Source organism: Leguminivora glycinivorella, chromosome 7 (assembly GCF_023078275.1).
Source record: "Leguminivora glycinivorella isolate SPB_JAAS2020 chromosome 7, LegGlyc_1.1, whole genome shotgun sequence".
NCBI classification, from domain to species: Eukaryota; Metazoa; Arthropoda; class Insecta; order Lepidoptera; family Tortricidae; genus Leguminivora; species Leguminivora glycinivorella.
The window spans coordinates 6,074,288-6,218,466 of NC_062977.1; the positions used below are offsets into that span (position 1 = coordinate 6,074,288).

Below are 144,179 nucleotides of genomic sequence, written 5' to 3' on the forward strand. Positions count from 1 at the left end.
ATAAATAACCAGATCACAAGGCAGAGTTATGATTACATAACAGAGGAACAAGGCAATCAATACATTATTACACCTATAACACAGCTGCAGACGACGCCATTTTGAAGTGCTTATTTCCATTATAACATTGTACTAACTACACTGAAATGTTCTACAAAAGTTCGCGTTTTGCTTCGCGAAGTCCACAACTTTCAACTCAACCGTACACACCAACTTGCCAATTGGCATTACGCGAAAACAACATTTATTACAAGCGGGTAGAGATTAAATTAACTCGCGGTGAAACACCGCTTCCAACTTTCCGCAAATAGACGGAGTTCAAGTTATCTGAAAAGTTATTTAACAAAGTTTCATAGGTTTCTGGGGCGATGGGTGAGATTGCGCTTTAAATAGATGGATTAGGGTTGATAATGGAGTGGGGAGGGGTCTGAGGATGGGATCTTTCGCGTTCGTGGCGCCGGCGTTATCCCATCGAGAGCCGTGACTGTAGAAAGATTTTCCTTCTACAATGGACTGAGTCTGGGACCGGTTACTGAAATGACTTTGTAATGGCGGGCCCAATAAAATGCTCCAATATTACCTTTTTGTTCCATTTAATGGTAAAGGGTATTGTCTCCATAAATTGAGTTATAAAACAAATTTACTACTTTTAGCGAGGAATATTAAGTTTTAGGCACATTTACAGTATTTCGCTGGTATAGGTTTATTTAGGTAGCTTAAAAGTAATTTGTGACTATTAATCTGGTACCCCACTGAAAATTATTATTATTGAACATGATAACTACCCTAAGACGTTGTTTTTATCAGAAAACAAGAGGCCTACTAAATGAGATAATAAAGTGATAAAATGGTATCGATCGCGTCGTCACCCCGGAGCAAGGTTACTTCGCGTAAGATTTAAAATTCCGTCTCTGAAAAGCTATAAGCTCACTTTGTTTATTCTTCTGAGAAAATTAATTCGCAGAGAATAATTTCCTGTTAAATGTGTTCCGCCCGGATCTTTCATTCGTGTTTTTGATTGGGAATTATTAATTTGCATATTGCTTTGTCTTCTAGCGGAATGTTAACAATTTTGAGTATGTTTTTGAACATAGCAGCCCTCTCTAAGGGCGTTTGAATTATTATTAATAATATGAAAATGCATACCTAATGATATCTCAATTATTTCTCATGAGTCTTCTCACTGCAGTCCGTTATCCAGGCAATTTCCAGACAGTTTGACTCGGAACGGAGGCACAACGCTCACTGATTGCACTTTTAATGTCACCACCAACTCGTAAACACTTTTGTCTCAAAACTTTTCACTATCACAACTTTCTATCCTTCAAAAAAACTATCAAAACAAAGTTTTTCAATGTCCACCTGTCATTAGCGAGGCGTCCGAAGCAACAGAGCTCCCTAAAAGTACCTTTAGCGTCTCCTCACAAGCAAGAAGTAAACACAAATTACAAGAGCATCATCCGGGAAACGTCAGTCTTGATAACACTTCAAAACAATATCACAAATCGGCACAAACACTCGCTGTCAAGCAGCTCTCGGTCCCCGGGGCCCTCGCACATCAGCTCCGAGTCAGCATAACGTCTTCCGTCCAACAGTATAACCTCAAAACATCTTACTGACACTCCGCGGCCCACAGGAATTAATAAAAAGTTTCTTTATAAAACAAGTGGGTTGTGAGCATGTTCCAAAATGGCGGAACTTTGCGTTAACTTCGGAACGTAGAACGACGTGAAGTTGTAGGGTGCGCGACTCGCGCGGCTCGCGGTGTAGTTGCGCAGCAACCCCCAACTTTTCTCATAACAACCCTCCGAAAAACTTATTTGTAACACTGCACATTTGACCAAAACTTTTTTACGACCAATAAAAAGTGATTTTGCTAAATTGTTCATGTATAAAAGTAGTTTTTCTTGGATTTTGAATGAGTTAGCAAGTGACGTCGCCGAGAAGAGCTCTCTAACCGGACGGCGAGCCGCGTAGTCGACAGGGGTTCGGTCGGGGAAAATCAATAACTTACGGCCGGCTCTCTCCGCCGCTCTCCGCGTTTAATCATACACTTTGTGAGCAAAACATTAAAACTTGTCCGTTTGTTTGTCGGAGGCGGATCGTTGTCGATCGGCGCGGGGTGGGGGCGGGGGCGGAGGGGCTCGCGGAGCGGCGAGCGAGGCGGGCAGCGGCGGGCCCGGCCGGCGGCGGACTTCGACGTTTCCGCGAGTTTACTTGGGACAAAGTTTTGCGAGGTGTTCTTACAAAGAAGTTCGGTTTTGTACTGCAACGTGCGGAAGATTGGCGGCGCCCCTCCCCGCGCTAACTGCCGTGCATAACTTTGCTGCATTGTTATCGGCTGGAACGAGTCGAATTAAGAGTACTTTAATAAGTTAGGGCGGGCGTGCGTTGCCCTAGTTTTAAATAAGTTTGGTGGGCACTCGCCGCGCCGCCGCGCGGGCCGTGTGCGGTTGCTGTTAATTTTTAAACTAGTTTACTGTACTAGTTGTAACTTCTACCTCTGGGCCGTCTCTGCAGTATTTGTGCAAATACAAAATATGGTGCTGCTGTCCTTATATATATCTATAAACAGTAATACATACCATCTGCACCATCTATACAAATAAATATTTAGGCAAATGTAGAAGCACATTTCTCACATGACATAATCCCACGCAGTAAGCGCTGCTTCGCAAAAAAATCATTTCAAATAACTTACATCATTATTCTTGTTTCATTAAATTGAACCTACTTAAGTAATTATATTGTATTTTGTCTTTATAACTCTGAAAAGTTAAGATCAATCATTATCAAGAAACCATATGCATAAGTCATTAACTCAATTACGCAGTACTCCAAACAACCCTTTATAACATACAAACACAAGTACACAGTTACACACCCATTCATAAGAAAACATCCCAAAATATAACACGCAAAGTCACCGGACCACTTACAAACAAACATCGACCGAAGTGATTTAATTCTGTAAGTAGTGTAAACAAGTTTTGTCCTTAGATGCTTCTCACTTCCCGTCCTACCGCCCCAACCCCCCATCAAATCGAGAAAATATCCACCTACACATCTACAAACCAATGTACCTTGAGACACCCCTCCCCTTTACGTACTTACATTAACAGACGATCACAACGGTCGAACGTAAAATGTCCGGATCTGCGTTGTGTGGACGCAACAATCGGGCAACAGATCGGGCGACGAGTCCAGCCTCTCTGGGATTCAGGGAAGCCAGACTTCATCCGAGTCCCGAGGGCCGAGTATTAACAAGTATTTCGAGATAAATAAAGTTAGCTGAAACTGTACGCGTTTGCTTAATTTTGATAAGCAATTTGATTTCGAGAATATTATTTGTACTACAGGAAATTTTAGTAAGTATTTAACGAAAACTCTTCAATTGGATATCCTTCATTTGCATATAGGAACTTTACTTTTTAGTAAAAGAACAGATTTTTTAATAAATGCGGAACTGACATTTTAACTCATATCTATAAAGAGAACGGATATAATTTATATCCATACTAGTACATACTATCCATAATTCCATACTAATATTATAAATGTGTGTTTGTTTGTTTGTCCGTCTTTCACGGCCAAACGGAGCGACGAATTGACGTGATTTTTTATGTGGAGGTAGTTGAAGGGATGAAAAGTGACAGCTACTTTTCGTCTCTTTCTAACGCGTGCGAAGCCGCGGGCAAAAGCTAGTTATATTATATTTCTGTACATTACAACGCATACATTTTATATAAATAATATTAAACAGGAAAACTACTTGAACTCTAAATGGCAACAATTTATTTAAGAACTAGATCATGAGCATACTAAGATTAAATTTGTCTCGTTGTAAACATTTTTAATATTAAAATAAACTTGTGTACACTATGTCACACGTGTACGCCTACGAATTAGCTCGCCTAGCAACGAATATTAATAAAGGATCATTCAAGTACTTCACAAATGGATCGTAATTGTATCTAATAATAATAACATCAACCCCTCTCGCTCGCACCAAAAAGAGCTCGATTAAATGCGGAATATACTCGTAAGAAAATAAGATCCGATCCGGACAGCCTGATTCGATTCTTAATATACATATGAAATTAGCTCTAGATATGATGTTCATGGAATATAAAGTGGTTTTTATATCCTGTCCTTATTTATTTTGGTATCCTGATAATTTTGAATCGGGCCGTTACTCATTGAAAACCAGCGCTACGCTCCTACGAGTAGCTACGGCGTAGCAACGTCTACGGTTTTATATAAATACTGTTTATCAGAAATGAATGTATATTTTTGGAATCTACTTTGTAGGCATTATCAAAAAAGTTTTCCATGTTTCAACACTTCAAGTTCACTGCTCTAACACCTTTGTGTGTTGTTGCTAATAGAAGACGCTCTCACAAATAGACCATTCCAAGTCCATCTGGGCCAACAGTCGAGTAAAACAAGGATTCTCAATAACGGTTTGCCTCAAGGATCCGTGCTCGCTCCCCTGCTCTTTAACCTTTATATTCATGACTTACCTGCCACAACATCGCGAAAGTTTGGCTATGCTGACGACCTGGCACTAGTAACTCAGACCAAGCAACTAGAAACAGCCGAAGCCATCTTGGAACGAGACCTGGAGGTAATGGATGAATACTTCCGGCGTTGGCGTTTGTGTCCGAATGCCAGCAAGACAGAGGTCTGTTGCTTTCATTTATCCAACCGGGAAGCGAAAAAACAACTAGAGGTTAGGTTCCGAGGCACGGTCTTGCGTCATAACTTCTGCCCGAAATACCTCGGCGTAACCCTGGATAGGAGTCTAACATATAAGAATCACCTTGATAAGTTGTCTAGCAAGCTCAAAACTAGGAATAACATCATCCAAAAACTCACGGGGACGTCGTGGGGCGCCAGCGCTGCCTGTCTAAAGACCAGTGCCATGGCCCTCGTCTACTCTGCGGCAGAATACTGTGCACCAGTATGGATGAACAGCGCACACGTGGCCAGAGTTGACGTCGAGCTTAACCACACGATGAGGACTATTTCCGGCTGCATAATGCCAACGCCCACCTACTGGCTGCCAGTCCTAAGTAACATTGCACCACCTGGAATTCGAAGACAAAAATGCCTATCACGGGAGCTTACCAAAATGTCAGGAAACACATTGCTGCCCATCCATGAAGACCTGGACAACATCAGAAGTAACCGACTCAAGTCCCGGAACCCACCAGCTAAAACCTTTCATACACAGAACCCGATATGAATAGAGCGACAAGCGTGGGAAAGAGAATGGAATTCACAGCATCACAATGAAGATAACACCATCTTTGAGTTCACCACACAAGAGAGACCCAAGGGGTTTAACGAAAGCCGACAAGTATGGTGTGCTTTGAACCGCCTTAGAACCGGGGTTGGCAACTGTGCGTACCTCTGCTCTGGCACAAGTGGGGCTGGAGCGAGTCGCCGGCGTGCGAGTGTGGAGATCCAAAGCAGACCATTAATCACATGGTATTTGAGTGCCCTGTTACCAGATACAATGGACCAGCTGAGGATTTTAAAAACCTGACACAAACTGCGTGTTTGTACCTGCAGACTTCTAAATTTTAAGTTTAAATGTAAATAATTTAATATTATGTGTGTATTGTATCGCCATACGATAAATAAAAAATAAAACATCTTTGTGAAAAAATCAGTTCTATTAAAAAATCAAACAATTATTATATTAATTAGGGCCTGTTCCGCGTAAGAATCGCATAATTCCTAACCTAATATTGGTCACAAATTCAAGTTGGTACACAAATTCCTTGGTTACTAAAAATAATTAAATCTAAAACATTTTTAAATCAATGATGAACTAAGTTCATGTTGTAAGTTAACCCTTAAATGCATGAATCTTTCTTTTAACGAGATATTAATATATGTGATAGACAAATGGTTTTCTGACTCTGGGAAAAATAATAAAAAAAAATTTAAGGTCGATTTTTATACTAAATCATTGTTAGAAGTTAAATAGGCCAAATCTTATTTATATAAATATATCGAAATTGGTAAGATTTATTTAAAAAAAATTACTACTATTAAAAAGGTACACTATTTGTGAAACCTTTTTGATAAAATGTTTAAACATAAACTAATTACTAACTCCGAAAAAATCAGCCTAAATCACATACTAAAAATCGCCATCATCCTGTTTTTTCACACTTTTCCGCCATTTCATCTTAATCCTTAAATAATAAATAGTAAATCATTATATTATTTAATTTATTTCATTGTATATTAAAGAATAATAAATAATTAATAATAAGTAAGCAATAAATGTGATTTTGAATAGCTACATATCGAGCCACGGACCATCAAATATATGATGCATATATACATCACCATGCATTTAAGGGTTAATGCAAACAATATTTTCTCTGAACAGGTTTACTGAATCCAATCACAAATGACTTATATTTATCGAAAAGGATTTAAATCCGAATCTGAAGATTTACAAATATGACCTTTATCATTAGGAATGTAAGGTGTACTTTCGAGCTAAGTTATATTTAATTTAAACACATATAAAATACGCTTCTCAATAGAGTAGAGGAACATTCTACTGCACAAAGCATCGGAAATAGTGTTCCTGGAGAAATATTTATGAATTTACCTTTCCATTCCTGTAGTCTGAAGAATATATGAATGCATGTTAGTTTTACATGTATTAGCACTTTAAACTACAAACAAAAAACGCTTTCTTAAGTTATAGTATCGAGTGATGTTGTCATTTATTAACGGATTAATGGTAAATGGTTATTTTTAAGTATAAACGCAATTTAATTTAATGAATCATCATCCTCCTTGCGTTATCCCGGCATTTGCCACGGCTCATGGGAGCCTGGGGTCCGCTTTGACAACTAATCCCAAGATTTGGCGAAGGCACTAGTTTTTACGAAAGCGACTGCCATCTGACCTTCCAACCCGACGGGTAACTAGGCCTTATTGGAATTAGTCCGGTTTCCTCACGATGTTTTCCTTCACCGAAAAGAATTTAATGAATAACAATAAATAAACACTAAATTCATCAGCCATTTGCAAATGGTTTGTTTGTTTTCCTTCGTTAGGTTTTATAATTAATGTATTAATTATTACAGACCAATACGTCTGAAATAAATGATTTTAATTTCAATAAGATTTCAATTATATATTTCAATAAAATTTTGCGCACTGATTTATACAGAAACTACTAAAATAGCCCCTTCCTATGGCCTGGTAAAAAAACTATAAAATCACAATTAAATCAACTCAACCTATAAACTCGTCATATCGAATTGACTATATCGAAATTATTCCAGTTCCATCTCTTTCCCAAACTTAAATGGAATAGGTACCTTGTCGCTATAAGTTATTCGTACATTCGTTACAAATAAGTTAAAGCGTTACTGCGTCACATACATTCCGTTAAAACGACATAGTACCCTACTAAAGCACACACATGTTTTCTCTTAATATCGCGTATTAAAACTGAAAGAGCTCAAGTAGAAATATCATACATTTTAAACACGACATAGTGCGTTTGACATAAGAAACATACATTATAACATTCGTTCTGAATAAGAACTGGTAATTCAGAGAAAAATTGTCGGTTATTACCTTCTGGATTTTGGCTGTCAGAATAATTTTGTTAAAGAAAACCTGGCTTATTCGGAGACGCTTTTATTTGCGTCGTCGGCAATTTTCGTCAGTATTAAGAATGTGGAAGAGGAATGGACCATTGGAATCTGACGACACCGTTTTGTGACTAAGGACTATTTTTACGAGTAAATTGTACCTAATAGTTTTCGTAGACGGATTTCTACATATTATTAGTTGTTATTATTTTATCAACTGATAAGTAGACATGACATTATGTAGGTGTAAGGTTGATGTTCGTCACAATAACTCTAAAGGTGACTTATGCGTAAATGTTTGAAAAATAAGGCTGATATTTTCACGTTGAAATAAAATATTTAAAATTCAGTTTGAGTTTTGAAACATGTCATGCATCAAAATTAGCAAAATAACATTGTAAGGGTTATTGTTCCATAGGTTTAAAATTCAGAGTTTAGCTAAAAATAAACTAAAAGCTTAAAATGTAATATCTCGAGAATTTTTATGGAATCGTAGGTATCTCGATTTTTGAATCCTTACAGAAAACGCAAACATATTTTCGTATTTTGATTTTAATTCTTTTACTTCTACAAATGAAAATAATTTACCTTTCTGAAAAAAAAAAAAACAAAGAATAAAATTGAAAAACATGATACAGACTTAGTGCGAAAAGGATTTCCTTCGTATTTTTCCGGAAACGTTCGTATGTGTCATGCTAGTTCAGTTAATGTCAGTACATCTTGTACTGAGACTGACTGAAATAGCATGACACGTTCGTACGTTTCCGTAACAATACGAAGGCAATTCTTTTCGCACTACATCTGTAACAGCAATCCTGGACACGCGCAACCATCTCGCTCTCGCTTTCACTCCGTGAGAAAAACCTGAACGGAACCTAAATATGGAGTCCAGTCTGCGTAGCCGAAGCCGAATGCACAAACGCTCAAGTCATCTACTTTTTTCCCTTTCAAAAAACACGTGTATTTCGTCTGTCAATGAAAAGCATTTTATCCACTGTAGTAAAGTATTTGACCTTGAATAAAGTCATTAATCAAATGATTTTCCACCTGTGGAACTACTGGAAGCAGTGATAAACGCATTTTTTGCGTTGTAGTTTCCTCGCTATAGTGAGGGGAAAAGTTTTGTGTTACACTCGGGTGCAAATGTATTTTACTTCAAAAAACTAGTTCAGATTCTATTCTCGAAATCGCTTCGCTCGTGGTTCAACTATAAATCCTTTCACTTGCTCGTTTTTCATCATAATATAGTTTATTGCACCATGGTGAAAAGTTGTTACAAAACATGAAGAATCTCATGGACCCCAGTAGGATGTTGCAAATAATTTTCTAGACTTACGCTAAGTAGAATCTCTCTTTCGTAGCTATCTCTGTCGCTCTTGCGTATTCGCGCGACAGAGAGCCAGACTACCTTTCTGTGGCGTTTCGGTGGCATTTCGCGTCGCAGAAATGCCATTCGGCTACGGGGCTTGAGAGGAAGCAACGGAAATTTACTAGATGTTTACTTTACTGTTCCGCTTGTTCTGAATTATACCCGCATTTATCAGCCAGTTATAGTATATTTATGACTGTGATTTAAACTTCTGCATGGTGATAGATGATGAAGCTTATTTCGCAGGCTTTTACCTAGATATGAAGACAAGTTTAAAAAAAAATGCATTGCTATGTATCGTGCTTTTATACTTCCTTATTTTTTAAAACGTTATTTTTTTTAGTTTAGATGACTCACTTTATTTTTAGCTTGTAAGAGTGTCCTGTTATTTTTTTATTAAATAAATGCAGTGAATAAAACATGCATTATTTAATATTTAAATTTCGTTTCCGTTTGCCTAAAGACGGTCTTTATTGTGAACGGAATAATATTTTATGTAATTAAAGTAAATTTCTGTTGGATGATTGCAATACATAATTATATAAGAAATAACTATATTATAACTTCCTATGGATCAAACTCGATTAATAACTCCTGCTAAATATTTCCGATTTCATCATCATTCCCTTGCCTTGGGGTCGGCGCAGCAGATCATCTTCCTCCATTCCTCTCTATCAGCCGTCATTTCCATACTATTAACTTTCACTCAAATATCATTGTTCACACATTCCATTTTTTATTTATTTATTTTATTTATTTATTTCCCATATATTAGGTATGCAAGATACACTTATGTTCGTCAGTTTTTCCCTATAACTAAAACAACTGTTATTACTTACTAATAACTACTACACTTATTACTAGTACACTAATGCTTATACCTATTTATTCTAAAGTTACAATTTTGCAATTCACCCAAACAAGTTTATCCTTCAAATAATCTGACACATTATAGTAAGATCTTTCAGTTAATCGTGCTTTTACAACTGTTTTGAACGTATGGTCTGGTAAGTCTGTCATCTTTTCTTAGGCCTTCCACTACCACTGTATCCATCCACCTTCATATTTACCACTCGTTTTATAACATTGCTTTCATCCCTCCGCATTACATGCCCATACCATGCTAATCTGCTTCCTCTCAACTTCTCTGTCACTGGCGCTACTCTCAGGCTTCCTCTTATATACTCTTATTCCGAATCCTATCCAGTCTTGTCACACCACACATCCATCGCAACATTCTCATTTCATTCACATGCAGTCTTCTCTCATCATCCGATTTATGAACATTATAAGACACGACTTACCCAAACATGGACGTTAAACTTCGGGTCACATAGATTGAATTGAAAGTGACTCCTACGCATTAATTTATTCGATAATTTATTTAAACTTACACGCTTTCCCTCTTCCGTTCATTATTCCGTGACAAGTGACAATCTTTAACCCTTTCCCGGCCCGAATTATATTATTAACCCTTTAAATATATTCTTAAAAACCTTAATTAATTATGTATCGCCCCATGAGTTAGGGCGGCCTAAAATAAAATCGGCTCTGGTTTATTTTGAGAATAATAAAAAACGGCTTTATGGACTTTTGAAGCAGGAAAATGCTTTTAAGGTACCATTGATGAAGAAAATGGCTCTCTATACAATTTTCATCTAGCTCTATTTTTGGACAGATTACATTAACAGGATTTGTGCGAGGTGCTATGAAATAAAGCAACTAAAACGACGGTCGATATAATGTTTAAGATTATTACATAAATATTATATAAATTTAAGGATGGTTTACACACTGAGTACGTAAGGCTAGTACTCCTATATCCACTTGACAGTCCTACGATAGCATAGTATCCAAAAAAAAATTCTAGACAGTCCTACGATACCTTACTATCAAAATGAGACACAGTTGATTAAAGTGACATCTAGCGAAATATTGCGGCATTATTTACTTATTCTCTTGATACAATAACGTAGCCTAACTACATAGTTTGCTACAAAAAGTATAGATGGCAGTATACGCTCGTTACTTAGTGAATGAAAAAATAAATTCGGCAGTGCCTTGTCAAACTCCGCGTGTTTGTGATTTTGAATTTGTTTAATTTTTTTTGGATATCTTCATGAGAACTGTATGTGGTATCATTATAAAGGTAAAATAGTATATTTCTCTAATACGTAATAAAAAAAGGGGGTCATCGCTCAAAATTTTCTGTAATTTAAGTAATAGTCAAATAAAAAATTTCTTCATTTTTTTTTCGATTACATAAGTTTAACCTTGATTTATAGTATATGATCATACATATTTTACTATCACTATAATTTTATTTCAAGTACTGTACGTTCATTTATACCGAAGTATTTTTTTTTTGAACTATACCTTGTGTAGTTTAGAAGATACAGTTATACACTTGTAAAAAGTTGTGAATGCGCAGCGCGCCGCGCGCGTCGCTTAAAAACCCGGACGGTTGACCGGAATATGGTCGCGCGGGCTGGACTGTCAAGTGGATATGTATAGAATGTACTAATAATTAAAATAAATGAATGAAACCAAACTGAAAATGACTGATTTTGAATCATAGATATAGAATAAATTGATGGATTTCATTTATTTTGATGTTTTATAGTCAGTATTTTGTTCGTGTTGGTGTGATGAAAAATTTTGTGGATCACTGGGTGGCAAAGTTTGTTCAATCTTCGTGCCTTGAAACCCTCGCAACGCTCAAGATTCCACTTTTTGAACCACTCGCTACGCTCGCAGTTCAATATTGGAATCTTTCGCTTGCTCGGATATCAATATTGGCACATGCGGTTAAACCCCTTGTAAAACAAGTAACTATTAATTTTTCGGCCTCTATCATTCCAGGTCTTAAAATATTCAAACACGGTGCTCTCTGTTTGCCTCAACCGTCTTAAAAGTCAAAACGAAGCACCACAAAATGTCGCGAAACCACAGACATGCAAATATGACATGCCGGCAGTTTATTAAGATCTCTATTTATAGTTAGACGACAGAGAGCGGCCGTCGGAATCTATTAAGGGGATTATGGTGCAGCAAGACGAGGGTCGCACGTCTCATACGGGAGTTCATGTCACACCGAATAGAGCGGGATAGAATATACAAATGCCTGTTTTGTTTGCCATAATTGTGCTAATAATGTTTATGACACTTTCTTTTGTAAGTTGTATCAAATGCTGTGGCAAAAATGGAACACTTTGACAACATTGATTATTGTATTTGTGGCGAAGAGGAAGAGATATGTATGTCATGCCCTCGCCTGACAAAGACTGAAGGACTTTGGAGCAGGTTACCTGGAACCAAAGCACTTCAGAGAGCTACCCAGAAGTCTCATCATCAAACACATGGAGATGGTCGGATCTTAGGATCGTAGCGGGTTCTTGCACAATTAGCCATAGTAGCAGGTAATAGGTCATAGTAGTAGTCTCTGATGTCGAAAGCCAAGATCCTTGATGAACTGGATAACTACTTTGATGGCGGTATTAACGCTAATTACGACAGTAATGAATCTGCAGTTCTCGTTCGAATATCAATTTGTTAAGCATACTTAAAAATGCAAAATGTAGCCACTATTAAAGTCATGCATACTCGGATGCGACAACGACGGTGTAAATGATAACCCCCTAATCCTCTGTCGGCTAAATTATTTATGCATTTAGAGGGATTTACTCTTAATATGAGGTGTAGCCGCGCGGTCACGACTTCCCGCCTGAAAAGTTAATTAGCGGCCTATAGTTAATGTTGCATCCTACTCGAATCAAGCCGAGAATTTTAAAGTGGTAGGTAGTCAATTGAGGTATTTTTAGGGATATGACAATTTTTTTAATGATATAGAATACAAACGAGCAGTCAGGACACTTGATGATAAGTGATCAGCGCCGTCATGGACATTCGAAACACCAGAAAGGTTAAAAGTGCGTGGATGCCGGCCTTAATGATGGGTGTAGGACGTACAATACAATACAATACAATACAATACAATACTCTTTATTGCACACCTTGATAAAATACAACAATACAAAACAAAGAAGAAACACGAACAAAGGTAAACAACAGGCGGTCTTATCGCTAAAGAGCGATTTCTTCCAGACAACCTTAAGGTAGCGGAAATTGATAAATTTACATAATGTCAGTAGGTGTCAGCAAATTCGAAGAAATAAACTTATCGCACAATATAGGCAAAAAAAATTAACATACATAAAAATACATATATAAAGATAAATAACGTACGCACGTACGCACGTACGTAAAGATGTAGGTACGCTCTTTTCTTTAAAGTTTTAAGATCATGAGATCTTTCCAAGTCAAAAGTGACGTTTTTAATATGAAAAATATATGACACATTCCGAGACATTCGATAGGTTAGATTTATAAGGGCCACTTGCACCAACGAACGGGTTAACCCTTCATTTTATATGGAATTTGACAGCCCACTAACCCTGAGTTAAGTGGTTGGTGCAAGTGGGCCTTAGAGGGCAGAAGAGCCACGGGAAATGCAAAAAATGTGCAGTATCCGTAACAATTCAATCAATCAATTAAGTCATTTATTCTGATAAATAATTTATAATTAATTATCAACTGCTTCACATACGAGTATAATTGGAACCGCAGTTTACTAGTACTTATGTTCTGTACACTTAAATGTTCGAAAATTTACCTAATTACATTAAAAAAATATATTACATATATTATATTCTATCTATGCCGATGCACTTTAGTTGTGTTTGTCTACCATTTCCTATTTTCCTCTCTCAGTTATTCTAGGGTTAGCTGAAGAGATCCATTATAATTGTTCACTGTACTTGTAATTTGTTCTGTGCAATAAAGTGTTTACTACTACTATATTCCTTCTAAGATTCCACATTACGTAATTATTTGAACAACAACGTTCGCCAATAAAGTATTCGAGAAACCAAAACAATCATTCACAATTATCTACTCGAAATTGACAAAAGAGCCATTGAAAATTGAGTCGAGTCACGAGTTGTTGTATCGGGTTCGCAGACTCCGGAAATTGGTGTTGTGATTTCACTATTTTCTCGATGCTTCGACGAAAATTCGACATTTCGAATGTACGCTTTGACCAAAATTTTAGAGAATAATCAATAATTTTAATCACTCGCGCGTGTATTCAATTTGCATAGATATCATTATTTCTATAATGTAAGTTTGAATGGGCCTCTTTAAACAATGTGGAGGTAAGAAAGTAAGTAGATTCTTTTCTCTCATCATTATGATTGAGCTTCCTACTTTCATTGATTACCTAATTAAATATTAATTGTAAAGAAAAATCTTAAATTAAGATTGGTTCTCTATTATTACAGCCATTTATTATGACGGTCTGATAAGGGATTGATGAAGACACTGCCCGTCAAAAATATTCTTGTCTTTCTTGCATTGCGTCATTCTGACAATCTGCATGGGTATTTGTTGCCAACGCGAAATAGACAGAACGAATTGAATTCAAGGACTACGCATTTATAAATCATATAGAACATGTTAAGGACCAACTGGTGTGATGAGACTGATTAAATATTTTGTAAAAACTTGTGTCAAAAATAATTGGACTATCCGGATTCCGGATTCCTTTTACCATTTCAAAAACATTGGAACCGCTAAAACACAGCAAACGTTTATACAATAACTTACGATTTCAACCCTTCGTCTGCTCGTCTTCACATTGTGCGTGACTTGTGTTGTACATGTCGCCATTTTCTATCACCGTCACGTTACCTGGAAGCCAACACCAATTATAAACTTATACAATATAACATCCAAGAAGCATTAAGTGCCTAGGAAAATTAAACACTCGCTGCTAGCGAACGAGTCGTGTCTTCTCTGTCAAACCTTCCTACGGTGGGTTAGATGTAACAGAGAGCATAATAAGTAGTATTTGCGTGTACTGAGTACTTGGTTAAAGTATAATAAACGTGACTTACGCCCCTATTGATGAAGACGTTGTATGAATAGCGACACAAATTGCATTACGTCTCAGTGCTTTGATTGACATTTTGTAACAGGTGTAACAATGTGGGTTGTTATTGTTATTTTGGGAAGGTTTTTGGTATTGTGGAAGTGGTGGTGTGATAATAGAATTTTGTGTTCATTATTTTGCAGCCAAGCGTTATTAAGGTGTATGCGCGTCCTTTTAAATATGAGAATGTGAATATCGGGAGGTGCAACACTTTGTTGGTCGAGACATTATTATAATGTAGGTACTTGGAATAAACGATTTCAACTAAGTGGAATTTTAAAACATAAGACTTTGACGAGGCTGTGGACGTGACGTGGATTAAATATACCCACCTTCTATTTCAGATATGTATTAATACTCGTACCTACAAAATCTAAACTCCCAACAGTTTCATAAAAATATTAGATATTAAAAATAAAAATCATGTGTCCCGCCGAAGAGTCATAAAATTCTAAAATTGGTGTACATTCGTAACAAGAAAATCTTATCAAACAATAATCAAAGTACACGTTCCACAACTAAAATTCTCAGTTCTACAAAGACGTTTAAAACTTGACCACTGACCACAAACCGCCGTAAACAAACTGGATTCTTACCAAGCGTATTAGTGGATATTTTATCGTCAGACCCTTATTTTTGATGCCGGGCTCTGCGGGCGACTTAGCGAAGTTACGAAAGCCTCAAAGGTGGTTTTCTGTAACGAATAACTTAAAAGTTTTACCGGAGCTGACATTGAATGAACAAATCCAGCAGCACGGGAAGCATAGTCGCGCGATAGACGATAAAATATCAGGCCGTCCCTATCGCACTTACAAATAGTGCGATAGGGACGGCCTGCTATTTTATCGTCTATCGCGCGAGGCAGCCGGCGTATCATGCTGCCAATTTTATCACTTATCCACGTGGATAAGACATCTGTCACTCTCACACTGACATACTTGCTAAAGCGTGACGGATGCTTTATCCACGTGGATAAGTGATAAAATTGACAGCATGATACGCCGGCTGGTCATGGTCGCGTGATAAAGGCTATCACGTCAGGACGTCTTTTTCACACTATTTTTAAATGCGATAGGGACGCACCGACGCAATAAGGTTTATCACACTAGTGTGCTACGCCGGCTGATTGCTGAAGCGTGGGTTTGAACCCGCGAACACTGGATTGAAAGCCACACTACACTACACACTGTTATCACTACACACTGCCTTCGCGTAATTAAATAAAAAAAATACTAAAATCGATCCTTGTTTGAGCTTACTGTAGGTATGTTAACTATGGCATCCTAAGACCCCTCACGCCAAGGGGCTGCTTATACGTGGCCAGATTATAATGCCGAACAAAAATCCAACATAAAATAAAACAAGCTTCACGAATTACTTTTTGTAAGAATATATTTACAACGATTACTTTTATCTATCTCACTTAAATCTATGTACTTAGTGGTTTTAATCTTGGCATGTTATGTAAAATTATATATGTATGCCAGAATGTTGGCCTTATTAATTACCTACCATCTTAACTTCAGTAGCCACCAATTAAATAGTTGGGCGTTTTCCAAAATAAATCTCGAATATCGAATTTCACCAGATCTGGACGTGTTTGGGCTCATTCTTCTCAGAATCACGATCTGATTCGATCCCGACGATAAAAAATGTGTCCCAAATTTTCCATACAAAATTCGCGTTTCCAATACGTCACGCGCATAGTAAGTTCATACTAAAATCGTGACGTAATAGAAAAAAAAATTAAACACATTTTTTTATGATCAGGATCGAATCAGCTCGTGATTCTGAGAAGAATACCAGGTACAGGTATGGTACACGTCCAGATATGATGAAATTCGACATTCTAGATTTATTTTGGAAAACGCCCATTAATGTATTCTCTCTGTCATATTATGAGTATGTTTCTCAGCTCAAAGTTCTTTAGTCGAAAGAGGGTAGGTAGTAGGCATTTACGAGTTAGTAAATACTTTTAAACCTACATTGTGTTATGTAAGTACTTAGAATTTTCCCCTCAATTTCATCAGTCATCACTCATCAATAAGTGCTATAAACATTTGAACATGCGTCACATGAAGTAGATAGGCTACTTAAAAACCTTTGATATCTTTCACAGAAATACCTATTTTTCGTGATTGAACTAAATTAAAATTTTGCCAAAGGCGCAACCTTGTGCATCGTTACTTGATTTTATATTAAGTACTTGTAAACTGTGTGAGGATAAAGAGTATTGTATTGTATAATCGTTTCTGTACCCATAAATCCAACAAATAAGTAAACAATCTTTCCAAATAAATGCAAGGGCCAACCCCAGCATTTCCCAGCAGGGCCATTGTCTCTTCCGATACACCGATCATACTTGTAATTGGTACGGAGAGATTTATGCCCTGTCTCGGCAAGTTAGCTGAGACTATTTTATCTAATCTGCTGCCTCATTATTCCTTGATTTGTCCATGATCAGCGTCTGGGTGAATTAGTGTTGTTTCTAATGCTTTGTGGAGGATTTTAGTTCCAAGAGGTTTGGTCTGTGAATTTTCTTTTCTGTCTTGCGAAGACCGTATATTTTATGGTAAACATAAATTGTCTACTTAATCGTGATAAAACCAATGTTTGTCTTTTTCTGAGGCGAAATCTGAAAGTAGCGTACGTATTCTTAATCATTTGGAAATAACTATGCATAGGTAATTCGCTTGTTTGTTGCATATTACAAATATTGAGGCACATAAAGTTTCTTCCACTTCCATCTGCTCAAAAAAATTATCATTTTTTTTCCAAAAGCAATTGTTACAAATTATTAAAACTCACCTCGCCCCCGCCATGTTTACAAATTGAAGACTTATTTTGATTGTCTTTTCCGCGTCCTCTTGACTGCGGTTGTTTTTTATCCTCGAGAACGGCTAACAAGCCAAATAGTCCACCTTAATTAACAAGTGGTACGCGGAGGAACTGAGGCAAAAGAAAGGGCGAAAATAAGTACCTATTTTTCAGCTTCAAGTTTTCTATCAATTCTGCTTTGATATGGATTTCACCATATTATTAAAAAGTAAAAGATAAGTAACTAAGACTTTATATTAATTAAATTGTTACTCATTGTGACGTCATGGCATGCCGTCAGTTGTAGGTGTCTTATCAGTTATCAAGGTGTTGATTACTGTGACAGGTAACATGTCAGAATGCATTTTATTCATAAAATGTCAGTCTAGATAAACAAACAGGTGAGTTTATACTACAAAACAAGGTTCGAACTATTTTTTCTTAACAACCTAGGTAGGGTAACCATGTTGTGACTAAAATAACAGGATTTAAGAAACTAATGATTATGAACTAGTTTAACAACACGTGACCTAACTTAGTGTTTTAGCAATAGGAAGACGAGTTTGAAAAACATGTTTTGTATTACGTTCATTGAAACACCCTGTATTTTTATTTAATTAACTATGCATAGGTAATTATTAATATTTACATGTAAATATCCTTATATTATTGCGTGTCTACTTGCGCTTTATGATCCGTGAGTCTACGAGAGTCTAAGAACTAGGTACTATCAGCTGCAAAAGTGCAAGAAATTATGAATGAATTCATTGATCGATTCGCCATCCACTTTTGATAGTACATAACGGACTCGTGTTTCTACCTAGTTCAATAAAACAAAAGTCATTACCATACACATAATACTACGTCCACATAATAATGGAGCAAAACAAAGTTATCAAGAGGGAAATAAACGAAAGAAATCATAATAAATCCACCCCCGAATAAATGAACTAATCAGTGTGGAGCAGGGAAAAATCCTGTCCTATAAAAACAACACTTTTCCGTTCGTAAAAAATCTCATTTTCCTTTATTGCAGCGGCCCTAATTTGAATTGAGTGCTATGCAGTTATGAGTCAAGAAAGCGAATAATTTTAAGCACCTATTACTGCGGATATACTTGAGCCTTGAGCATTTTTTGGTATGGCTTCTAATGTGAACAATCATAACGCTGATATATGAGATAGTAGTACTCAAAATATTATTCTTTTTAATGTTAGGTACTATACTTTATTAAATGTTAATTGTACTGGTTGATGATATGCCTCGTTTTCAATGCTATTTGGAAATTTTAGTTTTCTGTATCATAACAATGAATACGTTTTGTTACAAGTTACGCAAAGGTGGTCTTCAGCCAGAGAAAACTTTTTTCACTAAATTAAGTTTAATTTAATTGACCGTAGCATAAATGTACATGTTTATGATCTGAAATGTAAAAAATAGCAATAGGAAATCAAACATTAACAATATCAACATCAGCTTAAGTACCTAACTGTACTGGTACTTTATTTCGCCAGCTAGAACTGCTAAACTTCATATTAAATAACGTTATATATATATTTTGAGAAATTTCAAGACCTAAAGTGGCAATAGACTACAAAGGAAGACAGATCTTTTGATCGTCGATTTCTCGCGTTGTACCATCGCGTTAGAATCGAAGTGAAACTTCGTTACGATCGAGTTAAAGGGAGGTAATTACTGGTATAAAGAATTTGGGGTACCTTAAGGCGACAGCTTCCATGCCCTCTAATTTATGCGAGAGTACTAAGATAAGCGTAATAAATAGGCAGCAGGAATAATGTTTTAAAATTACCACCCTTAAATTGCCGTTGCACGGGAACAGAGGTGGTATCGAGGCAGGTTGACGTAGTATTATTATTGATATCGTTTCCTTGAATTAATCATTTTGAATAAAAATAAAATATTTACTACAAGTCATCATCCTCCTTGCGTTATCCCGGCATTTGCCACGGCTCATGGGAGCCTGGGGTCCGCTTTGACAACTAATCCCAAGATTTGGCGTAGGCACTAGTTTTTACGAAAGCGACTGCCATCTGACCTTCCAACCCGAAGGGTAACTAGACCTTATTGGAATTAGTCCGGTTTCCTCACGATGTTTTTCTACAAGTATTATTATAATATTATGCATATTGGTATAGGAAGCTAACTACAGGCAAGAATAGGCTTTGGTCATTTGTCCCCTTAGGTATCATTAACACAATGATATTTTTAACTTATGATTAGCAGAAACGTCTGCAATCGATGCTACTAGGCAAATCACTAGGCCCTATGCATAAAAATTTTACAATGATATATTTTATTAGATATCCTAATGATATAAGAGTAAGTTAAAATTGGCCTGATAATGTATAGCTACTAGGTAGGTAATCTAGCCAACACATGTAACTCAAAGTAACATGTAACTTTAGGTACTTACAAATTTTCATTAGTCTGACCTCTCTATTGCCGTCTTGGTTTCTATCTCAATTTAAAGACAGAAGCTTTACCGAACGCCTGCGGCACCTGAATTACAGATGCTTGTTCTGAAAAATGCAAAACAGAATTGAAAATGTCCACAGTCGTAGTTGCAAAAGAAACATAAATATAAAAAAAACTGTTAACAACAGTTGATAATAATAATTACTTTTTGACCTTTTGTAGCTATACGAATACAAAAAATAAATGACATAATAATTACTAACTTGGAGTTAAAACAATTAATTTTAACAATATTTAATGTGTTGCGTTTTTTTTTAATTTCATGTAATTCTGCAAACGTTCCGTTATTCTTGGTTGTACGGTCGCAACAACTTCATAACCATGGTACTAAAACGTACTAGACCCAATTGTCGTTTCCGCTAGATAAAATACCAACAAGTCGTATGAAAAACAACTCTTTTTTTCAGAAGCGATCGTATACATGTACAAGAAACTGCTTTATCGGTCTTCAACTTAAAGTGTTCTACTTTTAAAAATAAAAATAAACTATTTAACTCTCGAAGTTTCTGCGTGAACTTTTCTCCTTACCGCACTTGAATGAAAATAGACGAAGGCGGAATATCCAAAATCTTCAAGTGGATATTTAATTAACATTCCAAACGCAGTCGCCAGTGGACACGGACTTATCTGATTCACAAAACTTTAATGACAATTCGCTACAAGAATACCAGTTTAGGTTCGACCTCGTGTTTAGTTGTAACAACTGCATATCATTGCATTCCAAATTCACAAACGCTTACGATATTTAATATCGTAATTGTAGACATCTCTATCGATCTTCCGTATTGGCGAGACAGAGCCAGACTACGTTTTGATCGGCGTCTAGTGTCAAAGATTGTCATTTCGGCTAGGCTTCGTCCGGTTTCATAATTTCTATAAGTTTGCTAATTATTTTAGGTAGGCCTACCTATTTCAAAAATGAATAGCCTACTGAAATTAGAGATTATGTTATAGGTCTTAATATTACACAGAGGTCATGATACACTAGAACACAAGCCCACTCAAGACAAAATGCCCTGTGAATTGACACTGGTCCCTAATTGCAGATGTCAGCTTCAGCCGGCGATGTTGGGACATTGAAGTTTTTCCGATGTCAAAATGTTTTTGCGGGGTCTCGGCTTGGCATACCGTTAACCGTTTTGGCACCCCATGGGTACGATTTAATTGATATTGTCTAGACTAGACCTTACTGTGCAGTTCGGTAGTATGATAGTGGTTTAATTCTATCGATAGATATTGTAAATTTGTAACATATTCAACGAGTATGTATCTGTATGTACACATACATATATCGATATCCTCCGTACCTACCAAGCTTTTAGAAACATCTATCTATCAATCTATTTTTCACCACACCAACTGTTAAAGGCTTATTTTGCTATTCGAAAAAAGATAGCAAAATTGCAATTATCCACAAGAGTGCAAAGTAATTTCATACAAATTTTAACTTGATGTCTTATGCTGGCTGGTAGAATTTACTTATAATTGATGATTTTGAATCATAAATATTGAATAAATTGATGGATTTGATTTAATTTGATGTTTTATAGTTAGTATTTTGTTCGTGTTGGTGTGGTGAAAATTTTTGTGTTTCACTCGGTGGCAAAGTTTGTTTAACCGCACGTGCCAATATTGATACCCGATCAAGCGAAAGATTCCAATATTGAACCGTGAGCGTAGCAAGTGGTTCAAAAAGTGGAATTTTGAGCGTTTCGAGGGTTTCAAGGCACGAAACTACTTTGTCCCCTTGTAAAACAAATAACTAGAGGTACCTATTTATCAAAATCTAATCTCAAACAAATAAGTAAACACACGTCTTCGATAGTGATAAAAATTGGTAGGATGGTAGAGTTCATGATGCTGAGCTGGATGCGAGATGCAAGATCCACCAGGTTTCCCAAAATGTCCAAGGAAGTTTTTAAGACACATTCCTTTTTTGTTACCTACCAAATTTATATACTCTTTTGATCTAAATGTACAAACTTTTAGAATATAATATAAGTAATAGAATATATAATGAATTCGTGAAGACAGATGACACATACTTACACATTATTAAAATACAGAAAGGATTGGCCTCATCTCAGCGTATTGCTGGTGACTTCCAGCGCTCATCTTCCGATGAGACCAAAATCGCTGATTTAAGTAAATTTTCATTCCTTATCCGTACGCTATTGCCAAGGTTACTTAGTTTATAAGTTCACCCAACCTGGCTAAGCGTTCTGTGTAAACGGCAAGATAGCCAAGGAACCTCATAAAGCGACCCAAGATTATCTCAAGGCAGAATATAAAACCCTGCCCGCCGCGGCTTTTAAAAAGTAGTAAAAACTCTTGTGCATTAATCCTGTAACAGTTGGCAGCTGGCGCTCGATATTCTCCTTGTTACCGACCTTAAAATTTAAAAAGTTAAAGGTCGATTTCATGTTTTTCTACAATAGTTAACCAAAATTTGAATAAATTAATTGCAATAAAAATTGAATGGTGTTCATCATTTTAAGAGTACGCCTGAATGTAATATGTAGTATTCCAAGCTTCAAGAACCGTCATGCGTCATCTTCAATAAGGCTTAATTTCTATTGAATTGAAATTTTAGAAGAAAACGCCCTTGACGAAAATTGACATGTTTTTGTCATTTTATGTTATGCACATGTCATCACAACATAATCAATTAATCACAGCACATCAGCGTCACTAACGCTATTATGTCATTAGTATGTTATGTGTAATAAAAAATGTAATCCATAACTATGAGATCTTTCTTCAAACTATATTTAACTGCAAGAAACAAAAAAAAACGTCTGGCCTAACATTCCAGCCCAAGAAATGTTTAACACTAGCTAGTTATTATCCAAAGTAATTAAACTCACTACGCAAGTCATAATAAATTATGATCAAAACAAAATAAACCGCAGGTACTCAGACTTGCAACTGGATAATGAAGACAGCGGATGTATAATCCATGTAGTCATAAAACTGCATAATGCTTTCGCCTAGCATTAAAATGTAGGTTTATTAAAAAGTCGTAAACTGGAAAAGCGAGGACGAAACGAATTTGGGATCCAGGGTAGTAAAATCATGAGCAAAATGTACATGGTTTTATGTAAATTTTGGATATATTTGTAGGCAAAATACAAGTATTGAATCTCGCCAACGACTCATCCAAATTCTAAACCAACGACATAATATCATCTTTGGTAAGATCTATTTACATGCGGATGCGAACCAAGATTTACTATGCTCGAAAAAACTGGTATTCCTTCTAGCGTCATTTATCTCTAACATTGGTAATTTATTTAGTTATCATGACCGTACTTTCATATCAGTTGTGAAACACCTATAATTTTGTTATTATCAATTGTTCAGTATGTCGATTCGGAAGCCCCAACCCTTTCACAGCATAACCGCCCACATGTCGTCAGGTCAAACCTGTAGTGATATTCCACGGTTTCGGAAATATTTCCGTTCCCAGGAATAAGCTCGTTAGAAATACAGCTTAAATTAAAAAGTGACAACATGATATTGTCGTCCTGTTCATTTAACATTATTTATTGATTGGAAAGGGACGACACTACGTTGCCACTTTTTAATTTTTACTCTTTTTTGCCAAGCTGTAGATATCTTCATTATCTACTTCTGAGCAATCTTTTTAAGCATTTTTTACTTCAAGGGAATCAAAAATATTGTCTAAGTCTAAATATTATAGGTGATGCTATATTTCATTGGTCTATCTTGTAATCACGTAGGTAAGTATTTTGCATTTGTTGCGACACACGCCTTTAAAACCCACGTTCCTAGTTGCATCTCCACTGTTACCAATGGAAATAAAACTATCTGAACACAGCTCTAATACTGTCAGCATTAGGTGTCAGCATAAACGAGTGTTCAGATATTTTTGTTCGTGAAAGTCTGCAGTATTTCAATTGTAAGTGTTAGTGTTAGCTCCAAGAGGAAATTAGTCGTCTAATCAGAAATACATCAATTTATATAATAAGCGGAAGAGTGAACATAGACGATAGCTGCACTGTGCAGAATGTAGAAATTGTACATTCCGGGATCGAACTTGCGCATCACTAGACAGTAGCCAAGTTAAATACAGGTTTGGGTGAAAACGTTTAGCGTTTTCAATTTTAAATCGCTACCACGCCTCCGGTCGTGTACCGGCTATTACAGTTTAATAACGTGGTGCAGTTCCTACAACTTGATTTCACTGTCGAGGGAAATGTTAATACATTTATTTGTCTAATATTTCATGTAAAGCTTTTCGGGGTAAGTTAAGGAATACAATAAACTCAGTCACGCCCATTTCGTCAGTAGAAAAAAACGCGTAGGCATTATATGAATGGATCGTATACACTTGTTTTCCTTTTATTTGCTGTCTTTTCCTACTGGTAATGAAGGATACAATATTTATGTTTTACATTATTTCTCAAATTTTACCTTAAAAATGATTTGGCTACAAGTAGAGCTCGAGAATGGCGCCTGTTGTAAGAAATGTTGACGTTTCTAAAGCAATTAGGGATTGCAATTGTTGGATCCAGCATCCAGCAATCCAGCTGGATCCAGCGCATTTTTCGGTCTGCTGGATCCAGCAGCCAGCGCTGGATCCAGCGCTGCGGATCCGCAAATAAAAAAAATTGCAATAAAATGCGTAATTAACTTATTTTACGTCATGTTTAAAACGGTTCCGCGTTCCCGCGTGTAGCCCGTGGCCGCTTAGCACAATAGTTATTTGTTATACAAGGGGGCAAAGTTGTATTTTAACGCCGAGTGTGGAATTGAAAAACGAGCAAGTGAAAGGATTCTATAGTTGAACCACGAGCGAAGCGAGTGGTTCGAGAATAGAATCCTAAACTTGCGAGTTTTTTAACACATGAGAAGTAAAATACATTTGCACCCGAGTGTAACACAAAACTTTTCCCCTCACTATAGCGAGGAAACTACAACGCAAAAAATGCGTTTATCACTGCTTCCAGTAGTTCCACAGGTGGTAAATCATCTTTATTACTAGATTCACCTACTTTTATCAATTTTAAAGCAGTTAATTTGACTTTATTCAAGGTCAAATTACTTTACCCACTAGTGGATAAAATGCGTTTTTACCCGCTGGTATTAAAGGACAAAACACGTGTTTCCGAGCTAGTGAGGGGAAAAATAATTATATTTCGCTACAATTGTGTGTGTTTTTTTTTTCAAAAACGTAAGTAGTTTGACACTGCATTATAACTACTGAAGATCTCGAAATGTATTTATAGTATTTAATTATTTACTGTTACCGCAAATTTTCTTTTAAGATTCAACTTATGTTTAGATCAGAATATTGATTGATGTTTGTCTACGTATAATTAATTAATTATACCTACTTAGAGGTTTATTTTTTCATAAATATTAAGTAAGTAAAACTAAGTACTAGTAAGTAAGGTAGTAATTTTCAATGTGAACTAGTAAATGCCCAAATGTTGTGCCAAAATGTTGATAGCATTATTTACGTACCTACTTATTGTAGTACCTTCGCTTCATCGTTGTTACACTTTTAATGCCATTTTTTATTTATGTAGATTGCTATAAGGATTAAAAATGGTTACAAAAATTAATGCCAACTTTTTACAAATAAATTTCAAGTTTTTTTCCCTGTTAGGTTAGGAGGGAGCAAGGTAGCAGTTTTCTGTTCACGGACTATGTTGGCAGTATAATCAATCATATATGACAGAGTCCAGTTAGGGACGACGACGAGCGAAACCAGGAGGAGCGTGTTAGGTTGACCGTGAGCAAACCGGAAAAAAGTTTTAAAATGTAATAACAATAAATTAAACAATATTCTTGTAAAAAAAGTAAGTAGGTAACTATTTAAAAAAAAATATATACGTAAGTAAAATACGTAATTGCATCCCTGTCAATAAATTTAGAAGTTCATAGGAGACATAATTGCATATTTTTGGAAATACGCCATAGATATTGTCGGTGTTCAATAAAACATTTGGCGTATAACAATAAACAACTAGTTGTATATTACGTCAAGTAAAACATTAGATAACATGAAAGTTTGGTTTTTAAAAAAAGGCCTTTTAAAAAACCCTAAAAACGGCCAAACATTAAGTTGGTAGGTAAATGCAAGGTTGGCAAATTAAAAAAAAAAACAATATGATAATTTAGGAAATGAACATTCGGCGGAATAAAATTCCGCGAAACGTGCGCTGGGAAGTGATATTCGGTCATACAATTTTCGGAGAAAAATAAGAGAACCGTTTTAAATTTTTTTTTAATAAATTATGCTTAAAAATTGCGCGTTTTCATCCTTACTTTAACTATTTCAAATAAGTTTAGTAATAACAGCCCTATAGTATAGCAAAATGTATTTTTTTTTTGACATTTTTTCTACCTGCTGGATCCGCGCTGGATCCAGCTGGATTGGCGCCGATCCAGCAAAAATCCAGCTGGATTGAAAATGCTGCTGGATTGCAATCCCTAAAAGCAATATTAGTCATTCATTAATTTGGTCAACAAATATTTGGGCCGCTCATTTAATTAAAAATGTATTAAGTTATAATCTCGTCTGACTAAAAATAACAACAGTGTACCTAAAAGATATATCCGTGCCGGGCCACTAATAACAATCTAATCTGATTTCCTCTTGCCCCAAAGAGTCGTAAAATTAAACTGTTCTATACATTTGATATATTTCCAATGCCTCAATGGATCAGACGTCAATAACTCTAAAGATTTCACTTTCAATGATAGCACCCTTAACCCTCGAACGTTTCAAATTCAAGAAGGGTTTCAATTCGTCTTGTTCAAAGATATCGATGGAATATTAATTTAGGATGTTTAACATTGGGAATAGACAGTGATTGGATCTTTGGCGTAACCTTTTGGTAAGTATCTAATAAACGTGTCAGATTATATTAGGATTTTTTACCGTCGTTTCGGCTACCTCTCATCGCGTTCCACAAAGATGGAGATAATTTTATAATAATACGCAATAAACAAATACCTAAGCTTATATCGATTGACATATATATCTTTATAGATTAATTTGGAAGAGAACCCAGGGATCAGTAGCAGTACCGGCCTCTATGCGTGCATGAGAACGCCACCGCAAATCGCTATGATGTTACGAAGAAAAAAATATACCTATGCAAATTTTCGGTCTCAGTATAGAGAACTCAAAATTACAATACTTAAAAGTCAATGTGGTTCTTCCATAGAAGTCACAACCATTGGGTACTGTCTATAAAACTACACTAAATTCAAATAGAAACTAATGAAAGAAAACATGCAAATCAATCACTTCCGGCTTTCGAGTGTAATGAAAAAAGTTGCGACGCGCTGACCGCACCGGTGGTCGGGCAGACGCAAGATGCCTGAAACAGCATCAATCGTGTTTGTGGCGGGGTGGGTTCAAACCCTACGCATTTTAATTCGTAACGCTTAGAAAAGTAATAAATAAAATTCTTTCCATGCCTAAAGGGTCCTGAATGATGCTTTGATTGTAATTTTTAGTAAGTATAGGTACATAATTACATATGGTGGTTTTTCCCTCACTAATTCGCAAAGTAGCACATTACTTATCATGTCGAAACTCCATATGTACTGAAAAACGTTGTACGAGACACGTGCGAAACGGGAAATCATAACTCGTGTTGATTTAAAACACTATAGCTCCCTTCGGTCGTGTTTAATTATCACCACTCAATCGAATTTCCATGCACTTTTCCGCACTTGCATCGTAATGTACTAGCACACAAAGTATAAGGGTCCCTTTAGACATGAAATGCCACGAATAAATCTCGGGAAATAATATAGCGATCCTCTATAATTTTCAGATTTACAGCTCACATACCAACCTACACTTACTTATCGTTTGTTCCGATAATTATCAACAACAATACACTACTCAATAAATACCGGTTTCAATCCAAACGAATATAGACTTCAATACGGCAAGACAAAGGATATTAATACCCAATATTAGGGTGCCTTTCCACTAGAGATGTGCTACGCTACGCTGAGCGACGTGCACTATGGACACTGTGTCCGATATCCACCAATCATGTTCATTGGTCCACATAGCATTAGAGCTGCTAGCTAGGACTTTTATATTATGGAAAGATACGTGCCCTGGATACGTGCTATGGATGCGTGCTACGGATACGTGATATGGATGTTCGCGAGTCATGTAGCAATGTCAGTAGGCTCGCGTTTATCACCGAAAGTAATAGTTCGAGCTGCGCATCTTCCTCGCATAGCTACCTTGCGGCTGCGCATCTTCCTCGCATAGCTACCTTGCGACTGCGCATCTTCCTCGCACAGCTACGAACGAAGCATTGGTGAAAAGGGTCACAGTTTCGTAGCGTAGGTTTCACAAATTCGCAGCGTAGCTGCATAGCACATCTCTGATGGAAAGGCCCCCTAACTCATGGGCATAGTCTCATGGGAAGACCGAAAACCATTGTAGTTACTTTGAAACATTACATTAAAGTCGATGATTGCCGGGTTCCGTTCATTCGTAGCGCGTGAATAAATGATGTGCCAGCTTGGGCAAATATCGAAACTTATTAGCCAAATTATAGTTCTGGTTGTAGGGTAATTAAAAGGTCAAAGGGTTGCGTGATGTCAAATTTTATTGTTTTAGTATATTTAGCGTAAAACAATTTCAATAGAGAATATTTTTGAATACTTCAGGCACGTTCGAGTATCATGTTCCTCGCGTTATTCCGGTTTTTTGTCACATACCGTGCATGAGAGCTTACGGCTCAGCCACGACATTGGTCTAAGCGCGACAGCGGCGAGCGGCGGCCATACATTGGAGCGTACCGTCTACTAAAGTTTAAATATTAACTTAAATAGACAAAAAAATGGTTCAACCTCAGTAATAAAGACTTGCTAGGATTGACAATGCAGCCTTAGTGTAATAATAAGGTAGGTACCATTGCATTGTGGTGACGGGTTACGAATTTCACCACCCCCTATCCTACTGTGGCGTAGGTGTCGTAGAAGTGGATAAATAGGTTAGCAACCTGTAACTTCAATATGACAATTTTGTTATCATTACAACCCCTTCCGATTACTAGGAGGGGTACTGAAACTTTGTTTTATGTGATATGCCTTACCCTTTTGGGTTGACAGTAGGTACTAGGTAGTGAGTTTATATGTATGTAAAGATCTAAAGATGTGACGTTGCACAATGTCGCCTAAGTTGTAAGATTAGTGCATGCCTCGGTGCAAGTCCTAATTGTGCATAATAACTGCGCACAAAGGTGGGAAGTTCGCGCGGTTTGCGGTCGCACCTAGCTTCGGAACAATGTGCGGGCCAAGTTGTGCTGACAGACGACTTCTATATTGTGCGTGTTTTAGGTTGCCATATATTATTATTAGAGAGCGGATTTCAAGTAGCTATTTAAATATGGATATGACTCGCATTATTTATTATTTTTTCTACACACGAAAAAAATGTATCAGAACATAAAACTAAAACCCTTTTTGGATGCTTTGTGAATATTGGGCAAATATTATGATGATATTTAAATCGCTACCCGAAATCCGCTCTCTAATTAATACACACAGAACAAAACTTAGTCGCTATGTCGTTGAAAAACGACAGAACCTACGGAAATGACATTTAAACGTTGTAAAAACTTATTAATATAACGACTACTTGTGTTAAACATAAGTAATAAGTATTTGGTATTTTTTCAATGCTATACAAAGTTAGGAAGTTTCAATGGACAATTTTCGCCGATATAACTTTGATGTATGTTTTTCAAACAACAAGAACTATGACACATTTTTTTTTATTTATCATTAATCATGAAAGCGCGATTTAAAATTTTCTCAACTATCTTTTAGCTTCTATTTATATCAAGACAAGAAAAGTCTTGCAGCAATCCGAACAGCGGCATCTAGCGGGATATTTGTATCTAAACAAATTGTTTAAACTTCTGGGGACATTACATGAAGAAAAATCTTGATAGCGCGATTCAGGATTTTCACGACACCGAACAGCGGCAGCTAGCGGGATATTTGTAACTAAACAGAATATCAAAGCTTCTGGGGTAATTACATGAAGAAAAATCTTGACAGCGCGATTTAGGAATTTCACGACACCGAACAGCGCCATCTAGCAGGATATTTGTATCTAAACAAAATGTCTAAACTTCTCCGACATTACATAAAGAAAAATCTTGATAGCGCGATTCAGGAATTTCACGAAACCGAACAGCGCCATCTAGCGGGATATTTGTATCTAAACAAAAAGTTTAAAACTTCTGGGGCCATTACATAAGAAAAAATCTTGATAGCGCGATTCAGGATTTTCACGATAACGAACAGCGGCATCTAGCGGAATATTTGTAACTAAACAGAACATCAAAGCTTCTGGGTTCATTACATGAAGAAAAATCTTGATAGCGCGATTCAGGAATTACACGACACCGAGCAGCGCCATCTAGCGGGATATTTGTATCTAAACAAAATGTCTAAACTTCTGGGGACATTACATGAAGAAAAATCTTGATAGCGCGATTCAGGATTTTCACGACAACGAACAGCGGCATCTAGTCTAGCGGAATATTTGTAACTAAACAGAACATCAAATCTTCTGGGTTCATTACATGAAGAAAAATCTTGATAGTGCGATTCAGGAATTTCACGACACCGAACAGCACCATCTAGCGGGATATTTGTATCTAAACAAAATGTCTAAACTTCTGGAGGGTGTCCTGCCGTTTCGCCAAAAAACGTTTCGTCAAATTTCATTTCCCAATAATCATTATCGCAATAGTTTCATTTCCCAAAGTATTGTTTGGCAAAGGTATGTTTCGCAATGAATTTGTTTGGTCAAATTATCATTTTGGCACAATTTTACTTAGTCAAATTTTATTTAGACAAAACTTTATTTCGCAAACGTTTTTAATGGCAAAACTTATATCCCAAAAACATGTTTGGTCAAATTGTCACATCGCAAATTTCGAAAATATTTAGGCATTTGCATTTTCATTTCTACGGGATTAATTTAATTTACCGAAGATTTTTTTGCCTTTAACTTAAAATTGTCAAATGATAATTTCAGTTTTATTCCCAAGGCTTCAGTTGGACTAGAAAAGTTTGCTCAACTTTATTTTTAACCCCCGACGCAAAAACGACGGGGTGTTATAAGTTTGACGTGTCTGTCTGTCTGTCTGTCTGTCTGTCTGTCTGTCTGTCTGTCTGTCTGTCTGTCTGTTTGTCTGTGTGTGTGTCTGTCTGTGGCATCGTAGCTCTCGAACGGATGAACCGATTTTGATTTAGTTTTTTTTGTTTGAAAGCTGAATTAGTCGGGAGTGTTCTTAGCCATGTTTGATGGTAATCGGTCCACTATGTCGGAGGTTTTTCAAAATTTTAATTAGTTTTTTTTTTTAATAAAAAAAAATTACAATGGTATGTGGCTGATTCTTAGCGGCCCGAAATGTATTACAAAAACACCTAAATACTATTTTTTTCAGCCTTCTAGCTCAAAAAATAAAGATTTTACACCCGGGTTAGATTTTTTTGAAAAAAAAAATTATCCAAATCGGTCCAAAAAAATGTCTATATATACGAAAATATAAAATTCGTGTGGCACTATTGTGCCACCGAAAGCCCAAATCTGAAGTCCATTTTGGTCTATCTCTTATCGTTTCCGAGATATAACGTCTTGAAAGTACGAAATGTACTAAACTTCTACTATTTGTTTGTGAAATCGTTGCTATCAGCCTATCACATTCCATCAGGCGCTCATGACTAAATTGTATGGAAGAGTCGAAATCCGACTCGCACTTGACCAATTATCGTAGAAAGTTGTGTTTCGACGTAAAACGATGAGGTGTTATAAGTTTGACGTGTCTATCTGTCTCTGTGTGTGTGTGTGTGTGTGTGTATGTGTGTGTCTGTCTGTGGCATCGCATCGTGTCGTAGCTCCTGAACGGATCTACCGATTTTGATTTATTTTTTTGTTTATAAAAGGTGAATTAGTCGAGTGTTTTTATTTATATTAGCTGTAGGTGAGGGCCTTTCTTCCCGTGGGAGAAGGCGACTGTGGGATGTGGGATGTGGGTTAAATTGTGGCGTAGGCGAGAGGCTGGCAACCTGTCACTGCAATGTCACAGTTTCGTTTTCTTTCAACCCCTTATTTGCCAACAGTGGCACTGAAACTTGAGTAGTTTCATGTGCTCTGCCTACCCCTTCATGGGACACAGGCGTGATTGTATGTATATGTAGCTGTAGGTGATGGCCGCTGGTCCAAGATGGTCGCCGCCACAAAAAAAATTATTTATTTATTATGGATTACAGAGGCAAGCATGATCGCGCGATAAATGATAAAACCAGCAGGGTTAGCACATGATTGCCGCGAGAGTATGTCACCGCGAGATAGACTACCGGTTCTTATGTCATTAATACAATTACGACAAAGACGTGTCATCTCATCTATCTCGCGGCGACATACTCTCGCGGCAATCATGTGCTAGGCCTAAAGGAGCGGCTCATTCTGCGATTCTATCGCCGCGCTACATGTACATGGCGGCGGCCGCGAGTTTCGCGGCCCGTTCACTGGTGACGGCCTTCACGCGGCGCAATAGAATTCTATGTCGGCTGCTCGCGTGCGGTCTGTTTGTTAATGTAGGTAAGAATTTAGAATGGCGGCATTTTATGAACATCAAAGGAGTGAGCCTTCAGTATTTGTACTATTATATTCTGTGATATTCGTACTATTAGTAAGTGCGAAAAGGACGGCCTGGCGCGACCATGCTATCGGTGCTGATTTTTAACCGCCGCCTCAAATCTCAAAGGAAGGGGTTCTCAATTCGTCTGTATTTTATTTTTTATGTTTGTTCCTCGATATCTCCGTCGCTACTGGACCGATTTTGAATTTTTTTTTGATAGTATATGAATACAGATTGGTCCCATTTTTCTCAGAACCCAGTTCTGGGTGGCTAGCCGAATGGCACAATCGCTCACGAAACGCTCACGAAACGAAGCGCTAGGTAGATATCTATCTCTATCGCGCTTGCGTATTGGCGCGACAGAGCCAGCGGCGTATCGCTTTCGTTTGGCGTCGGAGAAATGCCATTCGGCTACGGGGCCTGATGATGGGATCCTGCAGAAATCGAGAGAACTCCTCAAATCTGAAAGGCATACATATGGTGATTTTTGTGTTTTTAAAGGAATGGCATGCATTTACTTACGGAACAGTGACATTTGGTGCAGTGGAACTGCTGATGATGGTCAGAACGGAACTCCTCAAATCTGAACGGCACGCTTATAGTGACTTTAGTATTTTTATAAAAACAGCATGCACTTACCTCTAGAACATCTTGAACGTAAAAAATGTAGGTAAGTACTTAACATACAATTCGGTAGTTGAATTCCAAAACACAAGAAATATGACAAAAGAAAGAGCCCCCTACAAAAAGAAAGAAATAAAAACCTTAAATTATAAATTTAAAAAACCCCCGACACAAAAAAAAGGTGAATTAAATTAAAAATTAAATAAAAAAAAAGGGTGAAAAAAACTAAAAGTGCGAGCTTTCAAAAAGTAATAAAATAACTAAATAAGTAGCTCTAGGAATACCTACCTTCCTTCTTACGAAATACCTACCTTCTTCTTCTTAGGAATATCTACCTACCTTCTACCTTCTTACGAAATACGTAAGATGAAAACCTAACTACGAAATTCTTGAACGTAAAAATTTTGGTACTTAAACATAAAATTACTTGAATTCTTAAACACAAGAAATATGACAAAATAAATTATTAATTATTATTCTCTTTATTGATTTCCATTATTAATTAATGGTAAAGTGTTGTCGCGTCGGGGGACCGCTCTTTGCCTGTCTAACTTGAAACTTAAAAACTAAATATTTACACAGCTAAACTAACTTAATAAATGTTTAATAAAAAATTCACTAGGTACATACATTAAACTAACTACCTGAACATGAACAATGTAACTATACAACCAAAATGTCAAAGGAAGTATTAGAATTACAAGTAACGTATATGTTTACAACCAAACAAACTAGATAAGTGCTGAGCAAAAATTTCAACACCCAATCTTAAAATAAGACTCTAAAGACTGCATCGGAAACACAACCGTCAACGACGTCTGCCCTCGCGCTAATATTGAGAGCGGTCCCCCGACGCGACAACACTTTACCATTAATTAATAATGGAAATCAATAAAGAGAATAATAATTAATAATTTATTTTGTCATATTTCTTGTGTTTAAGAATTCAAGTAATTTTATGTTTAAGTACCAAAATTTTTACGTTCAAGAATTTCGTAGTTAGGTTTTCATCTTACGTATTTCGTAAGAAGGTAGAAGGTAGGTAGATATTCCTAAGAAGAAGAAGGTAGGTATTTCGTAAGAAGGAAGGTAGGTATTCCTAGAGCTACTTATTTAGTTATTTTATTACTTTTTGAAAGCTCGCACTTTTAGTTTTTTTCACCCTTTTTTTTTATTTATTGTCAAATTAATTACTGGACGAAATTATTTTGTCAACTATTTTTAACCCCCGACGCAAAAACGAAGGGGTGTTATAAGTTTGACGTGTCTGTCTGTCTGTCTGTCCGTCTGTCTGTCTGTCTGTCTGTCTGTTTGTCTGTCTGTCTGTGTGTGTGTCTGTCTGTGGCATCGTAGCTCCCGAACGGATGAACCGATTTAGATTTAGTTTTTTTTTGTCTGAAAGCTGAGTTAGTCGGGAGTGTTCTTAGCCATGTTTCATGAAAATCGGTCCACTAGGTCGCGGTCGGGGGTTTTTTCAAAATTTTAATTTTGTGGTTAGGTTATTTTGTCAAAAAATGTTTCTACAAATTACACCATGCAAAACCACGTTTGACAATAAATATTACAAGGCATAAATGTAATGTAATAATTTTATTAGTATTGTAACAGAAAACTCGTGTGCGACAGGGTCAGTTTTGGTGCGACGACGAGCGAAGCGAGGAGGAGCGTGTTAGGTTGACAGTGAGCAAACCGGAAATGGCTTTTTAAAGTAATTAAAAATTAATAGAACATAATGGTTTTGAAAACATAAGGTTTCTTTTTAAGAAAATGTATCCGGACATGTAAGTGAAAATGTCATCCTTGACATTTGCAGCAGGAGGAAAAAAAGTACGACATACACAATATTTCACACAAATCTTGGACACAAAGTATAAAATCAACAAACAAATTTCTAGTGCGCCATTTAATTACAATATATTGGGAAATGGAAATTTTGCCTAACAATACCTTTGACTAAATAATATTTGATAAAATGAAATTTGACCAAGTAAATATTTTGGGAAACACATACTTGCCAAAAAAAATTTTGCTAAATGTCAATTTGCGATAAGTTGTTTTGCCAAACGTTTTTTTGGGAAATGATAATTTGGGAATAATAGTTTGGGATGTGAAACTTTGGGAAACGTTTTTTGGCGAATCGTCAGTAAACCCTTCTGGAGACATTACATGAAAATCTTGATAGCGCGATTCAGGATTTTCACGACACCGAACAGCGCCATCTAGCGGGATATTTGTAAATTAATAAAACCGGCCAAGAGCGTGTCGGGCCACGCTCAGTGTAGGGTTCCGTAGTTTTCCGTACTTTTCTCAAAAACTACTGAACCTATCAAGTTCAAAACAATTTTCCTAGAAAGTATTTATAAAGTTCTACTTTTGTGATTTTTTTCATATTTTTTAAACATATGGTTCAAAAGTTAGAGGGGGGGGGCGCACTTTTTTTTCCTTTAGGAGCGATTATTTTCGAAAATATTAATATTATCAAAAAACGATCTTAGTAAACCCTTATTCATTTTTTAATACCTATCCATATATCACACGTTGGGGTTGGAATGAAAAAAAATATCAGCCCCCACTTTACATGTAGGGGGGGTACCCTAATAAAACATTTTTTCCATTTTTTATTTTTGCACTTTGTTGGCGTGATTGATATACATATTAGTACCAAATTACAGCTTTCTAGTGCTAACGGTTACTGAGATTATCCGCGGACGGACGGACGGACGGACGGACGGACGGACGGACAGACAGACATGGCGAAACTATAAGGGTTCCTAGTTGACTACGGAACCCTAAAAATTATCAAAATGTCTAGGCGTTTGGCGTCAATGTTACAAGTAATCTTTTCAAAGCGCGTGGAAAGTGCGGTTCAGGATTTTCACTTAAGAGAGCAGCGCCATCTCGTGGACTATTTATAAACTAAACAGATGAACGACGTATCAGATCTGCTGATGGGTACATGACCCCAAGAAAATTGTGCGATGTGTCCTTTCGTCGCAGTTAATCAGATGCCACGTCACCGAAGTGTCATTAGCAGAGTTCACACAAAGCCAGGCACGTCACGAGGCAATGTATATAATACACACATTGGCTGCTCGGTGGAGAAAAATGTGCGTGCTGCCTGTATACATGAATACCGAATTTTAACTTTACATATATGCACGTAAGTCTGGTGCACTGTGATTAATATTCCCTCATTGGAGTCATAGATGTTTAACTAACGGTAAAAAGGGAGCTGCTATTCTTACTAAAGGTCAATAAATAATAACAAACAAAAGAATATTATATAATCAAATTTATTTATTATCCATACACAAATGGACACAAAATCTCATACGTACTTCAGCAATGTTTTCATAATCGAACGTATAAAAACACTGGCAAAGTCTAGTAAATAAGTATCAATAAAAAAAATACATTAAAGGGCCCTCAATGAGGGCGATGACGTAATTCTAAGTTTAAGTCTTAATCTAACGATTAATGATCTAAAATTACATTCTGCTATGGTTTAAGTTAATTTTGAGTGCATTTTCTACAATTGAAGTACAGAACGTGCAAGGTCTATGTTAGAATGCATTGAGTATGTATATCATAGGGCCTGTAAATGCAAAGAAAAATATCCCTAACACATTTCATGGTCACCCTTAATTACTATTGTTAAGATAATGGTATTAAATAAGGGTGTTTTCTTCTTGTAACCTAGTGTCTAAATGCGAAAACCCTTCCTTACAGTTTGGCGTCGAGTTGTAAGTACGTTACAACCGTTAGAGATATTCACTGTTACAGCAACCATCGATAAATCAAACTATTCGCTTAAAACTATAGTCCGGAGAAATACTAATTACATTATCATTTAATTAAATCAAATACTAAACTATACTAAACAAAATCAATATACTATTTATCAACCATACGAGCCACAACGGCATCAATCTTATAATCGTACCTACATTTTGATTCAAATAATAAATGGCAGTCAAATACTAAAATTTACTTTAACAATACACGCCTTACATGATAACAGGACAGTCTTATCCTTTTTAATAAAATAGAAAAAAGATATCAAGTATAAAATGTGTAACAAAATCTCAAAACATTGATTTAGGAAGAAATAAAAATTGCTAGAAAATGTAATACCGATAAATACATTTAGCTATAGATTTTAAAGGCTACAAAACTTTATAAAATGAGTTACCCTATTTTCCGATTAATTCACGTCTCGCGTGGAATAGACCGATATGCATCAACGCAGGGCTACCCTCGGGTATCATTTTAATATATCGGTGGATTTGATAATTCTGTTATACTTGCAATAAACGTATAATACATTCAATAAGCTCTTCAACTTAGCACCAAAGTAATTTTGAAACTCATAGGCGGTTTATGTCATTATATTTAAATATTAATACATTGCAAAATGAAATCATGCAAATATATATTTATTGGCAACGCTGAATTGACATAAAGCTGCTTCGTGTATCACAGGTTTCTCGATCATACATATTATTTGAAATCTCACGTGTTCCAGAGAGCCTCGATATGCTCTTATATTAATCCAAGAAATTAAGAAAAATTTTGATTACGAGATCTAGCTCAGGAAAGTGTCGACACGTCGGTCTAATTTTATTTCTCCACCCTGGACTAAGAACTGGCTTAGCGCAGCGTGGAAAGTGTATTTCTCCCGATTACCGATCGACAATGGCTTCACATTAAAAACTTAATTAAACATCAGGAAAAACATTGATTTTTCATTGACAGAGCGTCTCGGGCGTATGCTCTAATAGCCGGGTCCACACAGGCCGAGGCACGTCGCAAGGCAAATGTTCCATGTAGACGTTTCTCGGCCGGGACAATACATGTCTACAATGACTGATTGCCTCGCCACGAGCCACGTTCTGTGTGGGGAGCCAGCTTATTGGTTATCGACAGATACGTATTAGGGTTAAGGGGTGTATAGGCCTAGAGGTCGGTGTCGTACCAGGCGGCGACGTTGTTGTTGTCGTGCGGCGGCTCCGGGAAGGCGAGGTCGGCGGACGCGGCGCCGGCGCCCTCGGTGTCGCCGATGTCCATGTCCATGCCGAACCCGCTGCCGATCTCGAGGCCCTGCATCGAGTCTATCGGTATTTGATCGTATCCTAGAACGTGATATGCATAATTATTACTTTGTGAAAAAGGGTGTTCGTTCCCAGAGACCAAAATGATTGTTTACAGGATGTACATTTTTTCGTATATTTCGATACTTTTGTCAGAATTTCTGAACGACTGGATTTAAAACGTTATACACGACTTCTTCTCCGAAGCTCTTTGACCGATGCGCAGTACGCCTCACATTTTTTAAGCAAAATGTGGGACGCATAAACACATCGCATAAGTTGAATACGATCCTTAGGTGAAGCCGGGACGTATTTAATACATTTTTCCCCTCACTAGCTCGGAAACACGTGTTTTGTCCTTTAATACTAGCGGGTAAAAACGTATTTTATCCACTAGTGGGTAAAGTAATTTGACCTTGAATAAAGTCAAATTAACTCCTTTCAAATTGATAAAAGTAGGTGAATCTAGTAATAAAGATGATTTACCACCTGTGGAACTACTGGAAGCAGTGATAAACGCATTTTTTGCGTTGTAGTTTCCTCGCTATAGTGAGGGGAAAAGTTTTGTGTTACACTCGGGTGCAAATGTATTTTACGTCTCGTGTGTTAAAAAACTCGCAAGTTCAGGATTCTATTCTCGAACCACTCGCTTCGCTCGTGGTTCAACTATAGAATCCTTTCACTTGCTCGTTTTTCAATTCCACACTCGGCGTTAAAATACAACTTTGCCCCCTTGTATAACAAATAACTATAAGTATGACACTTTTTATTAACAATCGTTTTAATCTTTGGGATAACACAATAAAATAGACATGGATTTAAAACAAAACAAAACTTACAAAGAGACATATTCATCTATGGCATTTTGTTCTTTTAGCTTTATTTTTTATGAAACTTGTAAAGCGAAAACTGTGCGAAGCGTGTTTACCTTCACACATTCCATTATTCATTAAGTATCATAAATATGTTTTTGTTCCACACAGTTTTTATGGAAATGAAAGCTTGACCAGAAAATATACATATAACGGCCAAATAGCTGCCTGTTTTAATTATTTTAAAATGTAAGCACAGAACTCACAAGCGATCCTTGTTAACATTCTACAATAAATAAATAATGACATATAAAAACACCAAGTATGTTATTAAGAATTCATAAAATGTTAGTCATAAAATATAACATCAAACAATAACACAAGTAACATTCCCTTCACCTGTTTAGTGATAAATAGGTCCCGGATTAAGCTGCGTGTAAAGAAGAGAGAAAAACGATTAAACACCCGCTTATAATTAGACTTTTTATACCCGGTGGGCAACTGCGCGTGCTTATAATATAAATATAAGGTGTAGATACTTGAAGATGAGGAAAATAATATTCTAAAGATAATAACACCAAACAATAGTCGTAAATAATGCTACAATACAAATGCGTGCTGCAATAGTCAACCGTTTATTATTATTGTCACTACAAATCTTTAGGTCTCTTTAGGTTATGGTCTCTTTAGACTGGTATGTATTCAAGGGAGACAGTGCTATGGATTAGTTGTAACGTTGTTTTGACAGCACATTTTTAGGTTGAAGTTCGAACTTTATAGATGGCCTATAACTAGACATAGTTCAATGTGTTTAGTCCATCGTGATGATCAATGATGATTTAACATTAATAATTTACTAGCAATGGGGTTGCAACTGTGCTAAAGTATTCTTAAAATAGTCAGGGACAAAGCGTCTATCTGAAGGAAATTATTATGTTTGTACTATATGTTGTGTTAGTGTGGTTATCTTAGAATTTCTATGTTATAGCAAAAATAAATACTGGGTGATATTTTTTACCAGCCACACTCAGCGTAGTGAATTTATAGATCATAAAAACATTATTACAAACTATGAATTCATTCTTCTAAATAAAGCTGGTGAAAAAAACACAACCTAGTATAGAAGTGATGTAGTTCTACTAAAACTCTTTTTATCATATACTCGTATGGCTTTGTTAGGTGAGTATAGTATGTAATGTCAAATATCTACACGTTAGGACAAGCAAGCTGGGTCAAAGTCTAGGACTTACCTTGTTGGTGGAAGGAGGGTCGGGTGCCGTACAGCCCCTCATATCCCTGCTCGGGCCCGAGCATGTCCTAGCAAATGGGCAATGTCCATCAAAATCAAATAAAACAGGACTAACACTACCAAACTACAATAGATAAAACTAAATATGTATGAGGTTCAACATTAACTTGAAGCGAGGGAATTCTTACGTTTCATTTCATTCTTGCACAGACTTTATTATATGAACAAGTTTATCATTGACGACTGTCATTTATGTCCAATGGCATCCTATTAAAAATTACTGAGTTATAAGTCATAAAATCACTTATAACATTGCTATATATTTTTCATGTGACACTTTTTGTGATATTATTTTACCAAATAATAAACTTGCTCATTAAAAATGTACATTTTGGGATGAAATAATTAAGATGCAATATTATAGTTTTTCATACTAATTTAGGGGTAACGTAAAATAAATCGTGACACTGAACAATAAAACAGTCTTTCACACTCAAGTAACAATCAATACTGAATAAAGCTGGGCATCTAACTACACAAAAAAACATAGTCACATCTTCATAATCAACATCATTTGTGAAAGACAAAATGTGAGAATACTTCTTCTTGACCAATGAACGTTGGAATTACATGCATATTTATATATACAATAGACCAACCGTCTGTTGTATTCATAAATTATATGCTATCTACATATACTGATAAATTTAGTAGTATTTTTTTGAAAAGCGGGTATCTTATCACTATTGACACTAGCATTACATGATTTAAATATTTAAAAAGTATGATGCCACTTTTTGAAACATGTAACTTTACATCTGATTTCTAAAGTTTACAAGCGGTATCTCTCATACTTGCAACACGCCTTCATGACAGATACATACAAGGCGAATGACGCAGGTGTGTAAACGCAAGACAAGTTGTTCAAGTTCACTAATGACTTACATAAACGCGAGTACGGGATAGCAGTTGACCCAAAAACGCAACTGTTTTTGATTCTCGGAGGGTTTAATTCTTAGCTTCTTAATAATTCTACACAGAGAACCTCCTATAGAGTGGCAGTCTTGTATATTTGGTTCGCGATACGAGTCACCAGTGTTTGGGGTGCGAGGAGCGGGCGGGGAATGTGTTAAGCGCGCTGTGATTGGCCGTTTCAAGGACGGCGGGCAGTCGCGCCAGATGAAAAGGGACAGAAGTATGACTGTCCCTCTACTGACGCGTAAGTGGCCAATGTAAGTTGACCTATGCCGGCTCTGAATAAATTATAAATATGACTTATTTGTGGAATGTAATGCCGTCTGTTTTTAAATTTGAGCTTCTTGTTACCTTTCCACACCATTTCACACTACAGGTGGACATCTTTAAGGCATCAAAATACCCTTTTCCAATTTTTTTGTGCGAAAAACACGCGCTGCTTTCGGGTCTGTTACTTGGTCGATACTGATCGGGCACGGCGAGCGCCCGCGCTTATATCAGTGCAAATACTAGGAAGGCTGGCCACCGCGAGTCGTCTTGTAATAGATGTCTATAGGGGTTGGTCTGTGTAATTCTATAATACCAGAGCAATGGTAGGAACGCGCTTTTCATCAATAACTTTAAATCATTTGTACTTTCTGCAAGTTACTAATTTGTGTTCTTACCTGTAAGTCGGGCTGCATTCCAAGATCGTTGGGCCACATCTGATGGTCGTCGCGGAAGAGCGAGTTGGTCAGCTCCATGGAGAGTCTCTTTTTATAGTCGTGAGGCTTGTCTTCGGACATGCGGAACAAGACTGCGGCAGCGTAGGTTGCGACTCCTGAAAATATGTTTCATGATATGGTCAAAGTTGATAATTTGACTGTTAGGTGGGACTGCAATCCACGATCACTGGATTGCCTATAGTCCAGTTCTCTGCCATCTGAGCTACAAATTCAGCAAATCTAGCCACCATATGAGCCTTAGGAGGCACCCTAGCGACATCTGCCGTAAGTGTTTTTGTAAACTGCTAATGGACTTCAAAGTTATCAATTAAATAGTAATGATGCGCTGTCCTAAACTCAAAAAAAATGTATCAAGCTGAAACGTCTATGAACGATGCTATTAAGCTAAGAAAATATTATTCATTGTCTTCAGAAAGAGATAAACACATGCCACAACAAATGTTGGGATTCGTTGTCAAAACGGATCCCAGGCGTCCAGGAGCCATGGCAAATATAGGGATAACGCAAGTGGGATGGTATAGACAATTACTAGTGCTTACCTTCGTTACGAGAATGCAGTAGCTCAGTGAGAGGCGCCGTAGCCCCTTCTGCTTCTATCATTTCGGCCCCTTCTTTGTCGGCCGCCAACTCGCAGAGCACGCCAGCTGCCACGCGCTGAAAAGTTTAAAATTAGGTATTGTCACATTGGCTTATAAGCATTGTGATGAAAATACATGTTAATTTTAGTAGAATCTATACAAATAAAGATAGACACAGGAATTAATCATCCAAGCTACACCAGTAATTTAATTAAATGCCATTACTCATATTTCCTGCCTCTCGAGTCGTCAGGAGCTCGTCCTCACATGTTCGCGCAGAGACTTGTAGTTATTCTTTTGCTAGGGTCTATGTAGAGAACCGGTCTGTCTGAGTGAATATACTGACCTGTATGTTCTCGATCTCGTTGAACAGCAGCTGCACGAAGATGGGCACGACGTTCTGCTGGCGTATGAGCTGGCGGTTGAGCCCCTCGCGCGCCAGGATGTGCAGCGCGCCCACGGCGCCCTCCACGATCTCCTCCATGCGCACGCCGTCCGCGTACGCGCCGCCGGCGCCTGCGCCGCCCGTGCCGCCCGGGACTGAAGTGCGTTGCTGAAATCAAACATTCATATATTGTCAGTGACCAATACGAGCACGTGCACTGAGGGCCAGTTGCACCGACCACATTTGACACACACACACATCATCGTCACGCAGCAGACATCTATGGAACGTCCCATACGATAAAATTTAACGAACGCTTTAACGGTGCCAGATGATTTGGTGCAACCGGCCCTAAGTCTCAATGGATATAATACACTGGCTGCCGCCGCTCAGTTCATGCAGACAAACTTGACAATGGTAATCCTGACACGCAGGGCCTCGTCCAAATGCCTGGATAACAATAGGCTAGTTTCCTACTAGTCAAATCAGCTCCTTTTTAAAAACCGTCAAAACGATTTACTAATATGGAATTAATATGAAATCGTGAGGAGTGACGTCACGGTCAATTCATTTACTTTATATATTTCTTTGACTTATTAAATAGAAATTATGTTTAAAAATAACTGCTATCCAAATTTTTCTTCTAATTATTTGGTATTTTATTTTGTGCACTGCATAAAATATTTTATTTCAAGTATAGGAAACTAGCCTATTGTAACTGAGCATGATCCCATGCTATGAATCGCCGCTAACAACGAGCACGTTCAGAGCGTGCATTCCGTGGTTCTCTATTCCATCTGTTAGTATCTTGAAAGAGCTAGTTACTAGCTAGATCACAGAACTTAATTTAGATAGAAGAAACAAATTCATATATTTGTATAGGGGCCGAGCGTGTCAAATTTTGTACTGAAGTTGATTCTTGCCTGTAATTTTAAATATGTCTCAGGCTCTTGATTGTTCATAATTTTTGTGTTGTTGCAATTGAATATCACGTAACGAGGCATTTTTTATGTTTTGGTTGACTTCAACTTACAAAAATTGACGCCCGAAAGCTGCAAGCTGCGAGTAAAGACGGACAACTCAGTGGATTTCACTGAGTTCATTTGACACGCTAAGTAGATACGTTTGCTTGATCTATGGTATATATGACATCTGTGAGCTAGATGCATGTAGATATAGGTGTCTCACCCGCTGCGTGTCGTTGAAGGCGCGCATGAGCAGGCGCACGAGATGGTGCACGGCGCCGTGCTCGCGCAGCGGCGCGTGGTTGGCGGGGCACAGCGCCAGGTTGCGCACCAGCCCCACCACCGCCTTCACCAGCGGCCAGCGCGACGGCGGCGACAGCAGCTTCACGATCACCTGCACAAATAACGATTATTACCTCAAATTCACCATGGACTAACATCCATCACGGATTGTTAATAATAAGAAACAATATCTATAAGACGCCTTCGTCTTTAGCTATCGCATTAAAAGGTCAGTGTCCAGTCCGCCCGCTTGATTGGTACTCTCCGCCGAGGCTGAATTCTATATGCTTGTTCTACATCCTGGTCTGTAGGTTACTGCAGGCGGATAGCATTCTACGACTTCTCGCAGCACACACACACACACACACACCACCGAATTCACTCAGCCCGCTGGGTCGGTACTCTCTACCCAGGCTTGATTCTTGATTCACGTTCTACACAGTATGTTACTCACCGGTAAGCCGTAGTGCAGACGGACGGCGTTTTGTGCCATCTCGCTCTCGACGTGGCGCGAGGTGAGGTGTCGCAGCGCGCACACGGCAGGCTCCGTGATCTCTTCGCGGTCGCCGGCCGACACCACGGTGCGCACCAGCGCGTCCACTCCGCCCGCTTGGCACACCGTCACCTAAGTAATTGACATGTCAGAATAATTTATTCGTCAGAAACTATAACATACACTACAAAACTTAAAATATATAAATACACATAATTTGATTACCAAGACATAATGCTAAGCCAAGAGTCAGCGCTGGTCTTCCGCCGAGACCATTTGTTGGTCATGACATGACATGAACGCAGTTGATCGACACGGCGTTAGAAGCCGGATAATTTCGAGTGACGTCATTTTAATAAACGAGATGCAAAACGTTCTTTCATCAGCAGGACAAGCATTGACGTCGGTGACAAATCTTCACAAGTTTGATTCAGAATTTTTAATGTAAGGATCACCTCACACTAGCATCTCCCGAGCGTCAGTGAACAATGAGCTCTATGGATCTATGCTCAACGGAAGTGCGACAGCGTCGCTATTTTCCATAGCACCTCAGGTTGAAATAAGTTTCCAAATTGTTAGTGAAAACGGCACATTTCTCTCACCTTATTGCGTTGGTTGTTGCAGGTCAAGTTGGACAGGATGCCAGCAGCACAGGTGACGATGTTGACGTCGGTGGAAGCCAGCACCTGCACGAGGCTGGAAAGCAGGTTCTCCAGCCCCTCGACCTGGGGAAACGTCAACTGTCACCAATATTCAAGTTGTTTGCTATACTTAAACTAGCATGGTAATGTAATTGTTCTACAAATTAAATTCTTACAGGCCAGGAATCAATATCGTGCTTATTAATTTATTTAATTCAAGTAACTATCAAAGCATAAAAATAATATTATACCAACAGTCAGTCTTTATCGCTAATTACTAGATTAATCGGATGTAAATGTACTGATCATTCATAATTATAAATATTGATTTTTAATCCTATAAAAACAATTTTTTTTTTAAATGTTTATAGGACATTTTTAGGGTTCCGTAGTCAACTAGGAACCCTTATAGTTTCGCCATGTCTGTCTGTCCGTCCGTCCGTCCGCGGATAATCTCAGTAACCGTTAGCACTAGAAAGCTGAAATTTGGTACCAATATGTATATCAATCACGCCAACAAAATGCAAAAATAAAAAATGAAAAAAAAATGTTTTATTCGGGTACCCCCCTTACATGTAAAGTGGGGGCTGATTTTTTTTTCATTCCAACCCCAACGTGTGATATATTGTTGGATAGGTATTTAAAAATGAATAAGGGTTTACAAAGATCGTTTTTGATAATATTAATATTTTCGGAAATAATCGCTCCTAAAGGAAAAAAAAGTGCGTCCCCCCCCCCCCCCCCCCCTCTAACTTTTGAACCATATGTTTAAAAAATATGAAAAAAATCACAAAAGTAGAACTTTATAAAGACTTTCTAGGAAAATTGTTTTGAACTTGATAGGTTTAGTAGTTTTGAGAAAAATACGAAAACTACGGAACCCTACACTGAGCGTGGCCCGACACGCTCTTGGCCGGTTTTTAATCAGATTAAATAGGAGGCTTGTTTCTGTAATGATATTCCTTATGTAGACCTAAAACTTGCAGGCAATATTCGATAGATTCGTAATTATAGCCTACTTAGCCTAATAGCCTAATTCAGTTAATCAACCAAACACTCCAATGCAATTAAAATTGTATGCAAGTTCTAGAACCGTCAAAATTCATGGGCCTGTTTGCAATGTTATTTATTACAAGCGCGACGTTCAATATCCAATAGATATTTGACAGAATCAGTCCTGCTTTATATTTGTTTTACCTTAGTGGCAGCATCGGACAAGTTCCTCAAGGTCCAGAGGCAGTTCTGCACAAGGCGGCCGCTCGGGTTGCCGAGGTGCATGGCAAGCGCCTGCATGCCACCGGCTTCTACGATGGCCGGCTTGTTGCTCGAGCAAACAGACAGCACCTGTGTTTGAAAAATGAGTATTGTGTAAAAAAAATCATGTCATATATTTGATGTAGACAACACTTTCTCACTATAGAAAATTTAACTTTAGACTAAATAAAAAAATAAAATAACGCATTTACCTTCAGAACTCGTGAAGTAGTCCACAGCAACTTTTCGTAATCGTAAGAGCGCATGATGCGCACCAATTCGATCGGTCCCTGAGACGCGAGGATGATCAACTTCGATTCCTGATTGCCATAGGCCAAGATCTGGAGGCAGTCAGTCACAATGGCTAGGAACTTGACATTGTTCCTCTGAAGCAACGCCACCATCTTCTGAAGGCCGCCGGCGAGGCGTACGGCCATCTTCGATCCATCTTGATGCAAGAGTAGGTTATGGAGAGTGGTGATGGCGTAGAACAAGACTGATTCGACGGGGGAGCTCAGTAGTTTGACCAGGGCGGGTATTCCGCCGCTCTTGAAGATAGCCAGTAATCCTTGACGGTGGTGTGACAAGTTATGCAAGGTTCCGACGGCTCCCTTAGTGGTTTCGAGGTCGTTGCTGTTGGAAATGGCGCGGACCAAGGCGGCCACCATTTGAGGGGAGTTCATGATGGCGTGGCGGGATGCTTCCTTCTTGGAGAGCTGGTGGACCATCATGGCAGCTTGAGATACTACAACTTGATCTTCATCATTCAAGAGCTTGATCAACTCGGGAATGGCCCTGTAAACCACATTTTAGATTAATAAGTAAGTACTTTTTACTATAACAGTTCTAATGCTATGTGCCTTAGTGGCCTATATTAAAGATTATTTATCATTGAATTTTTTTACACAGTAACACACAGAATAACCTCCTCCAAAGTATTGGACTTGCTGCAATAGTGTCTCAGATAGACAATTTGATAACTTAAGGTTATTTACCTTGTAGCCAAATCAGCATCATCCTGATAGTTGATCAGGTTGACAACAGCATGCTTCAGCATCTGCGAAGGCTCTGACAAGCGCTGGACAGCAGTGGGCTGGGCGGGGTCCAGCTGTGTGGACGGGATCTCAATACCCTCCTCCAGGGTTTCCGGGAACATGGCTGCTCGGACTCGCTGGGAGCGGGTCTGAGACAACTGCTGGTTCATGTCTAATGGAAAAAAATTGTCTTAGAAATGATATAGATTCATTGTTATTGATTGGGTTAATTATTACATAGAAATCATCACTTATTGTAGTACTAGAATGTCGTAGTAGTAGTTTTCCATGACAAAATGCCAGTACAATGTTAAAAGTTGTGACAAATTGGTGTAGTCAATTTGACAGTTTGTATTTGACACAGTAGTCAAGCAATGTAAATAATTTACATCATCATCATTAGCCTTAAAGTCTATTGCTGACGATTTATGATGTAACATTTGAGAAACACATTTTATGATGGCTTAAAAGTTGCGTTGTGAGACTAATTGTATAATAAACATTTACAACTTTTACAATAATCAAGGGGTAATAAGTGTTTTAAATAATGATTGAGCCCAAGAGTAAGCCCATTGATAATTAAAAAAAAAATGATTATCAATTTTAGGTGGTTCTTACCTTCAACTTGCTCCTGGGTAAAACCTGAGCAAACCCTTGGTCCAGGTCGAACATGAGCTGATCTCCTTCCATCTCATCATCTTCTTTGCCAGTAAGAGATGGCACCTGAAATAAACATTTTCATAATGTTTAATTTCATCATAATTACTAGAGATGGGCCGAATATTCGGTAAATATTTGGTATTCGGCATATTTGGCAAGTTTTTCAATGTTCGTATTCGGCCGAATAGTTCGGATATATTGCCGAACATTTACCGAATAAACAAAGTAAACAAATTGAGTAAGTTGTTTCGTAATTCATTGGATAATGACTTCCTACATACTCGTATTAGGCTTGTGTCGTTCACGAACTATGAACTGTTAGGAATAAAATCCCATCAATGACCGAAATGAACTGAATCTTTCCGTGCTCTGAGAATCGGTCTTTACTCATTTAGTTCAGTATAGGATCGGCGAACGCGAGCGGTTTGGATCAAGAACGAGTGTGTGACTGCGCCGACCGAGAGCGAGAGCTACTTAGCAGAGCACCAAAAAAAAGTCAAGTTTTCATATTAAACTTCAGTTACTTACAACCTTTCGGCCCGGAATGTTACTATCTGTGGACTATTCGTATCATTTTGACACTATTCGGTCCCATTCGTTCTGATCTTTCCGACCGCAGTGGTCACTGGTCTGTCTGAACTAAATGAGCAAAAGACCTAAAAGAGCGAACTAGTTCGTGGGAGCGATTGAACGAGATCGGAGCGCTCCGATCAACGAACGAAACGGCACAAGCCTAACTCGTATTTCAGCATTCTAAGGAACTACCAAAGGGAGTTAAAGATGCGTTAAAATATAAATTCAATAACTTTGTAAAAAAGTAAAAATAACATAGCTTAAGAAACAAAACCAATCCCGTATCCTTAGCGGGGTCCTTGCTCACGAAACCTGTGCAAGCTGCCACCACAAAAAAAACTGTTTTAAACAGGAATTATTTTGTTTTCTATATAAGACAAACAACAAAAGTGTGACAGGACTTTGGAAAAGAGATTTTAATTTTACCAAAAACAGTAATTAGCACCAAGTCTGATGAGAAACTTATATTTTATCCATATGTGTAGCCATGATGCGAATGTTTAATGTCATACCTGAGTGGCAGCTCCGGAGTTGATACCAGAATCCACAAGGTAGGAGTTCTGCTGCCACAGCAGGGTCTGCTGCTCCTTGCTAGGGGCCATCGGCACGTCAGATCCTCCATAGTTGCTGTGAGACACTGAAAAAAAAAAACATTAGTACCCTCAGATAAAAACTAAATTGTCTATTAGTTTATTGTGTATCAGTATTGGGTTATTTTTAGAATTCAGTTATAAATAATGTCCATTGGTTTATGCATTTCTATAATTATAATGTCAATATTAATGTGAGTACACTTATTGACCTTATGGTTTATCAAAAGAAAAAGATACAAATTTACAATAAGCATTTTTTTCTTTTTATTTATCACATTGATGGACTGGAGCACACTATGAAAGTTCAAACCGTCAATACCATTGACGTGAGTCACCATAACAATCACAGCGCCACTAGCATACCTAGATATCGTACCTACCTAGATCCAGAATACTGATAATGAAAACCTCTGTCCTTTTATCACACTAATAACGGAATACTAGAACACTTACTTGTGCGGCTTTGTGAAGTCGGGATCTGATAGCTCATGGTTCACAGGATGCTACCTGCACCCAGCGTCTGAAAATGCAATAAAACTACTAAGTACCCGATGCGTCTATCGATTCCTAACACTCACTAGTACAAACACCATTCTATTTTACATTTTCGTTACAAAACTTCCACCTGCCGCAAGTTTTATTCAATCCATGGTTAAAATTCAAACAGATAAAGCAAAATAAACAATTACAAAAGGGGATCGCGTGAACTAAATACCACACCCGACTTTATTATTTCCATCGATTCCGCACTTCAACCAAACAAAACGTATTACAGTTATTAAATATAAGAATACATTCTTACCTTACCAAATAAGACGCACTTAAATTGTAAAACACGTATTAGAAGAATTTGTTGTGAAAAATTATTTCCTCAAGCGTTCACCATCCACCGTCAAAACTCTGACATGACAATATGGCGTCGAAATGTGAATGTTTCGATTACAATCGGAGCAGACCGGTAGCTATATTGCTAGCTCGCTCATACGCCTTCCGATTGTATATGATTATTTCTGTCTATCATCAAAGAAATGTTTTGCCAACATAAAAACACCAACGACGTAACGTTTCTATCCACGCAAGTATTTTTGTTGTACAATTAAAATATAGGTACCATAAGTTTGGCATAAAAATGTTTCTTTCCAAAGAGCATTGAATCACTACGTTTTAAAATGTTTCTTTCGAAGCAAATACTTTCTGCTTTCGTTATGAAAAAGATTATGCTGGCAAAAAAGCAAAAAGCCTTATCGTTGTCAAATTGTGACAATAAAATGCGCGAACTTAGACTAAATAAATGATACATCAATGTGCGCGAACAATTTGAGTTGTTTAATTTCGTATTCTCTTCCAGATAAACATCATTAAAGAAAGTTAAGGATAATGTTCACTCCCTCCGCTTACAGCTTCAATTTTAATTTGACGAGAAGTGTTCCAGATATCAATACTTTTCTCAATGAGTTCAAGGAACGTGTACTATGCAATCTAATTGATAGTATAGATGATGACTATAAAAGTCCTTTTCTTTCTTTTGCTAAACATAAAGCTTCAGTCTCTGATGGAGCTTGGCTGCAAGACAACGAAGACCGATTCTTTCGCCAGACACCTAATGAAAATTTGCTTAAGTTCTATTATTTATCGGAACTGGGTTTTGTTTTTTGTATGATCTATTCCCCTGGTGGTGAATATTTGATTTTAGGGTATTCCACAGGCCTGATTCAGGTAAGTGGGTACTTATTATCTAACCCTAATATACCTATACTTCATATTTACTTAAATTTTAGTCTTCTTAACAGGTAGGCCCCTAATTGGCCTCATTTGATTACTTCATTATGCTTCATTTTCTTGTGCCTACTCACGTTGGTATAGTTAACAAGCATATCTACCACCGGTCCACCTGATATGGTAAGCAGTCACCGTAGTCTTTGCTAGTTTAGTCCGGTTAGTCTTTCCTTTTCATCCATGTGAGGAAGCACCATAACAGAGACAAGCAAACAGCTGCCACAGCCCGGCCCTTCGTCTAGTAGGCCTCGGCAATGATGTAGGCAACATGGACGAACTAAATGCCATACTTGAGACTTACGCCAATCAAATTCAAACATACTACGAACAAGAATACCATCCAAGTAACGCGTGGTATCCTTTATTTTACGAAGGGCAAATAAAACAGGATAACAAAGATTGGGTAAAACAAAACTACGAAACCTTCTTGAAGGGAACAGCGAACGAAATATTGTACAATAGGTGGTATCATTCGGATTCAGGTTACATTACGGCATTGGAATATGCTCCTAATGGGTCTCATATTATCGCTGGTCATTCGACTGGATTAATACAGGTTGGTGAACACGATTGTTAAAGCTACTTGCTGAAAAAAGATAAAGGTACCTATTGATTAGACTTTATTCAGTTGTGGTATAACAAATGGAGAAACGTAAGAAATGTAGAAGGAAAGAGAAATGTAATGAATTAATTACCTATCTAAATAGGTTACGCATAATATTATTTCAAATTTCAATAATATTTTCTAAAATTTTACAATTTGTAAACTGTTTGTTTGATCACCGTTCTAACCTAACCTAAACCTACTCTGTAAGCCGTTTGTTTCTGTATGATCACAGTTCTAACCTAACCTAAACCTACTCTGTAAACTGTTTGTTTTTGTAAGGTCACAGTTCTAACCTAACCTAAACCTACTATATATATAGACTGTTCGTTGATTTGTAGAATCGCAGTTCTAACCAAACCTAAACCTACTCTGCAATACGTTTGCTTCTGTGTAAATCACAGGTCAAACCTAACCTAAACCTACTCTGTAAACTATTTGTTTTTGTGTATGGTCACAGTTCTAACCTGACCTAAACCTAATTTAAAAGCCATTCGTTGTTGTGTAGGTCGCAGTTCTAACCTAACCTAAACCAGTACAATACTGAGTACAGTAAGCCATTTGTTTCTGTGTGATCACCGTTCTAACCTAACCTAAATCCTAACATAGAAACAATCGAATGCTGATTCATTATACGGTGAAGCGCGGTTTGAAAAGAGTACCTTTCTATTATATCTATTGTATTTCCATTGAATCTTGGGTTGGGCTACCTGCTCAAGATCGTTCAATTGCACATCGACCGTAATGTTAGCGGTTCTCTTTGCATTATTTGCCCAAATATTGGTTCTGCATCCCTTTCTATATTATTTTTTATAAACATTTGCCATTTTTTTGCCCTTTCATGACGAGTGCCCATAATGCATGTTGGTTTATGTAAGATGAAATTTAGATGAAACAGGAATTACTTAATAGCGGAATCATACATGTAATCTTTTTGAACCTATACTTACCTACTCCTATCATTTATCTACGCTCTCAGCCTCCGCTTGCGACCGTACATTCTAATTTCAGAAGAGATAATAATAAAATACAACTGTCTCGTTCCGCCCGTCCAAAATTGAAGAGCTTAATTTTTGTTAAGCCTCCTTACCTGCCTTATCTAACCTGTTCCTTTTGTTATTTGTTGCGGGGATACCGAAGCAATTAATTATATGCTTTTGTTGGGGAATTTCATATTATTATTCGAAGTAAAATTGAGCAATAAGACGTGGAATTTAATGGAATTTAATTTATCGGTAAATTTTTAATTTAGGAATTGGGTCATTAGTCGTACTTAATACTGCTCCTGTTTTAACGATTGGCATAGCGAGAGATTTATTCTTAAGACAGAAATTGTCAGATAGATATGTTAGAGCTTAAGAATTCTTTTCTGTCCTTAGCAGCAGAAATTGGCCAGAAAAGGGCTGGTTATATTTAACAACAGACTGATGAAATGATTATTGACTAAAAAGCGTTAAGTATAGCTGACTTGCCTTCTGCCGACGTTAGCATGTAGTTGACGTTACTGAAACTTTGTTGCAGTCAGGGCCGGATTTCACCCTAGGTCCCAGGCAATCTGTCAATGAAGGGTTGGGCTGAAGAAGGAAGGGGCCCATTTAATTAAGGGATGCCTTGAAATTCTTGAACGGTCTCAAATCTGGGCCTAGTCGCAATATGAACAAAACAACAGAAATAAATCTCTTTTCCAGTTGCACCATGGCCGAACGGGAGCTGCCTTATACACTCTGCGTAGTGTCCAATTTCCACCAAGGCCCATATATGCAATTGAATACAGTCGTTCGGAGGAAAGAGTCTGCTATGCTGCCTGCATGGATGGAGCCGTTTACCGCGTCGAAATACCTTTTGTAAGAATTCATATACTAATATCTAGTAAAATCCAAAAGCCAAATCATGGGATTAGTTGTCAAGGCGGACCCCGGGCTCGTACGAGCCGTGGCAAATGCCGGGATAAGGGTGCCTTTCCACCAGAGACGTGCTACACCAATCAGCTTAGTCGAACCCGTTCCCACTAGCGCTATGCTTTGAGAAACAATGAATATTATTGATGGATATCAAACACATCCACGTACTTAGCGCATCTCTGGTGGAAAGGCACCCTGACGCAAGGAGGATGATGATCTAGTAAAAATAAATATGTGTGTTACTGCATTTACCAAATAAACTTTGTTTTAGATACCAGAGCCGGCAGAGGATGAGAAAAGTTTCGGCATCAAAGCGAATCCGGGGCTAGACTGTCTACAGATGCAATATCATGCAGCGCCAGGACCATCTACGTGTTCTACTCCTTTTATCACACGTTAGTTGATGTACTTTATGGACATATACCTACAGAAAAAAATTAATATTACTTACTTACTTAATTAAGTACTCGCTGGCTACCTCAGACTACGTGTATTCCTATTGATTTCTTTGTAACATTGCCAATTTGTTTACAAAACGTTTTCCGTGACCATGATGCATGTAACTGCGTCGAAATATCGGGAGTTTAATATACGTAAATATACCTAAGTTCAAATTTAAATAGTCGAAAAAGAATAGTGTCATCCATTAGAAAAGGACGATACGAAATGACCCTGAAACGCTTTCAAGCGGGTACGTATCACAATATCTAAAATTAAAAAACCTAACGTTAAATGACCTACGTTCAAAATACCTAAAATCAAAATACCAAATGATTTTAAATACCTAAGCAAGTTTCACCTACGTACGAGTTACCGAAATTTAAAATAACTATTGGACTAAATACCTAATGTTTGAAATACCAAAAACTATATCACCTAAATTTAATACACCAACATTTGAAATACCCAATGGTCAAAATACCTAAAATGATTAACCGGTCAAAATACCGAAGTAGTAGAGCAGGTTCTACGAGCGTAAAAGAGAGTATATTGAACAAAGTTTAATTATTTTCTGTCAGCCATTAACAGATTGCACAATGATGATATATCTAGGCATATTTTTATTTGTCCGAATATTTTTGTATATGTTGTTCATAAAGGTTTTTTGTCCAATGGTTTTTATGCATAACATTGTTTATCATAGCTAATACTACTATTTTGATGTTGCAGTTCTAACCTAACCTAACCGACATTCGTGCATTCTTAACAAAATATTGTATTTCTTAAGGTCGCAGTTCTAACCTAACCTAACCTACTTTCCTGACTGCGTTTAGTATGGGTGGTTATTCTGATTTTAAGAAATATGCCAAATACAATTATGCAAATCTATTTTATTCATAAAAAACCGGCCAAGAGCGTGTCGGGCCACGCTCAGTGTAGGGTTCCGTAGTTTTTCGTATTTTTCTCAAAAACTACTGAAGCTATCAAGTTCAAAACAATTTTCCAAGAAAGTCTTTATAAAGTTCTACTTTTGTGATTTTTTTCATATTTTTGAAACATATGGTTCAAAAGTTAGAGGGGGGGGGGACGCACTTTTTTTCCTTTAGGAGCGATTATTTCCGAAAATATTAATATTATCAAAAAACGATCTTAGTAAACCCTTATTCATTTTTAAATACCTATCCAACAATATATCACACGTTGGGGTTGGAATGAAAAAAAATTTCAGCCCCCACTTTACATGTAGGGGGGGTACCCTAATAAAACATTTTTTTCCATTTTTTATTTTTGCACTTTGTTGGCGTGATTGAAATACATATTAGTACCAAATTTCAGCTTTCTAGTGCTTACGGTTACTGAGATTATCCGCGGACGGACGGACGGACGGACGGACGGACGGACGGACGGACGGACGGACGGACGGACGGACGGACAGACAGACATGGCGAAACTATAAGGGTTCCTAGTTGACTACGGAACCCTAAAAACGATCGGCGTAAAAAGTATTATGCGAATAATACCAAATAATGAGGTATACCAAATAAAGGGAACCCGATTGGTTTAAATCCTATATTAAAGTAGGTTTAGGTTAGGTTAGAACTCCGCCCTTACACAACAACGAACGGCTTTTAAAGTAAGGTCAGGTTAGAACTGTGACCACACTCAAAAACAAACAGTTTACAGAGTAGGTTTAGGTTAGGTTAGTATTGTGACCCCACACAAATATAAACAGTTTACAGAGTAGGTTTAGGTTAGGTTAGAACTGCGATCACACAGAAAACAACGGCTTACAGAGTAGGTTTAGGTTAGGTTCGTTGTGACCAAACATAAAAACAAATAATTTCCAAATTATAAAATTTTAGAAAAATTAACTATACAAAATAAAATTAACTGTCGATGAAATGAAATGATTTGAAATGATGTCTTTGAAATATTCGATTAATTGTGTGTCGACGATTCAAGGGTAAACAGTTTATTTAAGCCCCATTTATTAGACATTTTTGCTTTTCGGATTTAATCATTAGGTATTTCGATTTTAGGTATTTTGAACATAGGTTATTAAACGTTCGTTTTTTTAATTTTAGGTATTTTGACCGTAGGTCATTTAAAGTTAGTTTTATTATTTTAGACATTATAATATGCACCTTTTTAAACTTTAGGTATTTTGAATTTCGGTCGAAACACCATTATGTATTTAGATTTTAGGTATTTTGAACGGAGGTCATTTAACGTTAGGTTTTTTAATTTTAGACATTGTGATACGTACCCTTTCAAGCTTCGTTTTTGTAGGAAGGTGGTTTTTGTTTTGGTAGCAGGTATTTAGGGTTCTCAACGGTCGCCAACGCATAAGTGGCTCCCCTGATGTTGCTTATGTCCTTGGGCGGCGATGACTGCTTCCCATCAGGCGGCTCGCCTGCTCGTTTGCTGCCTATTTCATAAAATAATAAATAATAAATGAGTGTCCTTTCTGTGTAATTACCTACAAGTAGGTATTTTTATTTTTCCGTGTTTACACGCAGAACGTTCGCCGGCGCTCTCTCTGGGGATGTCCGCAGACTCCACTAACATGGTCGCCGGGTACGCCGACGCCTCCATAAAAGTGTACGACATGGAGACACAGGCGGTAAATGTTCAGCTTTTATACTTGTTTCATGTTTTGGGATGGCCGAGTAACATTAAGAGGATACGGTAGCGTAAATGCTAAAATAGAAAGGTGTCCCCCTTTCAACTTGGGAATTTTAGTTAAATATGTGAAGTGTATTAACTAGATTTATCGAGAAAAAACGGTCCATTAAGAACAACCCGATAAAAGTTATTTCAAAAAAATCTTTAAAATCGAGGTTCCGCTCTCGACTCTTTCCTCCTTCAAAACTTAATCAATCGGAACGAAATTTGAGAATCTGTAACAATGAAATAATCTATGTCGGACCGTTTAGCTTTTTTGGTTAATTGTTACCAAAGCACTTGAGTATCACACCTTTGACTTTGCCTATTACAATGAAAAGCCCGTTTTAGAAATTTTTATTGGCTCTAGAATCTTTAAAAAGCAGAATTCAAAAAAATCAAAACGGTCCGACACAGATAAAAATAATATACACTTAGTGTTGAAAAAATCATTGCTCTATCTTCAAAAACCAGGGAGGAAATAGTCGAGAGCGTTTGTATGGAGAATTGACCCCTACCGTATCGTCTTAACGCATAGCAGTAACGTCAGTGATGTATGCGTAGCCGAATGCCTAGACGCTTCACGATTCGCTCACGATTCTTGAGCGTTTTGTGAAGCGTTTGTGATAGGTACTAATTAGGCGAGCAAGCACGGTCGCGTGATAAACTGATGAAGCACTGCGATAAGGCTTATCATACTATTGTGCTACGCCTACTGGTCTTCATTATAAATTGTCTAAAATGATACTTCATTGCAATTGTAGTAAAAAATGGAGTTATCATTTTATAAAGCAGTGAGGGGATTCATCGTTTGACATTCTAACCTATTACCCACATGCAAAAGCATTTGCATATTAGATAAATAAATATAAAACAATCTTGGACCACATACGTATGCTAAATTGTCATCTAACAACCCACCCCGTGGAGTGCTAGTAAGTAGGAAATTAATAAAATAATAAATCACAATAGATCAGGAATGGTCGCAGTGATACATAGGCGCTACGAAGCCTTACAAGGTCCCCCTAACAACGACAGCCAAACTAGCCAAAGTGTGTAGCGAGGGGCCATGAAAACTTTGCTACTTTCAGACTAAAGGAAACGATTGTCGACAAAATTGTAAAAATATCTGATTAGCCGATCCAATAACCAATAGTTTTCACAAAAGCTTACAGTTAAATGAAACACCTAGAATAATACGCCGCCATTACTTGCATCGACTTTTATTTACTCAATCGGGCGCGCTGAATTTATGTTCATTGAATATTAAAACGTGGAAAGGTGTGAAACAATACTTTTGGTTTCGACAGCTGTTGGATTTATCGTTATTAGCTTTCACTATTTAAACTTTATGGTAAATAACGTTTTATGCAATAAGCCTTTATTTATATCAAAGACATAATATATGTAACTCCGTATAGACAGCTACAGTCTATGAAAAAACGTACCTCAGAACCATATAGAAAAAGGTACGGTTGCCTAGATGGCGTTATACCTTTGGGGGACACTCGGTTAGATGGCGCTAATGTTAACATATGACATTTTAACACATATCAAGCTAAGAAAATGGTCCAAATTGTCAAAATTGATGTTTAATAATTTTAAGCTTGTGTCGAGAGATGGCAGTCTAATGCACTGTGATTACACATTTTACTTTGACAGTAACTCTCTATAATACTCGATACTCTTTGATTTATATTAATTTATTTTGCTAACTTGTATTTTGTGATTTTAACTACTATAAATTATAATGCAGTACAAGGCATCTTGTTTCAAATCTGGCAGCAGTGCACATGGCGCCTAACGGTTTTGTACCAGAAAGGAACAGTCAACGTTCCTAGACTACCTACTAATCAGAAAAAACAGTGCCAAGACTGCCTTCTCTCGACACAAGCTTCAAACTTTTGAACCTCAGTTTTGACAATTTGGCCCATATTGTTAGCTTTGCTATTGTTATATGATAACAATTTAATAATAGAACAATTTCATAATTGATTGACACCTATTTATTCTATGATAGGCTAAATTTTGCGTTTACGTAAGGCTAAAAGATTTAACCTATCCTAAATTAAACGTGGCCCATTACCTAATATTAGGTACTCCATTATGGTAAAGACGTCAAATACTGTTCCGCTATAGGTAAATAAATAAATAAATAAATATAGGACATTCTCACACAGATTGACTGAGGCCCACGGTAAGCTCAAGAAGGCTTGTGTTGTGGGTACTCAGACAACGATATATATAATATATAAATACTTATATACATAGAAAACATCCATGACTCAGGAACAAATATCTGTGCTCATCACACAAATAAAATGCCCTTACCGGGATTCGAACCCGGGACCGCGGCGCAGCAGGCAGGGTCACTACCGACTGCGCCAGACCGGTCGTCAAAACAAATGCTACAATGATTACCTACCTAATATTTAAGTACTTACTAACTTATTATTTACTGCCTCCGAATGAAACATGTGGTTATCAGCTGTTCACCTAAAATTGTATTGGCACGAAGGGCTTTGCTTCTTCTTTTCTTATGCGCACCAAGAAGTGGGATTCCTTGCCGGCGGCTATATTGCCGAGCTCATATAACCCGGCAACCTTCAAATCTAGGGTGAACAGGCATCTTCTGGGCGAGATCACTCCATCGTAGGCCACGTCTTTGCCTTTGGCTAGTCTGTGGCCAAGATTAAGCCCATTTATAATAAAAAAAGCCGTGAAAATTACCTATTCTATTGCCCAAAAGAATTTTCAAAATCTAATTTATATCCCTGCCACTTGTTACGAGTGTGCGTAAAATGTAGCCCCAATAAACCGTTCGGCTTAATCTCAGTTTACGGCTTTAGTCGTAAATGGAACATTACAAGGTTTACGGGATCCTTGAGAGCCGCCTTTAATCCTTTAAACTGGGTCACTGGTCAAGGATTACACTTAAAGTCACGCGATAGACGATAAAATAGCAGGCCGTCCCTATCGCACTATTTGTAAGTGCAATAGGGACGGCCTGATATTTTATCGTCTATCGCGCGACCATGCTTCCCGTACTGTAGTAACGTGTCACCATTCACTCACAAATACATAATTATGTACCGGGTGTCCCTAAAACAAACTCCAAAAAGGAAAAAACCGGCCAAGTGCGAGTCGGACTCGCCCACCGAGGGTCCCGTACAAACTTTCTTTCAAACTACCTAGTTAAAATAATCTCATGTTTTCATATAACTCTAATGAATAGACAAAAGTATAGGTACTAATGAGCATAACTGATTAAATTGATAGCTAATGAAATCCTATCACCCCTTTTTGTTTTGGCGTTTTGGTTTAGGGGCACTCTGCTAGGAATTGGACATTCGAGGCATATGTACATTCCAGGAACTGGACATTCGAGGCCTGAATGCTCTGTATACCTAGTCCCGCCACGGTAGACACAGACCAACAGTTATTTCCACTTGACTGACATAATTATCTGTTTCGCTTCTTTCAATTATAAGTAGGTAGTTAGGTTTCTTTTTGTCCAGTGTTGCCTAGCAGAAATTTTCACCAGCCGCCACCGGTAGTTATACAAGATGAAATAAAAAGGACCAGCCATTCTTCGCATAAATAATACCTACTTTTGAGGTCATAATGAACATCTTTTATTATGGGACCAATGCTGAAATAGCGAAAAAAAAATTGGCTGTTACAAACATAGAAATGAGTGGCATCACGTCACGTCAGTCGGATTAAGTAGGTATATACTAGTATTGGGGATCGATTTTTGAATTTCGAACGCACGAATTCGCCGTTCGAAAGTCTGTTGAAAACGACGTTATTTTTGAAAAAGAACGGCTAGTAAATTTAAAACTAGTGGTAATGACCACTCGTTTTCGATTCTGTTAGTAGAATTTAAATCACTAGTAGTGGAGATATTATTAAAAGAATTTCACGAAATCGAATGGCCGAGATTCTAAAATCGTCCCCCTGGTCTCATACTGTACCTAAGTTGTTCATTATGACATTTATGACCTCAAAAGTAACTACGCAAAGTATGGCTGGTCCTTTTTATTTCACCCTGCATACATTTAAACAAACTGTATTTATTGGCTTAGCTTTATATTCTACAGTTGCTTGACAGTAGTACCTAGGTACCTTCATAAATACCTACACTATGTAGTTCTCAGGAATTTTGTTAATATATTGATAGGGGTTCATGTTCATTTAAACTAACAATTCAAGTAGGTATCCAGAGTATCCTCAACTTCGAATTGAAGTGGATTTTGAAGCCACTTTATATTCCTCAATTAATACAGACACACATTTCACTTGAACCTATGTACCTATTTCACCACTGACATTCTGACCTTGTCTGAGTGCCTCTATGTACAGTCAACCAATTGGAACCCTAGGCCACTGTAAAACTGTGTCATAGTGACGTTATACTTAAATCAGATTGTAAGAAATCTCTTACTACTACATTACATTTAGACATATTTGTAGAGTGGCCTAGGGTTCCAATTCGTTGACTGTACAAATACGATAGGATAATATATGAGTACGACGCAGTACAGTCGAGTTCACAAACATTTTTACAAAACAACATTCCAAAAATATGTACTTATATACCTTATTGCCATTGAGAAGAGTAAAATAATATACTTACCTAAGTATTTTTGGCATGTTAGCTTGTGAACTCAATCATGTCGATAGGTATGGGGTCGGTAATCCAACGCCTCAAATTTTCTTTTTATCCCAGATTATGTAACGTAGGTACTGCCGAATTATAGAATTAGAGAACTGAACTTTATTAAGGACAATAGGGATGACGACTACATAAAAAAATGGCATTCTGTTTAGTCCGTCAGTTAGATCGTTCAAAAATACTGAACACATAATTATTTTTCGCTTTTTCTAATTAATGAAAAAATACAAAGATATAGAGCATCAAAGTTCCGGAGTGGGGGCTTGTGACGTCACTTCTAAGTAAAAATTGAACGTCACACGAAACTTCAACGCACTGTACTGTCGTCATTTTTCGTTTACGAGAAGAAAGAAAAAATACGTGTCTAAAATTATTTCATAATTTAACTGACGGACTAATTAGTTTTTTTAGTCGTCTCGCCTATTGTGGTTGGGTGGTGTGATTAAAATCGTCTACGAGGGCTTTCGTTGCTGACACACTAGACACACACCTACTCCGTTTACAGAAAACCGGTAAAGTAGGAGTAAAGCACTTTTTAATATACAAGATTTGAATTTTGACTGTTTTCGACCGAAAATTACATTTTATACGCCGGTCATTTACACATCGACCTTACAAAATAAGTTCTACACATCTTTACTTACAGCGACTTCACTAGATAATCTGTTCTATTTTCGGAGCCCCTCCAATTATGAACACGGTGCCACGAAAGAAATTATTGTGACATTTCTAAATATAAAATAGATGAGACTGGTCTGTCCTTCGATAGGTAATTGGGTTTCGGTGTCTGAAGAAAAGACGATACGATACAGGCCAATTCTCCATACAAACGCTGTCGACTATTTCCTCCCTGGTTTTTGAAGATAGTGCAATGATTTTTTCAACACAGATTATTATTATTTTTATCTGTGTCGGACCGTTTTGATTTTTTTGCTATTTTTATTTTAAAAGACGCTAGAGCCAATCAAAAATTTCTAAAAACGGCCTTTTTCAATATGGCTCAAAAAAAAGTGTGATACTCGGTAACAATTAGCCAAAAAATCTAAACGGTCCGACACAGATTATTTCATTGTTATTCATATTCTCAAATTTCGTTCCGTTTAAATAAGTTTTGAAGGAGTAAACAGTCGAGAGCGGAACCTCGATTTTAAAGATTTTTTCGCAATATCTTTTAACTGAGTTGTTCTTAATGGACATTTTTTTATATATCTGCACCTTCATACAGAATGGTTTTTTTTCCGTAGTTTGTACGCGGTGCACGAAGGATCAGATCGTTAGCATTTCTAAGTTTTATTCTTTGAAATTTTTGTTTTTTCGTGAAAGATATTTTTATATGTAAATCTTTTTGTAAAATTTTGCGTACTAATATGCATGTATAATACGTGTATGTTTGGCGTATATTCATAACACTAGTTTTTTTATAAATATATTCTGTCGGAGTTAGAGGATCGAATTGGAATAATACTTTTACTAATTTATTTTGTGCTCTTTGTATTGTATTTATTTGGGTAGCTGTAGCTGTTCCCCATACCTCAATTAGATAATCTATATGTGGCTTTGCAATAGAGTTATAAATCATGTAGCGCACGTTAGTTGGAAGACATTTCGCTATACTACGTAGTGCACCCGTAAGGGAAGTAATTTTTCTTTTTACTTTATCAATGTGTGATTTCCAGGTAACTTGTTTGTCTAGTATAAGGCCTAAGTACTTCTCATTATCAATTTTACTTATTACTTGATTATTTATTGTTAGGGGTTGGTGGTGAGAAATTTTCTTGTTTTTAGATGCGAATATGATGTAGTTTGTTTTAGAGACATTTATTGTCAGTAAATTATTTTTAAACCACTTGTCAAGAATGTTTAAATCGATTTGAACGTCAGTAATTATATCATGTATAGAGTTCCCAAAGTAAAAAAGACTAGTGTCGTCTGCATATAAGGTTGCCTCCCCTTTTAGGCCAATTTCGCTGATGCTATTTATGTAAATAAGGAAAAGGAGAGGGCCCAGAATGGACCCTTGGGGGACACCAAACGTTACGGGTAAAGGTTTGCTTTCATGTTCACCAATTTTTACTATTTGTTTTCGTCCTGATAGGTAGGAGTCAAAAATTTTAAGAGCAGTACCAGCGACACCAGCCTGTCCTAGCTTTCGTAAAAGGATATTGTGACTCACCGTATCGAATGCCTTCTTTAAGTCTATAAATAGTTACGATAAATCTAGTTAATAACACTAGTATATTTAACTGAAAATCCCAAATTGAAAGGGGGACTACTTTCCGTTTTAGCATTTTTGCTCCCGTAGCGTCTTAATTAAAAAATAATGTTAACACCTTGGTGGACACTAAACGCCTATATAGGCGTAATCCTATTGTTCTTTCTATTATGTCTGGAGTAATAGTGTCCTGCAAGATTTTAAGGGGAAATGCAATTAAATACATGAAGTGACAGCTTTTCATTACGCATAAATTCCATATTATCGTCTCCATGTACAGCGGAAAATACTTATTTTACAGTAATTCTACTTTTTCCACTTCTGCCTATGCCATGCCGTGTCCTTTTCTAGGAACTTCAGATTCTTACCAAAACACATATAGACCGTCAACCAAATCTTGTCACTAGAAAAAGGCGGCAAATTTGAAAAATCGCGGGCTAGCAACACTAGTTTTGAAAATCGGTGGAAGTTCGCATGTCATTTGTATTTTATCTGTGGAAATCTCCGTCCTACCAAAAAGAGAAATAACTAGCACATATCCGTCCCTTTTTAATACATTATCTAATTCGTAAGGAAGGAGCGAGCCCCTTGAAAAAAAAATATCTGTGGCTGTTCGACGTACATTGCCGGTTTTTGTTCGTTTCATAGGGATACCATACTTTAGTTTGACGTACATTGCTACTGCCAAAATTTGGTTGACAGGCTATATCTCAGCGGTTTATTTAATCGTGAACAGAGACATAAAATACAAAATTACATAATTATATACACGGTAATCCATACTAAGTAATATTATAAATGGGAAAGTGTGTGTGTCTGTTTGTTTGTCCGTCTTTCACGGCAAAACGGAGCGACGAATTGACGTGATTTTTTAATTGAAGATAGTTGAAGAGATGGAGAGTGACATAGGCTACTTTTTGTCTCTTTTTAACCCCCCACTTTCCTAAAATGAGTGGTGGAGTTTGTATAGAGCATTCCACAATTTACGAATTTAACGCGTGCGAAGCCGCGGGCAAAAGCTAGTATATAATATAAACGGTAGTTTACAGTACCTACCTAGTAAAATAAGTATATTTTCTTCATTTATTTTTGTTACTTCCAGGCAATTCGTACATACAAGGTTCACAAGCTACGCCTCCAGTTCATCCCAAAGAAGCTGCAACGCATGCACATTGGGCAAGTGTGCGCACTTAAGTGCCACGATGACAGGCCATTCGTCTTCGCGAGTGCTGCGTGGGATAAGACAGTCAGGGTACTTAGAACTACTGCTTATTCTTAGTACAACTAAAGCAAGGGAACACGAGGGGCTTGGACGGTATCATTGTTCCTAATAAGACAGTCAGGGTACTTAGAACTACTGCTTATTCTTAGTACAACTAAAGCAAGGAAACACGAGGGGCTTGGACGGTATCATTGTTCCTAAGGAAACTGCAACGCGTGAACTTCAGGTAAGTAGGTGAGTGCCATCAAGTGCAGCAACGACAGACCATTCGTCTTTGCGAGTACGGCATGGGACAAAACAGTTTGCAATACTTTGCTAATTCATTACTAAGTACAAGTACCTACCTACAGCCAACATTCAGAACACTGCGGGTCGCTTAATGTTAAAGATACAACCATCGGTCTGGTGCCCCGGCACAATAGGCTACTTGACCCTTTTTAGGGTTCCGTAGTCAACTAGGAACCCTTATAGTTTCGCCATATCTGTCTGTCTGTCCGTCCGTCCGTCCGTCCGTCCGTCCGTCCGTCCGTCCGTCCGTCCGTTCGCGGATAATCTCAGTAACCGTTAGCACTAGAAAGCTGAAATTTGGTACCAATATGTATATCAATCACGCCAACAAAGTGCAAAAATAAAAAAATGGAAAAAAATGTTTCATTAGGGTACCCAGGGTTTTATAGGGTTACATGTAAAGTGGGGGCTGATATTTTTTTTTTCATTCCGACCCCAACGTGTGATATATTGTTGGATAGGTATTTAAAAATGAATAAGGATTTACTAAAATCGTTTTTTTGATAATATTAATATTTTCGGAAATAATCGCTCCTAAAGGAAAAAAAAGTGTGTGTCCCCCCCCCCTCTAACTTTTGAACCATATGTTTAAAAAATATGAAAAAAATCACAAAAGTAGAACTTGATAGGTTCAGTTGTTTTTGAGAAAAATATGGAAAACTACGGAACCCTACACTGAGCGTGGCCCGACACGCTCTTGACCGGTTTTTTAAAGTCTATTTTATATTATTTATTACTGTCCAATTAACCGAAAAAAAGTATTACCATATTTTATTACGACTTGAAAACCACAAAAAACATTTATAAAGTTTACTTTAACTTAATTAGGCAAAAACATCATTAGCCATGTCAATCTATAGATTGTCTGCGCATGACGTAAATCGAATAGAACTCAAAATTTTCTGACATTTAAGTTATGAGGCATAAAGTTCATCATGTCAGTGATTGACTCGACATTAAGTTAAGTTAGGTTCTATCACTCTTCTACGTCACTATGTTAGAACCTACGTAAGTTTATTAACTATGAAGTTCGTATGTGCACCATTATAAACTCTACTGGTTGAATAGAATCGTCTTCTAGACAATGTCACACAATGTAAACATGTCAGTTTGGTTCAGTTCGTTTGCCTGTGCGGTCGGCCGGCCGCACAAATATACATTGGAAAACTATCTAGTATTTTATTTACTGTGTCCACGGATATTTCCAACTTGGTAGCAGAGCGTGCAGTAAATTTGCTACGATAGTATTAATTTTCCGAAGTGTTCGCGAGAAATTTCATCAAATTATTTTCAAAAATTTTCGCAACAAAAACAAAAGATGGCATCTGCCAGTCAGAATGGTTTCATCGAAAAACTGTCTGGAATACAGAATTATTCATCTTGGAAGTTTATGATGCGGATGGTGCTTATCCACGATGATCTTTGGGAATGTATAAGCACGCCTGAAAATAAAAATGAAGACGCGAAGAAGCAGGAGAAGGCGCTCGCGAAAATCGCCTTAAACGTACAGCCTTGTGTGTTTCCACAAATTAGAAATGCCAAGACGGCTCGCGAAGCGTGGAGCAACCTGCAAAAGGCATACGAGGACCGAGGCTTGTCACGACGGCTCGGACTGCTACGCACATTGTTCGCCATCAAACTGAGCGAATGTGGTAGCATGGAGGTTTACGTCAACAAGGTCATGGACATATCGCAACAGCTGAGCGACATCGGGAAGGCATTGGAAGATGACTTCGTGGCCGTGATTTTACTCAGTGGCTTGACAAGCGATTACGACCCGTTGATAATGGCTCTAGAAAATTCGAACACGTCACTGTCAAGCGAAAATGTCAAAGCCAAATTGCTTCTAGAAAATTCAAGACGCAATGAGAAAAGTGAAGATGCTACGGCTTTTGCAACTCGGAAAGCACGCAACCCAATTAAATGCTTCAGATGCAAAAAGAGTGGACACACCAAGAAGGATTGTCCAGAAAACTCTGACGGCAAGAAGAGTGGCATGAAAAGCCAGACGATGCTTACTGCATTGGCCGCAGGAGCCAACCGTGACGTTTGGTACGTCGACAGTGGTGCGGCACAGCATTTCTGCAACGATCGCAGTTTTTTATCAGATTTTACTACTGATAAACCAAAGAAGGTATACATCGCGAATGGTGAAGCCTTATTGACAGCTGGGAAAGGAACTGCTCAAGCTTTGTTAAAGGACAATAGTGTGAGATCTATAAGTAATGTATACTTAGTACCTAAATTGTCTGCAAATTTATTATCTGTTAGTGCTATGGATAGGAAAGGTTACGAAATTGTATTTCGTTCTGGCGTGTGTAAAGTTTTAGACAAAGGGCAGGTTTTAGCTACAGCTACTTTAAGGGATGGTATTTATCAACTCGATGCCATCGAAACTCTTTCTGCTGTGTGTAGCGAGCCATCTTCGCAGGCTATGTCTTTGTCTTTGGGTACAGGTGACAGCGTAGCGGTGCCTACTGCTGCCGTGAGCGTGAAGCAAGCGCCACAGATCCCTGCTACTGGAAGCCAGTCAACACAACAAGTTTGGCATCGACGTCTATCTCATCTGAACGCCCGCAGTATGGAGTTACTGAGAAAAGGTATGGTCACTGGTATTTCTTATGACAACAATAATTTTGAGTCGTGTGTTTCCTGTATTTTAGGTAAACAGACTAAGTTGCCATTTCCGAAGAAATCTGAGACCAGGGCTAAGGAAATCCTTGGGTTAGTTCACAGTGACGTCATGGGACCACTACCGTGTCCGTCCATAGGTGGGAAAAGATATTTCCTGTTGTTCATTGATGACTTGTCAAGAAAAACATTTGTTTATTTTCTTAGGCGGAAGGATGAGGTTTTTGAGATGTTTAAAGAATTCAAAGCTCTCGTGGAAAACCAAACCAATAAGAAAATAAAAGTTCTTCGTAGTGACAATGGTGGTGAATATGTCAATTCTAAATTTCAGAAGTTCCTGAAGGCGCATGGAATTCGACATCAGACCACGGTTCCAAGGTCATCAGCTCAGAACGGAGTCGCGGAGCGCGCGATAAGAAGCGTTACGGAGAAAGCCAGGTGCATGCTTCAGGAAGCAGGCTTGAAGAAGGAATTCTGGGCAGAAGCGGTCAACACCGCCGTCTACCTTAAGAATCGCTCTCCGACTAAGGCTGTGATGGGCAGTACACCAGAAGAAAAGTGGACAGGTAAAAAGGAGAATCTTAGCTACCTGCGCATTTTTGGCTGTCAAGCTTATGCCCTTCAGCACAAACGGGACAAACTGGATCCCAAAAGTAAGAAGTATATTTTTTCCGGATACTGTGACGACACAAAAGGTTACAGACTGATAGATCCGGAGAACCCGAAGACTGTCATAAAAGCTAGAAACGTGATTTTTCTAGAACATGCTTTTTGGAATGACATTTCATCGGATGAGTATGACAGTTCACGTTACACTCAGATTAGTTTGACGAACAATGTAACTGTCACTGATAATACTCAGGTGCAACCCGCTTTACCCGTTTTACCCCAAGAGCCCGCAGAAATATCTGATGAAAACGCTCAAGATAACAGCGTCATTACAACAGATGATTCTGAGAGCAGCAGTGAGACCCCAGATGACCCTGCGGATGAGACGTATGTCCCAGGAGATTCAACACTGGAAGACTTTGAAAACTCTACGGATGGAACGAGTGAGTTTGAGTCTGCTAATATAGCAAACACTGTATGCAGTGACACAGGGGACCCTCAAACAGTTCGCGAGGCGCTGAGTGGCCCGGATGCGAGTAAGTGGAAAGCCGCGATGGCGGAAGAGTATAAATCCTTCATCGATAATAAGTGTTGGACTCTGACTGACCGCGATGCGAAGCAACGGCCTGTCAAATGCAAGTGGATCTTTAAAAGAAAGCTTGGCCTCGATGGGGAAATACTGAGATACAAAGCGCGCCTTGTTGCAAAAGGTTATACCCAGAAATACGGTATTGATTACGAGGAAACGTTTTCTCCTGTAGTAAGATATTCCACTATACGTACGTTACTAGCTTTAGCAACGGAACATAACATGAATATCGAGCATCTTGATGTAAAAACGGCGTTTTTGAATGGAGATTTAAAAGAAACCGTTTTTATGGAGCAGCCAGAAGGCTATAAGATTAAGGGCCAAGAAGATAAAGTTTACAAGTTGAATAAGGCCATATACGGACTGAAGCAAGCTTCGAAGTCTTGGTATGAGAAAATAAATGGCGTTTTGACAAACAAAATGAAGTTCAAACGTTTATCTTCCGAACCTTGTGTTTATGTCAAGTCGAGCGGGAAATCCATTATTATAATTGCGCTCTATGTTGATGACATAATGTTGTTTTCTTCAGCTGATTGCCGAGATACGGCTGGAGTCAAAGAAGAATTAAAGAAGGCCTTTGAAATCAAAGACTTAGGGCCAGCTCATCACATTCTTGGAATGAGGCTTTGCAGACAGAATGACGAGATTACTCTAGACCAGTCAAGCTATATTAAGAAGGTGCTAGAACGTTTTCATATGTCGGATTGCAAACCTGCGCGAACACCTATGGAAACAGGTCTGAAGCTCGTGAAATCTACAAAGAAAGATTGTACGCACGACTACAGAGGCCTGATAGGATGTCTAATGTACATAGCGGTATGTACGCGACCAGATATTGCGCATGCTGTCAGCTCACTCAGCCAGTTCAACGACGCGTACGACGAGAACCACTGGAAAGCGGCGAAACGCGTTCTTCGCTATCTGAAAGGTACGCTTAATCATTGTTTAACTTTTCAGAAGTCAGGTTTAGACATCGTCGCATATGCTGATGCTGATTTTGCGTCAAATGAGATCGATCGCCGATCTTATACCGGTTTTGTGTTCAAAATCGGAAATTCTACAATCTCATGGGAGAGTAGGAGACAAAAGACAGTCGCTCTTTCAAGCACGGAGAGTGAGTACATGTGTCTGTCAGATGCTTGTAAAGAGGCTCTCTTTCTACGCAAGTTTCTGTTCGAAATTTACGGGGTACAGTATAGGATTACTTTGTTTAATGACAATCAGTCTGCACTGAAATTGTGTGCTAATTCTATGTACCACGCCAGAACGAAGCACATCGATGTACGGCATCACTTCATCAGGGAAATCGTTGAGGAAGGTACTGTCGTTTTAAAATACCTATCAACTGATGAAATGGTGGCCGATGTTTTAACGAAACCGTTAGCAAAAGAAAAACATGATAAGTTTGTTAGTCATTTATTTGTATCATTAAATAAGTGACTTGGCTCTAAGCAATATACTATATACTTGTGAAGGTATAGTTTGTTTTAGATCCGTTTCATGTATGTTTTGACTATTTGTAGTTTTATATGTTACGGATACTTTACGAAATTTACTGATACCTTTGCTATGCCTATTTTTGTGTTGTAGGTAATGTTTTGTTTTTAGACAGCGGATGTGTCTAATGTATTTGCTTAGATTACTATGTGTTTAATGTATGTGATGTACATGAGTTTATATTGGTTCAAGGGCCAATGTTAGAACCTACGTAAGTTTATTAACTATGAAGTTCGTATGTGCACCATTATAAACTCTACTGGTTGAATAGAATCGTCTTCTAGACAATGTCACACAATGTAAACATGTCAGTTTGGTTCAGTTCGTTTGCCTGTGCGGTCGGCCGGCCGCACAAATATACATTGGAAAACTATCTAGTATTTTATTTACTGTGTCCACGGATATTTCCAACTCACTACTCGTCTGACATCGTTTTCGGTGGCCAAAGAAAAAAAAATATTACACACATTTTTAATCGAAAATACGTAGCCACCATTCACTTTTATTAATACCCAAAATCTAAAATTTTATTTTTAAATTGGTTTCTTATGTCGAATACTACAGAAAATAATCATTTCTTGTGCCAAATTCGATAAGAGTCTAGTAGCCTATTTCAATAAGTCTTTTTATAGATTTTATTATATAATGCCCCTGTTATTAAGAGTATACAAAGAGTTATTTTCTTAAATTCTTAAGTGCGCCTTTGACTATCCAATTATTATACTTTCAAAGTATTTTCCATTATCTAGAAAAACTTCGCACTAAAATTGCACAAAGAACAAAAACAATTTAAAGGCCGTTATAAAAACTACGTTAAACGAAATCCCCTTTTATTAATTTACCCGCAAACTGTACAAAGCCTTTTATAAATTAAAAGTGTACTTAAATACCAGGAATGTTATTGTGTTGCGGAGATATTAAACTGTGCCGCTTAACCTTTTGAAACCTTTTGCAAATTTAAACAGCTGAAAAAAAAGGAAATGAAAATGTACATTTCGGAACGGGCTGTCGTAGCAGCGGTTGTTTTAGCACGAAACAAAACATAAAGGTGAATCCAGATGGAAGAATCAAACCACGTTTTTAGGCCATTTTTTTTTCAAAGTTGTCTACCCCACTTTTTTTTGAATTTGGAAATTTTTATGAATAGAATAGAATAGAATAGCTTTATTTGCATAGAATAAGTATTACTTGATTTATGTCTACAGATGTTATTTTGACAATTTGTTGCTTATTCTGCTATATGTATTTAAAAATACTAGCATGCAAAATTTTACAAAATACTTAATGACTATTTTTAATTAATTAACAATTTTGCTCCTGCATGTTTTCTTTGAGAAAATCATCGTGGCAATAATAATTTTTATCTAATAAATAACCAACAAGAACTTTTTTAAACTTATTTACATGTAACTCTTTCATGCTTTTTGGTAACTTGTTATACAATTTAATGCACATTGCAAAACACTGTCTGTTATATAATGAAGTTCTTGGAATACTGTCATGCACGAGGCGGCCTTCATTTCTCGTACCCCTCGGAAACACGGATTGAGCCGTCGTGAAAAGGTCCATATGATTTTTGACGAACATGCATGACTCTAAAATATATAAAGACGGAAGTGTAAGGATCTTTAGAGATTTGAACATTTCTCTACACGATTTAAATGGGCGTGAATTACAGATTGCTCGAATACATTTTTTTTGTGCAATAAATGCTCTATCCAAACTTGAACAGGCCCCCCAAAGTATAAGGCCGTACCTTAAATTAGAAGAGACATAACCGTGATAAGCAGCTAATGAGGCTTGTAAGCCAGATGTGCGTCTCAGTCTCCTCAAAACATAGACAAATCTGTTTGCTTTTGAGCACACATGTTCAATTTGTTCACTCCAGTCCAAATATTTATCTAATTTTAAACCTAAAAACGATATGTGGTTTCCACTCAGAATCGCGAGCTCTTTCAATCCTAATAGGAGATAAAAGGTGTCCCAAGGTTTTTCCCATTCTGTTACCATTTTTTCACACATTTTTATGGCGGTAACGGAATGGAAGGTCTGAAAAATATATATGGAAATCTTGGGACATTTTTTTTCTCCTATCAGGATCGAAAGACGTCGCAATTTTGAGTATGAATCGCGTAAAAAATACCCATGTTACAAAAAAAGTGGGTTGGACAACTTTGAAAAAAAAATGGCCCTTTTATTAAAATACGTTCCTACTTAGTTATTCAATTTTGATTGCCATACGGTCGGGCATATTTAGATAACATAAATCTATAGCGCGACCAATACAATTTAAAGTCTCTCAAATTCACAGTGTCCTCGTCGAGATCAGCATTATTATTAATGTGAAAGTAACCTTGAGAAATAAGAATAAGAGTAAGAAAAAAGAATAAGCTCTTACTACAGAAGGTTTTATATATTTATGATAGTTACCCACATTTTCACTGCCACGCCGCTGTCTTTGCATAGGTATCTACGTTGAAAAGGCCATGTATATAAACAGACGAATAGGTATACACATGAATATTTTCTCTCTATAAGTTGGCTGATGTTTGTTATACACCAAGTTTCTGTAATTTTGCCTTCACTCCTCATGCAAATACATTATATAATATTAAATGCTTCACCAACACTAGTATATATTTGATTGTTGCTGCCAGGCTATACACTATGTAACATAATTGCCGAAGATAAATCCTACGGCTTATACATTACCTTCTATAGTACCTTTAATTTTCATGATGTTTATTTTAATAAAAAAGGAAGTGGTATTCGTAACCGCTATTCGATACCGGTTATGCTCTTAAATGGATCACCAGCATTAATGTTACATCCTGTATTAAAATAAATCCAATCTGCACGAAGTCTAAACATACCTACATACACGTGACAGTCGTGACACGAGGAAAGGAGGAAACAGCAAAGGTGAAATATGTCGACTTGTGCGCACTCACCTTTAAACTTCAATATTGGATTTATGCTAATACCAAAATACCTCACTCAATTTTATGCTCGGAAAAATCTGTTGTGTCATTGTTCGCATAACTCTCATTAGGATTTTGTACATATATTAATAGAGTTTGCTCGTGGAATAACCAATTTCCTACACATAGTAATGTACATGTGTGTTTGTTCTTGCCTCGTGTGTGTTCTCGCTACGCTCGCGATTCAATATTGGCATCTTTCGCTAGCTCGGGTACCAATCGCTAGCACGTGAGGTAAAACGACAACTTTGCCCCCTTGTAACACAAAGAACTGTTAGAGTCTGTACGGAAAAAGAAGTCTTGGAATATATTGAACCGCATACATTTCACAAATCTCAACTTTCCGAACAGACTCCACAGAAACTGTATAATATAACTATGTATAACTATTACCTAAACTTGAATAACAATATTTTACACACATACATTTTCCAACCCTACCTCATCTGCCGGCTCAAAGCATCCCTGAGATTAAAATATTCCACTCGGCGGTGGTAAGCTGCTCAAATTATTTATTGAGCGCTCCTTTTTAACGTTTTGAGCGCATCAACAAAGAAGTCTACCTATCCCGTTTGCGTTCGGCGTTGAGATACACTGGATGCTCTCAATGCTTCAGATTATGTACTAGATAAGGAATGCCTAAGAGCAATGAAAACTGGTGACTAGGTATTAAAGTTTAGTAACAGTGATGGACATTGAAAAACTTAGCAACGCGCCCACTTGGATTGATATGTTGGAATTAGTCCCTGTCCTTGGGTTTCATTGGATAGGTCTCACGGTAGCTTATTGGCAGACCGTAGATTGGCCGTAGATCCAGAGTGGTTTGAGTCGCTCGTAGCATAACGTTTCTTGACTTTTCCATTGTTTCTAATTATACTGGTATCTTCGAAATGTTAAGATAATGATATTCTGAATTTCACATAAAATAACTATATTACTTTGACCAACTATCCAATCATCATCGAGTAGGTACCTACCTATTTAATATTGTTTGCTTTTAATAGTTTTAGTTCAGTTTCAGTTTATTTATTAAAGAACAATTTTTACCTTATAAATATTAACCTAGTCTATGTACAATAAAATAATACCAACAAAAACATACATACAACAATAGATTGGCATTGTTACCTCTCTCCCTCCTGATGAGAAACATACATTTAATTCATTTCATAAAGAACTGTTACAGATCTGGGACACGAGGTGCCAAGTTGGCTGCACGATGACGTTCGAAGGGGTTGACGTGTGCAACAACAGTATTGATTTAAAAGTAAGTATCTTTTATATGTATTATACAATATAAAAATAAATAAATAAGATTTAAAATTTCAGTTACGTTCCAGATATTAAGGACCTCTCTCGAGTATAGGCCTCCTCCAATTGTTTCCATTTGTCCCATACATTCATACTAATAATATAATGATGATAATATGATGATGATGTTGACGACATAATGTACTAAATTAAAATTAAAATTCATTTATAAATAATTTATTAAGAAATTGAACAATTGAAATGTTATAATAATGCATGCATTATCCACAAACTTGTATCTATTTTTATATAGATATTAAGGAATAAATGGCTTTTTTATTTTATTTTATTATCTTTTATATACTACTAGCTTTTGCCCGCGGCATCGCTCGCGTTAAATTCTAAAATTGCGGAATGCTCCACACAAACTTCCACCCCCCATTTTAGAGGGTAGTGGGGGTTTAGAAAGAGTCAAAAAGTAGCCTATCTCACTCTCCATCCCTTCAACTATCTCTACTCACGTTAATTCGTCCCTCCGATTTGTCGTGAAAGACGGACAAACAAATAGACACACACACTTTCCCATTTATAATATTAGTATGGATAATTTGTAAATTACCCACCGTGAGTTTACGGGTTAAGAGTTTCACCACCCCCTTTCTTCCCATGGGTCTCGTAGAAGTCTACTATTGAATACGGGTTAAATTGTGTTGTAGACGAGAGGCTGTCTACCTGTCACTGCAATGCCACAATTTTACTTTTCTCGCATCGCCTAATTTGCCAAGAGTGCCACTAAAACTTGAGTAGTTTCATGTGCTCTGCCTACCCCTTTAAGGGATAAAGGCGTGAGTGTATGTATGTATGTTGTATATTACAATCATGTCAATTATGAATGACTACTGTGAAACCAACGTTACGAAATGTAGGTATTTGCTAGAATATTTTTTCTTACTTAATTGTCATTAAATATTTTAGGCACGCTTCTAAAATGCCTTTAATTAAATTGTTTATAGTTTACTTCTAAAATTGTTTCGAACAGGTAACAATAAATACTTAGTATTTGAAAATTTATGCGAGTTAGCAAACAACCTCTGTTTGATGTCTAGCCTTCAAACTATTAGGCCCAACATTTAACAAGATCATAGATTACTTCTCCCAGATAGAACGTAAAATAATTATGAGTTGTATGTTAAGTAATCATAACAGATAGTTCTTTAGAAACGCGCATCCAGCTCTAAAATAATAAGGTAAAATAGAAAGCAATTTGTCTTTAACTTTACATATCGGTTTATTCCGACGACCGCTATGCGAACGACCACTATGTCACGCTTCTTCTTTTTGTACTTTTTGACAGTCGTGAAATGTTTCTTTACAAATCATAATGGCCATTTTTTTACCAATTATCTTTAAATATTATTATACTCGTGTATAATTGTGTCCTAGACCCGTCTTCACGCGCCCCACTCATCTTCCTAACTTAATAGCTTATAAGTATGTACAGTAAACCAATTGGAACCCTAGGCCACTCTACAACAATGTCAAATAGTCAGTAAGAGATTTCTTACAACAAGCCTTCTTGAGCTTACCGTGGAACTCAGTCAATCTGTGTAAGAATGTCCTATATTTATTTATTTATATTTTATTTTATTTATTTTTATCTGATTTATAACGTCACTATGACATAGTTCTACAGTGGCCTAGGGTTCCAATTGGTTGACTGTATGCTCAGTGCTAGACTGCATCGGCATTTTCCGTCTGAAATGATTTTGCTGTTCCTAATAAAAAGGAGTATACCTATTTAATATCGAATATATATATAACTACATAACTGCTCAAAGGTTGCAGACATGTGCTGTAGAGGAGTGTAGTGGAGCGAGCATGACTTTGTGAATGTCATGAACTACTAGTATATCTGTAGGGGCAGAAAACAGCGGTGAGCTGTGCACGTTCTGTCTCGTAGGGGGTAATCTATAAAATAAACAGATTAGAAAAGACAATTTATACGCCAAGCTGAAATTAATTAAGCGAAAAGCATAGTAATTATATTTTATGACTATAAGTAATTTGACTCGACCTTTGTAATATAACTTTCAACGTCTTAGAGAAAATTTAATTAAGTTATTGAAAGCGTTACTAAAATGTTAATGCTTAGTAAATAATAACTGTATTTTCAATATTTAAATGTAATTATCTCGTAGAGTTTGAATATATTCCCAAATGTAAGTTCAAGAATAGAGCTTACTCCCATCTTAATGACAACCCTTCTAGTGTAAGGGGTGACCATGTGCAACAGAAATCGGTTGCAATCAGGCAGTTCGTCTGATCGTTTGCCATCAAGAAATATCCCAAAATCTTTACCTATGTAAAACGCATGAGATCCGATTGGTTTTTATGTTAATTACCACAAATACCACACAACATAAAATGTCAAGAAATTTAAACCCCTTGATCATGCCGCTACCTTCAATCTATCTTTAATATTATTGATGTTAGTAGCCAGCGATGATGATGATCTATTTATTTACTTTAGACAAAATTTGTAGCTGTAAGTTGTCCTTAAACTTTTACTTTCACAACCGCTTTGTGAGAGTCTCTCATATGTTAAGCTTATCTAATATTTTGAGCGGTGCCCGGCAAAGCTAATACAAAACACTTTTAATTAAAACTTGCCTCTTCTCTTGCTGTAACTTGGTGGTCTTAGCTTTAGGGATGGGTATGTGTAAAGGGATTACAATGGTCATTCAAAATAATTTTAGACCGAGATATCTACCTTAATTATACACTGAGATAAATATATTATATATGTATAATATAACAAGCATTAAGTTCGCCATTTGTACTGTATGTTGTGCAATAAAGGTTAATAAATAAATAACAGCGTCAGTATAAGTCTTTCTCTCTCTCTCTGTTTTATTTTTTGTTTTATTAGAAATGGACTTACTCATGGCCACAGAGTCCACAGACTAGCCCAGGCAAAGACGTGGCCTACGATGGAGCGAGCTCGCCCAGAAGTCTCTTCAGCAGGGTTAACACACGATTGCCGCGAGAGTATGTCGCCGCGAGATAGACTACCCGTCCTTATGTCTTTAATACAGTTATTATAGAAGAAGACGTGTCATCTATCTCGCGGTTACATACTCCCGCGGCAATCATATACTAGGCCTACTACCTTCATTTCAAGGTTACTGGATTATATAAGGTCCTAATTTATTCGTTGCAGATATTTTAACACATGATACTTTACATTAAAATAATTAACTTTAAATATAAATTAAGACATCTTTTCATGTAACTTTTTTGATTTCATTTTCCTAACAAAAAAATTAATTATAATTTCGTCTAAAATAAATCATCATGTGCATTATCAAATGTCACAATAACACTGTCTGTCATGTCAACAATTGTTTCATAATTGTTTGTTGTAAATGTCGGCGGGAAAACTGCACATGTCATTGAAGTGGCCAGTTACAGTTAAGTGGTACGTAAAAGAGGTACTAGAATCTGTTCAATGAGTTTTCATTTAATAATCACATAAACAGGGTGTTTTTACGTAGCAAATTTGTTTTTCCGTTTTCTCCAAAAAAAACATCGTAAAAGCTATAATGTTTCACGGTTTAATATACTCCAGAGACCGAGTACTATCAGCTGTAAAAATATCTGCATCTAATAAATTAGGACCTTATATAGATAAGCTGGGAAATAATATACTGTTTCTTGATAGTAGGTATTATTATTGCGTTACGAATGGAATCTAACAAACGAATAAGTTAACATTCTAACTTCGAGCGTCATCTTTCAATGATTTTAAATTCGTAAATATCAAATGGCATTTATTCCATCGATTCTGAGAAAGTCATCGGTACATGCTAGGATATGAATATGAGCCGAGTTTAGGATTCTTCACATGTTTTACCCAGATTAATGCCCATGTGCTCTTAAGAATGTATTATGTAGTAAGTAGCAAAATGTTTTGGAAAAGTTGTGTAAAAAGGTGTACCCAGACTTTTTTTATAGGTTCCTAACAAAGTGCAACTTTTATCTGCCGCAACCCTACTAGTGTTTCATCTACAGTTCAGTCGTGCCTCGACACTCGTTATAAAGTTTGATGCTCTTAGTTCGTACTTTGAGTTGAAGAATATTATTTTCGTACTTTCATTACTTTCAGTTTGTAAAGCGATTTCAGCTTTGCGGTGCGCAGACAGGTTCCCAGCAGACTTTAGTTGACAAAGTTCTATGTTAACAAAGTTAAAGGAGAGAAAGTAATCTTTCTTCGGTTTCGCCGAATGTCCCAGATGTTGATCTGAAGCAGCTTACAGTAAACGCCCATAAAGAACGCACATCGGTTTTTGGAAAAAGGCAATTTTTGACGACCGGTCTGGCGTAGTTGGTAGTGACCGTGCCTGCTAAGCCGCGGTCCCGGGTTCGAATCCCGGTAAGGACATTTATTTGTGTGATGAGCACAGATATTTGTTCCTGAGTCATGGATGTTTTCTATGTATACCTCTATAAGTATAAAATAAATAAATATAAATAAATATTATAGGACATTCTTACACAGATTGACTGAGCCCCACGGTAAGCTCAAGAAGGCTTGTGTTGTGGGTACTCAGACAATGATATATATAATATAAATATAAATACTTATATACATAGAAAACATCCATGACTCAGGAACAAATATCTGTGCTCATCACACAAATAAATGCCCTTACCGGGATTCGAACCCGGGACCGCGGCGCAGCAGGCAGGGTCACTACCGACTGCGCTAGACCGGTCGTCAAAGTATGTATTTATCTATATAAGTATGTATATTGTCGCCAAGCACCCATAGTACAAGCTTTGCTTAGTTTGGGGCTATTAGGTAGATCTAAGGTGTCCCCTAATATTTATTATTTATTATTATTAAAAATTTACATCAAATACCTAAGCAAGAAAGAAACAACGCTCTACGAAGACGAAACGACGATGTGCATTCTTTATGGCCGTTTACTGTACGAGTAAACCGCGAAAATACATAATTTGATGAGCCGGAGTTTAGACAACTTGACATTGGGTGGCAACGTTACAATGTTTATACTTATGTCTGTCTTCTTAATACTATAATTAGCGCGAACAGCGTTCATATTTTTTTAGCAAATAGAAACATCTGCAAACGGTGCAACTAGGCTTAGAATAAATTTAAAAGCGGCTCAGGCGACAAGAGTGCTAGTATTAATCCAGAGGTCGTGAATTCATGTCTCACCCAAGGCTTATTTTAGCCTAGTGCTTAGAAACCCGCAGAATTATACTTGGCGTCAAAATTTTGGACACAATGGCAATTTCTTCCAACAAACTACGTAATTACTTGTAGCTTGTCTAGCGTATCTTTTTCCGTTGTTTGTTCATTTTACGTCTAACTCACCTACTCGTCGAACGGAGATACTACTTATCGTAAATCTACTCTGTTTCTATATTAATTTCTATTCCAAAGGAATTGTCTGAATACTTAAACGAGATGCTCATCCCTAGTTTTCAACGCTATCTTGCTTAGTTTGCTTTTACCTGGTCTAAGTTTTCCAACGAAGTTTTGTACAAGGCGAATACTCGTCCACCAATGACTAGGTACCATTATCGTGGTCCTACCGATTAAGAACTTTCTGAACTTATAACAGGTACCTATCTATAACAGGGATAATTTGGAATGGAAATGACGGACGGACAGGAATGACGTTAGCCGCGTAAGCTGAAGACCCGGGTTCGATTCCCGGCTCGGCCACCAGTGGGCCTTGTCGTTTTTTCTTTCGTGTATGATATCTATTTCAGTTTATAAGGGATAATTTAGATATGAACCCTATTAATCTGCATGACTTAAAAATGAAAAATCGAATTGACATCACGATAATGATCGTCATCATAGATTAACGGGAATTCTGTGGTGAATACACGGGAATTTCAATTCAATTTCAATATCTAATATAATGATGGTAATTATTCACATGTACGTTAGTTTTCTTATTATTTTATCAAATATATTTTCTTATGTACCACAGATTATCCCAGGTATAAGTAATAAGTAAGGATAAGTCTTTCCCAGGAATACAATACATACTTAGTATTCTAATAAGAATGTACAACCTCTTTGAAGTCCGATTTAAGGTGTATTCAATTGCAGTTCGGGAAAAGTTATTAGTCATTAAATTAGTCATTGAAGCTGAATTTGAACTTCGTATTTGCCTTTACCGGGAAACCGTTGCTGTCTGGAAAAGGGTTAAGTATTGAAGCTTTTGGCGCAGTAGGCCTATCCCATTTCATTTCCACTCCATCACTCTCTCTGCATTATGATGGATGTATCTAATTTATCTCAGAACAGAACGCATCAAGCCTGACAAGACATTATGGGGGTAATTTATTTTCTCCCATTTCGCAATATTATACAATACTACCATAAACATCATGGTGACATCACACATAATTTTCGTTGTACTAACAGCAACACTTAGCTAACCATTGGTAGACGTTATGCACTTGTAATAAGGATTACAAATGTACAGCTAACAGTGTTGTCGATGGTAATTCAAGTAGATTTTGCTGCATAAGAGCCTTGTGCTTTCTTAGTAACATTTTTCATATCAGGGCCATTTTTTTCAAAGTTGTCCCCCCCCCACTTTTCTTTTGGATTTGGAAATTTTATGTGGTTTCCACTCAGAATCGCGAGCTTTTTCAATCTTAATATCAGAAAAAAAATGACCCAATTTTTTCCCATTCCGTTACCATTTTTTCATACATTTTGTATGGCGGTAACGGAATGGAAGGTCTGAAAAATGTATGGAAATCTTGGGGCATTTTTCTTCTCCTATCAGGATCGAATGAGCTCGCGATTCTGAGTATGAATCGCGTAAAAAGTACCCATGCTACAAAAAAAGTGGGGTGGATAATTTTGAAAAAAAAAAAATGGCCCATCAATAGGATATAGGAGTACAATGCTTGGGAACGCGCATATCTCATGTGATTAGGTAGCTCAAGGAGTTGGAACTTAGAAGTGGTACTTTTGTTATATATTTCAGAAATGGGCTAAAAAGTTAAGGGTCTGTATACAGTAGCCATCAAATTTATATCGAAGCGGTGTAGGTGGTCATAAATAGTTGAACAACTTGAACACTCTTCTATTTAAATGTCTACTGACTATTGGTCTGACAATCAAATCGATTCTATTTTTGAGCACTTAGGCCCCTATATTTGACGAATACACTTATTTGATGTCGACTGTAATTTATTTGCAACTACTTGTCTCCAGTGCATGGTGCATTAATTAATATAAGTGCCTGCTTATTTACATCAAGTGTCTTAGAAAGGATATCAGGAGTGTTATCAATACTTTCCTTAACCTTTCCACAGATCATATAATACTTCGGATGCGTCTGTCAAAAAATTGTCATTCATAAATATTAGTCATCCCACAGAACTTAATTTAGATAGAAGAACAAATTCATATATTTGTATAGGGGCCGAGCGTGTCAAATTTTGTACTGAAGTTGATTCTTGCCTGTAATTTTAAATATGTCTCAGGCTCTTGATTGTTCATAATTTTTGTGTTGTTGCAATTGAATATCACGTAACGAGGCATTTTTTATGTTTTGGTTGACTTCAACTTACAAAAATTGACGCCCGAAAGCTGCAAGCTGCGAGTAAAGACGGACAACTCAGTGGATTTCACTGAGTTCATTTGACACGCTAAGTAGATACGTTTGCTTGATCTATTCTATGGTATATATGACATCTGTGAGTCATCCATACTAATATTATAAATGGGAAAGTGTGTGTGTGTTTGTTTGTCCGCCTTTCACGGCAAAACGGAGCGACGAGTTGACGTGATTTTTTAAGTTGAGGGGATCGAGTCGAGTGACATAAGCTACTTTTTGTCTCTTTCTAATGCGAGCGAAGTCGCGGGCAGAAGCTAGTATGTAATAAGTACATGTTAAAGTTAAAATAATATGGAGCAGATCTGCTCCTAATAGTCCATGGGCCAGCTGGTCTAATTTTGCCAAACGGTATAATTTGGGGGTACTAAGTTTCCTTTTTACAGCAGTTAGGTAGGCCTATAAGGATGTTAAAAAACCATGATTGCCATCTCAAAATGGTAGCTAAACAAAATGGCCGCCAATCCAAGATGGCGGATATTGAGTTTTAAAAAATCGACCACAACTCCAGAAGTATTGGTCCGATTTCATTTTTATTTTTTTTAAACGAAAGCTCTTTTTCTGTACTTAAATACTTGTCATATTCATTGTTTCGCTAAATTCAACCATTAGTTTACTAACTACGTGGCGGTCAAAAGGTTAATGGTTCTACAGTCTCGACACATGTTAGTCATATACCTAGTACACTTAAATACTTAATTTTCATCATTGAGGTGTGTTGCACATATGGTATCTAAACAAATTTTATCCTAGTACTATCGAATATCTACAAACTCATGGATACTATCATGTTCTATTAACATAAACTATTATTCTAATTGTACAATTGCTAAAATAAACTAAAAACAGCATATTTGTACTATACAACATCTTTTAGTACTGTATGCACCCCAACTGCACACATCTTTTAGTACTGTATGCACTCCAACCTGAAGCTTTTAGTACTGTATGCACAACGGTGAATTTCAACGAAGACAGAATTAAAATTAAGCCTCTAATGTGTTTTTGTAAATTAAGTCTATAAGCAGCATAGAGAGGTTAATTTTGCTAAGTAGACAATGTTTTATTGTCCTGTTGTTTCCAATATACTTAAGGTACATCTGGGAAATTAGAGACCCGCCCGTTAACCCGGAAACCTTACAAACTATACAACTTACGTACAATAGAGATGAAGGAAGTTTGTTAACAGTTGACCTTTGTTATTTATACTTGTCTTTGTTGTAAGACTTTTTTGTAAAAGGTTTAATAAGATAACAAGTAATTTTTGCGTTTATTACTGCGTTTATTACTAAATTGTATTACCATGGACTTGAAGCTCAAGGGTTTGGGCTAGATTAGATAAGTACAATAACATGCCTTTGTAAAAACAGTTTTTGGACCTAAAATTGTCCAACTTTGACGTTAAATATCACAGAAACAAATGAGCTGTGAAGTAATTATGGCATAATATTTTGCTTAAAGACGACGCTGTTAATAAAATAGTCTCTAGAAACCATATTGGTACTAACCAATGAATTAAAATCAAAGGCCATTAGCGTAGAGGTTGGTGAATTGAAAAACCTAGAATCTATCTTTTTTTTTCAGAGAAATTTCCTCATAGCAGGCAGTTGGCAACCTACAGAGGCTCTGACAGTGTGGGACATCACTGCCAAGAAGAAGGTCTCCATCGTGCGCGTGCAGAACCGGCGACCGGACGTCGATGGCGAATACATCTACGCGTGCCGGTTTTGGAATTCTAGTAAGGTAGGTTTATATCTTAAAGGCCGGCGACGCACCTCCTCACCTCTGGTGTTTCGGGTGTCCATAGGCGGCGGTGACCGCTTACCATCAGGCGACCTGTCTGCTCGTTTGCCTCCTATCCCATAAACAAAATATATATATATCATTATTAGCCTAATACTGCACGACAAGGAGATAATAGGCACGACAGTGTCTCGCGCGCGATATAGACTACGGCCGTTTTCTCGCGACTAGAGACGCATTATTCTATCTCGTGGGTGAGATATTGCTCAGCTCGTCATATGCTTGCCCTGCTGATCTTGAACTGAAAACTCGAACTATAAACAGTTATCGCAACTATGGGAGCAAAACTTTAACAAAACCTTAGAGCTGACATAAATTTAAAATAAAACCAAGATTATTATTTTCAGATCAGTGTTAAATTTGATTTTATTCCTGAATCCAAGATTTCTAATGCATACGTACTACAAGGACATTAATATTTTCATCGCTGTAAGTACTCTAGAATGTCCACTTAGCAAGTTTTGTTAAAGTTTTGCTCCCATAGTTCCGATCACTGACTATAAATAGTTTCGACCCTTTTATAAGGCGCCATAACCACGCGTAGTGTATGGAGAACTCTCAAGAATCGATGGCAATGTAAGATAGTGCCAGGTTATACTTATAATGTGGGTCTAGAAATCTTCTTCTTATCAGTCGTCATGTCAGTCTGTTGAAAACAGGTCCCTCCATAGGTACCTGTTCCTTGCCAAGCGCATAGCCTCGTGCTAATTGCATCAGTCTAGAAATACCAATGCCTAAAGTGAATAAAATGATTAATGTTTTTTTTAATAAAACATATTCACATAATAATTACTTGAACAACTTTAATACACAACAAAATACCAGTAAAAATATTCACGTCAGAAGTTTTACATCCCATCGAGCGTCAATCAACTGAAGTATCAATCAACTCGCACTGAAGTAGTAATTGCACTTGAAAAACATGCGCGTTTCTACTCTATACTCGTAAATATTGTAATCGTTCATAGTTCACTGAAACTTTGTGAACTTCATTCAAAGGACGTACCTAAAGTGTTTAAGGTGTGTGCAGGTAAATCGGGCACTATACATAATGCCTGGGCATTATGAATAATGCCCATTGTAAGTGGGCAGTTTGATAATAACTATTCAAATAATTAAATTGCCCGGGCGTTATACATAATGCCCATCCTCTGTTGGGCAAAGTAATAATAACACATCGAATAGCTGAATTTTTCCCGGGCATTATACATAATGCCCATCCTCTGTTGGGCAAAGTGATAATAACATATCGAATAGCTGAATTTTGCCCGGGCATTATACATAATGCCCATCCTCTGTTGGGCAAAGTAATAATACCACACCGAATAGCTGAATTTTGCCCGGGCATTATACATAATGCCCATCCTCTGTTGGGCAAAGTGATAATAACATACCGAATAGCTGAATTTTGCCCGGGCATTATACATCATCCTCTGTTGGGCAAAGTAATAATAACATACCAAATAACTGAATTTTTCCCAAGAATAGAGATTTTTTATTTTATTTACAGAAATAAAATTACACAGTATGAGAATCCATACTAATATTAAAATAGGAAATTAAATAATAAATGGGAAAGTGTCATAACGTCGGCGGCCTGCTGAACGGATCGCCAGAATCTGGCTACCGCAGTCTCACCTCTCGACAACCTTTCAGCCACTCTTTTTAAGTGTTGCTCTGTTGTCGCACCGTGTGTGTGGCCGTTTTGCAGGGCCCACTCAATGAGTTGGCAAGTCACCGCTTGTCTTTTACAATTGTGAGACTTATTGTCAGGTGCCCGATAGTTTCCTCCCATAGTCCTCTATCCAGTTCATCCAACTTCTAAAACAATAACCCATGACTTTAGCTCCCATCGTAGCACAAAAGTGCTGCATTGCAATAGTCTTTGCACCTGGCGGGGACCATCTACGGTTGTATCATATCATATTGTGCGCTCGGGGTGGTATCCGCCACGTGTATCCCTTGCCTTTAGATTAAAATGTCTTAAAAGGCCTCTGTGCTGTTGGCTTTGGCCCCACGCATGCCTCCCAAAGGTCCACGCATGTCCACGATCCAGAGATATGCAAAAGACACACCGAATAGCTGAATTTTGCCCGGGCATTATCCATAATGCCGATCATCTGTTGGGCAAAGTGATAATAACATACCGAATAGCTCAATTTCGCCCGGGAATTATACATAATGCCCGTCCTCTGTTGGGCAGAGTAATAATAAAACATGTAGCAAAGCTAATAGATGGATTGGCGCAGCTTCAGCAGACTTTCGTGCCGTTCTGTTCAAGAGACTGTATGCAGTTTCATATCAAACTACAAAGGACACCGTCGCGAGCCGCCTGCAGTGCCGTAGGACCTCTTGATGTCAAGGATGGCTAAGATAGGACTTATAATCAATTATTTAGAGTTAAACGACAAGTCCGACATAGGCCGCAGATCAGAGCTCGCTTCGAGCCTTAGTGAGACATAGATGATGTCGGGGGAGGGCGAGAGCCATAAGGCAGAGCTACCGGTAAGCGCTATCATAAAAGTGTACTTTCACGCATGGCAAAGATGGTGAAACGCCTAGTTTGGTTAGTAGGTATGACCAAGTGTCCCTTTCTCGCTAGGAGAGGGATAAAATAGCACTTTAGGTGTCAAAAAGCAATTGTTAATAAACTTAGATGATGAACTAGCTCTGCAGAATGCGTACGTAAATGCATGCTGTTCCTTTAAAAACATAAAAATCACCATATGTATACCTTTCAGATTTGAGGAGTTCCCTCGATTTCTCCAGGATCCATCATCAGAACTGGGTTCTGATAAAAGTGAGACCAATCTGTATTATATGCATATACCTACATTCAATCATATTTCTAAATCGGTCCAGTAACGGCGGAGATATCGTGGAACAAACATAAAAATAATTTTTAAGAAAAAAAACCGTCGCCTTTCGGGTTCTGGTGAAAGCTACTTGCGAATGTTGGATTATGTAGAAATGTGTAAGTATTTTTTAAAACTGCTTTTAATGCTTTAATTATTAGATGGCAACACAAATGAATATACGTATAACGTTAAGGTTTGAGGAGTTTCCTCAATTCCTCATGAATCCGATTATATTATAAGAAATCGAAGCTTGACAAACTTTGACTTCAAAATTTATGCTTAACAAACATAACTAAATAAATGTCACTGTTCTGAACTTAAATGCATGCTTTTCTTACAAAAATACCAAAGTCACTATGAGTGTGCCGTTCAGGTTTGAGGAGTTTGGTTCTGGCCATCATCAGCAGTTCCACTGCACCAAATGTCACTGTTCTGGACGAAAGTGCATGCTGTTCTTATAAAAATACCAAAGTCACTATAAGCGTGCCGTTCAGATTTGAGGAGTTCGGTTCTGACCATCATCAGATATTCCACTGCACCAAATGTCACTGTTCTGGACGAAAGTGCATGCTGTTCTTATAAAAACGGCAAAGTCACTATAAGCGTGCCGTTCAGATTTGAGGAGTTTGGTTCTGGCCATCATCAGCAGTTCCACTGCACCAAATGTCACTGTTCTGGACGAAAGTGCATGCTGTTCTTATAAAAATACCAAAGTCACTATAAGCGTGCCGTTCAGATTTGAGGAGTTCGGTTCTGACCATCATCAGAAATTCCACTGCACCAAATGTCACTCTTCTGGACGAAAGTGCATGCTGTTCTTATAAAAATGGCAAAGTCACTATAAGCGTGCCGTTCAGATTTGAGGAGTTTGGTTCTGGCCATCATCAGCAGTTCCACTGCACCAAATGTCACTCTTCTGGACGAAAGTGCATGCTGTTCTTATAAAAATACCAAAGTCACTATAAGCGTGCCGTTCAGATTTGAGGAGTTCGGTTCTGACCATCATCAGAAATTCCACTGCACCAAATGTCACTGTTCTGGACGAAAGTGCATGCTGTTCGTATAAAAATACCAAAGTCACTATAAGCGTGCCGTTCAGATTTGAAGAGTTCCGTTCTGGCCATCATCAGCAGTTCCACTGCACCATATGTCAGTGTTCCGTACCTAAATGCATGCTGTTCCTTTAAAAACACAAAAATCACTATATGTATGCCTTTCAGATTTGAGGAGTTCCCTCGATTTCTCCAGGATCCCATCATCAGAACTGGGTTCTGAGAAAAATGGGACCAATCTGTATGCATATACATTCAATCAAAAAAAAAATTTTCAAAATCGGTCCAGTAACGACGGAGATATCGAGGAACAAACATAAAAAATAAAAAAAAAATAAAAAAAAAAAAACATACAGACGACTTGATAACCGTCCTTCTTGAGATATGAGGCGACGGTTAAAAATACAGACGAATTGAGAACCACCTTCCTTGAGATTTAAGGGCGGCGGTTAAAAAGTATGCTTAGTCAAGAAAGCGCAATTTACATTTCATTATTTGTTAGGAAACACCCAGTATACTTATTAAACTTATTATCAAATTGCCCAACAATCACGTAGCAGTATCATAATGCCCGGTCAATGTGATGAAAATGACGTTCAAGCAAACTTGTTAAACTTATTATCAAATTGCCCAACAATCACGTAGCAGTATCATAATGCCCGGGCAATGTGATAAAAAATGGCGTTCAGAAAAACCTGTTAAATTTATTATCAAATTGCCCAACGATTACGTAGCAGCATAATAATGACCGGGCAATGTGATAAAAAATGGCGTTCATGCAAACTTGTTAAACTTATTATCAATTTGCCCAACGATCACGTAGCATTATCATAATGACCGGGCAATGTGATAAAAAATGGCGTCTAGACAATGATTAATCACTTTGCCCAATACAGCTAGGCATTATTCATAATGCCCGGGCATTATACATAATGCCCTTGTTAATCACTTGGTCCATAACATATATATATATATTATTCATAAGATATTTTACGCACAAAGCAATGATTAATTGAGTATGAGTAGCAAATGATCCGTTAAAGAGCGTAGGTACCTAAGTTTTTATTTTAATAACAACTGCTAAGGGGTCCTTACATCACCTTCCTCTTCTTTAAATCCTGTTACCCTCTGTTGGAGTGTAGGGCTCGAATCATATTTCTCCATTTATTCCTCCATTCTCCGCAGGCAGTGCAGGGCAGGGCAGTTTGGGTAACTTCCTCCCACCCCATCCCTAACACCCTGAGCTCTGAACTGAACAGACCGATGCCAAGACCCTACCTTCTACGAGTGTAAAAATAAAAATCTTTCCTACCCGAAGGTTCCTCTTGTACATTCTTGAATACTGTGTCTGAAGTGACATATTATGAACACAGCCACAGCCTGTGTTCCTGTCATAGTGGTTTTATAATTATGTATTTAAGTCCTTTTATCCATACTATATATAATATTATAAATGGGAAAGTGTGTCGTCTGTTTGTTTGTCCGTCTTTCACGGTAAAACACGAATTGACGTGATTTTTTAAGTGGAGATAGTTGAAGGGATGGAGAGTGACATAGGCTACTGTTTGCATCTTTTTAACGCGAGCGAAGCCGCGGGCAAAAGCTAGTATAATATATATCGTTGTCTGAGTACCCACAACACAAGCCTTCTTGAGCTTACCGTGGAGCTTTGTCAATCTGTGTAAACATCCTCCTATTTTTTTTTATTAAATAAAAGAACCTAAGAACTAAGCCGAATACTTAAATGAAAATAATAAATCAAATAAATGACAAGCAATTAAGAATAAGTTAATTAAACCTACCTCTCTAAAACCCTTAAATCCATCACCATATCTAAGAAATAAGCAATTTTAACTTATTGACATTGTTGGTGTAAATATTATAAGTGTAAAGTTTAATTTCAGATATCTGCGTCAAACGGTTTCTGAAAATTAAGCATTTAACCGATTTGCAATATCAAACTGATCTCGATATCGTCTTGGATCTCATTTGTGTTTTGACATGTTCTTAAATTGGTCTCATTCGATTTTCGTCACCCATTCTTCATTCATCATTTTCGTCAGTAATCTTGTCCTCTGTGATCACATTTTCATTTTGTCTTTTTCTTAAACCATCTCACTCGTTATTCTTCTAATCGTTTTTGGTCATATTTTAAGTTTGGATCTGAGATTAAGAAAACAGATCAGATAAGACAGCGAACATGACCAAAAATATGACGAATGTGCGCAAGCTTTTGTCGCCGACTGTACTTTTCTTTCAACAGTCATCTACTGCTTGCCGAGACGTTTCTTAAAACCCCTTACTCGATGGGGATACGACGTTTCATAACAGAGTTCCTATGACCACCTTTCTGATCCATCATCAGATCAGCTCCATGATACCATAATATTGCATTGTCACGTAATTTACATATGTGTGCAAAATTTCAGCCCAATCGGAAACCGGGAAGTGGGTCAAATTTAGCTTCTACGTTTTGACCCCAACTAACATACTAAATATAACAAGGCAAGTTGAATAAAAGCTTGTAAAAAATGCAAACAACAAGCATGATTAAAAACTGATGAACAAAAGTGATGAAAAAAGAATGGGTGACGAAAGGACAATGCTTAAGATTAATTTATGAGCTTAACAAAAAATAATGCGACAATTCAACACGGTATACTTACCTTGAAAAGTGATTCGTGGAAAAAGTTTTGTACGGAATGCTAAAAAGCATTTGATATCATAATATTCTATTTTCTGCCGATGTTGGCAGTTGCGATGCTTCAATTTATCCTAGGCTGTTAGAGATTAAAGTGATAAATCAAGTTTACAACCTATTAGTTCTCCGCCAATTCGCAGTTTATACCCCTTTGGAAATATAGGCTTTACACATTAAAAGTACATTAAGGTGAAATGATTGATAGCCTGAGAGGCTTTCACGTCCCAGCCAGGCAGACTGACTAAATGGAATATGGGATTAAACTCATATTTCGTATATTATTTGACAAAGCATATCTGGAGATTACGTGTACTGTAGTAAAGTGGAATACTTTAAGCTTATTCTAGTTCGAATGATTTCTAGATTTTTTAGGATAAAACCCTATTGCCTGTGCTATACTTATAGGGTCACATTTGAGCAGAGCTCCTTTTCTTTAGGGTGCTATAGAAAAGGATACCTATAGTTTTCTTTGTTCTTATTTACTGACAGACTTGTTTGACAGAGTATAACTTTCAACTTTTTGAACCATTCTGTGAGTAATCGAAATTGTTGAGTTGTATTTGATGGTACTTAAATTATTTTAATGTGACCCCAATAGAAAACATATTTTCACCTCACTAGCTCGGAAAGGACTTTTTTATTCTTTAAAAACAGATAGTGAAATCACATTTTATCCTCAAGAGTGCAAAGAATATTTGAAATCCAAACATATCATTTGTTGCTTTTTTAAATATTAATTTCTTGTAAAGCCATGTCCCAGACAGCACCATTTTCTCCCTGTTCTTAAATTGTCTTAACAAATAATGTGATGCGAACGTAAAAACAATTTCTACTTCGACTAAAAACATTAAATTTAAACTATTTTATAACATGATTTTACCATAAAACATTTGAAATCGTACAAGAAATTGTATTTTATTTATTTATTTATTTAGTATTAGGGAAACAAACAGCGGAAATTACACATAAAAGTAGCACAGTAAAGATATTACATTAGCCAATACAGTTTCCACTTATAGATAATAACATTTCAGTTGCTCAGAAAAGACACAAGAAATTAAATCATGCATAATATGATATGTTTACAAGTTACAAGAAAGAAGATAGAGAAATTAATCATTTTTAGGGTTCCGTAGTCAACTAGAACCCTTAATTGGAACTGAATATTTTGACATTGGTCTACAGCTACACTGTTGAAAACATTATTATTGAGAAATTAATCATTTTTATTCACACTAGTAATTGCAGTAACAAATTGGTTCAAGGTCATATTAAATAAGTCATAGTCCTGATATTTGTCGTTATACTTTCTACATGCTCTAATTAGTAATCTGTCTTTAGCATATACTGTACGAGTCATAGGCAAAGCAAAAAGATTTAAGGAGCGAGTTCGGAAGGCGGGGCACCGAAATGATATCCTTGAGAGTAGGTTTGACGACTCAATGTGACCGTTTATCAGCTTATATAAGAAGATTTGATCTTTAATTTCTCTTCGTTTTTCAAGAGAGAGAAGGCTGTTGGCGTCAAAGGTTTGAAACCTGCATTTCATACGTCGGGTGAACTTTTTTTTAATATTTTCAATGACATCTATATGCACACGAAATTTTTGACTCTTCCATTGTACTTATTCAGAACGCACCTTAAGTACCTACCTCTAACATTCCAATCTCAAAACGCGTGACCCGGAACGCACCCAAATAGATTTTTCTTTTGATTCTTATAAAATTTGAAACCTTTGTGGTGTCGTTCGGTGCATCGTGGAAATTTTAATAAACGCAAATAAAATTGACTTGACTTATTTCTGTGCAAGTATGTTCCTCGCTTTAGAGAGGTGAAAAGTTATGTGTTACACACGGGATGCAATAGTACATTACATCAGAGGCCGGGAAAATGAGGATTTCCGGCCAAGTGGGTATATACCCGGATAGGGATACAAGGCCGGGAATCCGTTTTCACGCCGAGGCATGTACCTATAGTGCTTTTCTCAAACATACAATGAAATAAAAAATGTTGTCGAAATTTAAAAAAAAAGTTACTTTGTAGGCCTAGGCCTAAAAAATAATATGAAATCCCTTTACAGTCCTCTCGAGTTGTTGCGCCCAAAAAGCGATACTTCCCAGCCCATTTTAAGGAACGTAAAGTCAATATTTCATTGCATGTTTGAGAAAAGTTATTTTACCTCGTGTGTATTGCAACACTCTCTACGCTCAGGATTCTATTTTTGAACTACTCGCTTCGCTCAGGATTCTAATTTCGAACAACTCGCTTCGCTCGTGGTTCAACCATGGAATCTATTCGCTGGCTCGTAGTTTAACCCTAGAATCCATTCGCTAGTTCGTGTTGCAATTCCACACTCGGATAAAATACAACTTTGCTCCCTTGTATAACAAATAACTATTTTTAAAGTCAGTTTTCCTTTTTACTAATAATTTATTATGTACCTGACTCTTTAGAAATTGGTTATTAAAATAATATATGATTATGATAGTCATCGCAACGCTGATTGAGCAGATTAAAGTAGTAAACGGTTAAATTGTTTAACTACCCCACTTTCTAAGCGAAATCACAAATAAAAAAATCCATGGCATATAAATCCTTTATATTTACTTAACTTTACGCATTTCGAGTTCGCCATGAAGATCGCTGTTTAATTTGAAAACACAATTACCGCAGAATAAACGTGGATATTTGAGAGCGGTGTCTGTCAGGAACAAGCGACCTGCTGACGTTTTTGCAGTTTGTTTTCCTTAAATTTCTCGACGGCTCTGTACATAGGATGGTTACTTAAGAGACAGACAGAAGCGGGTAGTAATACAAGATCATGTTTATTTAACAATAAAAAGTACAACGCTCGTAATGATGGATAAACCTAAACTATATAAAAACAATCTATATCCCAAACTTTCTCTTCTTCAATCGTACACTTGGCAGAGTGGTCGTAGCAGATTTGTGCAATGCATCTACACAGTTGCTGGGATTCACTTTCGGTATTGTTGTGGGACTTTGAACTTTTACTTGCGGTGTCTCTCCATTTCAATGAACAGTTTTATCATCTTTAACTATTATGGCGGAGATTGTTTGTTCGAGCTTCGCCGGTCAGACACACTAGGAAGAAAATATACAGATACGTAGGCGAGGTTCTTAGTGCCTACATTCCTTGAGATAAATAAGATAAAGCCCACATCAAGTTATGCAGTTTTATTTTTTTTTTCACGACCGGTCTGGCCTGGCGTGTAGTGACCCTGCCTGCTAAGCCGCGGTCCCGGGTTCCAATCCCGGTAAGGGCATTTAATTGTGTGATGAACACATATATTTGTTCCAGAGTCATGGATGTTTTCTATGTATATAAGTATGTATATATCTATATAAGTAAGTATATCATCGCCTAGCACCAATAGTACAAGCTTTGCTTAGTTTAGGGCTAGGTTGATCTGTGTAAGGTGTCCCCCAATATTTATTTTTATTTATTATTTATTTATTGCTCAACGTATCGTTCGCCATGGAGCGTCAACGATTATATGTTTGGATAAAAGCCCTGGTGCCGTAGCCGAATGGCATTTCTGCGACGCGAAACGAAAACGAAACGCCGCGAAAGGTAGTCTGGCTCTGTCGCGCAAATGCGCAAGAGCGATAGAGATAGATATACATTTCGTTTCGTTAGCGTTTCGTGACCGTTTGTGCCATTCGGCTATGTACGGTCACGGACTTTAATTGTTGATCCACTTCTAGTTCATTTTATACTGGACATTTCAGAGTTAAGCATAGTTAAGCTATGACGTTCCAGTATAAAATGAGCTAGAAGTGGATCAACAATTAAAGTCCGTGACTGTACCCTGAACACGTTTCTACGAGTCCACTCAAGCTTACCGCCGTAAGCTTCACTCTTGGACCGCAGTTAACCCAAGTGCTAATATTGCTCAACTTTCCAAATCCTCGGTCTTGTATAGTCAAGTTAGATTTGTGTTGAGGCTCTCCGTGGCAAAGTTGGGTAGTTTGGAGCCCGGCTCGATATCAGATCTTAATTGCTCTGGGAACACCCTATACTTTACCTAGATAACCATCAAGTGTTTGGAAATTATAATTACGAAGCCTTCCAAGGGCTCATCTGGTTTACTTAGTCAATACTACCGACCCGCCCTGGCTTCGTACAGATATTATTCATAGGTAAATACATATTATACGACTTCTTACACAGATATGATTGACTGGGCACATATAAATCTTCCTCTTGAATCTATCTATTAATAAAAAGCGCATCAAAATTCGTTTGCGTAGTTTTTAAGATCAAAACATACATATGGACGGACAGACAGACCGGCAAACAGCGAAACCGACTTAGTTTGGTACTACGTAGTGTATAAATGGTATAGTTACCCAGGAAAGGGGAACAAAGCAGCAACGAAATAACTGAAAAATACACGTGAAAAAAATATTGTTAGTATTCTGTAAAAGTTATTTGCATAATTGTTAAGTAATAGTACATTACATCAGAGGCCGGGAAAATGAGGATTTCCGGCCAAGTGGGTATATACCGGATACGGATACGAGGCCGGGAATCCGTTTTCACGCCGAGGCATGTATAGTGCTTTTCTCAAACATACAATGAAATAAAAAAAAATGCTCTAAAGGACAATATTTTATAAAAAAAAGTTACTTTGCAGGCCTAGGCTTAAAAAATAATATGAAATCCCTTTACAGTCCTCTCGAGTGGTTGCGCCCAAAAAGCGATAGTTCCCAGCCCATTTTAAGGAACGTAAAGACAATATTTCATTGCATGTTTGAGAAAAATTAAATTCCGCTAAATACTTAAAACTCTCGTTTTTAACATAAGTTATACGGAATAATTGATAACAACAACTTTATAAATTTAACTAACTCAGTATAATTTTGTAATCAAAGCAACACAACTCCGCTAAGGTCTAGAGTAATTAGTAGAAGACCTAACTCCTAAGTTCTAGATATACTATTATTAATGGTATTTACTTTAAGTTTCATGTTTGAACGTGTATGTTCTAGAATATCTATGTTTTACAAACAGTAATTAAATTAGTTTTCAAGCAGATGTTTAAAACACATTATGCGCTATCTATTGTAAAGTTTCAGTGAAAACTGGACAAAACCCTGTGTAATTTACAATGGCATTTCAAACTATCTCTTTTATTCCTGCTCCGCGAGGTATTTTAGTTACTGCTTGTGACAGGGTCGGTCTGAAAACTATGCAATATCCTGAAACTTTTCAACATATTGGTGTAGCTGGCACCATTTTTCCAGCTTTGTGCATAGAACGTTTGAAAAGTGAGTTTATAACTATTTATAAGTTGGTAACTGTTAAATTTGCCTAAAGATTGACTGGTAGAGAATGCCTTATGGCATTAAGTTCGCCTATTGTACATTGTGTTTCTTTGTTCAATAAAGATTAAATAACTAAATAAATAAATCTGTTGTAAGCCGAGATGAGTTGGGGAAAACTTCAACTGTTAGCTTCAATCATTTATAAGGTAACAGCGGGCCAAATCTCGACTGTAGGGCAATTGTAACTAGTCCATTTTTTCCAATATTACATTATGATGTTGTGTTCTACATGTATCCACTGAACACGCCTACCATAATATAACCGGTGGACACTCTATTTAATAATGCAAAACATTGTAAAACATGGAAAAAATGGACCAGTTGCATTTGTCCCCCAGTCGAGATTTGCCCCGCTGTACCTTTATGGTAAATGAACATTTACAGCTTTTTTTATTAAATTTTGTTTGTTTATTTGTTTTTTAGCCTGTTGTATCCCACCGCTGGACAAAGACCTCCCTCTCTTTTTCCACGCGTCTCGTCGTCGGTTTAAGGCAATGTTTGACCAATCTTTTCGAAAAACATCAAGACAGTTGCCGCCATCTCCTTCGCGGTCTGCCGTCACCCTGCACTCTGATTTAAGTAAGGATTAATTTATTCAACTTTCAGTACAACCGCAAAGCAAAATACGGGATCATAGGCGGCAGTGGTACCAACTGCGTAGAAGTCATCAACCTGCACAACCGCTACATCACCTGCTCGTACCCTGCCGAAGGTTCTGTCCTCGCCATCGCCAGTTACGATGACCTCATCGCCTTCGGAGGTACAGCTCCCGTCCTCAGCGTAGTGAGCTTCCACGATCCCAAACATGAAGAGTACCCTAAGGACTTGGACACATTGCACCCGGCGGACTATGGAGACGTGATCTTACATGATTTTGATGATTTAAGCTTTGCTTCGACTGACGCTTAGCATTATGTAGACGGAAAGTTAGTGCTTAATGGTAAAAGTCTGGATTGAATACACGTTTTAAAATTGGTGCTTTGCTTTGTGTTCGTTAAGTTAGGTGATATATTAGGATTTTCTGTTGGTGCTACAATAATAAGGCAATTGTTTATCTTTAGGTAGGTCCCTAAAAAGTAGGTTTCACTTAAACTCACAGGGTAACGGAACCAACACGTGTTAAGCTTTAAGCGGGGTGTGTTTTACCTACGGCTAAATTATATACGTATTTCCACATTTCCTTATAAAATAAAAACACAATTTTTAACCTTATGATATCAGAAATTGGATTGTTATTGCTATCAAACCCCACTTTTGTATCTTTCATAAAACCGGCTTTTACAATAAACGAAAACAGTCCAGTTTGGGACATACCTTTTCTCATCACCCAATACGTTAAAAGCCATTACGAAAAAAATAGGTAAGTAATTACATGTATTACAAGTCGAGACGTTGTTAACGACCTAAAAGTACTGTACCTTACACGTGTCTTCCACAATTTCAATAAGGCAATTTACTGAAATTACTGACCCTGCTATTAAAAAGAAACCCTGAACAGACCGTGAGGGTAAGTGTATTGATATTAGCTATAGCTAGTATAAAAGACCTTACAAATATTGGGTTGGATAAGTGTCCCTTTACTGTATTTACTGGAAGGGTCGCAATACTAGCAATACACCTACGCTAGGTTGTGGTATTGGTAACGATTTCAGTACTTAGGTAATATTTTTGCTACTTTGTTTTATTTATTGGTAACAAGAAATACCTACATTCAAGGATTATTTATATACCCATGTCCCTTTCTATCAGACCAATACGTCGGAAAGGGACAAAATAACTTTATCGGCTTGATAACTTTAGTGAACGTTTATGAATAAGGGGGATAAGATTTACATAATTAGTACTAAGAATCGTACCTCGATTTTTTAGCGCCACCTATTACCATAATCATCTTGTCCCGGCCGGTTTCGGCCTCAGCGACTGGGTTTGGAAAGGCTATTGAGAGCGAGTCATGAGCTCTCAGGTGGCTGACGTAGCCTATTTTCGCAGAGAATGTACGACCACACTCACTGCATGTCAACACCCCTCCGATGTAATTATAGTTTATGACCGCAGGTGGCCGGGCCTTTATCTAGTCACGCTTAGCGTCAAGTTCCACTCGCCTCTGATTTTCGAAGGCTTGCACTTTTGTTCTCACTGTAATACTATCATAACTACTGATGATGCCTATAAATTAATTTTTATCAAAATGTGTATTGACGTGATATCATGATTTTAAAATAAAGAAATATGTCATTTATTCTTATAAAACATAAAAACACGAAAAATATTTGGGGAAAATATGAATTTGGTCACTTCCAGGCTGCGAACAGCGCCATCTAGTTTTAAGCCTAAAATGCCCATACATATCAGGGGTATACTTTTTTGTATGGGCTTTGTCAGTCCAGTATTCAATCGTTCTTGCTTACATTAAAACTTTAGTATGGCGCCGAAACCTAACAATTTTTATGTCCCAATTTTTGGTTGTTAAAACTTTGGCAATTAAATTACAAACTTCTAAAATGTTAATATTGCGAGCGCTTAGTGACATGCCTATCATTTATCTTTTTTAATTATGAAACTTTCTACGATACCGAGTCGTGATGTCATCACGGTCCTTAGTTAAGTACCATTAAAACTGTGAATATGTAACTTATGCATGTTTTAAAGCAAAGTTATATTGAAATTATAATTATGAATATATTACATTACTTAATGAATACTCGTTTCGCCCATGTAAACAACTCGTACGTAATATTAAAGTCTTCCATATAACTACTCAAATTACATTTGCACGCGAGCAGTCCATTACGGTCAGAAGTAAAGTAATCCGTTTCAATTTTGTCAAAGGGAAAACTGGGCTCGTTCGGTAATGGGCAGCGAAAACCGAGCACCGCATCATTTGCACCGTCACTGTAATTATTAATCGCAACCCAGCTAAATTGAACAGAAATAACCGTAAAAGCCATTACAGAAAACATGTAGGAAACTTCGGAAATTAAACTCAGAAAACAATAGAGCGACTTCTAACCGAGAAAAAAGTTCTCACGGGGCCAACATTGAAAAATTAGACGGCATTGCGAATTCAGCCGAGACTACAACGGTGAACAAGTTGCAATAGAATTTAAATAAAGAAAACGTTCCGTAACAGCGAGAACTCGTGTGCCGGGCGTTGGTGAACTTTCAACTTTCAGCCGCCTCGTGGAGAGAGCGCCTCCCGGCCTCCCCCCGGGTTCCGTACTTGGAGCGAATATTTACAGCGCAACCTAAATATAGCGTGCCTCTGCTCAGCTGGCACGGTGGGCGGGGGAGGTAAACATCCCCTCCTACCGGCCCAGCTCCCGTAGCATGGAAGGCCATTCGGGCGCCGGCTTCTGAGGTGAGCGGACGTCTCTTATATAATGCTGAGGTCGTTCCGCGACCATGACCGACGAGGGTTGCCCGTTCACGGTAATAATAAAGTAATTTTCAAGGTTACGTCGTTGTAGGGGTTCTATTAACGTCGCTTTGATATTAGACGATAATAGCATCGGGCTGACTTATGCAAACTATTATAGGCCAAACCCATTTTGTGGTAATTTATTTACGTCATGTAATAAAAGCGCTGAGTTGTAAGGTTACGGCGAGAAATTAACGATGCAAATGGAATAAACGAATAGCCGATGGATGTTTTTATAACACGGACCATAAATATTGAATGAGTCGTGTCAGTATTCAAAGCATGAGATATTTTAATATTTATTGAAGGAAAGCTGCCTTTATTCGAATATAAAATAACGCTGAACAATCGCAAAACAGCTCGAAGCGTCGAAATTTATGTTCTCTCATGGATACTTTCTCGCCGCTCGGAATAAAATATTGAACACTGAACTTCAGATAAACACCTTTCTGGTGAAAATGTTGTGACAGAGGAAAGCTATTATTGCATAAAGTTGGCAGACGTTTTATTTGTGTGTTGTGGCGTAATTAATTTGTGGAACTCGTAAAAATGTTTTTGGCTAATGTAACTCTCCTGTAAAGCGAAGTAACTTAGTGACTACATTTCATTGTGTAGCAGTTTGGGGTCCCGGTGTTAAATTTTGTAGACGATTTTTTTATGATCGGATTCAGGATTCATGAAAGTGGTTACCTACAAACCTTTTGGGATTAAATGATCGTGTTAGATTCTTATTACATGTAAGAATTTATGTGCAGACAGGCAAATATGGTCGCGCGATAAATAATAAAACATCAGGCCGTCCCTATCGCTTATTTGTATGTTCGATAGAGACAGCATGATGTTTTATCATTTATCGCGCGACCATGTTTGCCTGCTTGATCTCAACGCCATTGTGAGATTCAACGCCGTGAAACATCCCAAAGCACGATCTATTATATTCGTTATCAATCACTCGCTTTTCTATTTCATGGCCGTTCCCACCAAAAAAAAAAAGAGTGCTGCAACATTATTGATTTATCTGCAAGACGGAACCTAACTGTCTAATATATTAAAGAGTTACCACAGATAACCTACTCTCCGCAAATTCAGAGCCCATTAGTTATCACGAGCTTTTTAAACACGTACCTAAATTACGTAATGGGTCCATCTATTTGGCACGTAAGTAATAGCTGGGATGTTCTGACCCGAATCCGCGAATCGATTTGATTGTGCTAATGAGGAATTGATTCTCGTTGGCGCCGGGATTCCATCTTTTTCCACCCTTTGCTCTTTGATATTAGTTCAGCGGCTTACTGGGGTAATCGCCGATCGACATCACTCTTGGGAATTGCTTTCTTGGTTAGGTATTTCTGTTCGTATAAGATATTCTATTAAGCTTTCTACCTAGGAATTGGTATTTTTGTAATGAGAGTTATGAATCTCATTACGGATTTTATTGAGAAGAGAATATAAATGTTTATTAAAAAAAATATGATGATTTAGTTACGGTAGAGGTTAAACCATTATTTTAAATCGTAAGCTTCTTGTACCTACTTTCATTATTCTGATCTGAAGAAGCAAGTTTATAAATTATCTACATGTGTAATAGCCAATAATCTCGATCGTCAAAAGATAGGCTGAGAGGTACGGATGTAATAACAGTCTATTATATTTTTTCGATACCTGTTCGTCCCTTCTCGAGATCGCAATATTGACGTTTACAGGGATAAGGAATAAGAATAGGCTTGTACTAACTATTAATTATGCCTTCCTCGTGCCAAGATCTTCAAGCAGCAATATCAAGTGCATATAAATAAACCAACACCCACTAAACTATCGTAATCTTATTTAGTCTGAAAGGTTAATTCATCCCGCAAAACGTTCACCCAACTCACCAGATTAGTGAATTGGGGTCTCATTAGTCTTTGAGTCAGCTTTCGACGTAGGAGCCTTGGAGGACTATTCCAACTTACACTTTTACACCGAACATGATATCGTCCTGTCATCATTTGCCTGTGCGTTCCGCTTGCGCCAATTCATTCACAAATAAGTACAAACAAAATGCGAGCAGAATAATATCATTTTCATACTGGGATGTAAGTTAGAATAGGCTTGCTGGTCTCAGACAATGACTAGCTCGAGTCGAGAGCAGAACCTTTTCTTACACAATCTTGCTGCCTTTTCTATTAGGAATGGATACGGACAAACAATATTTAGGTAGGTGAAGCTGAAAGACAGCGATTGATGGAGTAAATGTTACATTAATTAGTATGTATTATCAAGCTTTACTTAGTTTGGGGCTAGGTTGGTCTGTGTAAGATGTCTCCAAATACTTATTTATTTTATTTATTTATTTTTATTTTATTCGTCCTTGGAACAAAAATCCGAATAAAGAGAGTATTATTTTATACCACAGACAGGTAATAAAAGTTAAATTACAGAGTATTGCGATAGGGTTTTCATTTGATCATAAATGGGCCCTAGGATTAGGTCATATTTGGTTATTGCATGTAATGCGTGTATGTACACTTAGGGCCACTTGCACCAACGAAAATGGAGGGTTAACCAGAGGGTTAATGCACCATTTTATATGGAATTTGATAGATGACAGCCCACTAACGAGTTGAGTGATTGGTGCAAGTGGGCCTTAGAAAAGTGACCACTCCTGTATAGGTAGGTAAAAGTTAGTATGCAAATTCGCTTAGTAAATAGTGGTATCGATTGTGGTTGAATTTATATTATAATAATTTCACCAAATATGTAAATAAATCGAGTATGTGTGTAAGTAATGTCCAAATACGCGTATTTCCTAATTAATTTGGTGTGTAATGAGTGTAATGACCATAATATATTCATTTATACTTTTATTTTTCCTGTCTTCTTTGCATAATACAAGAGAAATTCATCGCGATTATATCATTATCTTGACTTCTAATTAGCGCCAGGACAGTGTAATACCAGCTTAAGGGTATTCATTACAGCGACTAGTTCCATCTCGTCTAGTTGGCTTGTCTGGAGCGTGAAATTGTACGTGAATAAGCACTTGAATTATACGTGGCGTGAATTGATGAAAGACTGTGGATAATTTAATAACCTTACGATAATTCATAGATTTATTAGGCACACTACAAATGAATACACACATATCAACTAGTGGCTCTGTGAGCCTTCGTGTGAAGACCTCGTTTGTAGACCTCGCGATAATCTTAGGGAACGTAAAAGATAAAATCTCTTTGTTGAACTATTAATTATAACAATGAATTCACAACGGTATTTGAATCCAATTTAAAAAAAATTAAACTACGTTTAGATTTTTTTTTAAATTGGATCGGAAAAAAATTTTAGTCATAGGTATCACATGCTAAAAATTGCGGAGCATACTGGTTGAAGTTGATATGTAGGTACAGAGGAGTTCATAAATATGTGTAAATTTTTTCACCTTCTTGCAACGAGTTAAGGTGAAGGAATGTACATATATTTATGAACTCTACAGTACGAGTTTTCGAACTACACGCATTTAGTCCTGATTATTTACTAGAACGTTTTGCGCACCGAGAACCCAATGGCAATAGTCCTATCCGAAGTCCTGTGGACCTTATCTTGTGATTTATTTATTTATTTGGATATGAAACAAACGGTCATGCAAAAATATTTATGCAGTTTCTTTTCTTAATCTAGAACATTTTTCAATAATTGTACTAACTTGATTGAACATCAAAGTATGCATTTTTTCTGATTACCTCCTGCACACAAAAGCTCGGAACAACTGTCATTGAAATGTTACATGACAAAACCCTCTCGAAATGTGTTAATTAAATAGAGTTTACCAACAACTGTGTTACCGCACATTTTGACAATCCAAAATTGCCGCAAACCAGCGAAATATCCAATATTTGCTATGCAAACACACGAACACAGCACAAAGCTAAAATTCTCACTTTGTGTCCGATACCGACGAGCATTGACTGGGATTCCGAGCATTGTGCGAAACGTTATGAAACAATGCATTTAATTGAACTCTAAGATATTGTTTTGTTGCTATGGTTGAATTGAAATAAATTGCAGTATAAATACAATAGATTTAGCTGTACTAAATATTGATTCTATCAAATCCCAACAAGATTGTGATTAGATATGTATTTATTTTAGATAGATATTTCTCATTTATACGACGATCAAATTGATGTTGCAATTAAAGCTTTCAAAGCGTAGCCACATATTTATGATTCGGTCAAACTGTGTTTTTTGAAAAAAAAAATAAATCCAAATAAAAATAAATGCGGTTTGATACCTTAGCAAAGTCCTGAGTAACTAACTGACTAAATCAAGGTGCTTTGCGCACACTAGCGTCTACGAACCCGCTAAGGAAGGAATTTTCAAAATTCATCCCCCAAAAAACAGTTAAATTCCCTTTTGCTGTGTTAAGTGAATATGAGCTTGAAACTTCGTATAAAGACTATAAAGGTAAAAAATGGAAACTAATTTCAGCGTTTTTGGATTTTTATCCTTTAAGAGAGTTAAAATGAGGCTGGCTGAAGTTTGTATGGGAAATAAGTTTTATTTCAAGCTACAGACTTGAAACTTTGTAAAAAGGTACTTCAGAAGGGCAAAAACTAGTAGCTTGACAAACTTTGTCAAAATTCTGAAATTAAACCACTAATACACATATGAATATTTCATTAAGTACTGAGTTATATCGAACTTCAACAAGCTAATGCACGAATATGGTAAGTGCTACAAAAAATGCATATAACCTTTTTTGTCTAAAATTTTATAAGAATTAATTCTTTCATAGACATTTTTTCCCTAACTCTGATACTTTTCTCAAAAATGAAGAAAAACCGTAAAACGGGACCTATTTCGTGCTAAAAGGGGGTGTTGCGTCAGGGGGACGGTAGGGGACGCTGGTCTGCGCAAAGCACCTTACCCTAAGGTACCATACTACATTAAAATTTTGCTGGATTTAATTTTTTTAAATTTCCCATACATTCGAACACAACTTGACCGAATCAATAGGTCATATGCCTAAATAACAAAATATTTATATTCCTGACTGATTAATTTAGGCTAAATGACGTGGCAATATTTTATGTAACACCCTAGAGGAAGAGGAAGATATAAATTCGTACAAAAGGAGAGTCATTGCTACGCGGCATAAAAGCCAGATTCTTTAGCCAAACTCACTAAAGTATGATAAAATTTTAAAATGAGTTATGATAAGGAAAATTGCCACAATTTATGACTAAGTTTGAGCAAGTGACCTCGATAAATACGTCTCGTCCAGGCGGCCTCGGCAAGATCGCAGCTTGATTTGTACTTTAGGTATAGGTACGCAACAGTTCGAACTTATACTGATATTATAGAATGACATGTCATCATCACTGGAAGACTCAACATCGTCATCTTGACTGGAAGAGATCCTTGGATCTTAATGGTAATAATTAATGTCGGTCCCTATGATGTGAATGAACGTTTAAAAGGCTAGTGAATTATTTAGTATCCATAAAAGTAACAACAAGTTGGATAGGAAAAAAACAATGACAATCCATACTAATATTATAAATGGGAAAGTGTGTGTGTCTGTTTATTTGTCCGTCTTTCACGGCAAAACGGAGCGACGAATTGACGTGATTTTTTAAGTGGAGATAGTTCAAGGGATGGAAAGTGACATTTTATATTTTTTGTCGCTTTCTAACGCGAGCGAAGCCGCGAGCAAAAGCTAGTAATATAATATATTACAAAGGGAGGAAATATAAATTACATCTTCTAAATGTTGATCACTTCAGCCAACTTCAATTGTGCTGATGTGCTGACCGACGAAATCGTACAAAGTTACAAAATTGCAACCTTCAAACAAGTAAATTTAGCAGTGTACAACTCTAATATATAAACAGAATCGTTGAATGTATTAGGAGTATCGATAATTGGTTATTTCTAATTCCATTCATAAAACCTAGTATGTATAGGTAATATCAATCAAAAATCCGAATACACTTCTCTACTCCCTTAGGTATAATAATAGAACATTTATGCTTCGTAACATTTATAATACATCATATATATCGTCACTACTTTAAAAAAAACTTGTACCTTCGTCTGTCAATGAAAAGAAAATAGTAGTAAGTATGTATGGAATGCATATAGACTTACTGCGTTTTAACTTTGAGGAACAGCGTGAGATACGAGATTTTTGCAAAGTAGTGACGATGGTTATAATAAAACAACTTTTCCTCCAAGGAAAAAACGAATATAAAAAACAACTTTTCCTTCAGGTGAAAAACGAGTATAAGTATAACAATAGAACCTTCACCTTTATGTTGTAACATTTACATCACATGGTTACCGTAAAACTTTTTCTCCAGGTGAAAAACGAGTATAAACGTAAAGTTATAAATCCAAGTTAAACCTGGTTCAGTTAGTACTCGCGCGCGGGCGCGGGGCGGGGGCGGGGCGCGGGCGGGGCGTAGCTGCATCGATCGCGGGCCGTGACCTTGACCCGACCGCGTTCCCGGATGTGCTGGCTTGCCTAGTTGCAGTGCCTAGCTTTACGACTGCTGAATTATCTTTAACTGCTTCATTTAAAATTTGAAATTTTATAATACGCTTGATATTCTTACTATTTGCCTTCCGTTTAAGGCATCTATCTTTGGAGGCGTTTGCAATCATTGTACGAATCGGATCAGGAGTGAAAATATATGGATGCGTGTGCATTTTCAGAAATATTTGCCTATTTGCTTGCCTAGTTGCGGTGCCTAGCTTTACGACTGCTGAATTATCTTTAACTGCTTCATTTAAAATTTGAAATTTTATAATACGCTTGATATTCTTACTATTTGCCTTCCGTTTAAGGCATCTATCTTTGGAGGCGTTTGCAATCATTGTACGAATCGGATCAGGAGTGAAAATATACGGATGCGTGTGGATTTTCAGAAATATTTGCCTATTTGCTTGCCTGGTTGCGGTGCCTAGCTTTACGACTGCTGAATTATCTTTAACTGCTTTATTTCAAATTTGAAACTATATAATACGCCAGATATTATTTCTATTTGCTTCCGTTTAAAGCGTCTATTGTTGGAGGCGTTTGCAATCATCGTACGAATCGGATCGCCAATGAAAAAAATGCGTGTAGATTTTCAGAATGATTTGCCTATTTGCTTGCCTAGTTGCGGTGCCTAGCTTTATGACTGCTGAATTATCTTTAACTGTTTCATTTTAAACTATACAATAAGCTAGAAATTCTGACAATGTTTTTGTTAAGTCCGTTTAAAGAGTCGATTGGTGGACGTTTGTATTCATTGTCCAATTCAGATCAGGAATGAATGAAAAACCTATGCGTGAGAGGCGAATAAATGTTCAGAATGGTTTTCTTGCATGTTACCTTGTTCCTGGATATACTGTCTTGCCTAGTTGCAGTACTTAGCTTTAGGACTGCTGAACAAAAAATACACCTACCTAACGAATCTTGAATTGGATATTCTGTCAATGTTTTTTTTACGTTTATTCAAAGCGACGATGGTAGCTAGAGATAACAATCACCGTTCAATTCGAATCGGGAATAAGATAATTATATGCGTGTGGAGTAAATTTTCAGCATGCTTTGTCTATGTGACACCTCGCCCCGCAAAGTTTATTCCTGTATTTTTTTTGGGATCTTTAAAGGATGAGTGTCAATGAGTGTTACTTCCTATAAAAACGCTAAGTAGAGAAAATAGGGTGGCCATAGAAAGTTGGTACTTATGAAGATGAAAATCATTTTTAATTACAGTGCATAGACCCCTACCCTACCCTATGTATTGTACCTACTGAACGGCATATTTCCTCATTTTTTGGACTTAACTAAAAACTATTTCCGTTATTTGTACTCCCTCTAAAATAACTTATTTTAAATAACTGGAGCAAGGACGATTATAAAGGACTAGCAGAGTCCATACTAAATGCCGTACCCCGTTGGCAGCCGTAAATCTATTGTCACTAGATGTCACTAAGAGTGTCATTTGAATAAAAATGTCGTTTTTTTTTAAAAAAATACGCACGCGGTAGTTCAAAGGCATTACAAGTGATACAGTGAAAAGTATATAGATGACGCTAGGGGCCCGTGTCATGTTTCAGTCCCTGTTTACAACGCAAGCCATCGTTCTTATTTTGAATTATGACAATCATGCAAAAGAGTACCATACTGTCAAATTTTTTATCTCTTTCATTTTGAGCGTGACGTCAATGATTAGTAATATTACTTTCAATATATTTAAAATTTAGATTTTAATGAGGCCATTTCGAACGGTGTTTATGATCATGTTGACAATCAATCTCCTGACTGTCTCGCTCATACCAATCCTATCCTATATTTGAACGAGTGCGACCGAAACAGTTGAGTATTATTGAAGATTTTTGAATGTCTAAAATCTTATTGGTACTTGTCGAAAACCCGCTTTTTCCATAAAGTGTTGGCGCGACGTCAAGTGGGTGATAGGCGTACGAGCAAGTACGCGTTGGATGGTCGACTACTATGCGCAGCGGTTTTTACGCGTACTTACGGTGACACACAATCGAAAAAGGTCGTCGAGCCATAAGTACGCATACCTGCTCGTATCGTACGTTTATCACCCACTTCAGACTGCGTTTCGATCGGCGTTTAGCGACAATGATTATCAGCTCGGCTTCATGGCTTTACGAACCTTAGCTCGGACCATCGAATATGAAACTTATAAACTTCTTTATACACAAGGGTATAAAGAAGTTTATAACCAGGTGCTCCATGACACCATTGCACCAATCTGTCGCCAGCACTACTACACTTCAACGGCCAAGTCACACAACATCCATACTAATATTATAAATGGGAAAGTGTGTGTGTCTGTTTGTTTGTCCATCTTTCACGGCAAAACGGAGCGACGTATTGACGTGATTTTTTAAGTGGAGATAGTTGAAGGGATGGAAAGTGACATAGGCTACTTTTTGTCTCTTTTTATATCCCCCCACTTCCTTAGAATGGAGGATGGAAGTTTGTGGAGAGATTTTCGAATTTAACGCGAGCGAAGCCGCGGGCAAAGGCTAGTTAACTATAATAATAAAGAAATCGCAGTATAGAACTTTATGTAGATTTCATTACTTTTTAGAGATAAACAAGCAGCTCCATCGAGACGGCTATTTTTTACAGAATGTTTTTGGTGGGATATACATAGGCATAGGTATATATCACTAACAAGGTATTTATTGTCTTAGTCCGTTTTCACATTATCCGATCCGATATCGGATGTCGGAAGGATTTAAATGGAAAAAATCCAAGATAGCGCCTGTAATGTATGGGTATCAGTCCTACATCCGATATCGGATCGGATAATGTGAAAATGCATTTAGTCTCATTAATTATTACTTATGTCAGAGTTTCACTAATTATTTCCTTTTATTCATTTATTATCTCAGTTTAGGTTTATACGAGTACCAAACGAGTAGTATACGAGTAGAAAATATATTACCAAAACAATACAAACTATCATTAATTTATTATAAAAACGTAATCCAAAGTGCCACACCTGGCGGCCTAACTATCCGCGTTGTGTCCAAGACGAAGCCTGACCGACGAAGCTAGCAAGTCTCTCTACGTGTTAGCTGAAATACTGTCAAACCATTCACTGTGATTACTCAGATTATTATAAGCAAAATGATCTTCGAATGAACTTTCTGGACAATGGAGATGCATGGGCGCAGTCGAAACCAGCTCGCCCCTTCAGCCGTGTCCCGTTGAAAATCGGAAAGATTCTTTTCCTTAGCACATTTAATGTTTATAAATTGGATTCTCCTTCTGTCACCTAAACTGGTAATTTTATGTATGAGGTCATTGGTCATTGGTCATACAATTATTAATTTATACAGTTATTAATTCTGTATCTCTACTCGCATTGCTGCTGCGATTCTAAAATATTTAATATCCATATTATGAATATTCAATAAATCATACAATGACATTTGTGATGTGACATGGATGTCAGATGTCACATCTGTTGGCACAATGATTGCGTTTTGTTGAACGTATTTGAGCTCAACATATAGGTTTATTATCACTAAGTATATTATATTAATGAACAACGAAACGGATGTGACATTTTCCTAGTCCACCAACGTCATCTAGTCATTTTATTTGGCAATAATTAGACAACATGCGAACAAACTTAGCCAGCGAAGCGATCACAACTACGTCGAGGCCGACCAAAAAATATAATTTGTAAAAATTGTGTTTTGAGCCAATATTTTGATATTAAAATAAAGTTTTTTGATAGTTATTCATAGTATAATATAAAAACAAGTAAAAATATGTGTGAAAATATGTTTTTTTCCACTCCCGGGTTACGAAACAACGCCATCTAGTTTTAAAGCAAAAACTAAGCTTTTTTCAGGGGTACGCTTTTTTGTATGGGCTATATCATACATACATACATACAATCACGCCTGTATCCCATGAAGGGGTAGGCAGAGCACATGAAACTACTCAAGTTTCAGTGCCACTCTTGGCAAATAAGGCTTTGACAGAAAACGAAATTGTGACATTGCAGTGACAGGTTGCCAGCCTCTCGCCTACGCCACAATTTAACCCATATCCCACAGTCGCCTTCTACGACACCCACGGGAAGAAAGGGGGTGGTGAAATTCTTAACCCGTCACCACACAGGGCTATATCAGTCTAGTATTAAATGGTCCTTGACTGGAGTATTTAGTTTGCGTACTACACAATCACAATGACCAATAAAGTTTCACGAGAATGTCCCCAGCATTATAGTGAAGCCGCTCACCGCCTCTTCGTTAGGGTCGTTTGGAGATAATAACGAAACAATGCTAATGGGCTCCATACCTACACTCGAAATGGCAAGCTTATATGAAAGCCGTCAACAAAAGGTTGGGAAACCGACTCTCTGGAATATTACTGATTTTCATTAAAGTTGCTTGGGTTATTTTGCTGACATTAATGATTATGTAGTTTGTGTTATTGTTTAGTTTATTTTAATTAAGGTTTTATGGCGGTTAATACTCATTATACAGGGTGAAACTTAATTTGTAAACCGAAACATTTTTTTCATTCTCTATCAACAATTAACGACTGAATGTCCCGAGTCTTGCTTAAAACCTTTATTTGTGGTATTTTTTTTTATTTCGTTGTGGTTTTAGGAAATTATAACACTTTTAAAGATATTTAAAATAGTAAAACGTGACACATTTCAGATTTAAATACGAGAAATGACATAATTGATGTTATTATTATTAACAATTCCAATTGAAATATAATACTAATTGATTGTTTTGATTATCTTCAAAAGTTTTTAATAATGTCCTAAACTAAAACCAAAATATCAAGAAAAAACCAAAAAATTGTAAAAAAAAGGAAAACACTCGTGTGTTTTAATCGACCCCCGGGACATTCAGTCGTCAATTGTTGATAGAGATTACGATTTTTTCACCCTGTTTATATTTTAATCGTAACTTCGTGACATTTGCGTTTGGGTTTAACCCCTTTGATCCATTCAAACGACGCTTCGCAAAGGTGACCCTGCTACGAGTCGCAATAAAGGTGCTACGCACTTCGCGACGGCGTAGCTAGCACGTACTCGTAGCATCTGCACGCTTCTGATCAAGTTTCACGAAATGCGATAAGGAGTCTGTTGATCTGAATCATGTGTTAATATTTGTTTCAGGCGTTATCATTCGTTAATAAATTTGTTGATTTAGTAAAGTAAAGAAACTATATTACTCTTACGAACGTCGAATACTACGCTGGCTTTACACAGCCTAAACTTATGAACGGAGAAGAATTGAATCTCTCCTTAATTGCAAAAGAGTGTACCAATATTTGTGATCGGCACAAAACAAACGAATTTGATATTTTAAACTAGCCGTCCTCGTATCGCCGTTGGCAGTACGAAGATATCCGAAGACTTGTCTTGTATAGCAAACTTCGGCGAAATGAACTGGATATTGTTTGTCTTATTATAAAGCACTACCTACGGCCGTTAAAGGGTTAATCAATGATTATACCATTAACTATTTAGCTAACATAACAATATTACAAACTTCAAATCCTCCTCTCACCATAAACAATAACCAAAAACTTCCTTAAAAACAAACCAACGTAAACGGTCCTCACAATAACTTAGGTAAACAATGCAAATGTATGCAATATGGCGGCCGGCGGTCTAGTGCATAACAATGTATGCTAATCAAAAGATAACCGCTGATGCACGGGACGAGTCGGCAAAGTAATTTGGACGCAATTGCACTGATGAGCGGACCTAGTAACCAAGCTTGGGTTTGGATGTAGCACAACTTTAAACCGATATAGCAGATTTTACGGCACTTTTATATAGAAGACTAGCTTTTACCCGCGGCTTCGCTCGCGTTAGAAAGAGACAAAAAGTAGCCTATGTCTCTCCATCCCTTCAACTATCTCCATCTAAAAAATCACGCCAATTCGTCGCCACGTCGTTCGATTCGTCAATCGCCGTGAAAGACGGACAAACAAACAGACTTAATAAAGATGTAAAGTAAATGAATTGACCGTGACGTCACTCCTCAGTATTTCATATAAGCAAATCGTTTTGATAGTTCTTAAAACGAAGCTGATTTGACTAGTAGGAAACTAGCCTATATTACTTAAAAATGCTAGTCCACTGACAAGTCTGAAATTTAGGAGCTTTTATCTAATAGACGCACTACAAATTATTATGGTCCATATGGACTACGGACTTACTAGTAATTTGCGTAAGTGCCGCAATCTTACGGACGCTGCTTAATACATACATTTGCACATAATTGACGTCAAAGGTCAATGATGAAGATGATGACTTACTACCAACGTACTTAATAAGCAAAAAATTAATTAATCGATATCAATATGAATCTTAATAAAGGAAAAATGTTGTCTTTTTAAAACCGGAATACCATTCAAAGGTTAATTTGTATAAGCAATTTAGAGTTTTTATCAAAACACTTGTGATTCAGCGTAACTCAATGTAGCTTCATGTGATAACTCAGATATTTAATTACGACGCACAAATTAATTTCAAACATACTCGTACCTAATGATCACCGGATATTCACCAATAAATAATTGTATCATTAAATCCTCCCATGTATCCGTATAAATTATCCATTCCACGCACGGAAATCCAATGAAAATCTAATCCCACACAAATACGAATATCGAACCTTCGGGCAAAATTAATTATAGATCATTTCATTCAGAAAGACGTCTGACTTGGTCCATGTTTTCATGCTATTAAAGGTTGGAATTGTTAATGTCGCGCGTCATCCTGAATGGTACGATACTTATTATATATATCGGTGTCCTGTACCATTAGATAACACCGGGGAACCACACGTTTGGGAAACAAAGTTACAGAATTGTGTTACGAATTTTGGATAAGATTGACCTGGTGTCGAAATTGAATAAAGGTATGTTTACATAGACGGTACAAAGGTGTGCAGGACCCGTAGCCAAAAGTACACCTATCTTAAAGGTCGGTAACGCACCTCCAACACTTTTGGTGTTTCGGTTGTCCATGGGCGGCAGTGATCGCTTACCTTCAGGCGACCTGTCTGCTCGTTTGCCTCCTATCCCATAAAAAAGTACAATTGTCGAGGCTCCCTAGCAAACGATACGCAACTCTGCAGAGCGTCAAACGATTGTACTTTTGTTTACGGGCGCAGAAATATGTTCAGCGTATTTTAGTATGAAAATAAATTGGCATAGAGGCTAAACACCGTTTGATTTTTTAGATCAAAGAACTATCGACATTATAAATCACTAAGCAATATAATTTCTTTATTCTACTTGACCAAACTTTAAACAAAAATAAATTACTCCGCAAAAAATGCCTTAATCCCTATCTCGAAAATGTCTAGTAAAAACATCCAATCCAATTTGTTGTTACGCTCACCTTTAGTAGGAACAAAGACAATGTAACTCTCTAAAAGACAAATAAAGTCTAAGAAAAAATAAATAACTTGGAACCATAGACAAAAATATATGTTCGTTTACGTTACGTTCACATCCATTAATCGCGCTAATATTATTAAGGATTCTACAATTTTAAAACAAAACATAACAGTAAGGGATATTTCTGTCTTGTTGTTATTATGTGTATTTTGTTTTGTTTGTGTTCACGAATAAAATGTTTATTCTATTATATTTTATTCTATTCTATTCTATTCTATTTGTCCTTCATGTTCCCGGACTAAGTCGGTAATTTTCTTTTCTGTTCTCCGACCGAAAAATGTCTGAAGTTTTGCGCTAAACGAAATTACCGCTTCCCGCCTCCGCCAAACAGAAAAATAGTGTACCTAGTACCTACACACCTTGGCCAGTCACATAATTTTTACTTCGGCTCCGCCTCGGCCGCCGTTTTACTTAACTTAACTGGCCTACAATATTAATCTACAATACTATTAAAACTCATTTTAAAATTTTTACAAAACCTCTATATCCATTCTCTTTGGCAGGAGGCTAGCCACGGAAATTGCTTTTGCTCAGTGCCTTACTTTAGGGACCATAATCGTGTCCGGTGTGCTTAATGTATTTTAAATGAACGTATCAATTATTCACACTACGAGGGACGTACTATATCTAAATTGGATGAATTTGTGGTCATTAATTTATAGGGCTATGAAATTATTGGGTCAAACGTGAAGCCGATCCTGTTTTCATAATGTTTATTTGATGTACGGGTTGAAACTATTTATTTGATGTACAGTGCAGCTGCAAAAGTCCATGGCATATTTATCAATGAATTCATTAATATTTTTTCTGTATCCCATCCATGCAATTTTGCAGCTCACTGTACAGACAGACAGGTATGGACCAGGTTGATTAATTGAACTTGTTTCTTGACTTCCTAAGGCCCACTTGCACCAACTACTTAACTCAGGGTTAACACGGTAACCCTAGCGGGCTGTCATCTGTCAAATTCCATACAAAATGGTGGGTTAACCTTCGGGTTAACCCTACATTTTCGTCGGTGCAAGTGGCCCTAAGCCTAGCAAGCTTTCAAACAAATTCAGTACGATTAAATTCAAATCATTAAAATGGAACAGAATTAGATTTGTTCCGTTTCATTTCATTTTGAAAAGAAATAAATTAAGTTAAAATTTAAGTGGCTAATATTCTTTTTTCACGTATATGGCTGGGCCTTGGGAGGATATCTCACACATACCAACGAAATATCTGTTTTACGAGTATGTAAATACTCTTGTTTATTTTTGTCATTTCCATTCTCTTGAGAGACAGGGTTAAGGTCGTTCCAAAATAACCATATTAGACTGAATTGAGAACTGGCCCGGTTGTGACAAAAAGTCTTGAACGACATCGCACCCGACCCGACCGTATTGTGCTGAACTTTTACTAGTTTGCCGAGGAAAATGTCGGTCAGCGTTTTGGAATTATACTGAAAGGTTTCCCTATACAGTTTTATCAGAGATTCAAGTAACCTATTTTGCAAGGAAATGGGCGCAATCTATTGGTGTAAGTAGGTACCTAATTCTATTGTAAAGTTGACTTAGTTAGAGAATCTTTATATGTTTTACTTCATTTAACAAGGCCTCTTCACTACGTTAAAAAGTAAATATATATTATATATATATTTAATTAACAATGGTTGTGGGCTCGTGTTCGTACATCTGTCACTGCAATACATTCAAAAGTTTTAACCGTATCTCATTGTTCAGTAAAATAGCCAATTTATACTACACCACTCAAAGCTTTTGTTTCATGCGACCATACCTTTTTGCAGGTAGCAAACCCTTTACTTTAAATAAAGGTGTCTCACGTGCCAAAATAAGTAGACATATACTCGTACGTATGTGTCGCGTCGGCATTATGACAAAAATCGAACGTGTCTTGGTGTATCGGATGTTATTGACTTGTATCGTATTGAATATTTTCGGGACAAGTTCAGATTTGGTTTTTTACGCTATAAACGGGGATAATTTAAAATCCCTTAAATAATGTATATTGTATATTGAATCGTGTGTCTTTTTATAATTTCATAGATTTTGCTAAGTTGCAAGCTATGCTGTATAATGATTAGGTCAAAAAAAAATTTACAAAGTTTTTCATTTATTCTAATGAATTCAAAATACTCTATTTAGGCGCATCAGGGAGGGCAAGAAGTTGAATTTTAATATAGGTTTTATAACATTTTGCAGTATGAACTAAGCAAAATATTTTCTTCTTTACTATTAAGTACTTATTATGTAGTATAATTAGGTCTCTCGACTCAGTTTCACAGCTCGACAAACACATGCTTGACACAGTTTCTTGCGAATGCGAAACTGTACCGTTTAAGCCGTGCTGAAATCTTGTTCCTGACTTAAGATCTGGTTCTATAAATGAAACACTTGAGCAAGTATGGTGCAAGTCAAATACTAAACCATATTTTTAACCCCCGACGGAAAAACGACGGAGTGTTATAAGTTTGACGTGTCTGTCTGTCTGTCTGTCCGTCTGTCCGTCTGTCTGTCTGTCTGTCTGTTTGTCTGTGTGTGTGTCTGTCTGTGGCATCGTAGCTCCCGAACGGACGAACCGATTTGGATTTAGTTTTTTTTGTCTGAAAGCTGTGTTAGTCGGGAGTGTTCTTAGCCATGTTTCATGAAAATCGGTCTTCTATGTCGCGGTCGGGGGTTTTTTCAAAATTTTAATTTTGTGGTTATTAACTTAAGTTCCTACATATACACCCTATTCAGCATACACCCAGTCTATGTTTCAAACATTTGTTTATCAGTTTCCGGTCAGATAAGCTACGTGTGATCTATTCTGTGATAAATCGAATCTAGTAAAGACTAATAAGGACTGGTACGAATACGACGTAAAATATGTCAATGAAATATGTAAGACCTGCATATACGGAGTAAGTGGTCACTGAAAGGTCACAAAATATCTCTTCAAACAATTTTGTTATATATGAAATTAATAAGCAAGGTAATCAGATTCACCTCATATAACTAACAAGATAATACATAACAAGCAAGTAAAATCACTCAACCGATAATAATCAATTTATCCCCAAAATCCTATTAATCCAATAATGACACCCTGCTTAATTACAACACAATGGGATCCATTTTCCACGTTACGGCAATATTTATTCAATCCACGACTGCCCTATTTGGTATGTCTTAGTGAGGAATGGGCAATGCAAATGCGTCCCTGGCGGTAGCCCCTACGAGAATTGTTTCACATGATAACACGTTGGCCGTCGTCCAGACTAGCTGACACGGAATTTTCGGGCACACCCTCTTGTCACTGATTGAGGTACAATGTTATTAATGCTGAAGTTGGCCTTTTACTCCAATTTTTCAAGTTTACTTTCTGTGACCAACTTCGCAATTAAACACGCTTGTGGGGCCCTAGGACCGAACCGATTTTAATTAGTAATTATTCGTTTTCTGTTTGTTAGGTACTTGATTCTGGTAATCAAATTAACCACATTTTGACAACAATCTTGCTGCGTCTCGCAGCACAGAAAAGTCGCTTTATTTAACATAGTTTTAGTACGAACTTACCATTTTGATGCTATCTTTAGCTGTTATTAGTATTTCAGGTACCTAAATCCTCTTTGAGATACACTATAAAAAGTTTTAATATAAAATAAAGTTCTAGTTTCAAACCCTACTTTCCTGATATAAATTCAACAAATGTCGTTCCTATTCCTGCTTTCATATCACCAGTTGTGGCTCCGTATAGTTTCATAATGCGCCCGGAATCGTTATGGCATACGATTTTGCCCCACAATTCTATGCAATAACACTTGGCTTTATTCCAAATGTGTCTGTGTAGGCAAATCGATCGGGAGTTCTCGCCGGGCGACTCGAATAGCAAGGTTCACTATCACAATCTCACTTCTTATTCACTCAAATATTGTAAAAACTACTTTACTTTATTCAAATACGGTTCATGTTTAAGAAGGAGATGGGGTAAAGATAAGGAATTCAAAAAGAGACTGGTATGTAAGCCCTGATTCAGCTTTCAAAGAGGATTCAAAAATGATTCGCGAAAAACGCGCTCGACTTAGCAAAATTCTCCAAGTGCGAGTAAGAAAAAAACACGATGTTCGATTCGATTATCAGTGGACAACCGAATAGTGGCCGTGTTTTACCTAATTGCACAGCAGCGATTTCGCCGTAAAAATGTCGTAAAATAAAATCGGTCCTGCTTTGGACACCAATTGTAAAATACTTGTAAGTATCTGTTTGAGGTATTTATTTTGATGTAGTATTTTTTTTGTAAAACCACGATCCGTATTCTGATTGTAGAAACGGGTTTTAAATTTAATTTGGATTTACTGTGGATAAGGTATTTTATGTCCGAATCGAAAGTGACCTTTTTGGTTGACGTTGACGATAACGATTAGGTACTGACCTACTCGTATCATACCCATATCGGATATAGATGTAATATTTCACATGTTTTGAAGTATGAATCAGGCTGAAAGTTTAGTAATAAACTATTGTAGCTAGTATTATATCTGTATTGTAGCTAGCCCAGGTAAACTAGCCACTCTCAAAGGTTCATTATATTCAACAAGATTCAAGTCTTCTTTCCTGAATTCACTTTATGCAAAATTCTTAGAGCTATTATAATTTATTCTAGTATCCTACAAAAGTCTTTGATAACGAGGTAACTAGGTTGGGCTACACTAGTATAACTGTGTTAAAAGTTAGAACACTTAAATCAGTCTAGCCTTCTTCAGAATGTTTCGCGAACTGAGTGGATCTTTGGCCGGGCGCCAAATGTGTTACGGCACTGTGCTGTAAATTATCATATTACTTTTACTGGGTGCACGTTTTATTCGTAGTAGCAGATGTTTTTACAAAAGTAAATTAATAATTAAGTTAGTAGCTTATATCTTATGGTTAATATGATTTAAGGTAAAGTGGGAGTAGATCGAAGGGTTTTTCTAGCGGGTTAAGATAAAAAGCCGCCCGTAGTGTTTCATTATATGGAACATATTTCATTTTACCCCTCTAGAAAAACCATTCAATCTTCCCCCACCTTATCTTAGTGTTTGATTTTAATAAAGTGTTAACTAAGTGTTTGATTTTAATAAAGTGTTAATAAAGTGATAGATATCGGAACTGAGACAGTCAAAACTTCATCGCGTTTTTACTCTTACTCACATTCTAGACGTGACATTACGGCCGTGGTCACAGGAAACTAAACAATAGTTATTTGTTATACAAGGGGGCAAAGTTGTATTTTAACGCTGAGTGTGGAATTGAAAAACGAGCAAGTGAAAGGATTCTATAGTTGAACCACGAGTGAAGCGAGTGGTTCGAGAATAGAATCCTGAACTTGCGAGTTTTTTAACACACGAGAAGTAAAATACATTTGCACCCGAGTGTAACACAAAACTTTTCCCCTCACTATAGCGAGGAAACTACAACGCAAAAAATGCATTTATCACTGCTTCCAGTAGTTCCACAGGTGGTAAATCATCTTTATTACTAGATTCACCTACTTTTATCAATTTTAAAGCAGTTAATTTGACTTTATTCAAGGTCAAATTACTTTACCCACTAGTGGATAAAATGAGTTTTTACCCGCTGGTATTAAAGGACAAAACACGTGTTTCCGAGCTAGTGAGGGGAAAAAAATATTACGTTAGTTTGATGACGCAAGATGAATTTGCCATAGATGGAGATGTTGGGACCGTGATACATCGGGACCGGAATGCAAATTAAGGGGTTTGTTCAACAGTGGAATCACAGTAAATTTTAAATATACAGAGAAGTAATGTAAGAAAATGTGTTCTTTTAAACATATCTCAAGGTTTATCCTTACACGTGGAATGGATAACAGACCAAATCTAAAGTATTAATAAAAACTTCCATCGAAATCCGGCGTACCTTGTGGCAATGATGAAATTTCTTCACTGAATAGGATTAAAGGTACCAATAATTTTCTACCTCACCCGCTTCTCATAATACGGTAAAGAATCTCACTAGTGCGAGAGAGACGAAAGGTCGGGCCTTAATAAAAGAGCTCTATATAGGAATTGACGAAAATATGACTTCGCGAGAAATCCACTTATTACCACTTTATTGAATTTCCTGACATTTCACTCCACGAAGGAGATTCCGGAGGAAAACCTTTTCCATCTCAATAACGATGTTATTTTCACATAAAAATTGGGGTTTTCGCGAAACTGATGAAATAAGATTGCTTTGTATAATATTTATCTACAGCGCGAGCAGGTATGAGTATGAGTATATAGACGGTACTAAAACTAAACATTTATATTCCATTTCATGTTTATAAATGTTGGTTGTAGGTTCAGTCCCTACTTAAATAAAATGTATAAGACGTATTCTTAATACTTTTTGGGATGTATAAAGGCCTATGAATCTTCTAAATATATGGAGTAAGAGGATTTTATGTTGTTAAAACTTTTGCTATTCAATTAAACCGCTCACTGGAATTTGCGGGAAAACTTGCTTTATAAACCGGAGTTATAAATACAGTGCACTAAAAATGACACACTGCCGGGAAAAAATGTTTTCGGAAAAAGTTTCGTTGTAAAAAAAACTTATTTTGATAATAAGAAACTCTTTTACAACACCAATCAAAACAACTGTTAGATTGAAGCTGAGAGAAACGATGGAGTTAATTCGCCAAAGTCTAAATATACTGAACACATGTGTGCCTAAACTGAAATAAGGTACACGTATGAAAGAAAAAGTCACCAAAGCAGCCAGTGCCTGAGGCTGGAAACGAACCAGCGTACTCTGCAAACGCGACCGATAGGTACCTGTTGTATCCTCTTGGCCACCAAGGTCACAGCTTTAGGTCGAAATTTTCTTTTACATTAGTAATTTACTATAGCTATACATATAAGGACTACCAGCCTCAGGCATCAGAGGCCTGAGTATTTTCTTGTTTCAAATGTGTAAGTTACGATTTATATATGTGTTAAAATGTCAAATATTAATATTAGCGCCATCTAGCCGAGCGTCCCCCAAAGGTGTAACGCCATCTAGGCCACCGTACCTTTTTCTGTATGGTTCTGAGGTACGTTTTTTTCTTAGATAAAGATCTGTTTATACAGAGTTACATATATTACAATACAATACAATACAATACAATACTCTTTATTGCACACCTCACATAGTTTACAAGTAATACACAAGAAACTCAACAGGGAGAGAGTTCCACAGTCGAATAGCTTGGAAAGTAAATGAACGATTATAAAATTTGGAAGATGAAGATGGCACAGATAGAAGGAAATTTTGAGAGGATCTAATTGAATTAAGATAAGAGAAACGCTCCTTGAGATAGCGGGGAGTTGCTGGATTAAAAAGTATAGAATAAAGAAGAGAAATTATGTGAGAATTCCGACGACGACGGATGGGGAGCCATTTTATATTATGTCTTTGAATGTAGTAACAAAGGTGAAAGGTGTGTTACGATATATTTAGCGCTTTGGCTGTCACAGTAGATGCTGACTGTACCTAGGTATAAATATAATGATCACGGCTAAGATCCTCAATTTACTTAAAAAAAGTTACTCGGGACATTGATCATCTCGGAGTGTTACTTTAATGGGGTCCCCTTTATACTTGGGATCGAGTAGCGTTATCGCCAAGAAAGTTTAATCGACCTAAAAAATCCTTTGTTTGTAGAGAAACCGCTTTGGGCATTTTGTAAGGCTCACAAAGGCGACTGAGGGACCCTTTCGATAGCGAAATAAAAAACTTTGTAATAAAGAACTCAAGGTGGAGTCGAAATTTTTCATTGTTGGCAAGGGATACTTTCAATTACTTTTTGTAAGGAATCCCAGACTTAAAGCGATACCCCTTATTCCTAATTAAAGTTTTTGTTTCAACGTCCAAGTTTGCTCTATTAACCTAAAGTAAGTAGCATTAAGAAAGGTCCCTGGTAATTGTGGCGTATTTCCATTACGGAGGGTCAGACTGTCACTTGACTGTAATGAATAGGCTTAGGACTTTTTATGGCATATCTCTTTTTATGGTTCGATTAAAATAAACTCAGTGACGATGTGACAGTATGTATAAATATTTATATTTGATGTGACATCATACTGTTGGACTTTGACTTTGACTTTGAAAATTTTTCATATGGCGACTCCACGGATTTTAGAACCACGGTATGCCATAAAATGTCCTAAGCCTAGTAATGAACAGTCTTAGTCCTCAAGGATGAGAGCCCATCTATAATCTAAACCAATCAATAACAGGTTGGTTAATGTGATATTTGATGTTGAAATGGACGCAACTATCAGAAAATAGCCTATTATTACTAACTCGTTTTTTTGCATACATATGACAAGTTTTTAACTGAACGTAGTAAATAAACTATGATACAGATTCATGATTAGATCACGTTTTATCGTATGAGATTATGAAGTAATGACGGTAAATCCTTTTTTGTATACTACTAAAAACATTCATTATTCACATCTACCATTAACTTTGATCGCTTGTGCATACCTAGCACTTTTAGATATAAGTAAGTAATTGTACTAAAACTGTAAGTGCGTTTTCACACTATCCGATATTGGAAGTCGGAAGGATTTCAAAGGCAAAAATCAAAGATGGCGGCTTCAATGTATGAGATATTGGTCCTACATCCGATATCGGATCCGATAATGTGAAAACGCACTAAGCGGTACATAAAACACAATCTTTGTTGTTCACATGTACTTACATCTATTTAGATTTTTGTTAGAGGCTCAGTGAATATCGTCGACAAGTCCTTCATAGGACAATAACGTTGTTTTATTCCTCCGACTTGATTAAACGCACGCCGTAATCCGACACAAGCCAACGGAGGGCGGAATATTTGCTATGAGCAAACGACAAACCACAGAAACATAAATAAATAGCCGACTGCCAAAAATATGGTACAAATAAAAACTCAGAGGTATTTTGCGCAATTCTCTAAGTCATGCTTAGCAGTTTTATGTGACTGGGCAATGAGGATGGAGTAAGGGCGCATTTTGAAGGATGAGGTAATACAAACTTCCTTTTAGAGAGTATCAAGGCGTTCAACCATTCTCTAGATACATTCGCTTAAGCAGAATGAGCTTTTATCGTCGGCTCCTTTATATAATGTAGCTCTTATATCTCCAAGTATACGTTTCCAAGAATAAGGTAAGGATTAGGAAGGTATTTCATGTAAACCAAGTAGGAGACAAGGTTTGGAATGAATGATTGCTCCAATTTCTTGGTATTTCCGGGCGGTGGAGGTACTGGGTTAGATTTAAACGTTGTATTCGGCGGAATAACGAACACGCATGGGAGACTTCCGCCCCATTCGTTAGCGGAGCGGATGTTTCCTGAAACAGTATTTTGTTTCCATTTTGTATTTTTGGATAACATTTTATATACCCGTACTTTTGCTTTTATTTTAGCGGCTAAGAGGATGTGCCGGGTGTTTTAATTCATATCTGGCTCGGAAATATTTTTTTAGTTCAGATGGTGTTTTTTCCCGCAAAAGGCAAAGTTGTACAATTCTTGTCAGGTCTATAATTCATAGGGCCATATGTACTGAAAAACGTCATACCATAGAGTTGCGACGACGCGGGAATTCGTAACTCGTGTCGATTTAGAACACTCCCTTCGATCGGGTGTTAATTTATCGCCATCCGTGTCGAATTTCCTCTCCTTCGTACTACAATGTACTATTGTACTACATACAGTGCTGTGAACTAGGTATTGTTAAAATTATCAATAAATGTCGGTGTGGTAGTGACTATACGAAGATTATTTGAAAGATTATCAGTCTGATTTATATTATTTTACCATTACCTTATATACCTAAATTAAAACCGAAATAAATTACACATATGAAAGAAAAAGTGACCAAGGCCTCCAGTGCCTCAGGCTGGAATCGAACCAGCGTACCCTGCAATCGCGTTCAATTTATTTCGGTTTTAATTTATATATATAGTGGTGTGACTACTTTAAGATAGCACAAGTTGAAATATTTTCAATAGAATATAATTTGACTTGTGTTAATTAGAATTGACCTTATATACCAACTGCGACATAACGAAACATTTTTTTTTTGTATTAATTCTCTTTTATATTATTTGATCATAAATAGCCGAAAAGTCAACGGGTTAGTAATAATGTCTACGATAATTCAAAAACTTTCGGCAAACAACAATTAGACAATTTCTAAGTCACGTAAAGTAATTTGAAGAAAGTTGTAAGCAATGATTTCCACTCTGCAAACCAGATTTATTTGTTTACGTACGGAGGGTTGCGTAATTCAGATGCAGAGAGAATTTCCTCCGTGTTGTCTCATTTGGCCCAAGGTAACGGCGGCTACAATATGACTGCAAGTAATAACATGCAGTTTTAGGCAATCTTAACAGTTTGATGGTGTGGTGACGGGTTAAGAATATCACCAACTTTCTCCCCTGGGGCCGATTTTTGAGTCTCACGCGTTCGCATTCAGAAATTTGTCACTGAAAATAATAGGCAATTCACCGTTATCAACCGATATTTTAGTGACAGTGAGACTCAAAAATCGGCCCCCAGGCCCCGTAGCCGAATAGCATTTCTGCGACGTGAAACGAAATCGAAACGCCGCAGAAAGGTAGTCTGGCTCTGTCACGCCAATCCGCAAGAGCGATAGAGATAATAGATGGCTAAGAAAGACACATTATCATGAGCGTTTCGTGAGCGTTTGTGCATTCGGCTACGCACATAGGGGTATCAAAGAAGTCGGCTAATGGAATATACTAGCTAGAGATAGCAACCTGTGACTGCAATAACAATTGTGTTTTCTTTCAGTCCCATAATTGCTAAAAGTGGCACTAAAATTTAAGCAGCTTCTAGTGCTCAGTGTGCTCTGCCTGAGTGCGTTTTCACATTATCCGATCCGATATCGGATGTCGTACCGATATCCCATACATTACAGGCGCCATCTTGGATTTTTTCATTGAAGTCCTTCCGACATCCGATATCGGATCGGATAATGTGAAAACGGACTTACCCCTTTTGGGAATACAGACGTCAGTTTAAGTATGTAGGAAAATCATATCGTTTAAACTTTAATCCTATGTATATATCTATAGATTTTTTGTTCTAAGTAGAAAATATATAATATATCTTTATATTATGCTTTGACAAAAAAAAACACTATCCCCCTTATTCATAAACGTACACTAAAGTTATCAAGCCGATAAAGTTCGTTTGTCCCTTTCCATCACACCAATACGTCGGAAAGGGACAAACGAACTTTATCGGCGTGATAACTTTAGTGAACGTTTATGAATAAGGGGGTATATGTTTTATATACCGCTTCATTTTTATGGTTTGGCCATGTCGTAAGAGATGTCTAATTAAAAGACAAGCACGAATTAATGACTTGTTCGTAGTTTCTTGTTGCCGAGTTTTTGGGATAATGTTAAAGTACAGATATCTGTTCTATTTGTATGTAATTAGGACATGTAATAGTGTATGCTTGTATGCTCCCGTAGACAGTACAATAATTTCAAGCACTAATAGCGCACTAATATTTAGAAGCAAATATTCAACATAAATCAGCTTTGACGACCCGAAACCCAATATTTAATTGGCTGTCTCAAAGTTACGCAAAGATTTAGTGGAACGTTATCAATTAAAGACAGGCACCGTTTAGTATTTTGCGGTTTAGCTTCTGCCTTCCAGAGATATTCTATTAATTCCTCCTGACGCCAATTCGGATCGGCTGCGGGCGATTTATATGATTTATTAGCAAAGTTGTTTGTCTGAGACGTAATTACCCTTTCTGTGGGATTCATGGCTTTAACATAGATTGGATTGAGATTATGCGATTATTTATTTGGTCACGTAATAATGAAATCACCCGCAGAATGCGTAATTAGCGTGATGCGTGATTATTGATTCATTCATCCATGGTTTGTCCGTCCTTCACGGCAAAACGGAGCGACGAATTGTCGTGATTTTTTAAATGGAGATAGTTGAAGGGATGGAGAGTGACATAGGCTACTTTTCGTCTCTTTCTAATGCGAGCGAAGCCGTGGGCAAAAGCTAGTTAAAGTATAATCTATTTTATGTAGCGTATAAGTTAATGTCGAGATAGCCCGTCTATTTAGTAGCTGTTCTTGTAATAACCGAAACAAAAATGCAATCGACGGCTTTCCGAGTGTGACAGTATGGGATCCTTAAAAAAGGAGTGTACACGTGCAGGTTTTTAGAGCGTCAGAAAGGTGCAGGTAACGCATTTGGAGTTGCAGGCGTCCATATGATTCGGTATACTTGATTACTACCGATGTGGTATTAAAAAAGTATACAAATACGGGAGTTCTCTTACCCTATAATGGACTTGCAACCGAAAATATAATGCATTTAAAATGCCTTATGCTATCGTTTCTTACATTAGACTTATATTGACCGGGATATAGACCGTGATTACCTTTTTGATTTTTGTCGAGCTCCCGATATTTCGACGCAGTTGCATGCATCATGATCACGGAAAACTGACGAACTTAAGAAACACTGAACTGGGAAACTTAACTTACATTATTAGTATTAGGTCTAACCTAACTGAAAATCTTACAGAATATTCAAAATATTACGGCATAAGCAACTCCCGTAGTTACCTTTTATGCGACACCTACCTTTAGACAACGACATTCAAGTCATTAAGCACACCATTATAAAGCTTTTCATCCACTAGAAAAGCTCTGCTAATCTCAACCTGCGTATAACCAAATCCCGCGCAAGAGTTTTGAGACGGAACCCTCCTAATTAGAGAGTGGCGAGGCGCTGTTGACCCAGTTAACCGTCAAAAGCGACTACGGCTCCCATTTACTAAGGAGTTACCTTCAATTTTCAAGAGCAAACCACCAAAGAAAATATTTCGAAAGAAAAATCACGCAAATATACACACCATCTTGCTTAGTGTATAGAAGAGCCTCTTTTTGTTGAAAAGTCTTCTAGAAAACGATTTTCATCTCAATTTTCATGTCATCTCGCAATAAGTAAAAATGATGTGCGCATTCACGATTTCCTGACCCCGTAGCCCAATGGCATTTCTGCGAAACGAAACTCAGTCAAAACGCCGCAGAAATGTAGTCTGGCTCAGTCGCGCCAATACGCAAGAGCGATAGAGATAGATAGCTACGAAAGAGATAATTATTATCGTGAGCGTTTCGTGAGCATTTGTGCATTCGGTTACGCACACTGATTACATAATATGAGATGACAAGCGCGATAGTGATGGGGGTAGAAACTGTGACGTCATAAAGTCGCCGTACCTTTTGTTTTTAATAGAAATGGATTTTTGCACGGCGTTTTTACGGAGATCATGCAGCTTGCGAAAACATTAACAAAAGTACATTTTACTGGTTTATTTATTTTATTAGACTAAGATAAATTTAGGCAGGCACTTTAATCAACGTTTGTAGGATGCTCAGTTTTGCATGTAGAATGGGCAATCCTAAATATAGCACGAAACTCTGATATTCAATTAATTTTCTATTGTTTATTAACTTAAACAAATTCTATATCACATCACTAATATTTGGAAGAGTGTGTTTCTTCAAATAACGACTATGATAAAATGTCTGTATTATTATAACACTAAACACTAACATACTCGTACAAGGGCGTCCACAATGAACATAGGTACTTATTGAGACACGGCAGAAGATGATAACAAAATCCCTGAGTTGAGATTAATTTAGACGTTTAAAATAATCAAGTGTTATAATGAAATTAAATATAAGTAAGAACAAACTGTCTACTACTCACGTACAGTCTTAATTTTCGACAAAACGGAGAACAACCGAGGGACCGAGGGATTTTTGTTATTCGGCCACTCGTTTTCAAGAATTTCATTTTATAATGACTCTACTAGCTACTAAAAAGGCAGCCTTTAAAATTGACTACCAAAACTGGGAGAAGCTTGCGGCGAAGCGGACGGAGTGGCGAAAGTGCGTTGGAGATGGTCGCAAGTTCGTCGATAGGACCTGGTTTGCGGCACTTGCTGACAAAAGGGAAAGAAGACACCATAGCGAAACGTCGCAATCGGTTGCAAGCTTCCCTTGTCAGCTGTGTGGCAAAATGTGTCGCTCTCGCATAGGTCTCTTTAGTCATCAAAAGCGATGTCTCTCGGAAATTGCACCATAAATCGTCTGAAATAGACGCTAAGGCCAGTAGTAGTAGTAGTACTAGCTACTACGGACTTTCGCTCGAAATTAAAAAATTAGCCCCCGAGCCCTCCGGATACTACGTACTCGTACTTCGCGTCGGCAAGCTTGGCTCTGACAATAAATTCCGACTTGATTTAACCTACAAGGCTATTTATAAACCTGTTTGTACTCAAACATCACTCAATTCACTCAATTCCTTAAGTACACGTATTTATAGCTATGGCAACCTCAAACACCGTTTTACTGGAATCAAGATAGAATTAATTCAGTGAATTCATTTCAATGTTTTCCCTCTAAGTATTTACCGCTTCTAATAAATTAAAGTGGGAAATTTAGAGAAATGTTTCGTGCTGTAATTTACTTTGCGTCAATGGTGTTTGACCTTTTTGACAGAGGATACTTAACTATCTAAAAGGTGTTCAGTGAATTTAGTTGTAGTTTATAATTTTTTTCAGTACTTTTACAATTAAATATTAGTCACACCACACGGTAATTCATGGTTTTTTCTTTTAACGAGAAATTAATATATGTATAAATGTAATATAATAGAGAATGGTTTTCTGACTATAAAAAAAAAAAAAATATTAAACATCGATTTTAATACTAAATCAGTGTTATAAAGAAGTAAAATAGGTTATATTTTATTTATATAAATATATGACTATTGGTAAAATTTATACGAAAAGTTTTACTACTTTTAGAAAGGTACACTATTTGAGAAACCCCTATGACAAAATATTTAAACTAAAATAATTACTAACTCTGAAAAAATCTGCCTAAATCATATTATACTAAAAATCGCCATCATCCAATTTTTCACACTTTTCCGCCATTCTATCTTAATCCTTAATTCTTAAAAGCCTGATTTTTTATTTTTGGTTGGAAATAATGTTTTTATTTAGTTATTTAGATGTAGTATCTAGGATAAATAAATAAAAAAAGTCCAGATTCTATTTTGGCTACTTTATTTAAAAATATATGCATTGTAGCCAAATGGCAACAATATGCATTTAAGGGTTAAGTATTTATTAAGTATTCACAAGGTGTAGAAACTTCCAAAAACATTCATAGTTACTACCTATTTATACATAATACTCGGTACTTCAGTAAAAAGAGTAATTCAAATGGAAAGTCGTACTCGCAAACATACCTACTAATGCCTATTATTTGCTAGAGGTGATATGATAAATATCAGAACAGTTCTGTTTCAGATATAATAAGTCGAAACGTCGGGATGTAAATTGTAAATTAATTATACGCGATATAATCCGTTTCAATAATTTTATTTGATTAGTAAGTAACTATCGCGGCGGTAACCGAAGACTGTTATCTACTATAAAAATTTCAAGTCCATCGGTTTCGGAAAAAAATGGCTGTAAAAGACCGACATACAGACGCACGAGTGATCCTTTAAGGGTTTTGTTTCTCCATTTTGAGGTACCGAACCCTAATAGATTTAAAATAATGAACGTTTAGTAGCTGTCGTCTATAAATAGTAATTTTGTACGTGCCATTAGTATCGCGTGCCCTGCTGTAAAATCAATGGACTAATTTTCCGACAGACCGACGGGCCAAGGTCAGATAGCGTTGTACCAAAAAATAAATAAAACATGTCTTCCTCATTTATTTTTTTTATAGTTTTTATAGTTTTTAATTATAGTTTTAATAACTTTAAATTAGACTTATACATACATACATACATACATACATACAATCACGCCTGTTTCCCAGAGGGGTAGGCAGAGATCACGGATTTCCATTTACTACGATCCTGACAAACCACTTTCGCTTCACACACTTTCATAACATTTCTCATACACGCTCGTCGGTTTCGAGTACTTCTGACCTGGCCTCTTTGCAATATTTCCCCGATTTGATCAAGAAAAGTTCGCCTAGGTCTTCCTCTACCAACTGACCCTTCCACTCCTTTTTCATATACTTTCTTCGTTAATCTCCTCTCATCCATCCTCTCTACATGCCCAAACCATATTGACCGGGATATAGACCGTGATTACCTTTTTTATTTTTGTCGAGCTCCCGATATTGCGACGCAGTTGCATGCATCATGATCACGGAAAACTGACGAAGGCGGGTGGATGTTAAAGTTGCATAGACAGCGCGCGATCTACCCTCCTTCGCGCGCGTCGGCTGCGTTCACTTTCAGCGTTACCACTGGTCGCATTCACACTCGATGGTCTGTCCAAACACACTACACTCACAGTGTCACTACGTTTGTTCAATTCTGACTTCACCGGTTTTTTACACAAACAAATCACTGGATTCCATACATTAGATAGTTTGAAGCCATCCTCACGATTGAAATTTTTATATTTGTGAAAATAACCGTGAATCATTCAAAACTCTAACTTTAAATTACTTCATATAACTTAAGAATTTTATATAATTTTATTGCATTCTTAAATCAAAAAACATGTTACACAGCACTTTACAAAATACATCCACAGCGCAGGCTTCGTCAAAGTTCCTTAACGATACTTCGTTCGTTCTTTATATTAGTCGAGCCTAAAGGTGCCGTTACACGGGCAAAATAATTGCCAGCAATTCACATACAATTGCCACGATTGCTCCATAGTTAGTTGGTGCGTATTGCGTATTGTACAAACGCGGCAGTGGTAGGTAATAGGTATGTGCAATTAGCCGCCTTTACACAGACGCTCTCATGGTATTAAGGTAGTAGTCACATATATTATATCTCAATAAGTTTCTCTTTGTTTTAGTAAACAATATATATACTCGTACAGCGATGCAGGTTTGTATAAGTACTTATTAGTTATTTGTTAATAGATAGGTGTAAATAGTTATATACTTATCTATACCTAGATTTTTTAGAGATCTCTCTTTACCAGAGCAGTTCTTGTAGATACAGTCGATTTCACAAAAAAAAATCTTTTCCAGCCAACAAATAAACGTCTCTAAAAGTAATGACAATAACTTCGCATATTTCGAATGTTTATTACTAAGCATAGACGTTTGTGAACTCGACTATACAGGGAACCTAAATCCCTGGATGGCCTAGTTTTGGCTAACTACATTTGCCTATTAAAATCAATGATACCATTAGCGCCTATTCCAAGCACCAATTTCCAAACCCTTATTTACAAAATTATGTTATAAATTGTGTTATGTGTATGTTCTACACAATATAAATGCGTCTTCAGTTTGTCATTCACCTTTTTGTTACTTTACACCCTTTTACCCTAAGGTTACCTGGAAGAGATCGCTTACAGCGATAACACCGCCTGTTGCTACCTATATTAACATCAAAATCTGTATTTAAATTAGTTTTACTTGTTTACAATATTTTAAGCGGGTTACTCAAGTTTTTAATCAAGTCGAAATAATGCTCGACATGTTTCGAGCCATTTCCGAGGATCTTTTACAAAGAAAAGTTTTGAGTACTTATTTTGCAATATTTCCGTAAAAGCAGACATAGTAACTTTTCCAGCAGTTTCGGTGCAACATGGTAGAAATAAAGAAATTCATGCATGTGATTTCTACGCAGATGATTACTTTCAGGCTCATTTTACTGTTATTAATGGGCATTTTCAGAATTTGGAACCCCCCAATTAGCGTAAGTTGTTAACAAAAATGAACTCACTGTCAGTTTTGTGACGATAACTAAGCATGAAATTTCTATAAAAATATTGTTTTTGTGTTAATTACATAAACTTTAAGCGATGTGAATAATCTACATTCAGAATCTGAAAAAAGTAAATTTTTAGACATTTTATGCTTAATTTGTCGTCACAAAACTGACTGCGAATTAATTTTTGTTAACAACTTACGCTAATTGGGGGGTCCCAAATTCTGAAAATGCCCTAATCCCAATTAACTATTCCAGCTGGCTTTGGGCATATATGTATATTCCTTTAACGTGACAATGCTGTAACAAAATTTCTGAAAAGTTATGTCTGCTTATCAGTTTATGAAGCTGCAATACAGAAAAATCGACACATCACTTGCCTCAAAACTCCTCAAATAATAATTGGATGCCTAAACAAGCGCAGAGCGGGTTATTTCGTACATTTCTGCTTGTTTATGGCATTCTGCTGAAAGCCTTCAGAGCTGGCTTCATACGCAAAGGCATCGGGGCTATTCGACCCGTTCGCTACATTTGAGCCGGTTTGTGGCCCGTGAAGCGTGAAGCGAGCTGAGAGAGTGAGCGGGTTTTGACGTTGAGTAATGAATGAATCAAATCATCATTTTTATGGACTTGGTAAGATGGGTAAACGTCCTGATTCATTTTGTGGCTATTGGCGGGATTATGTGATGTATTTTAGGGGGTCTATCGGGATACACTTCGACAGATGGGAATCTTTTGTGCAATTACCTCCTCACGAAAGTAAGTCAAGTAGTTCTGTCCTCGTAGTTAGGGCATGTAAATAGGTTGGCACGTGTAAACTTTTGCAACTGCAGCGAGCAGCAGTCACTGTTGACTTTCAAACCGCGGTATAGGAATCGCTTACCACTACCCTGGAATGACTTTGAGATTTACTAACAACCGTATTTGAAAAATGTTCCTTAACAAATGAGTAAGATATCACTTGGACTGAAATAATGTTTCTCCATCATCATCATCATCATCATGTAGATCTTGTTAACCGCCGCACCCAAATCTCAAGGAAGGTGGTTCTCAATTCGTTTGTATTTTTTTTATGTTTGTTCCACAATATGTCCGTCGTTACTGGACCGAATTTTTGATCGAATGTATATGCATACAGATTGGTCCCATTTTTATAAGAACCCACTTCTGATGATGGGATCCTGGAGAAATCGAGGGAACTCCTCAAATCTGAAAGGCATACATATGGTAATTTTTGTGTTTTGATAAGAACAGCATGCATTTATGTACGGAACAGTGACATTTGGTGCAGTGTAACTGCTGATGATGGTCAGAACGGAACTCCTCAAATATGAACGGCACACTTATAGTGACTTTGGTATTTTTATAAGAACAGCATGAACTTACGTCCAGAACAGTGACATTTGGTGCAGCGGAACTGCTGATGAAAATCAGAACGGAACTCCTCAAATATGAACCGCACGCTTATAATGACTTTGGTATTTTTATAAGAACAGCTTGCGTTTACTTTCAGAACAGTGACATTTGGTGCAGTGAAACCTCTGATGATGATCAGAACGGAACTCCTCAAATCTGAACGGCACACTTATAGTGACTTTCGTATTTTTATAATAACAGCATGCATTTAAGTTCAGAATAGTGACATTTATTTGTTAGGAGATTTGTTATGTTTGTTATGCTTACTTGTTATGTTTGTTATATTGAATTTTCAAGTCAAATTCTGTCAAGTTCGATCTCTTATATATAATCGGATATAGGATTCATGAGGAATTGAGGAAACTCCTCAAACCTTAACGGTATACGTATGTTCATTAAATTTGTGTTTCCATCAAATAATCAAAGATTTGTATTAAAAGCAGTTTTAAAAATTACCTACACTTTTCTACATAATCCAACACTCGCAAGTATCTTTCACCAGAACCCCAAAAGCGGCGGTTTTTATTATTAAAAATTATATATGACATATCTAAAATGTCGAATTAGAGAATTCGAATTATCCCTAAAGGATTTGCCATACTGACGACGGTCTGAGTCAGCGGAAAGATCAAACTGAAAGCATTATGTGTGAAGTGTGAACAACATTTGCCACAGCAAAGCCCTGTAGGTTTTGGAGCAATGTTAGTGAAAGCTTGTAACGCTTCCGCTATCGCTCACCGCTCAAGATCGGCGAAGCCTCGGCCCGGTAGGCGGCTACATCGATCGCGAACCCTGACATTAAATGAAAGACAACCCGCCGAGGGACGCTGCACGCTGGATCCCATTGTATGCTCTGCCTTTTTTCCCTGAAGTGACCTGGAATTATGAGGGTAATTAGTAATTAACATGCAAATGAAGGCAGTTCAAGTTAGTGCTCATTAATTTTGAATGAAATGGGATTCTACCCTAGGCATCAATTTTTATCGTAATGAAAATTACATGGCAAATGATTTTTTTCAAAGTTTCATTTCGTGTTACATGATACAAATAAAAATTTCCATAATATTATTTTATGTTAGGTGTGCAATATCCTTTATTACCTATTACCATATTAGATTCTTTGATTTGACGGGAAAAGTACCAATATTTATTTACAAAGTTTCGATTATGAACAAATTTTGCTTCTGTTCGTCATGAACCAACACAATTCACAATCAAACTGTAAAAAATAATGAACTAAAAACCTTCTAATACTTTCCTTTTTCTTATTAAGTGTATATACCTAACTACAAAGTTCAACGTAAAACAGTATTACACTACGCCGTAATTTTGGGAACGGTAAAAATAACGGGCACTGTCTGGCGAATAAATCTGTCGTTATCCCAACCCAGTAGCAACCCTAGATCGAAATGTAGGGCACGCATACAGACACAGTCACCCACACGCATGCACCATTCGGCAGGGCGGGGCTACGCAGTCTGAGCACGAAGCTACCTGGCTCAATTACGAAACCCACACAGACTGCTGAGAGTAATAGCAGCTAGGCTATATTTAAGTCGGCAGCTTAATACCCGTACGCCAACGAGCCAGGGTTGTGCGTAAAGCATTTTATAGGTTGTTTGCATTCATGGCTTATGAGGCTTTGCTAAGGGAATCTTTATGGAGTGGACGTTTCATTCATTCGGTTACGTAGGTCAGGATATTTTTAAGTGGATTAAACTACGGCTATAATTAGCTCTATTATGTTTAAGAGAAAAATAGCCTTTGTGACTTGAATGATCTTGTGAAGGACATTTTTAGTGATAGCTTTAACAGAAAATATAATTTTCTTTACTCTTTTGTGTGAAACACTTATAGTAATAAGAAAAGACTGCTTATTTATATAAACAGTGTAGGCGTAAACTAGGTCTTCTTTTCTGTATTTGCACAAGCATTTTATTATTACTCCCACCTCGTGGTTTATGAGAAATTGCTCTTTTATTTGACTTTCGTCAGTTCAGCAGATATTTTTTTTTTTTTTTTTTTTTTTTTTTCCTAGCCTATAATTGTGTCCCAGACCACTCGTCGAGGTCATCCCGCCATCTTTTCTTTGGCCTAAATCTGTGGTGTCCAGTCGGTAGCCAATTTGGCCCACCGATCTGGATGCATTCGGCAGACATAATCCCACTTGAGCCTGTTAACACCCACATCTACAATACCAGATTCTGTTCCTAACCCGATCGGTTCTGCGGATATTTAGACCACTCGTTTAAAATTATGTTAAGATTCTGAGTACGATTTGATTCGGTAAATGGAGAATAATTTGCGAAATTGTAATGAATGGTAAAATTACATTCGAATTATTAACCCTAATATCTTTGGCTCTGAGCACATTAAGATGCAACTATTATCTAATTTGGAACAATTGTGACGTCTCTTTGAAATAGTAGGGTAAAGTGGGATAAATGGAAACACTTTGTAAGTTGAATGCCTTAATAACACTTTGTTGAATGCTATTTAAATTTATAATTTATGTATAGTAGTGTGACTACATGAAAAAAGAACAAATCGAAAAATATTCAATAAAATAATTTGATTTGTTCCCTAGTTGAACACTTTGTAAGTTGAATGCGTTAATAGTAGTTTATGCGACTGTGCATAATGAAGGGCATTACAACACAAGTAGGTAATGGGTTTATGAAACGAGCCTAAGGCGAGTACTGTTTTCAGTAGGTAATGTTAACATTACAGTTCCGTTTATTTCTGCTGATTGGTAATGCTGGTCATTGCCTATGGTTTTTGAACACATTATAGAGGGTTTATGATATTTGGACGGATAAAGATATTGTTACTTAAGTATAACAGATTCATCGTTTGCAGTGTGAACCTTTGAACAAATTGTAATATTGTCGATATGTAAATGAGGTGATTTTATAAGACGGATAAGAAATTAGATTAACTTCTAAATTGTCTATGGAGGCTATTGTTGAAAGGTGCCCCAAAATTTACCTTACATGTTTCTCTGACAATGTATTCTAGTTACCCACACATAGATACATCAGGCTATTTCTAGGCTCACGCCAGTAAATTAGGCTCGGCTCCGTGTTTGTGTTAACAAGCACACGGCGATAAATACGTGATTTACCGGTTGCGTTAGCTCGGACCTGTTTATGACGTGGGCTTTCTAAGGGTTATACTGTAGTCTAGCTGAAAATTTAAATTTTGTTTACAGTAGGAAAATGCTTTAAAATGCTATTTATACTTGATACGATTTGTAGAAAATAACTTCCGTTCCGAAAGAAAAATTAAATGATCTACCTACATACATTGCTTTATATTTAATTTAATATCAAGACTAAATATATATTTAATAAGTCAAAGAAAATACAACATTTTAATAAAAGGTAACTTAAAATAAATATTTACAAATAAACTAACTAACTATTAAACCCCGCTCCTTATCGTTTCTGGTGCAAAAGTACCCATAATACTTATGGCGTTACCCCTTTGGATGGTTATGGTTGCTTTATTATTACTATAACTTATTACCGATAGATACGTCTGATTCATATTTTAGAGGACTACATTTTTATTAATCTTTTTAAAATAAATTTTACCACGCAATTTACCTTACTTTCCAAATACTTTGCTTTCTTTAGCTTCTACCTCAAAAGTCACGTCAATTCGATGTTGAAACTAGCAAAAATTGTGAGTATAAAAAGGCGACTATAAAATGTGGCATGAACGTGTATCGTTATTCATAGTTATAATATAAATGCGAGTGTGTCTGTCTGTCAGTGTGTCATGTCCCCCCCCCTGGTGTTTGCCATACAAATAGACCACGTATGACCCCCCCCTGGGGCCCTGGGCCTTTACCACGTGACCTCCCCCTGGGCACGAAGCTGGATCCGCGCTTGAGTGTGTCGGTGTTATTTAAGCGTTATTTTATGCTTAAACTACTTATTCAATATTGATTTGAATTTTGTACAAAGATACATAGTTTGAGGCCCGAGGAAGGAGATAGGATAGTTTTTATCACGGGAATAATCTTTTAAGAGCGAATTCATCCCAAACATGAGACAATTGAGACGTCGCCTGTTAATCGATGTCAAACATTTCGCTAAGATTGAGTGATTGCCTGAGTTTTTAATCAGGCGCTATCCGAATTACATAGGTACCTACTAAGTAAAAGCAAACGAAGTCACGGGAAAAATCTAGTAGTTATAAAATGTGAAAACGGAATGTATATCATTAGGCTACGACACGGGCGGTATGCAAAGTGGCAGGTAAACTGTGAAATTAGATGTCAACTAGTTTGAGTCGCTGGGGCACAGTTTGCATAAACTTGTACTGAAGTCCTGTGAAGGCGGGCTCTTCTTTCATACAACTGCTGTTTATTTTTTATTAACTTAATTTTGTATCTAGAGGTAAAACTCCAAATATTGAATTTTACTGTAAAAGTTGTTTTAATAAGTAATATTTATTTTAAGAGAAATTGTTTCTAAATAAAACTATGAAAGGAGAAAAAATATTGATGTGTGTTAATATTCACCTACCTAATACATACGTTCTGCGATAAAATAGATTCTCGATAACAAGTAGGTACCCAGGTATTCAAATGAAGACGAACAGTTACTAGATTATATGTAGCGGCAGTGGCTATCTAATATAATTCATTCTCCTGTGCAATTCGTTATACCTACATCTGTAAATATTTGGAATAATCATTACAATACAATACTCTTTATTGCACACCTCACACAGTTTACAAGTAATGAACAAGAAACAAAAACAAATTAAACAGAGGTAAAACAGCTTATTTTTAGCTCTTATCTCTTCCAAACAATCTTTGGGTACTGGAGTACCTTTGGGTATCATTTTAAAATTTAAAATTACATAAATATGTATGACCACAGGTAAATCATTTAAAAGGTCAAGTTATTTACCCTTTACGCCCAATGCAATCCACAAAGGTTCACCCGCAGCACAATATTGGCATAGGTCAAACAGGCAGATCGATAGCACGCGCGGTGCAAAGTGCAAAGGTGCCATCCCTATTTATAGACCGGTTGGGCGCTCTCGAAATGGGAAATGAAGTGAAATGAGTGACCCGGTGAAGCTAGGGTAGTTGCAACGGTTAAAAGGTTATATAGGGCATGCATTGTCAACAGGTAAAAAATCGGCCAAGAGCGTGTCGGGCCACGCTCAGTGTAGGGTTCCGTAGTTTTACGTATTTTTCTCAAAAACTACTGAACCTATCAAGTTCAAAACAATTTTCCTAGAAAGTTTTTATAAAGTTCTACTTTTGTGATTTTTTTCATATTTTTTAAACATATAGTTCAAAAGTTAGAGGGGGGGGGACGCACTTTTTTTTCCTTTAGGAGCGATTATTTCCGAAATTATTAATATTATCAAAAAACGATCTTAGTAAACCCTTATTCATTTTTAAATACCTATCCAACAATATATCACACGTTGGGGTTGGAATGAAAAAAAATATCAGCCCCCACTTTACATGTAGGGGGGGTACCCTAATAAAACATTTTTTTCCATTTTTTATTTTTGCACTTTGTTGGCGTGATTGATAAACATATTGGTACCAAATTTCAGCTTTCTAGTGCTTACGGTTACTGAGATTATCCGCGGACGGACGGACGGACGGACGGACGGACGGACAGACAGACATGGCGAAACTATAAGGGTTCCTAGTTGACTACGGAACCCTAAAAATTATACTTATTTTTTTTTTAATCACCAACATTTTTGGTCCCAAATTAATGAACTATGCTTAATACCTCTGCGCCTATAAAAATGTCTGAGGATGACGATTTTTAACCCCCGACGCATAAACGACGGGGTGTTATAAGTTTGACGTGTCTGTCTGTCCGTCTGTTTGTCTCTGTGTGTGTCTGTGGCATCGTAGATCCCGAACGGATGAACCAATTTCGATTTAGTTTTTTTTTGTTTGAAAGCTGAGTTAGCCGGGAGTATTCTTAGCCATGTTTCATAAAAATCGGTCCACTATGTCGCGGTCGGGGTTTTTTTCAAAATTTTAATAACATATAGCTGAAGAATAAAAGCATGTTAAGTATTCGGTCTTTCGTGCATGAGAGGAGGCTTATGCCCAGCAACAGGGACGGGGCTCTATGTATTGTATGTATTATTATTGTAATATATATTATAGTATTCGCTGGGTGCAGGACTGGTGCTTCTCTCAGTGAGTTAAATATTCATTATGTTTTCTCACAAGTGCATAAATAAAGGATTTATTGTCACCGAGATGGATCACGGCTGTCAAACCTTTGTCTTTGGGCCTTTGATTTAACGGTCATAAAGGTGAAATTGTCCCAAAAACTGAAGGTAGGTGTCAAGGGGTTGACAGCGTGTTATAAAGTGGATATAATATCGCTCTTGACATCGAGTAAGGTACAGCGGGGCAAATCTCGACTGGGGGACAAATGTAACTGTCCATTTTTTCAAGGTTTTACAATGTGTGCATTATTAAATAGCACTTGTCCACCGGTTATATATGGTAGGCGTGTTCAGTGGATACATGTAGAACTCAACATCATAGTGTAATAATGAAAAAAATGGATTAGTTACAATTGCCCTCCAGTCGAGATTTGCCAAGCTGTACCTTACTAAAGTGTGTTCACTTTCTGAAAAAACAGAACACGAATCAAAACTAATGAACTCTGTATCTAATTTGCGCACAATTTGATACTTTGTTCAACTGTTCATCAAATATTTTATGTGAGAAATACAGGGGTGAGTATGTATGTAGATACGTTGAGCGTTAACAAGTACGTTCATTAATCCACTTTACTCATCTGCTACATGTAAAAAGAAGAACACACTGTTGGACTTTTACTACTCCCATTTTGTTTCCTAGTTCCGTTTTAAATTTAAAAATGCAACACTAATCTGGTTACAGCTATCAAAGCGAATTTTAAAGGAAAAGGTCAGAGTGCATCTCTGGCAGCCCATTTGCAAAACGCGGCTCAAAGCGAATTTTATCTCTTTCTATCAGGAAACGGTCAGAGTGGTCTTTATCCTCACAATATCGACGTGGAGCTCAATTATTGCAAGGATTGAGGACGAAGGCTCTTTACTGGAAGCTCACTATACTTTTTACTGGAAGGGCAAGAGTTCCACGGAAACACGGGAGCATGGTGTAGGATTTGCGGTCCGTAATCAACTTATTGATGCTATTGAACACTGGTTATCTGAGCATCATGGTCTTGCGTCTTAATACAAAAAGCGGCTATGTTAAGGTAACGGCGGCTATCAACGCGGGTATCGAAATCGACGTCCATTACCGCCGCATTTGCAAATACGCATTTTATAGGAAAACCGACCAATTTCCTAGTTATCACACAAAGGAAGCCTGTTTAGTTGACTATATAGGCGCTAGAGAGTGTGAATGAAAGAAGACTTATTTGACAGTTTTTGCCACGGGGCCGCAAGAAGAGGTTGTGTCATACTGACGCGTGACGCTAAACCTAAGTCCAATCTCATTTAGCAGTTTACGTAATAATTGTGGCAAATAGGTGAACATTTTAAATTATTGTTAATAGTTTTCTACATGACTTCTGAGTACTTTTTACATTGTTTAGCCTGGAAATGTGTTTAAAGTGGAAATTAAAAGACAGCGGTGAAAGGCGCCATTTCGTGAGTAGATTCTATTACTGTGGTATACCACAGTAATGGTTAAAGTAGTGATATTAGTTCTTTATGCTTTATTTTAAGTATATGTGATCAGTTATATAATGTCTTACAGTTGTTTCAATTTTGATCTATTCACGCTATCAAAGAACTATTTACGTGGTATGAAAAATATTCAACAAAACCTTAATTTTTAGCAAAAACTTCATTACTGATTTCGTAGTTTCTATGAAAACCGTTAATTTGTCAATTTTTTTAAACATTGAGATAAAGTCTGATGTTTACTCACCAGTTATGTAAACTTGGTTTTAATATAAAGTTGCAATATTTTATTTTGATTTGTAATGAAAATACATCTGTATGACATTGTTTTTATTGGTCGGAATTTGATTTTATTATACTCCAATTTATGCCTATCACCGATGGTACGATCGGATAACCCTCGGTAATGGAATATATAAGAATCTATTACCGATCCATGCAATATTTGTTTGGGTCGGTAATAGGTTCCTAAAGAAGTACCTATTACCGAGCGACATATTAGTCTTGTATCAAAATATGACATTTAGAGTACCGTAAGTACAGATTTCTTAGATGAAACTGAATCTTCTGTGGGTATTTATAAAGGAAGATAGTATAGGTATATGTATTTGTCATAATTTGTATATTCAACCGTCGGTATTAAGCTCCAAATTTTGAGATGGGTTTCTATTTACCGATGGTAGAAAAACACTGTCATTCATACCCTCGGTAATGAAATCTCAATTCGCGTTAATAGAACTCTGGAGGCCAAGGATCAATTCTACAACCAGCTTGATGAAGTACTCCGCGGGGTGCGTCCATCCGACAGGCTACATATATTGGGCGACTTCAATGCTAGGGTCGGTCAGGATAATACTGACTGGCCTGATTGCCTAGGTGCGCATGGTGTCGGTAAGCTCAACGACAACGGACAACGATTGTTGGAGTTCTGCTCTAAGTATGAACTATGCGTCACCAATACATTTTTTAAAGGAAAATGGATGCGAAAAGTCTCTTGGATGCACCCCCGCTCAAAACACTGGCATCAGTTGGACCTTGCCCTTACTAGAAGAAGAGACCTGCGCGAAACACTTCACACGCGGACGTACCACAGCGCTGATTGCGACACAGACCACAGCTTGGTTTCCACCAAGGTCCGACTAGTCCCAAAAGGATCCATTCTGCTAAGCCTCTTGGCCGAAAGAGGATTAATCATTTTAAGACCCGGGACCTGGAAGCAGTGGAATTATTCAGTGCTGCAGTACGTGACGAAATTGCGAATTGGGACAGTTCCGTATCAGCGCAAGCCGAGTGGGAAATGATTAAGTCTCTTCTCACAGACGCCGCGGGAGGGTTTTTGGTTATCAAAAGGCAAAGTCTCACGACTGGATACTTGAAAACGAGGAGCACTTACTTCCCCTTATTAACTTGAAACGGCAAGCTTTCATAAATTTCCGCCTTAATCCCTGTGATTCTGCACGAGAAGAGCTCAAAAAGGCGAAAGCCTCACTCCAGCGCAGCTCTCGTTTTTATGCAAACGCATATTGGACAGAACTCTGCCAAGGAATTCAGGCAAGCGCAGACGCAGGAAACATAGGTGGTGTTTATGAGGGTATTAAGCGAGCTCTTGGACCTCCTACAAAAAAGACGGCCCTTCTAAAAGAGGCTGACGGCTCTGTCATAACAAACAGCAGCCGTCAGATGGCAAGATGGGCGGAACATTATACCGGGCTATACTCGTGCCCAGTCGACATTCAACCAGAAACTGCAGGATTAATGCCGACCCTGGACACTTGGCACGAGTTGGACTCCGCACCTACCGTAGAGGAACTCTACCTGGCCGTCAAGCAGCTAAAAAATGGCAAAAGTCCGGGCAAAGACGAAGTGTACACCGAAATCGTCAAGTTGAAGTGCATCCTTCCTGTCCTTCATAACCACCTGACCAAATGCTGGGAACAAGGCTGCGTGCCTCAGGATATGCGCGATGCTAATGTCGTCACTCTTTACAAAGGCAAAGGCGACCGCGGTGATTGTAACAATTACCGCGGAATATCCCTCCTCAGCATAGTCGGCAAAGCTTTTGCTAGGGCTACCTTAGCCAAACTACAGAAGCTGGCTGACCGCGTATATCCAGCAGCCCATTTGCAAAACGCGGCTCGCTCGAGCTACCTGTCTCTTTCTATCAGGTCCCGGGAAAACCTAGATTCAGACCTAAAGCTTCCGTATTTCATGTAAAATTAAATGTGGTCTTTATTACTGTGATTTAAGATTGAATCTGGGAATTGGTTGTTCGTGAGATGTGAACCTGTTGCAGCTTCGTCATCATATTGAAATCGAATCGATACAGGGTTGTAGATATTTAGTAATTTACTTCAATTATTACGCTCTCCGTATGTAACAGTAACAGCATAATATCATTGTCTTTTGAAATTGTGTTTAACCTGATTATTGTTTCGATATCCTTACCTATGTACAACTATGGGAATAAATAATAATAAGTGAGGAAAATGGAGGAGGAAAATGGAAAACTAGTGTAATTACACTAATTACTTTTATATTTCGACTATATTAATGCCACTAGTCAGTAGAGATGATGTGCGAGTGCCTAAAAATAAATTCCTATTTAAGTTGACGCGCAGGAGGGCAGGCGGATTTGCCTCTATTCTTTTGATAGGCGCTACATACTTCAACGCCACGGCTGGGCTCACAACTTTAAATTCCATCATAACTTTTTTCTGGTACGCCAAAAAAATTTGAAAAAAATATATTGACAGGTACCAAATAGGTAGTAAATATTGACTAAGATATCAATTAGTAGTGTTGTCTAGAACTATGTAAACCAAAAATGGTCCAGACATCCTGACGTCAGAATGTCTGGCCACTTTATTCGCTCGATTTTTCGATATCAGTGGAGGTACCAAATATATGTACTCAGGTACCAAATAGTATCAAATAGGTACTAAATTTTAGTATGTACTAAACATCAAATATCTGTAGTGGTCCAGGGGTCCTGACGCTCACTGTTAATCGCCGAGCATTTTCCTTCTATCTTGATTTAGTTCTGTGTTAGGGCTACATACCCCAGGGGTGGAAGTGAAAATTTGCATAAGACGCGAGTTGGTGCAGTGGCTTCACAGCCACTGGGCAGAAAGCGGTGTACACCTCTCGACACCCTTGAGTTCTCACACCGGTATTGCCCTTGAGCCATCTTGGATGTCGCTTTTTGT

The 144,179-nt window shown here is 37.2% G+C and overlaps 3 protein-coding genes across 3 annotated transcripts; 2 read left to right on the plus strand and 1 right to left on the minus strand.

Moving 5' to 3' along the window:
• Positions 1–36,881: 36,881 nt before the first annotated feature.
• LOC125227827 (armadillo segment polarity protein) lies at positions 36,882–50,864 on the minus strand. Its single transcript, XM_048132190.1, is given in 16 exon segments — positions 36,882–38,738; positions 40,759–40,825; positions 42,398–42,552; positions 42,997–43,111; positions 43,382–43,588; positions 44,609–44,779; positions 45,122–45,292; positions 45,763–45,885; positions 46,999–47,145; positions 47,268–47,850; positions 48,051–48,261; positions 48,708–48,731; positions 48,734–48,812; positions 49,835–49,959; positions 50,369–50,435; positions 50,718–50,864. Coding segments are annotated over 15 exon segments (2,391 nt in total). The 5' UTR covers positions 50,406–50,435; positions 50,718–50,864; the 3' UTR covers positions 36,882–38,562.
• A 921-nt stretch (positions 50,865–51,785) lies between these two features.
• On the plus strand, positions 51,786–97,917 carry LOC125227828. The gene is made up of 8 exons (XM_048132191.1): positions 51,786–51,814; positions 53,984–54,139; positions 54,468–54,591; positions 57,157–57,260; positions 65,294–65,443; positions 75,195–75,275; positions 84,520–84,678; positions 97,308–97,917. Exons 1-8 carry the CDS (start codon positions 51,812–51,814, stop codon positions 97,608–97,610), a joined length of 1,080 nt encoding a protein of 359 aa, XP_047988148.1. The 5' UTR covers positions 51,786–51,811; the 3' UTR covers positions 97,611–97,917.
• LOC125227829 lies at positions 68,020–70,209 on the plus strand. Its single transcript, XM_048132193.1, has 2 exons — positions 68,020–68,301; positions 68,664–70,209. The coding sequence occupies exons 1-2, from the start codon at positions 68,136–68,138 to the stop codon at positions 68,840–68,842; spliced, it is 345 nt and encodes a 114-aa protein (XP_047988150.1). The 5' UTR covers positions 68,020–68,135; the 3' UTR covers positions 68,843–70,209.
• Positions 97,918–144,179: the final 46,262 nt, after the last annotated feature.

What these genes read in the sequence shown, in the direction of transcription:
- LOC125227828 (XM_048132191.1), top strand. An exon ending in CGTGGGATAAGACAGTCAGG is followed by an intron (nt 65,444 to 75,194) that starts GTACTTAGAACT and finishes GAACTGTTACAG; the next exon opens with ATCTGGGACACGAGGTGCCA. An exon ending in GGTTTTGGAATTCTAGTAAG is followed by an intron (nt 84,679 to 97,307) that starts GTAGGTTTATAT and finishes TTCAACTTTCAG; the next exon opens with TACAACCGCAAAGCAAAATA.
- LOC125227829 (XM_048132193.1), top strand. Translation starts at nt 68,136, where the DNA reads ATGTCTTTGTCTTTGGGTACAGGTGACAGCGTAGCGGTGCCTACTGCT. An exon ending in TATGGAGTTACTGAGAAAAG is followed by an intron (nt 68,302 to 68,663) that starts GTATGGTCACTG and finishes TCTAAATTTCAG; the next exon opens with AAGTTCCTGAAGGCGCATGG.